Source organism: Nesoenas mayeri, assembly GCF_963082525.1.
Source record: "Nesoenas mayeri genome assembly, chromosome: 5".
NCBI lineage: Eukaryota > Metazoa > Chordata > Aves > Columbiformes > Columbidae > Nesoenas > Nesoenas mayeri.
This window is the reverse complement of record NC_137548.1, coordinates 12,243,704-12,387,882: the sequence shown is the minus strand read 5'-3', so window position 1 is coordinate 12,387,882 and position 144,179 is coordinate 12,243,704. Positions and strand designations below refer to the sequence as shown.

The 144,179-nt window shown below is 38.3% G+C and overlaps 2 protein-coding genes across 3 annotated transcripts in view; both read left to right on the top strand.

Annotated features, from left to right (window-relative positions):
* DIO3 (iodothyronine deiodinase 3) overlaps positions 1–430 on the top strand; it is a gene marked incomplete at both ends in the record, with an annotated part of 825 nt that extends 395 nt beyond the window's left edge. Inside the window, one exon of the mRNA XM_080345088.1 lies at positions 1–430. This exon is cut by the window's left edge and continues 395 nt beyond it. Coding sequence (XP_080201214.1) covers positions 1–430 — 430 coding nt within the window.
* Positions 431–56,771: 56,341 nt separating this feature from the next.
* Positions 56,772–140,431, top strand: PPP2R5C (protein phosphatase 2 regulatory subunit B'gamma). 2 transcript variants are annotated; one of them, XM_080345783.1, is made up of 16 exons: positions 56,772–56,896; positions 58,519–58,584; positions 73,784–73,943; positions 106,824–107,023; positions 115,570–115,680; positions 116,291–116,383; positions 116,476–116,606; positions 118,952–119,011; positions 121,591–121,699; positions 123,841–123,894; positions 126,573–126,743; positions 127,307–127,434; positions 128,964–129,065; positions 131,878–131,950; positions 134,253–134,369; positions 137,507–140,431. In XM_080345783.1, the coding sequence occupies exons 1-16, from the start codon at positions 56,870–56,872 to the stop codon at positions 137,636–137,638; spliced, it is 1,734 nt and encodes a 577-aa protein (XP_080201909.1). In that variant the 5' UTR covers positions 56,772–56,869; the 3' UTR covers positions 137,639–140,431. The 2 variants fall into 2 exon arrangements, with proteins under 2 accessions (XP_080201909.1, XP_080201910.1); XM_080345784.1 differs by lacking the exons at positions 56,772–56,896; positions 58,519–58,584 and adding an exon at positions 87,253–87,376 and having other exon boundaries at positions 73,810–73,943.
* Positions 140,432–144,179: the final 3,748 nt, after the last annotated feature.

The window sequence follows — 144,179 nt, the reverse complement described above, 5'->3', positions numbered from 1 at the left end:
CTTCGGCAGCTGCACCTGACCCCCGTTCATGGCCCGCCTGAGGTCCTTCCAGCGCTTGGCCGCGCACTTCGTGGACATTGCTGACTTCCTGCTGGTGTACATCGAAGAAGCACACCCCTCCGACGGCTGGGTCAGCTCGGACGCAGCCTACAACATCCCCAAGCACCAGTGCCTCCAGGACAGGCTGCGGGCAGCTCAGCTGATGAGGGAAGGGGCGCCCGATTGTCCCCTGGCCGTGGACACCATGGACAATGCTTCCAGCGCCGCCTACGGTGCCTACTTCGAGAGGCTCTACGTCATCCAGGAGGAGAAGGTGATGTACCAGGGAGGCAGAGGACCAGAGGGCTACAAGATCTCGGAGCTGAGGAGCTGGCTAGACCAATACAAAACCCGGCTCCAGAGCCCCAGCACGGTGGTCATCCAAGTGTAAAAAGGACCTGGCAAAACTGAAGGGGTGGAGAGGCGAGGGGAGGGCGGGAGGAGAGGTGGGGAGGGAGAAGGCACTGCGACGCGGATGGCAGGAGCTGTCTTCCCCGGGGACACTCGAAGGAGGCTGCTGTGGGAGCTTTGGAGGAAGATGTGCCATAGTCCTTTCTCTATTCAAATCATGTTGATTTGCCAGCCACGCTCTGTCAATACTGTATTTCCATGTGCGTTTTGTAAATACTCTCCCCCCTGCTCCCTTTTTTTTTTTTTTTTTGAGAAGCGTTTACTATTTTTTAAGGAGGCTCTCTTCCTACGGGATCTGTTCCCATCTGCGTGTGTGCGCGGGTGTGCGTCTGAAAAGTTGTGTACAAGTGCTCCGTGCTGCCTAGCAAGTGCTAACTGGGATTTCTAGTATTTCTTTGTGATGACCGATTTTGAAATGGGTTTCTTTAATGCCAGGAAATCGCGTCTGATGTTGTGAAGTACTAGAACTGCCAATAGCCAGAGGTGAACGGAATGTCCTATTTATGTGGGGGGGTTTTGTAAGACGTTCGTTCACCTTTTTTTTTTATGAATTTTTTTAAATAATAAAGGTTGAGTAAATACACGTCTAACCTTGATTGTCTCTCTCTGTCTTCAGACCGCTACATTCACTTTCCCTTTTGCCTACCTCGCAATATCCTCCCCGCAGCTGAGGAGGGGAAGGCGAAGCGGCAGGCGGGAGAGGATGGGCTGCTGGGGGTTCGGGGGCGGCGACGGGCTTTCGCTCGGCGGCGGCAGGAGCGCGCCCCGCCCGCGACCCGAAGGGCAAGGGTGGGTACTGTACGTCCCCAGGGGAAAATCCAGACCTCCGGGTCTCCCGAGGCAGAGAGCACGGCGGTGGCCCTAGAGGCCGGCCCGGAGGGCTGTTCGCTCCCTCTCTGATCCCGAGGAGCCGCCCCCGGGGTCGAGCCCTGGGAGGGCGAAGGTGCAGGGCTCGCCGGCGCCGAGCAGGCAAGTGAATCCCGGCCAAAAAAAGAGGCAGGGGAAAGCCGTCCTGGCCGGGAGAGCTGCCCCGCCGAGGACGCCCCGTCGCGCAGGCGGTGACGGAGCCCGGCCGGGGACAGCGCGACCCGCACCTGCGGCGAGGCGGGGCCGGCCCCGCCGAGAGACGGCGGCTGCGGGGCTCGGGCAGGAGGGGAGCGCCCAGCCCGATGGTGCGAGGCTCACACCAACCACACCACCTCGCCCTGAGGGTCGGCAGCTGCCTTTCAAAGGGTGAGGGGTGCCAGAGCTCGCTCCCGCAGAGCCCGACAGGTGAAGCCCAGCGTGGGGAGCATCCCGCAGCCTCCGCATGAGCTATGCAAAGCCGCCCAGAAACAGCGAGTCCTAAGCACCTCCCGTTGTGCCTCTGAACGCCTCCTTGTCTTTGATCGCAGCAGGACAAGGCGTCCGGGCTGTTCGGTCCCTCACGAAGTTTTGGAAAGAGGTGCACCGCCCGAGGGGAAGGCAAGCTGGGGACGCCAAGTCGCGCCCGCAGTACTATAAGCTAAACCTGCGGAAAGCTGTTTGGAAGGGCGTTACAGCCCCTGTCTTGTCTGTGACAGTGTTCGTCTGACGCTGCAACGTTCCTGCCCCTCAGCATTCACGGTTTATATCAGCCCGTGTAACCGCTCCCACCGCTGCCTCCCACGGAAAGCAGCACCGTGCGGTATCTCACAGTTAAACCAGTGGCTCCGACTCTACTCCCAGGTCCCCGGCGCCCCGTTCTCGGCGGGAGTGCGGCGTCCCTGGAAATCGGGCCGCTTTAGCTGAGGTGTCAAAAGATCCGGCTCAGGTGCCCGCCTGGGGCTTCCCGATCCGTCTGGCCGCGCAGCCTGCTCCGCCGGCCCCTAAAACCCCTCAGCAGTTCGCCTTTCCACCGTCCCCCGTGAGCGGGCGCCCCGCCGGCTTCCCGCCGCACCGGGCTCGGGGCTGCACCGGCTCCGTCCGGCTCGGGCACCTCCGGTGATGCTGGGGCGGTGGGGCTAGAGCCTGAGGTGAGCCTGCTTCTCCCGACTGAGTGTTGGTCGCTAAACTCATCGCCCTCGACGAAGCCCCGGAGAACCTCCGCGGCAGCCCCGGCAGGGCAGGCTGCGGCGGGACATCAACCCGCTCCTCCCGCCGCGGGCACCGCCCGCCCAGGCGCGGCTGCGGGCGCCGCAGGCTGATGAGAGACAAAGGTGCCAGTGCCTGAGCCACTTCCATCCACCGTCCGTGCCTTTCGCCCGGCAAATAGGAGCAGCGGCATCGGCTCCCTCCCCGCGACCCCACGCGGGACGCACCACGCTCCTCCGCGGTCCCAAACTGCCCAGCAGCAGCAAACCTGGCTGCCGTGTGCCTAGGGGCGGCGACGCCCCGCTCCCTTTGAACGTTGTTCCCGGCAAGGAAGGAACTCAAGCCACGCTGGCACATCCAGAAGGAGGGGAGAGGAGATGGGGCAAGCGCCCACACCGGGATCCAGGGACCAGGAGAAGGTGCTGCACTTCTGTCAGACCCGGCTCTCGGCGCCGCCGTGTCCCCGCTCCCCGCAGTGCCTCTCCCAGCCCCACGCGTGTCGCGCCGTGAAAACCAAAGGTAGCGGAGCTCTTGCAACCCCCCTCAGAAGGCCGCCGTGAAGGACCGTCTCACGCCGCCCCAGAGGCAGGGCGGTGGGTGCCCCCGGTACCCCCCGCTGCCCGTAGCCGCCGGTGCCAGCCCGGGCCCCACCGAGCGCAGGCGGTGGAGAAGCCCCAGGCAGAGCCGGGTCACTGGGTAGCGCTCAGCTCGGCTCCCAGAGCCGTGCGAAGGCCGGAGCTGATGCCCGGGGCACCAGCACCCACCAGGCCCCCGGTGGGGGTCAGGGGCCGTACGGTTCCGCGCCCACCCTCGAAGCCGGCACTGGGTCAGCCGAGGTCGCTCGGGCTGCAAGGGCCGGCTCCATCTACGCCATAACTTTTATTTTTATTATTTTTTTCACTCCACAGCTTAGTTTTTTTTACTTTACAATAAAGCCCTTCTTTGCTTTTTCACCTCGTTATCTCTTTTTCCTATCCCCTCTTGGCATGCTTTGCTTGTAATCCTAAATTACGGGCAACCCCCGGGCACTTCCCCACCCCCTCCCGGCCCCCAGGACATTTTCCGGTCAAAGGGACAGAAATTATTACTGTCCTTACTTGGCTTCTAATAGTTACAGAAACAGCCTCATCTTTACTTTCTGCTACTAGCAGATTTTAGTCAAAGGCTATCGGAGGTCAGGATTTTTTTTTTTACTAAATAAGACAGCTTTCTAAAGCTACATTTCTCCTTTAAACCGAACAAAGAGCTCTTATTTATCATTTTCCCTTTAATCAGCAGCAGAAGAAAAATTTGCCGTGAAAACCAGGAATCCCTGAAAGACATCACACTTTTCCTTTGCACAAATCAAAGTTATCTGCTCCTATTATATCCTTCACTTAAAATGAACCATAAGCCTCCATCCCACTGAGCTTTCTCGGGGACACTTGTTTAGCACAGACGAGAACAATAGCTTCACATCTAAAGAGCCCAGGGTGTCAGAAGCCTCTCTGGCTGATACAGAATACTGAGAAACGTCCTATCTTTAAAACTCATTTTACTGCCTTTCCACCTCCCTAGTGCACGACAAACAAAAGTCAGAGAGCAGCAAAGGGATATAGCAGAGAGAGATCTGAGTGGTGATTATGTGTTCTGTCAATAATTAATTGGATTATGTCCTCAGCATAATTACATACAGTCCTCTAGCCAGGAGGGGAAAAGAAAGAAGGAAGTTGTGGTGTGGTCAGAGGGGGATCTCAGGACATGGTTCTAGTCATTAAAAATGTGATGTAACATTGCAATCTGGTGTATTCTGAGGCACAAATGGGGAAACACAAACAAAACCCATCTACTAAAATATTATTTGCTTTACAGTACGGAGACAGCAAAAGCACTTGCTTTCATTAGTTGTGTTCATTCCTACTTTCTGCTGGGGATTTAAAGGTGTTTTATGATGAAAAGACAACAAGTCTCACTCATTTGACCTATAAGCTATATGTTGTAGGTTTTGTATTGTTCACCACATACTAAGTGACTAAATTTGATATTTCTGATGTTTGAAATAAAAATTAAAATCAGTCCAGAAATTAAAATCATTCCAGAAGAGCATCATGTATCCAATACAAATCTAGAAATGGCACATTCTAAGAATCTTGCAAGCAAATTCTTATTCTGACACTAATTTTTCTGTACTTCTTCCAGTCATAAGGGAGATCATCATATCATTATTAATTTATTATTTACTAAGAGCTGTTAGAGTGCTCTTTTGGGACACAAATTCAAGAAAACAAAGGGCTTGATTCAGTTCTCACACAAGTTTTGCACTGGTGTAACTTCAATGACACGGATGTAGTCACTTCAGAACCACCTGGGTGTAATTATGATCAAAATCTGGGCTATTGCACTTCCTTTGCTTTCCTAATGGTTCAAAACCTCTCTTTTTCTACAGCTTGCTGCGGAAGACAGGCAGCTGTTTGAATACAGAGCTCAAAAATCATTTTCAAGTTCCTCCTCACTGCCAGTGCCAGTGTCCTAAATCCTGCCAAAATTTAGCCATGTCAGCATATTTCCTCACCGTTCTGCACCCTCCCTACAGCACAAGAATTGTAAACCCCACCGGTACGTGCTCTCTTCCACTTGTTAAGGCACATCCTCTCAGTGTCTTGAGCTTTAGATCAGGTAGCTTTTCATTTTAAATGCTTTTAAGCATCCAGCTGCCAAAAGGAATTTGACATCTGCTTCCTTCTTCGCAAATTTCTCTTTTCAGACAAATTCTTGATGATGCCTCTTGGAAAGGGGATCATTTATGACCTCAGCTTAATTGACTACTCCAAGTATTTCTCATCTTCTCGGTCTTCCACCTGCTTCTTCAGAGATTTTGGAAGTGGTTTACAGTGGTAAATGCACTAACAATCAATGGCCAAAAACATCTTAAGTAGAACAGTAAGCAGTATTCAGTACTTCTTGTGTGAAAACACATTACAGAACAAGGTTAAAATCCTTCAGCTAATATGTTTTGTATAAGAATTCTTCTGAGGGTATCATGTTTACGCTCACAGAAGTAAGAATCCCTCAGTCTGGTCCATGGAGTTTCTGCATCCATCAAACACAGAAGATCGGGCCTATCTGATATTTCCTTTCTCTTTTCCAAGTTAATAGCTCCTTCTTGACTTTGCTCATGGAAGCATTTGTTTCCATTTCCTTTCAAGTAATAAACATCCTCCATCTCAAAAGGACCTTTAGGACACGGCCAGATGAGGTAAGGCAGTTTAACATCCCACACATCAATGCCCCAGTGCCCAGAGTTACCCTGACACAGAGGTGATCCCTGCATGTCTGATCCAGATGACATCCAAGAGCTTCATTCCTTACTGGAGACATTCAAGGATGAATTGGCACAGGGGCCCTGGCAGAAGGGGATCCCATTATCCATTATACAGTAATGGGCACTATAATGAACAATAAACAGATTTAAATTTTACTGAAACTTCTAGCAATTTCAGTAAGCACCATGGTAAAACTTTCTCTTCTGTCCATCTTCTCCCTCTCACCTTCTCAGGCTTATAAAGGGACTTGTGATTGAGTGGTCTGCATTTGTCTGGACTTTCACATCTATTCCAAAGCACTCCAGGCATGATTTGTAGGGTCATACTTCTGTTTCCTTCTTGAGTCTTGCTTTTCTTGCCTGAAGAGTCAGTCAGGATGTACATCTCTTGCAGTAGCCAAAACTCAGTATACTTATTCAATCACTCCAGGTTATCAGGCACAATTCCTCAAATTATGTGCCACACTGTGGAATTTAAATGAGGTCTCCCAGCACAGAACCTCACTTCAAGCACCAAAAACTTGAAAAAATTTGTGTTGAAACATCTTTCAGAGTTTTTTCAGAGCTCATAGAACTTCAGAAGCATAATTATGCCAAAGACATAGTTAGTAGCAAAGATCTGATAGTGGAAATAATTTCTAAGAATAAAAATCATTACATAATCTAAGGATAAACTTTAACACATTTGTTTATGAAACACTACATTTTATTAAGTTATACATGAAATTGAAAGGTTTATGTCATGATTTTTTAAAAGGGAAGAGACTCCCCTTTATGGACCATCCTGAAGAAATTCTGGAAGTTGCACAATTCAGTACAAGAAAACAAAAATTTTAGTTATTTGATCACTTACCATTTGTGATGAAGAACAACAAGGACAGAATAGGGCGCAAGGCTGCTGTCAACCGGATTTGCAGCACATGGACATAGAGAACATACTGTGCTACTAACACACAGACACATGCATACAATTGCAAACAGAGATCAAAATTAGTCCAAAGTGGTTTTGGAACACTGGAAAGGGAGAGGCAGGGAATTGCGCATTTTATAAAATGAAATATTTATTTCAAAAAGTGATAATTATACAAAAATTTAAGCAAATTACAAAGTTAAGTTAATTTCTATTTCTTCTAAGTGGAACACATCCATTGCACATTTGTCAGTGAATAACTAACAGTTCTGGGCAAATAGAAAGTATTAGACGGAACTCGGTTGTCTTTTTTCTTCTATTTAGTTTTTTTTTTTTCCTTTTATTTCCTTCCCTAGAATGTTTATCTCTGGAATAATTATGCTGAGCTCTAGTTTTTTTTGTTTATGCAGATCTATAGTTTTTTTAGTTAACATTTACCTGACTGACATATCTTTGATACTAATTAATCTATCATGACATCAAGCTAAGTCAATGGTTCTATTTACCTAATTAGAACAAAGGTGTGGTAAGCAAAAGCTAGAAAAGAATTTACAATACATGGAACCATTCCCCAGAACTGACCTGCAAGACGTCTCCTGTTCCCATGAGATGTCTTCACTTGGTTCACTCAGCTGAAATAATTCCATAAATTATCTACTGGGAGGAACAGGATGGAAGAAAAAAATGTGTCACTGATCTTGCTTTTCATCTTTTTTACTGACTGGACTTGAAAGTCCTCAGTCACATTGTCATAAAACACAAAGAGACGTTTGGAGAAACTCAGTAGAGACTTTTACCAGTAGAACTGAAACATATGGGTATGTACTACAGAAATACATCTGTGTTTCCTACAGTTGGGTAGGAAGCTATCCAGGGGATGTATATTTGCACTTCTACAGATGCTGCTGGAAGCTGGGAAGATCTTCTTTGTCTTTTACCACATCTTCTGTGTTACTATGAACTCACTTTGGAAACTTTTTGTTACTAAATCTAATCCTTAGAAAAAGGACTTGTCAAAAAGAAAAATCAGATTTTATTTATCTTTCTGGTTATTGAACATGCCCACTGATGCACAACTCACTTCCGGATCTGTCAGGCTTCTCTTGCTCAATGCAGTAAGACGTGCTCCATGGGCCAGAGGATGGGGGAGAAGCTGTGGAGCACAGAGGGCTCTGAGCAAGACGGCAGCACTGCGTTGAGGATGCATGAGATAAGGTCCAGACTGGGGGTGATGAAAAGAGGGAGACGGTTGTCTATTGCCCATGCACAGCACCGACAGATATGCCCAGCTAAATATTGTCTGTGAAACCTGGTACTATTTTTAATGCCAGGTGAGCAATCAGAGCATCATTGCAATTCCCATGTCATTCATTTTTAGACAATGGATGTGTCATCATTGTAAAATGTAATTTGGGTTTTTTTTTGGAAAAGAAACCAACACTTAAGCCATACTTTTGAGCAAGTCAAAAGACACCCAAGGGTATGAGTGCCTTGTACGCTGCTCTCTTTAATAAGGCCAAGGAAAAGCATCACTGGATGGGATCATAATCAACTGCTGCTTTAATGCAGACAATCGAAGAAGGTTCCTCACTGATGGTTGTAAATTCATCATTAAGGATACCACTCAGAGTCATTTGGCATGACATTTTTTATGCACAGAACAGAAAAGTGCAGTATTAGCTCCTGAGTGATTGGATGAGTTGTACATCCATTAATGGGCATATCAGAAAATGTTTCCAGCTTCGACTTATCACAAACTGAGAAGATGCAGATTGTCTTGCTGTTGTTTACTCAAATTTTTGGTGCATTTTTTTTCATTCTGTCCAAGATGGTATTACTTTGAGAACCTACCATCATCACACACTGTAGATTTTACTGCAGGCTCTGAGATCACAACAATCTGGCTGTGTTCACATATTATGAAATCTACAAGATGACAGGCAATATGAGAGCAAATTAGTAGCACTAATCCTATAACTGATACACATTTCTCACTTTGCTGCTGTGGGAAATGAGGGAATTGGTAGATCATCAGACCAGGAAAGCTAGACAAATTTTTGATCGAATGTTTCATCCACTCGAGTTGTCGGTTCAACCTAGCTAAAATCCATGTGCCATCCACCTGAAAACTGCAAAATTATCCCAATAAGAATTCATTAAAACATAAAAACATTGAAAGTAAAAACTAAAAAAAACTATACTCATTTTCATAATAGACAACCCTTTTCCTTTAAGATGTTTCATTTCCAAATATAACTAGACTGAACTTTGCAGAAAAAAAAATACATAAAAAGAAATGAAAAGTTTCCTTTTCCATTTTGGCCAACTCAAAAATCTACATTTTCCTGTCATACAAGTGGAATAAAATATACATTATTCAAATTCCATGCTCTATAGTATTTCTTCCTGTTCATGAATTGTTCATGAACTGGTTATGACCTGTTAATCTATTCTTTATCCATACACTTAATTAAATTACATGAACAATTTTCAGCCAAGAACATATTAAAAAAATTGTTCGCCTAGGGTATTTATTTAACCATGATATATGACCATCACTTATACAAATGTTGTCATACTCGCACCCCTGCTGGATGTATGGTTTTTCTTTTCAGAGAGGAAGTACCAAATATCAAGTCATGGCATTTCTCAGATGTGACTTCTCAGATGAATAATCATTAAATGTTTAAAAGATACACGAAGTTTCTATTTAGACAGCAGCATTATCCATCTTTAAGCCGTCAATACATTTTCAGTGCTCTGAACCAACATATTTTAGTTAACCATATGTACAAACTATAGATACAGTTTACAGGAGACACTGTAAGAGTGCTCTTAAAAAAGAAGTGCCTAGATTTCAGTATTTAGGCCTCCAGTATAAACACTATCTTTTTCCCCTATAAGTGATAGTGAGAATTCAATCATGGATAGTTAGGACACTCACTTAAAGGAGGAGTTTCTGGTGCAAGCCCAGCCCATGTTCATGGATCTGAACCTGGAATGTCCATGTCCCTGCCAACGTCACAGCCCATGAAACACATAAACCATTTCCTGGGAACTTTAGGGGAACTGATGCTGATCAGCACTCATGGGGGACGGTGGAAGAAAGTTGGCTCAATTCCTAGCAAAGACTCTTATTTAGAATATAAAACAGGTATGCTACAGTATCAAGTAAATATCAGGTGCATGCCCTAACTGTGTGGCTACTATTTAATTCCAGATAATTGTCATTCTTATTTATTTTATTCTGACCAGAAAGTCTACTCCGACCTGACAAACCTTCCCAACAAAAATTTACTTTTACCCAATACACTCATAAAATAGCTGAACTTACCAGAAATTTACTCTCCCCATCCTCCAAGGAAAAAAAAAAAAAAGTTTCATTCAAAAGTTTCATGCCAGCTCAAGGATGGACTTTCAGAGTCGCATGTAAACACTTTAACTGTCTAACTGGCCAACATGTTTACATATCCTCCCCTGCTGTGCATATGACCAAGCATTGTGTAGGCAGGCACGCTGGTCAATAAAATTTCAAAAAGCAGTGAAACATTCCCATCAGTGCAGCAACAGTTCTCAGTATAAATAATTGTCTTGTCATCTCTCCCCAGGCTCATTCTCTTCCCTTTCTTTCTCTCTCGCCTGCATTTCCTTAGAGATGTTCTTTCTCCGTCAACATAGCCCCATGTTACTTCTCTGCAGCTCTGCTGCCCTCCATTCTGAAATCTGGCATTACAGTGAAACTTCCAAGAATTCCATTCTCTGAAGCATTATGAGTCACACTGTAGTCTTCAGCAATATTTTTAAAACACCAATGTTTTTTTAATCACTCTTGAGACCCACAGAAGAAAGTAAGGATATTATCTTGCTAACTTACAGTCGTGGTTGTTTTTTCTATTGCCACCCACACTCTCTCATCTTTCTCCAGATACTCTGCTCCAGTCTCTCAATAGTGCAGGCATATGGTATCAAAGCATGCCAGAGTCTGACTTCAAGTTTTAGTCATTTTTCTTCCTGTAAAAAGGATGGAGGGACATTAAGCCCATGACCACTTAAGAGCTTCCTTTATGTAAGAGTTTTATTAGGGTTTAAACCATAACAAATGAAGTGCATATTGTACCATAAGACTAACAGAGAAACATCGGATCTGAGGCATAATTCATCTTATCTGAATACCAGCAATGCGATGTGTCTGGCATGTCGGAGGCAGCAGAGAATTTGCTGGTGCAACAGTGAACATAGGAAGGGGAGAATTCCTGCCTGCTCCTTGCAGTGATTTCCAAAATAGCCTTGTAACAGAGGAGCTAGCTGTCTTTAGGAGCTGTAGTTCTAAATACTGTCTGTGATAATAAAAATATAAATCTTTATTCTACTGTTTGAAGACCTTTCAATTTTAACAAGAAAAAAAAAGAAAAGAAACATTACTACGATATGGTAAAGTTAACAGTTCAGTTTCATTTTCTTGTGCGTGAGGGATGAGGCAGCTTGTATTACAAAAGAGTTATTTGCAGTTTAGGATAGAAGTTCCACAAATTGCTGTTATCTGCCCTGCAGATGCTCATGTGACACACAGAATAAATATACCTCAAGGTAAGCACGTAACAGTGGACAATGGGTTCTTCAATAAAGAAGATCCCTAAAGATGGCAGTTATCTGAGCTTCTGTAGAGATCAGCTTCTTGCATGAAGCATTCGAGGATGACTGGCTGCCCCATGACAGTCTTTAGAAAAAGCTGCCAGGAAATAAGAAGACGAAGAGACCTAGATTTCAAATTACCAGCTGATCATATGAAGAAAGTACACTCTTAGGTCTCAGAAGTTACTGAAAAGCGGTCAGTGAGCTTGCCTCTGCAGGAGATGTTTGAGAGAACTGTGAAAATAAACACATCATTGAGAAATGGAGGTAGGATGAGTGAGATTTGCTTAAGAAAAGGCGAGAACAGTGCTAAGTGAAATAGAAAAGAATCCATATTAAATAGTAGCATTAATGCAGCGAGCCAGGAAGCTACGAGTGATCAAGACTCCCCAAGAATCAAAGTTAGGCGAGGGTTTTTATACACACACATGCATATATTTGTTTGTCTGCATAAAATAAAGCACAATCATATTGAAACTGCCCATTTTACATCCAGCTCATATAGGGCTTTTCTGTCTCACTGCCTCATACCCAGAAGTGTCGAAAAGCAATAAACTTGCCTTTTATTTTAGTAGAATTGTGCTCCTACTCCATGTATCTTTAAGAAAACCTAGCCAATTTTTTAAATTTGATTGTGCCAATCCTAAGCTTTTGGAGGATACTGTAACTACCAGGCAAAAATGTTTAAAAATTGTTTTACTCACTATATTTTTTCAAGATTAAAAATAAAAATATCATTTTATAGGAAATAAGGCCAAAATATTAGCACAGTAGCCTAATGTTAAGTTTTCCAATCCATATTTAGTCTCCCTAGTGTCAGTAAAGTTGTTATACCTCAGTGACAGATATCCACAAATCTAAGGGAATGGCTGTGAGATCCAACCTAGCTGAACATCCAACTATTTATAAACTCACTATCATTATAGATTCAGGACTCTATTTAAATACAGACAACTAGTTTTGAACACTTGTCATAAGACTGTAGCAGTGATGGGCAAAGACCTTTGGTAACTGCTGATGTCATTGAGCAGTTGTAGAGATTACAGTTTTTCACCAAAGCTGTTGTTCTCAAACGAGAAGCTCTTTAAGCCCTTTCTGTTTCATCATTTTGCACTACTTCTAAGAAGAAGAATATCACCATCTTTTCTGAACCCTCATCGCTGAGATTTCTTGCCCTGGACAGAGCTGGACGTAGTGGACTTTACAAACAACCTCTGGTCTGGGCAGCACACGTCAGGCTTAGCAAAGCGAGCGTCATCAGTCAAAGATCAATAGGTGAAATTTCCAGATCGCTCTGAATCATTCTCCTGTGTGGCCTTCGTCCTACCTCTCACTGGCTTTTCAGGAATAATTAGAAACAGGCAGCTGTTGCACCATTTCTGTAAGTTTAAAGCAAGCCGAAAATCAGAAGTGAGTTGCTACCCTTTCAACAGCAGAAAATGTCAACAGCACAGGCAATTTTTGTCTGAATTTACACACGCTTTTTTCAGTGCTTCGTGGAGAGAAGAGCCAATTGACACAACAGGGAAATCTAGCACATACAAAGTATGAAGCTCTGAAAATTATGACTGTCGTGAAATTTAGAAACATGATACTGATGTGAATGTGCATGTCACTAAAACAGACTCTTCTATTACAGATCTCAGATTTGTATATGCCAGACATAGCTGAATGAAAGCCAAAGCCTAGATTAATTCACTTTCTATAAAATTGGCCTACATACGTATCTGAAAATCAAATCACAGAAAACAGTATCAGAGAGCTTATAAAGAAAACAATAATTAGTGAGCTATACAGATGGACAAGATCAGGAACTGACTCACCTTGAAGGATTTTTTTGTTTTATTTTTTTCTTGCACAAATTATACTTCCAGAATTTGGTTTTATTTACAAGCATTTCTAATGAACTTCCTAGTGCTAATGATTTAGTCACAAAGTGTTATTTTGTTCACTCTTACCTTCTTTTTCTATAAAATGACCCCTCAATACCATTTTTGAAAAAAAGCAAACTACTACTTGGGGTAATCAAAGGGTAAGCATCCAAATAATTTAGAAGACAAGGACTGAGTATTTTAACAAGCTTATCCCAGCACAGCAATATGATGGGAGTTACAGCTGTGACAGATTTTAACTGAGGAAGAACTGATGCAGATTTGCAGCTGCAAGTCATGTCTCAAAAATGTGTTAGTCTTGTCTAAAGGAACATGCGGATAAGATGACCTGGTAACTGCGGTGTTGCAATTCTATACTTGGGTGCACATGACTTGGATTTCCATAAAGCTCTGGGAAAATTCACAGGCCTTTGAAAGAGTGGAGCTACCACAGCACAAGAGGAACGGTCCTCTTGAGCATCGTCAGCTTTTTCCAAATTCAGAAAGAAATAAGGAACTAATGGGTGGTTATAAGAAGGGAGGAAGGTTATTCGCAAGGCGTTGCAAGGCTTCTGCTGGAATCTGTGTTGTTCAGCGTACTCATGAGTAATCTCAAATATGGAGTATATAGAAATTTTACACATTCTGCTGATAGCAGGAAATTGCTCGGGATAGTAAAAAATAAAGTAGTTTGAGGCAAAGAATAGAAGCACCTCACGGTATCAATAACCAGCTGGTAAAGTGATAGATGAAATTAAACGCTGTTTCTAAGTTGGGAAAAAAGAAGCGCACAGATTTTTGTACATAATGTCTGCCTGATGTAACTCTGGACAACAAGGTCTACAGTTATTTTAAGGAGTTAAGGAAACTACTTATTTTAATTAATTCATATCAGTGATTCAGAATATTCCTGACAATGCCTTTTAATGTCTTTGAAATTTGGTGAAATTTAGACTACTACAGTATTTTTTATAATTCCATTTTGGAATTGAGCTTCTCTTCTTTACAGTGCTTAATAAATACAGATTAATTATCCTAACAGACAGTGAGGTCAATAAACTATATAACTCTCTTCTCACATGGGAAGAAAACAGAGGTATTCCAGTTAAGTGATTTACACAAAGTGATAAAAATGTGTAGAGCAACTCTCCACTAGAAAGCTGTCATTTCCATGGAATCCCTTCCTAAAAGAAATCAAATTTAATTTAAGGTTTTCTTGACAAAGTGGAAAACACTTCTAAAATGTAGATATATTTCAATCAGACACTTCTGGAAAAGAAAGGTTCCAATTTTCACATTACAATATTTTATACTTTAAAAATTACAAGTGTTTTAATTCAGTATCTTTATTTTAGCCAAACACTGCAACTCAAATGATCCAAAGTAGTACTAATTTTAATCTTTTTCTCTTGAAGATGCTCAACAATTTCTTTTTGTTCCCACTTGGCATGATGTTCTTTTACAAAGTTTCAAGTGTTCTGAGAAAGAGAAACAAAACAGTTCAGTTCACAACACCACAAGAACCACGTCTGAGGAATTCTTAACATCTTTGGTGTAGGAAGAACATCTGTCTAGTAGTATCTCTTCATAGATTGAATTTTCTGTGTACAGAGCAGGTCCCTGTTGATTAACATTCCCTGAGGCATCCTATGAGAGATTTGTACACATGTAGGGGATACCAAAAAAAAAATGGAAGTGTCCTGCCCCAGACACAACTAGGCTGAAACTACAGATTATAGGAAGAATATTGCAAAAAAATACACAATCACAATAGAGTAATTCATATCAATTTTAAAGTCTGTGAACCATGATCTGAAATGATGGGCTTCGTGGTCTCAGACAATCTGTAATTCTACATACAGCCCAACTAAGGCTCTATGTGTATGAACAGATTGCATTAGGTAACTGCCTGTGCCTTTTGAGATTTGCTGGTCTTTACTCCTGCAGGCGCTCTGCTAAGTATGAAATCAAAATGTGCTAAAATAAACCCATGCACCAATATATGCTGGGAGAGGACCAGCTGGAAAGCAGCTTTGCAGAAAAGAACTTGGGGTCCTGGTGGACACCAAGTTGAACATGAGCCAGCAATGTGCCTTTGCTGTGAAGGTCAAAGTTATACCGGGCTATGTTAGGACAAGTGTTGTGAGCAGGTTGAGTGATGTAGTTCTTCACCTCTACTCAGCACTGGTGAGGCCACACCTGGAGCTCTATGTCCAGTATTTGGGTCCCCAGTGCAAGAAAGATATAGAGCTACAGGTGAGAGACTAGCGAAGAGCCACTAAAATGATTAAAGGACTAGAGCACCTCCCATGAGGAAAGGCTGAGAGAGCTGGGATGGTATGGCTTGCAGAAGAGAAGGCTTGGGGGATGCATATAAATACATGGAAGGAAGATGTACAGAGGGAGCCAGGCTCATTTCAGCGGTGCCCGGTGACGGGACAAGAGGCAATGAGGACAAACTGAAACATGGGAGGTTCCATCTGAACATCAGGAAACACTTTAAATGTGAGGGTCACTGAGCACTGGCAAAGTTTGCCCAGGGAGGTTGTGGAGTCACCATCCATGGAGACATTTGGAAGTTATCTGGACGTGGTCCTGGGCAACTGGCTCCAGATGGCCCTGTGTGAAAATGAAAGAACAAAGGAATAACGACCAAAAAAAATAGTCTTTAACATGACAACTAAGGAAAAGATGCCTGAGGAAGCAGAGCAGCAGAATCTTGCTGGTACAGCTATTTATAAGAAGTACTTAATAAAACAGCTAGGAAAAAAATTGAAGCAGAAGGAGGACATATGCATCCCCAGATCATAAAGGAATTAGCTAGTTAATTTATGAACCACTGACAATTAAATTGGTATGTCAAAAGAAGTAGGTACTGAGAAATGGAAAAATTCAAAAGGGAGAAATACAGATTAACACTTTCCTACGGAAGTCCAAGGAATTCTAGAACTTGCTTTCCAGTATCTCTTGCTTCTCCTTCCATAAAAATAATTGAATAAATGCTATTAGAAAAAAAAATGTATGAACCCAGAGAGGGATCAAGAGCATACTAGAACTATAAGCAACAGAAAACATGAACCGGATCAAAAGATTATAGGATAATTCAGGTTGGAAGGTATCTCTGGAGGTCACCTACTCTAGCCTCCAACTCAAAGAAGGGTCAGCTATGAGATCCGACCAACTTACTCATACGCAGTTTGGTCTTGAAAACCTCCTGCACAGAACCTCTGAGCAACCTGTTCCAATGCTTGACTGCCCTCACTGTGAAGTTTTCCCTTCTATTCAGTCCAAACTTGTCTTGTTTCAACTTCTGTCCATTATCTCTTGTCCTCCTATCACGTAGCACTGTGAATAGCCTGGCTCCATCTTCTTGGTGACCTCCTTCTATAAGGTGCCTCAAAAGCCATATCTTCTCCAGGTTGAACAAGCCTCAGCTTCTCCTCTTAAGGCAAATCCTCCAAGCCCCTAACAATCTTGATGGATCTCCACTAAACTCACCCCAGTTTTAACTTTAAATGACAAATCCTGCGTAAGATATATAGCACACTCAGTTCAGAGGTAACCATACTGTCACGGTGAATAGTCTTTGCAGGTACCGCCTTTGTAGAATAGCTTGGAATCCTTCATCTTAGAGAACTGATACATACACAATTTGAAAAGATCACCCTATTCAGGAATGAACATAAAGTTTCAGTCAACTTTTAGTGAGACCAAACTTTTAGTGAGACCAAAGTCCCACTTAGACAATTACATTTAAAAATCTCCTTGAATTTCATAACTGGGGTAGACGAGCACATGTTAAAGCACTTTCCTGAATCTGGGCAAAACATAATATATGTAGAATATAATCTGTAACTGGACTTAATATCTGATTACAGTGCCTCTCAAAACCTTACCCACAAATGATTCACATTTTCCCAAACACTGACAAAACTTTATGAACTGCAAAGTAATTAAAAGACTGCAACAAAAGGTAATGGAAGAACATATATCAAGTCTGGAAAGAGCTGGTAGCAGGACACAACAGAGTTTACTCAATATTACTTAAGATTTCCATTAGCTATCCATGGTGACATATAAACAGCACTTATATTTGTAAATTATATTGTACCACTATGAAAGCTAGTCAAAACAGTGAAACAGAATGCAAAGAAGTTCAAAAATATCAGACTATGGAATACAACACTGCTTGCCTTGCTAATACAAAATACCCATTAAAACAATAAGGTGTGCAGAATCTGGCTCCTGGCTATAGGAAATAAAGGAACAAATCCAAAGCCCACTGAAGTCAATAGGAGACATTCTTCTGACCTCAACGGGCTTTGGATATCCCCCAGAATGAGATTCATTCTGGAAAAATGCAAGCTGAAGGAAATAATCATTCAAAAAGTATATGGGAGAGAATGTTTGAAAAACCTGGAAATCAAAGAATACCTAGGAGACTTTGTGTAATATATGATATGTGACAAGAGCTTATGAACACTGTTACAAGATTATACCTTTTCTAAAAGCTTAATAGTCTAGAAATGAAGACAAAATATAAGAGAGAAGAAAACAGCCCATTCCATCCAGTTAGGGAGCAGAAGTCACAGGGATATCACACCAGAGTGAAAGCAGGTTGCTCTGCAATTTACAGTGTGCCAAGCATCAAATAAAACTACAACACCAAAGGTAACTGTCTCGTTTGAGAAATCACTAATTTCTCAGCTCTTCTCCCACATACAAGTCTGCTAGTATCTACAGAGGTGAAATGCACAAATAGCTTGCATACAGGAATTTAGGGTCAGACTTCAATATGAGGCAAGGGGCACATTTGAGATTTGGTTCCCTTCTCACTTCAGTGATGAAGGTCAACAGAGCCTTTTAAGATTCCATATTTCCCACTATACACAAATATCTTGTGCTAAATCAAGGATGTTCTTCTTCCTCTTTGGTGGAAGGACACTCACTTTCATTCTCCTATATATCTTGCTGCTCTCAGATGTAGAAAATTTCTAAGAACATACATACACTTCAGTAAAATGAAGGTCTGACCTTATTCTCAAGATCAAATGGACTTGGCATGCACCCTATAAACTCTCAAGCTACTTATTCTCAGCAATTATTTTCCTACAATCTCATTGCTGGGAACTGGACAAGGATATCTGTAAGTGTATCCCATGTAGCAGAAAAAAATGATACAAAGCAATGATGAAGGTAGTTTCTCCTCATCTAGTCTCCTAGAGACTACATGCAACTGTCCTGTCTCCATTTAGTCAGTGAAAGAAGCTAAGAATGGTTTGCATAAAGAATAAACCGATTGCATTGAAAAGCTATGACAGGTTGACCAACTCACCCACTGCAGCGCAGAATGACTTGCTCCTTGAGGAGAGGAAAACTTCATTTCTCACCAAAAAAAACCCAAACCCCAATCCCAACACCAACCACGTGTGATTCAACAAATAAGATTGATGAGGATTTGCGATTTCCTGCTTCACTGGTCCAGACCATCTCTGCATATTTTTTGTTTGTAAGACATAGATAAGAAAAGGGTGAAGGCAACCAGACATCCCTGAATAAATGTAGTGGAATAAATAATTGTAAGATGATAACAATAAAGATGATAAAGCTCCAGTTCCTTCTAGAATGGTTTTAGATTCATACACTGTAGATTACATGCTATTTAGTACCATCATTTCTGGTCAAAAATCTGTCTATTCTTAGATTTTCAACCACTAATTTTTTTATTTTATTTTTTTTATAAAAGAACATTTTATTTCTAAATATTCATGTTTACACTTCATATATTTTTTGGACCACTTCACATGTAAAGCTCATTGGCTTTTGCTAGAAAATCATGGCTCAACATGACTGTAATTCTTTCAGTGGGCTCAGTCCTGTGAAATCCTGAGCACTAACTTCTAGTGACCAATTCTTAGCTTTTCTCTGGATCTGATCTTTTGTCATCATAAAAATTTAAATGAATGAAGTCACAAATAAAGGATTAATTCACACGGGTAGGAAGAAAAAGGAGTATGTGGATTTTAAAACACAAAACCTATAAAGAAAATTCCTCAACAATAAAAAAGGGAAAAGAGAAATCATGGATAACATGATACACAAGAGAAAATTTCTGAGTAGATCACTCTGAAAAATCTTTTTCTAAAGCTTCAGCAGGTTTTTTAGAAAGTAGTGCCCTATGCTCTTACCCTAAATCCTCCTTGATTTTATAACATTGATATTGGAAGAATAAAATCTCTTGCCTGAAAGCTCTAGTTTCAATTAACAAGGATGTTAAGCATTTTTTTCAGACACATGAAAAGAGTGACAGGATTATAGACCACCAAATTGTTGGTATTTTAAGAATCTGACAGGCTCAGCACCATGTGCCATTCTAGCCTCTCTGTGTATCCTTTGTGGTTAAAACTCTTAAGCACTTTAAATTCTTTTGGTCAGTATTTTTTTCCTTTTAGGGCAGACAACTGGAAACACATTCCAAGTAACCATTTATGGTGTACAGAAAATTATAAGATACTAAATTCACCTCTTTGAAGGTGTTTCCAGGCTTTGGATAGGAAAACAAATATTTTATTTATTAAAAAAAAAAAAAGTTGTTGTTTTAAATCTAGAATATAATGAAAGACAGTAACAGCACAAAGGCACAACAAAATAATGCATGTCAAATCCTAGAGTCTTTACTTGGACTAATCTCCCATCAAGCTTTGGTGGCAGCTTTGCCTGACAAAATATGGCTCAGCCAGACCCAAAATAAGCAAAATTTTATCAAGCCACACCAGTGGAATCAGCTGTGAAACAATAAATGAAACATTTCTTTTTAGTGTCTGAAAAATAATGACAACATCTCACAAGTCCATTAAAACAAGAGTCCTCAGACTCATTTATCCAGATACAACAGAGTACCGAAAAGATGTTTGAAGCAGCAGATGACTTTCTGTTATATTTGATACAGGCTGGAAGAAATATGAGAACAAATTTTTCAAATCGTTAAGCTTTGGTAAAGAAAAAAAAAATAAAAAATTGACTGTAGCTTTGCATAACTTCATTTACAAATGGCTCAGTCTTGTCACGTTTCTTCTTTTCCAAGGAGTAAGACAAAGCTGTGGGCTGGTCCTGCACAGGAGGCACACCTGGTGCTGGGGCTCACGGTCAGCCAGCATATCTGTGCTGCAGCCGGGAAACCTGCCAGCAAGGGGGTTCCCTGGAGCCCAACACCTCGGTGAGAACGGGGAGACATGGGGCCCAGCAGACCGTCCCACTCGACAGAGCAGTGCCCTGGGAGGAAGGGGACAAGAGGAGCTGCCAACCACTTGCGGCTGCTATATCAGGTCATGGAGCAGGAGAAAGATTCTGGCACTGCGCTAGGAAAGTATGCAAGACATACTCTTATTTGTGGGGGTGCATCGATGCAGAAGCCAAATCTCTGAGTCTCACACTCGGTGCACAAAAACCTAACAGCTCAGATGGATGGGTAAAATCTGTATTGGTGTAGAAACTGTATGGGATGAAAGCTTTGCAGTTCTGCAGAGGAATCTGTTTCTGCTCCATACCATCTGTGCGCCAATTGTGTGGACTGTTTGCTGAGCTTTGTTTGTTTGTTTTGGGTTTTTTTTTTTAGATGTTAGTAAAAAGCATGCACTTTGGGTCAGTTTAACTCTTGAGCTATTCTTTTTTGCCCTCACCACTGCTAATTATAGGTTTGAATGTCTTACAAGAGTTAAAAATAAGATTCATACCTAATTACTATTTTCTACAATTTATTTGATTCCAAAGACAACAATTTAATTGCAAAATTTGTTCACATTACTGAGGGAATGGAGAAAACCTGGAAATACAGAAAGGTAAGATTCAAGGTCTGATTTTCAATGTTAGATCTTTGCAGCTGACAGTATATTTATATGTGTATGTAACACACACACAGTCTGTCTGAAACCTAATGGCCATGTGACAGCAAATACCTGGCAGATCCAGACCTTGAAGCCAATGCTCCCATTAGGTTTGTGCTAATACCACTAATACCATGTGTTTGTTTACATGTACTCTTACAATACACAGAAATTAGAATGAATAGTTCTTAGCAACAAGTAAATGCAACAAGATAAAATAAGTCCATACATACATTAAATATTTATATAAATATGCACATTCTACGCACATCTGATAAACTTATTTCAGTCTATGTGCATGTAATAAACACATTTCAGATGACAATTTAAAATCCTGATATCCACAGGCCCTCCAAACATGTTGGGGTGCTCAGAGAGTGAAATCTGAGACTATTAAAAACAAATGGGAGCCTTGCTTAATCAGGGCTGTGCAGACTGCTGAAGCCCAGAGGGGCACCCAAGAGAATCCTTTGATGAAAATTAAGATTATAATGGCATCAAGGTGAAAAAAGGCATTGCTCCTATCTGCTTCTCCAGATTCACAGGAAACACAACACCTTATGCTCTCAATCAACAGAAAGCAGCAGTGGAAGAGACGGACTAAGAATTGCATAAACATTGGTAAATGTCTTACAGGAATGTTTTTTAAAATCTTCATGTTCTTTTTGGCTTCTGGGGTTTTGGCAGGAACTCTGGTCTCTAGGCCCACTTCTTTGTACACACTTTAATGATGGCCTTGATTAAGAGACAGTAATTCCCTGGAGGTTTAGCTATCTTATTTATTGACACAAACATGGGTACAATGCCAAAATCAAATGGTTATGTCCCAAGCCAATGAAAAATCACAGATGCAAAAACCATGATGGATTCTTCATTTTTCAGGCTTCATGTATTTCTACTGTTTTCCACTGTACATAAGCTTTATAATTTAACCAATACCCAACCTGGCCTTGCAAGAGATTACCTTCCACCAAACAATATGCAGTAGCAAAAACGTCAGCCTACAACTGCCCATGAGGGAATTACATTGAGGTCCAGCTATATTTGTCCCAGCAACTCTGCCTGCCAAGTGAGCCAGTTTCCCTCAAATAAGGATTTAAAGGAAGAACATAGATGTTGGCTCTGGGATAAGTGAATACAGGACTCCTAAGGAAAATTCGAGATAATAAATTTTGTTATAGGGTAATTGAGGAGTCAGCCTCAAAGGAAAACATGACAATGAGTTTATAAAAATGAACTTCTTGTCTTCCAACCTTCTCCTACTCAGGATTCCAAATTTCCAGTGAGGTCAATAAGATTTGCAAGCACATAATATATCTCAGGACAGGACTTTATATTCAAAGCTTACCTTATCTCAATAAAGTGCAACTATTTCTGGGATGACACTTGGAACTGCATAATAGTCATAGGGCACAAAATGAGGGTAGCTGGCAAAGCAGAATGTGGGCAAGGCAGCGCACTTAGCACTTATAAAAAGCACTCACGAATCATCGTTGATCACAAATGCTGTATCTCTTTAAGATTACTTAAAGACACAAAAAATATATTCGGCTCTGCTTTTCATAACTGAAAGGCAATAGGAAAAAAACATCCTTGCCATCCCCTATACTGAACTAAGGACACTGAACTTCAGACTAATTGACCATTTTCTTCTTCCTTTCCCTGGCAGGCTCAAGCTCAAGGAGAAGAACCTTCTATGGCTTTGCATTCCCAAGAAATCTCAGTCTCCTAAAGCCTTCTCCCTTGCAGGAGAAAGGGGAGATGTTCCACAGCCTGCAGCTTACCATATATTCTTTTACTGGAATAAGAAATGTTTCTAGATCAACAACTTAAGAAGCCAATGGAGCATCTGTGTGCCAACATTTAAGTCTCTTTTCATCTGTGAGAATGCGACGCTTTCTAAAAGCCTTGTCTTCTCATAGGAAGATGGCCAAAATCTCACAGACGTATGAGTTTGTGGCAGAAATCTACAAGTTTTGATCACTAATTACTTTATTTCTGCTTCTGAATATATCTCAGTGTACACAGGTACATTATTCTGTATGTTTTCATTTCTGTTTTATTATTTGCTTTGGTTTGACTTCCATCTGATTTTCAGTTTATTATGAAATTGTGAATATGTTGTTTTTAATCTTTTTCAATTTTGTGGTTGTTCTCATTCTGGTATTTAGTGACTTTCCCCTTCACCTGTTCCTCTGTATTTACTTAAGGCAACAAGGCATTCTTGTGGTGCTCTCTGGTGATGGGGGAAATTGCCAGCAAATATTTTGATGCACCTGCAATAAAAGTCCTCATACCACCCATTCAGGTTAGTAAAAGGTAACTGTAGGTGGTATTTCTACATACAGTGACACATTTTATCCAGAGAGGTAACTGTAAAGTCTTAATTCGTCTCAATTACTAATATATATTATTTGCATAGATAATTTACATCACGTAACATGATAATGTAACAAGTACTTATGCATATTATACATATGGCACATACATAACATTTTCCAATATTCCAAGCAGCACAATGATTTCTTAAACAACCTGGTACTTGAAAACACTAGTACGTGAATAGAACAAAATGTAGTTGTCAACCAGCTAAAAATATGCAGATATGAGGAATGTATTTGTGTTTTATTGGATTTTTTACTTAATTTTTAAAAGACTGTTTAGACCATGATATATAATATATCTCATGTAGTAAAATTTTCATCAAATCTATCTATACAAAATCTGATCATTCTTTTGCTCCACTCGAAACCAAACAGTGTGATAATCTTGAAGAACCAATAGTGAAATTAACTAGATAGAGAAAGTCCTCACAATCCAGTTTCATTATTATGTCAAACTGCAAAACCCAAACCCCAAATACACCTTATGTTGTAGTTGTACTAAGTGTGATGCAAACCACACTGATAGCTCTTGGAAAACATATGAGTTTCACAACTTACACAGACAGCCATCAAATAGAGAATCTAGTACAGCAGAGAAAAAAGCTGAAGAACAATATAAATGGTGTAAAGGTTCCTGATGGTGCAACAAATACTTGAATATTGTGTTCGATTCATCTTCAAAAGATGCATAGCTGAAAGAGAAAGGTGTCAAAGACAGGTAGTGACAATGTGGTTAAAGGAACAATATGACCCTATTATAAGAAAATACTGAAATGAATAAGTGATAATATGAGACAAGCATCAGATAATGACATTTTGTCAGTAAGTGCCAAGAACAGTTATGTCCACAGTGTTGTTTGACAGGAATTCTCAGCAAAGAAACACATAAAGGAAGGCTCATGTTTCTGATCGCTACTGTAAATATAACAAAGAGGGAAAATGTAGGGACACAGTCACAACCTCCAGCAGCCTGCCAAAATAAACAAGAAGGCGTTTGATTTTCCGCCAATAAAGATGAAGTGAAAAATGAAAGTGGGAAAGCTCTCAGTAGAGCTTTTTGTGGTAGAGAAAGACAGACAGATGTGCATGATACTTTATTTATTGCTTTGGAACAATACAAATGATTGGAGAAAATTGAAGTATTTAAAAAAAAAAATAGAAAATATTAGTCCTTCAGACATGTGCTGGAGATGTTTGAACAAGATATAGAGAACTTTGGAAAAATAGAAATTAAATTGCAAAAGTGCACTTTTCATTATCAATGCTGTTTCCTGTGGAAGCTGAACTCAACTATGGGATTAACATTCCAAATGCCTTACCAGACTACTCAGCCTCTTCGAGAAGAGGCTACCAGAGACCACTGACGGATGGCAAAAAAGTCAGCAAGACAGAGGTATGAAATATTTCTGGAATTAACCCCTCGTACCTGCTGGGCCAACAGCAGGATATAAAACAGCAAAGTAATAAATTCTGTGAATACTTTTAAACACCTTTCATGAATTGTTAATTCATGTTTGCTACGGATGTTTGACAAAAGTAATTCCACTTTCCACTCCGGTCATCCCACAGCTTCCCCCCATCAGTTCAGAAGTTGGCCCTCACGCTGCCTCTGCACCTGCATAAATGATCGACCAGTCTTTCCTCCAGCTCTGGGAGTAGATATGGGCAGTCACATCACTGCATGCAAATTATACTGGTTCTGAAATCAGAAGTTAAGGCAACCAACAGTAGTTTGATACCGGAAAGACAGCTTTTCTAAAATAACCCACCACTCAAAGGCACAAGTCAACAGTCCCTAGTACAAGACTGTCCTACATTGTACAGCAGGAGAGACCCATGGACCTTTCAGTTCAGCCTGCTGCTGTCTGTCTGTTTGTCCATCTCCTTCTCTGTTTCTTGCCAGCTTTCTTCTCCCTGAGTAGGTATTTAATGATTTCTTTGATATCCTTTACTAATGGAAAGATGGGAAGACGATTGTTAGTTGTTAAGTGTTAAAGCTAGCAGCAATCATTTTCCATTGTTTTAGAAAAAAATGTGGTCTATCAGTAATTGTCTTATTAAATTCTTGATACACTTTTTGACACCATGATGGATCATTGACCGCAAATACTCACAGATTTTTTGTCTTTCAGGTAAAGATGAAGCTTAAGACATTACTTCAAGTCAAAATTGAAAGGTAGAAAATTAAAAGATGCAGAGCAAATGAAGAATTGTCTTACATTCTCCACGGTGTTCAGTACCATATCAATTAACACATGCTTACCAAGATACTTTCCGTGTCTTTTCACTAAGTAGATATATCATTATGTCCTACAAGATAACCTAAAAAAGTAGGGGCCACTAAATAATAAGCAAAGCCAAGCTGAAGGAGTTGTGGAAAGAAAACAAATAAGTAATATTCAGCATTAGAATATCTAGAGAAAGAATCAGAAACAGTGACCATCGGAAGTCCTATAACTATTCAGGAAGAAGCATTTAAAAGTAATATTTTAAAAGTATTTTACAGTGACAGGTACTTGTCTTCCACATACTGATCACAGTGACAAACAAGTGTAACACAAGAAACAAAGCCAATTTTAAGAAAGAAAAAATCAGTTTGCTACTCAAGCCATGGATCTGGTAACAGATGGAAATTGAACCTCTTAGACTGTTCTTACCATAATGACTACTTGGAAAAGTTACTAACTCCAATTATAGCCACAATTAGCGCTTTTTAAGGATATGCATGCATAAAGCACTTAGATAGATCTAACACACACACACACAAAAATACCCTGTTTTCTGTTACATTGGCTTATCACTCTCTGCAACTGGAAAAGGATTCATCTTTTTCACCACTTCCCCAGATTTCTCCGGCGTCCTGGCTTTCAGAGAATGGATTTGTCTTCATGATTTTTAGTGACACCTGCAGTTCCCTAAGAAAAATGCAGCGAGAAGTGTTTTTCCCGTGGTGCAACACCAGCACAGTGCCCTCTGTCTCACTTCTCCACCACTTATGGGGCACTGGGTGCAACCACACGGCACAAAAGGAGATTTTCCAGGGGCTGTTGCACCAGCCCGCTGGAGTCATTGGCAGTTCTCACACCTGGAACTTGGACCAACTCCGAACACTGTCTTACAATCAGAGAACTGAAACACAACTTTCTTCCCCTTCTCTTTGGCAGCCCCATAATACATCCCTGTTGCAGCCCAAGGTCCACCTCTTCATTGACACAGCCCATGCCTCCTATGCTACAGCTTTTTTCCAGTCTGCAATACTAGAGACAGAGTGCTGGCACCATTAGCTACTCACTTACCAACACACTGTGCACATCCTAATGTCACTTCCTATAGCTCCTTCTCATAGAATTTCATGCTGTGACATTAACAGACATATATTTTAGTGACTGCTGGAGAAGAGTTATTGACCCATGAAGCAGAGACTGAATGCCTCTTGAAAAAAAGAAGAAACTTCTGACATCAACAGGTTGCAATGGTGTTGCTGCCTATTATACTCATTATCAGACTCTATTATACTCATCAGCAGACTCTGAAAACAAAACTGTATCAATGAATTTTGGATTATTTTTATACCAAAAGTCTACACAATAGAAAATATATACAGAAAAGTATTTAGAAAGCCTTGAGTGAATAAAGAAAAGCCAAAACTTTTCCTTCCAGGAAGTACTGAGGTGAAAATTGGTGTATTTTTCTAATGTGAAGACATTTATCTGTTTGGAATCCCTTATTTCAGCTCTGTCTGCTCACGATCATGGGCCAATTCTTAAAATTAATCATTATGATTTTCATTTCACAGTTTTAAACTGAGTATCAAAATATGTCCTGAAGGCTTTATTGCCTCTTAGGATTTCACATTCCCAATCAGTCATTGAACAATTACCTTTGATTATATACACTTTCCCTCTTGGAGCAATATTTACTTTTAATAGACAGTTGTCCAATAAGTACTCTAGAATGGGTAAATTGCTTATCATTACAACTCATAGACTTGTTTAGTAATGAAGAGATACTCACATTCTGTAAATCAGTAAAAGAAAAATATAAGGAACCCAAACATGCAATTATTGTCTTTTTTGTTTAAAAGACACACATATCAAAATTTATTCAGCAAAGCAGTTATTAATTCTTCTGAGGATTATGCTTCTAGGAAAGCTTTGTACAGAAGCTTCTTCTGTAATTCATACTGACACCTTACTAAATCCTAGCTAAATATTCTGGATCAGACCCATAATTGCAGTGTTCCATAAACAAGGATTGTCTGGAAAAAAATGCCCTTCCAATGTTTAGATCTCCAGAAAATATCAAAACTAGTTATTTTTAAGTTTGCACAAAGCCTGAGATGATGGTGAAATTAAAATGCAATTAGTGCCTGTGCAGTGAAGTTGTGAAGGCTTAGATGGGGAATTTATGTGCATGTCTTAGCACTGCCTAGACCAGAAACTTTGTACAAAAATTCCATGATGTTTAAAATACAAGAATATCATGTGCCCTGAAGAACAAAGTGTTTTATAAGGGTTAACAGTAATGCTGTCTTATAGAATATTACCATTAGGCACTACCATCTATCCTTTTCAGTAGTTAATTAACTCTGATAAAAGACAGCTTATTCATTCTGAAATACTGCTTGACTTCCTCTCTTGCGAACTTGGATTGCTAGACATGTCCAAAACAGACTGCCTATCTCACCAGTTATTTCAATAATCTCCTTCAGTAGCCAGATGTTCCACCCAAAAAACTGAGTACAGAATGTAGAAAACAGGGGGATCCTGTATCTCTTGCATGTTCCCTGGCTGGGAAAAAATATAAACCAGAGACCTAAAATGAATAAAGCATTGCCAAGGCTTACAATCTCCAAAGACTGCGGAGGCACAGACCACCTAATATTATAGAATCACAGAATGTCCTGAGTTGGAAGGGACCCACAAGGATCATCGAGTCCAACTCCTGTCCCTGCATATGACAATCCCACAGTTCACACCATGTGTCTGAGGTCATTGTCCAGTCTCTTCTTGCACACTGTCGGGCTTGGGGCTGTGACACCTCCCTGGGAAGCCTGTTCCAGTGCTCCTGCACCCTCTGGGTGAAGAACCTTTTCCGAATGTCCAACCTAAACCTCCCCTGGCACATCTTCCTGCCATTCCCTGGGGTACTAGTATTAATTAGCAAAACACTGTCCTCTTTGCAATCGAAGACCCTGGGCAAACAGAACTGGTCTAAGAATTCTGAAGACTGGAGTGGAATTTAATTCTAGAAATGAAAAAGAAGGAATTATAAGACAGTAAATTCTCAACAAGTATTGCATGTCCTGAAGGGGCCAGCGCTCTGTAGCTATACAAATTGCCACCGTTGAACAGGTAATTCAATAAAATGGGAACTCATGACTGCCATGTCAAGAACAGTCTGGAGTGATGTGATGTGTGAGAGAACACCTGGCCTCCACTAAAAAAAAAGGAAGTATCAAGACACAAGAACATAGAGAAGAAACCTGTCAAGCAGTTTGAATCCGTATCTAGAAAACAAAGCCAAATAGTTCAGCACGCAGCACTACAATGATGCTGAGAAACAAGCAAGCCCACTTAGGCTGATGAGAAAGGAGGTTGATCCATGTAATCCAGTTCAAGAAGCAGATAATCCTTGGAGTGAAACACATACATACCACTGGGTAGTGACATTGATAGTTGAGACTCCCTGGAATGCGCTCTTCTTTCAATGACCAGACAAAAATATTTTCTCTTACCATTCCTTCCAGCAAAATGGTTTCGAACCCTGAGTGGCAAATAAATAACACACCTGTTTCCAGGGATAGACAAAGAGATTTGAAGCATCAAGGGGGATAGTTCAGGAAGCAGAACCATGTAGGCAGGACGATGCATACAGTGCTGGTGGCAGCCAGCACAGCCATAACAATCTAAAAGATGCAAGAAGCAGAGCCACCAGGTCAGAAACATTCAGGAAGCAATGGGGACTGAGCCAATGTGGGTACAGTGTTACTGTGTGCTGTGGATGTTGCCAAAGCTGATACAGCTGCATAATAGATTGATGCTGCAGGAGACAAGCACTGTGTGAACATCCAGCAGTTTTCCATAGAGTAAATCACTAGGGCCTATGACATCTCTCGTGCTGCTACGAACACCTCACCCATGTACTTACCCAAAAGGCACAAGAAATTGTCTCTGGTGTAATGCTTAGGAGAAGATGAAATTACAAAAGCCTTCTTAAAACATTTGAGAAGAAAACCTCAGAGTTTAGCTGCCTTTTGCACAGTGTTTGCATCTTGAACAATGAGTAAACAGAAAACTCCTGAGAAACATAGCCCTAATTGAAAAAAAAAAAAACAAAACCAAGGTATCCTGCAGGTAGGCTTGACATAACCTTCACGTGTTCTGCACAACTGAAATGAGGCTTTGGCCTAAATCCTCAATACAGGAAAAGCAAAGGGCAATATATTGATTGCAAAAGATATGTAAAGCCTTCCCTTTCAACAAGAGACCTTCCTTATATGCCATATGCTGAGTAGCAAGGAAAGAAGCAACATCACACCTCTACCCATATTGCAAAGACACAGTTTTAGACCTTGAATGCCTGGGCCATAGCAAACTCATCATAACAGCTAACATGGACCCGTCTCAAGAACTTCTGTTTCAGGGACAGATATTGGTTAATACCAGAGAGCATAACTAGGAATTGGATTTTTTTCCCCAGCAACAACAACTTTTGAGGTAGAGTACAACCTCTAAAAAGGTTGAACAGGCAATAAATGGAAACAGCAGTGATAAATATGAAAGGCATTTTTGGGAAGTCTGTTTCTCCAAATAAATGAAGATTCAGGGCAGGTACCAGACTTAGAGAACAGAAAATTTGGGACTGTTCCTCATCAAAGAGATTATTGGATAATAGGGAAATATCAGGAAAAAGCCTAAATTATGGTAGTGGATTCCTCTTTCCAGAAGATAAACTGCATGTCTGTTCTACCCATAAGCCACAACCAACATACCAAGCCTAAAATATTAAACTGTCCAAAGGAATAGTGACACATATTTATTTCTGGTTGCACATAATATTGTCCTTAGAACCATGCAATGTCAAAGCATGTTAGGAATTCAATACCTAAATAACGCTGAAACTCTAAATAGTGTTAGAGTTCTATCTCTATACTTGATCACACAAAAACCTACCCCAGGTAACTTTTTATCTTCCAGTGTCGCCAGCTGCACAGTGGTGTCCTAAGTCCTGTTCCTTGTAAACACGGTCAAAGCAGAAACTCTCCTTAATTTCAATAATGCAGGATATAATCCTACATGTAACACTAGACAAGAGACTTGTCATAGTTTCAGGCAGATCTTTAGTCAAAGACCATTTGCTTAAGGACAGTATTTTTGAAAAAAATCATGTGTGAACATAATAAAGGGTTAAGCAGAAAGATTTTAAATCAAAACACTTATCAGTTCTTCCCTATTCATATCATACCTCCTCAAAAAAACAGTGAATTACTTAAACAGTTGCAGCTGGTACAGAATGTATTTGGAATAACCCTGAATTTCTACAGCTTCATCATCAGCATGCTTTGTCTTAAACAGTCACAGGATGGCTCAAATTCCATTCATGTTTCCTCAAATAAGTGCTTTCTACCTTGTCTGAAAAAGTAGGAAATTAAAACTTTAAGATTCAACAAAGGATTGGAAAATACATAAACTACATTTGATCTGACCAAAAAAGTAGAACGATCAATTAGCAGGGTGTCTACATGAACTTAAAAGTTTGAACACTAATTGGCTTAATTACTTCGATAAAGACTAACAGTATATGGACAGAATAGGAGGAAGTATTATTGATGATAATAATTAGTCAGGACAGTCAAATCTAAAACTTACTGCTAGCCTTTGTAGAAGAATCATACTGTACTAAGCAACAGGAAATAAAATTCATTAACTACAAAGACAGTATCTCTGACTCTGGAATTTCCTGAACTGCAAACTGCTGGAACTGAGGAGAATATTCTGACAAAGCAACAATACATGATTGCCCTGTTCTAATGTTGGGTTTTTTTCCAACAGCATTTAACTTTAGCCAGCAGTAGAGACAGGAAACTGGCCTAGAGCAACCTTTGGTCTACCCTAATATAATCATTCTAATGTTTTTTAAAGTGGATAATGGATGCATAAAATCAATAAAGGCAGCATAATACATAGGGTAAAAGCATATTAAAAGGATGATCTCTTAACTATTATCATAATGAGAGGTGGTCTTGGAGTCATTATCGATGATTCTTTGAAAATAGCTGTTCAATATGCAACAGAATTCAAAAAGGCAAACCATACAAACTACTAGAGACAGAAATAATTCTGAGACTATAAATCTACTGTGTTGCAAACATCTACAAAGTATGCAGTTCTGACATCACATCTCAGAAAAAAAAGACCTTATAAAACGATAATTTTAGTTTCTAAAAAACTATATCTTCTATGATACTAGAGTTTCAAAAATAAATAGAAGTACAGAACAGCTTCACAAAAGAGAAACAGAACACACCAAGATGCTTCACTTCAAGAAAAACCTCAGAAGACTGAAAGCAAAAGATGACTGATGTCGATGTTGAAACTACTAATGCCATTAATGTAATTAAGACTGTTAACAGAGAAGAATAATCCATTATTTGTTACTCTACAAATAGTAAGGCTCACCAAAATTCTCACATAGCAGGTGAGAGGCAATATTAACCTAAATGGACCTTTGGTCTCATTTCGTGTGACTGATCTTATATTCTAAATGACATGAAGTAAATGAGGTCTAGAAATTAAATGTAAATATTCACATGTAAATAATATAAACATAGTGGGTGTTCACAATTATTATAATTATTCATATCCATTTTATGGAAAGAGCTACTAAAAGCTGAAGCAGACGAGCAATTGAAGTTCAGGAAAAGACCAGCCACAGTGGTTTGCTGTAAAATTCATACACCTTCTTTTGAAAGAACAAATATATCAGCAAGTTTCACAGATTTTTCACTATTCCCGAATAATTTTCATTTCACAGAGCCACATATTATTCCAGGCAATACATTTATGAGGTCTTGTTTATTGTCCTGTATTTTTAATATTTCTCAAACTTATTTCCCAGGATTATTTCTTTAAAAATGTACTACTTGTCATGTCCCACTGCCCAAACATACCCAAGTTTGGTTTGGTTTTTTTTTTAATTCCAAAAGGACTTAGGCACACTGAGTAAACAGATTTAATAAGCTGAACTCAACTGTGACTTCTCCAGTTACATTTTTTGGCAGAAAATACCTTTCTGAGTCTCTATTTCAGTAAGATTCACTTAATACAACCAAAGCTGAGTAGGCTTTGATCCACAATTACAAAGTTAAAATATATAGAGAAAGAATAATGCTGGGAAAATGCTCTCTTGGCAAATAAAAGCTGGAACAAATTAATCCCACCAATTTCCCACCTTTAATGAGTCCAAATCTTGCCATCATTAATAATACCGAAATAGTTATTAACATTTATATAAATATAATTAGAGAAGGTCTTTGGACCTGCCAGTAGGATCGGAAGCTATTGGAACACTTATCACATGAGCAAGATCAAAACCAAAGCAGCTATACTCTGGTTTTTTCTTTTGCATTAAGTACCTTTCACAGCCCAAGCATCTGACTACCGTCTTGACTTAAAGTACTTGGCTGCAACCCAAAGACAGGTTCAAATAAGGTTCCTTGATTCCACACACATGCATATACACACGTTCTTTCAATCCAGCCTCCTTGCATGCAGGAGTCAACAGGAGTTACAGACAGGCAGTGCCTCAAAACACAATGTGGCCCTTTATCCTTATTTGCCCCCTTGCACTTGCTTAGCTCTCTTTTTCCAGTCTTACTGCTAATGTTCCTCTGCAATAAAAAATATTGTCCAAAACCCACCTACACCTACTATCATCTTTCCTTAAACTACTATACAGTTGTACTGGGTTTGCATGGCAAGGTTTGGGTAGGAGGGAGGCTACGGGTGTGGCTTCTGTGAGAAGCTGCTAGAAGCTTCCCCCATGTCTGATAGAGCTGCTGGCCAAAGCTGAGCCCCTCAGCAATGGTGGTAGCAACTCTGTGATAACATAATAAGAAGGGGGAAAAAAAAAAAGTGGCAACAACAGCAGCAGAGAGAGGAGTGAGAATATGAGAAAGCTACAACTCTGCAGACACCAAGGTCAGTGAAGGAAGGGGGAAGAAGATGCTCCAGGCACCCAAGCAGAGATTCTCCTGCAGCCTGTGGTCCAGACCATGGTGAAGTTGTCATCAAGCAGCCCGTGGAGGTCCGTGGTGGAGCAGAGATCCACCTGCAGCCCATGGAGGACCCCATGCTGGAGCAGGTGCATGCCTGAAGGAGGCTGTGACCCCATGGGGAGCCCACACTGGAGCAGGTTCCTGGCAGGACCTGTGGCCCATGAAGAGAAGAGCCCAGGCTGGAGCAGTTTTGCGGGCATTACTTGTGACCCTGTTGGGGACCCACGCTGGAGCAGCCTGTTCCTGAAGGGCTGCACCCTGCGGAAGGGACCCACACCAGAGCAGTTTGTGAAGAACAGCAGTACATGGGATGGACCCACCTTGGAGAAGTTCAGGAGGGACTGTCTCCCATGGGAAGGACCCCACACTGGAGCAGGGGAACAGAGAGAGGAGTCCTCCAGAGGAGGAGGAGGAGGGGTAGCAACCACAACCTGTGATGAACTGATAACAACACTCATTGCCTGTCCCTCTGCATCGCTGGGGGCAGGAGGGAGAGAAATCAGGAGCAAAGTTAAACCCAGGAAGAAGGGAGGGGTGAGGGGAAGGCACTATAAGATTTGGTTTAATTTTCTCATTACCCCACTCTGATTTCATTGGTAACAAATTAAAATAGTTTTCCCCAAGTTGAGTCTGTTTTGCCCATGATGGCAATCAGTGACTGTCCTTCTGTCGACCCTCAAGCCTTTTGCTCTATTTTCTCTCTCCCATCCTGCTGAGGAGGGGAGGGATAGAGCACCTAGTGTCAACCAGGGTCAACCCAGCACAACAGACTAAACCCCCAAGTTACTAAATGTAGTTTCTACATTCTATATCATCAATTTTAGAAACTAAAATAATTCTGAAAAATAAGACACTAAAATTTGGAAGATTTGAAAATTCTTCCTTAAACACAGTCATCATTTTTCCCTGAGATATTATTCTATTGTAGTCTGTAAGGAGATACCTCTTTTAAAACATAACAGGACTGATGTCACATGGCTTATGACATTAAAATGGGGAGTAGAGTTTGCCCTTCTCATTCAGCTCCCTTGATCTTCTTCTGACTGGAAAACTGCTGAAGCTGAAAACTTCCTGCCTGTATCTTCGGGTTCCCATACAACACAAATGGCAGCGTTAGATGAAAAGGGAAACAAACATGACACACACCTAGATTTAATTCTTACAGTCACTTAGGATATATATCTATATGCAGGAGCCCACAAATACCATTGTAGGATACAATAGTTTACGTACAGCAGTTCTAGAAATTTAGTGGTGGTGAGGACTAAAAAAATTGAGTTTTCTAGACTTGATTTATGGATCACTGAATGAACTACTAAAATTTAATGCAAACCAGCCATTACAGCCTGAAAGTTTCATCCCTAAATGCATGTTTAGATTACAAGTTAAAAGTGACCTGATCTTTTTGGAAGGCTGTCAGCAATGTGATTGTTTGTGAGCCTATGAAGGCGTTAAGGAACCACATTTTAGCATCTAAATGAAAATACTAGTTCAAACATTTTGGATTTTATTCTTAGAGATCACACTGCATTTAACTATGTAAATATTTACCCCATTAATTCCTTTCTGTTATGTATGTAGTAATTAATGAATTTCCCACAAAGCTGTAGAGGAGTCAGGGCTGAAGATTATCCATTTGGAATCTGAACTGTGGAAGCAACAGTATAGAAAGATTTTTTTTATTATTGGCTTGTTAACCAGAAAAATACTTATTTCAATGAGTCAAGTAAAAGAAAGAAAAAGTCTTCCTCCATTGGATGTTTAAAAGTTTTTAGTTTTTTGCCTTTACATGAGTATAATTATTTTGTGGTTTTTTACAAGTAAATAAAATACAAGTGTTAAGGGAAAACATCAACATCCACGGAACAAAAATGGATGTTGGACCTAATAGTTTAAAAAGCACCTGATTCTTCATTTGCGGACTCATTGTATGCACAGAAAATTCACAAAGGTAACAAAATAAGGAATGAAAGAGTAAAGAAAGCACAGTAAGGACCAGATCTTGGACTCCTTACTCAGGTGTTTTTCTTCTGATGATACAACTGAATGGAGCAGACAATTAAACACCTCCTTTAATGAGTCAGCTACTCTAATACACTTTTAAGGTCACATTTTGGGGTCTAGTCTGCTCTCACTACATTGCTTGAACATCAAAAAAAGACTGGATACCTATCTCTAGATAGAATTCCCTGATCACAAAAATCACTCCCATCTGGCTGGAATCCAGTATAACCAATTCCTACAGTCTACAGTAGTAACTGGGACAACAGCTGCAGCTGGTGGACTGACTCGTGTGGATCCTAATCGGGGTGAGGAGTTTGAGCGGTCCGCATTTTGTAACGCTGCAAGGGCTGCTGTAAAAGTGAATTTAGGATCTAAAAGTTCTAAGTATCTACCTGCTGCTCCTTTGCCAAGAAAACCAGTCCATTATCACTGTGTTGTGAATCATCATTTCAATGGCTTTATCAAACAACTCTTACACAGCCACTGATTATAAATAAATTTGATTATTTCCATAGTAAAGCCTAGATGCCCAAAATCCTCCCCTTGGTCCTTAGCCAGGCACCCTCTGCTATAAAACATTGCTGATTCACAATTCCAGTGTTTTGCTGTTTGGTTTGGTTTTTTTAACTCTTAGATGCATTAGTAAATAAAAATAAATCACGTTGTTCTTCTAAGTAACAGGAACACTGTTCTACAAATCTCAGTAACTTTTTAGAATTATTTGATAAATCTGTTAATGCTAATGAGACTTCTGCTTGTGCAAGGATGGCCACATCAGGGACTAGCCAGGAATATGGAAAACCCAGAGTACTGTGACTAATATTGTTAATGCCTCTTTACACAAGATTACAGAGTCACATTCTCAAATCCTGAAGGGAATTTGGCTGAGTAGTTCACCCTCTTTGATACTTTTAAAGAACAGAATGTAAGGTGCTAAATACATTTATCTGGCAAGAAAACAGTCTGAGACACTGCATGGCATGTTTCTCAAAGTATCTACTTATTTCTTTTGAGTGGCAAATTAGTTAGAAAAGTGATATTATAAACAACAGACATTTAATGAAAGAATGGCCAGACTTAGGATCCTGTGGGGTTTTTTTAAAATCTGGTTTAAAAGTATTAGTAGCAATGAGTTTGTTTTAGAACCTAATTAAACAAACAGACACATCATATAATAAGATTATTATTCAGTTAAATATTTTTGAAAGTACAACATTTGACTGTTTCTAATTCCCGTATACATGAGTTCGGATTCTCAAACTGTAAAGAATGCAGAATTTAATTATTGTTTTTTCAAAGATATGTCAAGGAAGAATAAGTATTCTGTCCTGAAGACAACAAGGACTGACATAATTACTCAGAACTTGAAGAGTTAATATTATTTTAGACTATTGTAGCACTATAAAACCATTTTTTTTAGGCAAAATGGTTATTTTTCTTAAAGCACCTAGTCCTGTGACAGTCTGTTACCAGTAACTTTTGTAGCTCTGTTTCGCAGGAGAGAGTTGCTCAAAGACAGTACAAGGCATGCCCTGGAAAAGCTGTGTGACTCCTTGGTCTGGTACTACTTTTCTTACACAATATTTTGACCAGTACATATATAACTCTTTCTTCATAAAGGATTTTTTTTTTTTTTATTTCACAGCTGCTTAATAACTTATTAAAATATAACACCAGAATCTCTGCCAAACCAATCTACTGATCACTCTAGTACCGTGTCCTTCCAGTGGTAGCCGGCAACTTCTATTTCAGAGAAAGGCAGTAAAGAAATAGGCACCTAGAAATCGTGTCATTTACAACTTGAAGAAAGAACTCCCCCATCACCTCTAGAGGATCTCAATTTAAAACACACAGCATGGCATTTAATAGCAAATGTCTTCCAGAGCCAGATTGTTAATGATTTTCCTTTTTCACAATGGTGAGTACTTATTCTCTTACTCAGTCCCAATTGGGGGAACAGAACTCCTAATTTTTATTTGAGTGTTCATGTTCTGCCTTTTTGTTCTATTTGGTAACGAACTAGTAGCTTAGCCACTTCATACTACTGACAATATGCAATATTATAAAAAAAAAAAAAGAGAGAGAAGTAGATACATAGTTTGTTTTTCAATATCACCAGTCGACTTCTCTTTTCCTCATATAAGATTTGAAATGTCCTCATCTGAACATACCAGCCTACACTCTGTATTGACTCCAAGGAGGAGCTATCCCTTTCACAAACCAAATTCTGATTTATACCATTTCTAGGGACACTTCTTTAAAATACTGCAAAGTATTTTTTCCTCACAAATTACATCATGCACATTGAGAACAGTTAATTTTTCAAAAATTATAGCAAGTGAATTGATATGAAAAATATACCATTATATAAAATACAGTATTTAGTCTTCAGTTTTTCTTAGTAAACACATTTTTTTCTGACTTTGTATTATGGGAAATCACAAGGATCTTTTATTCTAGAAAGATTAACCAGTTGACAGAGATTCTAACTTGGCAGAGGATGCTGCTCTCTGTAAGTCTGCATTAAAAAGATCACTTTAGAGCTACACTTCATTGTACTTTACTTTCTAAATTTCTTAAGGCTCTCGTGTATCCTATTCAACTCAAATAAATTCTCAGCACATACTTGTATGATCTGTCTGTTCAGTTTATATTAAAAACTAGTTCTTAATACTTTCCAGTATTTAGCTTGGGCAGTAATACACATAAGAACAAGTTGATACTGACAGTTTTGCATCAAATCTAACATGACAGTAAGTGAAATCAGTGAAGACAGATTTTCAGATTTGTTGTCATTGCTGTGCCACATACCGTTGGTCTGCTTTTTCTAACTTGAGATCTCAGGAGCCTTTTCTAAGGCCGATTGCTTCCAGATGTATGGGATAGTGTCAGCAGACAGAAAGAGAAGGCAAACTGCCCATTGGCATAACTGAAATTGTAGTGGAAGAGCAGCCTCCACAAATCAATCGCTCCAATGTATTTGTTTCTTCTATCCTCTGTTACATATTGAATTTTTCTTTCTTATGTTTTTTAATCAACCACCAGAACAGAGACATTTTGCCTGTGCAACTTCTTAGCCAATGCAATAGGACTCTGCTGCCTTATTCAGGGCAAGACAAAATGTTTATTGCTAGAGAACAGAACTTCTCTAACACTTACACTGAGGAACACTTGCCCTAATGAACTAAATCCAGTGAAGCCATTTGTAAAGTGACACCATATGAAAGATCTAATATTCTAATCATTGCATACAGCATGCCGTTCTACTGTAATAGGGCTGGTTCATGCGGTTATTAATGGAAACAGAGGATGACTCTGCTAGATTGCAGGTTCACATTCTCCAGATCATTAGTATGCAACATTATAGCTCTTCAGTGACCTGTAAGAAATACATTTGGTGATTTTATTTCCTGTATTTCTTTACAGATTCCTATTAGAAGAGAACGCACTGTCATTATTGTACTCTTTTTGTGCATATCAGCAGGCAGCCCAAATATTAAATGAGTACATAAAGTGACCCGTGTTGTAGCTTAGTAGAGAAGGACATCGTCCAAGGAGCTTTGGCTGTTCTTCCTGTGTTATTGGTCTTGCTAATTCAGTTCTGCAGAGGCAGCAGTCAACCCCTATTTGGAAATATGATAATAGATAAGAAAGCCTCTGTTTACTGCAGAGCTCTTCTACTGTCTATTCTATACTTCAGTGAAACACTGAGAAAAATACTGCACTGGCATAATAAACAATAAACTGTTACGCTACAATGCTTCATAGCCAGATATAATGTATTCAGGTATTTCAGGACAGTTATTAAATTCCTATAGTTGTATGTAAGGCAACATTCTTACAATTATGAACATGTGAAACCACAAATTATAATTAATATTTGTTTTATTGTACTGCTTACTGCATAAACAGAGTATTTTTCCAAAGAAAATTTTTAAAGCTTCCTTTTTCAAGGCAAAATATGTAGGAAGAAAATATAACATATTCCAAAAAACACTGATGGAGTCATCAAGTGGGTATGTGTTTTTCAGTAATATAATATCAAATTAATTTGGTTTTAGTCAACAGGAACACTAAAACACATAACAACCCTCATAGAACAGGAAACTCCATCTTCTTATGCCGTTCAGTTATTAGTTCTAGATATACAGAATCTAGAAACACAGAATTCAAGAGAATCAGGCAAGTGGAAGAAGAAACAGAAGACAGATTCACTTGGTGATGCTGACCTATTGAAGAGAATGTGGAGTCATGATCAATGTTTTTTCACTCTTTCTATGTCACAGGCTTATTTTAATATAGCACAAGGGACAGAGCATTCTTTTGATCACCTGCATTGTAGGGCCTGTCTTCACGCAAACAGATTGCAGCCTGTCACTAACATACAGTTCCTTTTCACAGATCCTCACGAGCGTTTCTCCCAGGAAATCTGGTTATTTTTTTTCCCTGACATTATTTTTCATTTCCTTATTTATCTGCAGAACACACATGGCAGAGGCAGAAATTCTGAGACTTTTCTGTATTCCCCATTAACAATGCTCAACTTTCAGAGGAGAACTAGAGGAAAAAGGACAATTCAATCTTAATTGGCCATTCGAACATTGGTTACAAACACTGAAAACAAAATTACCAGTTGGTGTTTTCCGTAGTTAGCCAATCTGAGATGTAAACTTCTAGCTATACTTTTGGGGGACTGGCCACATACGGTTAATTCATTAAACACGGTGCTATGACCTGCCATTATATAATATTTTGTCACTATCATTGTGAACTGGAATTAAACAGATGAATTAGAAGCAAAAGGCTCCATAACTCACCACAAGCCCCTGAATAACATCTTCCAAGTGTGATAACATCTGAACTCTTCATAAGACATTTTTAAAATAACACTGTTCATTGTGGTCACATCTGAGCCTTAGTGGGGCACTACGTATTCTACTATACTAACACTTTTTATTGGTACTTTAAAAATAGTCGTCTCATTCAAGATCATTGTTTCTTGACTAATTATTGTTCTGTGGCTACAATGATGTTGTCGTAAATTTTATGTTTTCACATTGCAGTTTACCCCTGCAGTTTATACCATGATAGCAAACACTGCTCCAGGAGATTGTGGAACAATAACAAGATGACAATGACCTCTCTCTGCACATGAACTGTCCAGATTAAGTATCTCCTTCAGTTCAAGTGCAGACCTCGGAGTAAAAAAAAGTAATGCAAACATTTTGCTATAAAATAAATGCTAGGAAAAAAAAAAAAAAAAAGAAAACACACTGCATTTTAATGTTTTTACTTTTGCTTTTCGTTTTTAAGGACAAATCACATGAAAATTAAGAAAATATTTACCTTGAATTCTTCGCATGGATAACATAAAGACAACTTGGCACTATAGGAATAAATACTCTTGTGAATTAAAATAAGTTCATAAAGTACAAGTAGCTTTCATGAATGGATTATAATCCATATCAATGTCAGAATAACCTCCTTAGTATCCACTGGTTATGTTTTATGGTGCATTAAGTGGTAACATTTAAAAGGTACAATCCCATCTCCTAAACTGTGTTTGCTAACTGTCTGGGTATGGAGAAGGGAAATGAAAGCATCGCTGAGCTACCTACAGGGTCTTCTAACTGGACCTGATGCACAAGTGAGCTGGCTGGCTGGAAAATTGTCTTTGAAGGTAAAATCAGAACAGTAAAAACATCGACATGTTCATTCCTATCTGTTCTGCTTGTCACTTGCAGAAATCGCTCCATGCAAAAAGCCAGAGATGTGTCTTTAACCAGGTCTTCTGTTTCCTGCTTCCACTTTGCCTTGGATTTATATGGGACATGCATAAACAGGAAGCACCATAACCTCTTTATTCCCAAAATACATTAAGAAATATTTAGGAAAAAAAAAATCTCCAAAATATGTCAGCATATTTTAAAACAAACCAAAACCCAGGAGAAAAAAAAAAAGGGGGGGGACTTTCATGGATTTTTCAGAGTCTTACAATAAGAGATTTTAATGCCAAAGTTCAGGAATAGACTAAAAATCAACTAGTCATCCTACCATGTCCCCCCTTCATGCTACACCTATGAAAAAGCTGCCATAGCAGAATATGACTACAGAAGTTTGATGGACTATAAGACTACAAGAAATCATATATATACTCTGTTTTACAGTCACATTAAAACATACATGGTGCAGCTGATGCTGCCGGTTGAAGCACAGATTGTCACCACATTGTATGCAGCATTTGGTTAACTATTCCTTATTATGTTATGTAAAACAGAAATCTGACTTTATAAATACTCACATGGGCAACACACCATCTTTTAAACACACATAAACCAAATCCCACTGATGTAGATTGAGACTTGCGCTAACACGTACTGCCACTAGAGGTTAGTGTTGTCATGCTACTATGCACTCACAGCAAGTACATGAAACCACTATATAGTTCAAGCTACCTACTTTCTAAAGCCAGGGGAAATTTTAGAAAGTTTATATTTCAGTTAAAGATTTCTCTTTTTTTTGCCTGACAAACCCTGAAGCCTTTTTTTGATCAAAAACGTAAGTTTCATCATACACCTTGATTAAATACCTCCGGGATTCTGTGATATAGTCTTTGTTTTGATTATTTTTCAAAGTCTCTTCCATTATTGTAGAATGTTCCTACATCGTTGCACCATTAAAATAATTTTACTTGCTTGGTGAAAAGTGAGGTTATTGGTGAGAGTTACAAGTATCACACTTGAAAACTGACTGACATCCTAGAGAGGACTAGGAACCAGACCAGGCCAAGCTCAGGTGTACTCACAGCAACAACAGGGAATGAGAAACTTACTCCTGTAATACATTGCTCACACCTTCACTTGTACAAAGCAGAGATGAATCAACTGCAGACTTCAATTAAAGCATGCAGACAGAACTTAGGAAAAAAATAAAGTTGCACAGGTTTGAGGAGTATTCTGTATCAAATAAACAGCGACAGCAAATTGCTGTCATCAGGAATAAGAAAGGAAAGAATAAACTGTCCCAGCCATCCCCTATAGCTCTACCTAATGCAGTACAGCTATAAGTTTCTCCACATTCAGAAGAATTCTAATTTCTGGAAAAAAACCACAATCTAAATTTAGTCTGGTGATGATGTGGATATTCTCCTCCAATAGAAGCCAGAACATATTTTACACACTTAGTTTCAGTGACTGAAAGATACAGTGGAACACAGTCAACTCATTTAGACGTGTGCTTGATATACAGAACACCATACTGTTCAGAACTAGACAGCACTTATCTTTAATGTCTATCATGTGTTCACAATACAATTTATATTGCTAATACAATACTGAAACTAATGTGTGTATTTACTCTTTTATTTTGTATTGCTTTAATTTAAAAAGTTAATATGTTTGACAATTGTTAGTATTTATAGAAGAGCTCCATCCAGAGAAGAAAGCTAACAGTGAAAGTGGCTTAGAAAATGAGACCTATGAGAAAGGTCAAGTATCTGAAAGAGTACAAGACTTGATAATTCTCTGGATACATGAAAGGTAGTGCTAAAAATATTACTATATACTGCTCAATGTACCCACTAGAAGAAGGACTGGAAGAAGTACAGGAAATATAAGTTAAATTTTACCTTGAGAAGAATTAGAACATATATGATGATAATTCAGGAATGGACAGGAAGCCAAGCAACAAACACACTAAGAAGGCTTCTTTATAAATATACATATTTTTAATATCTATATATGTATAAACCTTCTTTACCAAAGGTTTTAAAGCAAATTTAAATGTGCTTGTCATAAATTACTTAGGAAATTCAAAACAAAACAAAACAAAAACAAACCTAGAAGAGCAATAGGTTATCCTGGATTGTTTCTTCATGTATATTCATTCTACCTTTCCTATATATTTATAACTCTTTTATGATCCTAAACTGCTGCGAGACAAAAATCTCTACTCATTTACAATCTTACTAAAATCAATATGAACTGGGAAAATGGTATTGCATCAGACTGGTCCAGTCATGGTATCAGTTACGGTAATACCACATTTTTAGGAAAAGGGATCTGAACTAGGCACATACAAAAGCTGTTAATAATTAAGAAAAAACCTGTCACCTTCCTTGGAATTTTTTTTTTACTTATAAACACACACTTGGCACACTTCGTTTATGCTCTTGTACAAAAATCACCATGTAAATACTCATTTTATCCCTTCTTACTTATCCAATAACATTAGGCCACACTAAATCTTGGGGAAGTCTCCTAATGATTTTTGAAAGTTTGTTCTCAGTAGCAAAAGCAGCCACTAGAAAAAGGAACTAGTAGAAGTGAATCTGAGTAATTTTGAATGCTGTGAACTCCAATAATATTTTACAGAGATTTTTCCTTGTGAACTGCATCTCTATGACTTACATTTGTAGATACAAAGTCATCTTAGTGTGGTTGTTTTTGTAAACGTATTTTACTCCCTTTTTGGTCGATTTTTGTACCAATTAATACTCTGGCATTACAGTTTACTGATTGCTGATGATATTTAAGCAAAAAAATTCTGCATGCAATCTCCACGCTCTTAAGAAATCCATAAAATCAGATATTCTATACTATGAAGTGCTTCATTCAGATAATATTTTTCCTCTGACTGCTGAAACTTGTTTGATGTTATAGTTCTCATTTTCTTACAAAGGGATACATGCAATTAAATTGCTGTTGTAATGTCAGAACATGTGCCCTGAATTGCTCAATTAAGTCACTGTTATTATTATTACATAATATTATTATATCTACACTAACGACATACTTGGCTGAAGACATAAGTGTCCAGGAACCTTCAGTTTTGTTTTTAAATGTACATTATTAAGCTACTGTGAATAGATAACTGTTGGCAGGTGACCTTTACAGAAGTGGCCAACAGCTTTCATAAAAAGAAGTCCAAATAAGTTGTCAGAGATTTTAAACTCTGATTGACAAATATTTTTAACCAGCACTAAGTTTTTTGGGGTTTTTTTTGGCTTTTGTTTAGGTAAGGAGACCTAAAACAGAATTTTGGCTTCTGGAACATGATCACTCACACATTAACCAGGGATAAGAGTTGAATTTTTCTTAAAATTTAATTAGCAAGTTGCAGAGCTATTAAGAAAAATAAGAACCCAAATTCTTTTCTCCTGTATTTCACCTTTCTATCTTCTTGGCTTTTGTGATACACTATGAAACGTGTACTCCAATTGTCAGTGACTACGGAGGATCTGGATTTTTGATCTCAGGGCTGCAACTGGCTTTCCTAATTCAGACGCTCTGCATAACCTAAAGAACAAGAACATTTAATATTCCACCTTATTTCCCCCCCTTATCTTTAATACAAAGGCCATGTCTGAGGTTGAGTTGGACTTCAGGATTCACTTACATCACTAAGTCAGTCAGGGTTGTGAAAAATACCCTTCTGAATGAGTGAGTTGTGTTGGTAAGAGCTACAGTAGATGTAGCAATCCTGATACCGGCAAAAGTGAGACACGGTTTGTCTCACTGGAAGAATTAAATTAAGCATGACTGCAAAAAAAATCCCCTCCTAAGCCAGTTTAAGATCCATCTGTACCTTTTTATCTAGGCAAACTCTGCAGAGTTTCTTACAGAAGGATGAATACTACAACAAAAAAGGCCTTGATCCTGGACTTGAAGGTCAAAAAAAATGAGCAAACAGACCAGCAGGGAGACCACTCTGCAGCAAATCCTTAGAGATCCTGTAATTCATGCTGTCAGTTACCTACCAGGCATTGGTTGCCATAGCTATAGCTCCTCAGTCCCTGTGTACTGCAGTAATGCAATCTTGAAGCCACAAAGGCATGAGAACTGTGGAGATTCTGTATCACAGGTAAACAGCCAAGCCTCTGGGTATTTCAGCCACTGATACTATCAGATTTTTTTTTTTTTAAATCACATATTAAAAATAACTTCTATTTTGTAAGTATCTTGGATCAAGGACTACACCTGCATGTCATTTTCTCTCAGGCACATAATTGTACACAAACTGGCCATTCTAAGGGAAAATAAATAAATAAACACACACACAAAACCAAAACAAACAACCATCCAACAAAAAAAACACCAAACTTTAAAAGAGTAAGACTTTCAGAGTCATTAGGAACTTCACAGCTAATACTTGTTTTGGCTGCAGGCTTTCTGACAGAATCTCAGATCATCTTGCTCAGCAATTTAAAAACAAAACAAGTCTCCAAAATGATAAGGCTATAAGTTATGGGTTTCAATAGCTTAAGTTCTAATGAAATAGAACCGTTAATTAAAAATATTAAAGCACTAAACAAACCACAATTCTCTAGATATTTTTGTCCTTTTTTCTGGCATTGGCATTTCCACTGACTTCGATGGAGCTGCCCCAATTTATATCAGCATTCAGCTCCCTAACTCCAAAACATTTCCTTACTCATTTCATAGCATTACATGATTTTTATTATCAAGTACTAAATTAGTGTAGTTGTGTTAGTTGTAATAAACTATGATACAAGTTTCTGGTTTTTGCGCAGACTTCCGCTTCTGCAGCAGTATTTTAAAGCAGTAATAAAACATACTAACATAGTATAGATTCTTATGTAAAAACTAAGCAACCACATATTCATGAATCAATTTCAATGTCACATCATATGTTTTAATTCTTTTTATCCCCTTAAACAGTAAATACCAAGCAACTTGCCATGGCTACTAAGGAGATGTTAGAGCTCAGAAGCTAAATAGTGCTGAGATAGCTCATGCTGGGAGAAGTAATAGCAACATAAAAGCTAGAGTACAATCAGGGAATACATTATTAATTATGTTTTCTTCTCAGATCAGCAGATGGACACTGAACGGCTCAAGTGACTGGTAATGGGATACACAGCTTTTCATCTCAAAGTAACTGCTGCAGATCTGCCTCATGTTGATTGTAACTGAAAATTACTATTTGACAGGTATTCAATAGCTAATATGAAATAACCAGTCTCAGTCTAGCTTTTCTGGTACAATCTGGTTAACATAGCTGGCATGCTGGTTTTCAGTTCAGGGTTAAGATGGCCAGAAGACTATTATCCTTTAACATCTAATGGTTCAGCCCTTCAAAACACGTTTAAAACTCAGCTCCAAGTGGGACAATGGTCTTTGCACATATTATCTTGTTTCATGGTCAGGTTCCATCAGTGTCTATCAGATATTGTTTTCAAAAAAATCAGCCAAAGATGAACGGAAAAACCTAGTGTAATGAAACAGACTATCGCTTTCACAAAGCTCGACACAAAGGACATGATGTGTTATTTTTTATGCTCAAGGCACAAGAATTTCCAGTAGTAATACAAATATATAGTATGGATGCAAAATACCTGTATTATCAAAAAAGCATTAATAAATTGATAAAAATCAAGTGGTTGTAACTTTCTTTTGCAGGAAGCCTAGAGAAGGCTGACAGCTACTGTTCTCAGTAGAACTTATCACGTTTGGTGGTTTCCATGAGCTTTTAATTTATTATAGTGTGTTTTCATGTTTACTGAACAGAACCACACTTACTTTTCATAGAACCCAACTGAAATTAGTAGAGTTTCAAACCAGACCCAAAAGCTGCCTATATCACCTGTTATCTGACAGCAAAATTGGTCAATGTAAAAGCACTTTTCCTTTGAAAAGAAAATCCCATCAGAGTATATTTGGAGTAAGCCTAGAAACAGCCATCTGAGAAATAATTAATCAGTTGTTTTCAAACATAAGGTCAGCATCATATGAAAGTATTTTTAATGAGAACATTTTTGAAAATGTATCAAGTATGAAACAGAATAATATGTATAAAAGAGCTGCAGACATTTAGCTGAGTCAGAATTGTTACAAATACAATTATATTACCTCTTTGACATTCATGGACATTATCTCCAAATCTAACTTCCCTCAGCTCAGTAGAGAACATGAAGACGGATGCTAATGACAGCTCTCAGACAGGATTCAATCCTTTAGGTTAAAGATGGCTGAATGAGTAATTTAAATCTGTATCACTGTATACCTATACAAAGCTATTACAATCATACTTCAACAGAATGATTGAAACTTCCTTTATATTTAATATTATTTGTTATCACTGTTATTAGAATCACAGTCAAGATTGCCTCCGCCTTTATTCTAGGCACTGTAGAGACAAATTGCAGTAGAGATAGACAAGAGAGACAAAAGATGTGAAAAAGAAACAGAAACACAGATATTAAGTTGCCAAAATCACACTGTAAATCCATTGTCAAATTAAGAACAGAATCCAGATCTTCCAAACCCCAGTCCTTTGCTGAGCTCACAAAGTATTCCCCCAGGCTTTTTCTAAGATATTTTTCTTAGCCATCAGTGTTTACCAGTAGCAATTAATGTTAGACTGTAAAAAGACCTTTCAAACACAAAGCAACTGAACTTACTACCTCTCAAAAATCCACTTCCTCTATAACATTTAAAGAATAATCAAAAAGTTGGCTAAAAGGCTCTTGAATATTAAGTGCTGTACCATATATATTAAAGGTTCACTCAAGCCTACAACAGCCTGTTGGGCTAGCTGGATATAGTATATCAGCCTCTGCAGCCAAGAGCATGCACAGGAACGCAATGGCCAACATTATCAATTATAAACTTTATCTCTTCAGATTAAATGATGCAGGACCTACATACACCTGAGCAGCCTGGAAAGGCACAGTCAAAGCTTGAATGCACTCATCTGAAGGACTCCTGAGCCCTTGCATCTCATAAATCACAGGATCATTTTGGTTGGAAGAGACTCTTAAGGTCATGAATTCCAACCATAACCTAACTCTAGCACTAAACCAGGTCCCTAAGAGCCTCATCTACACCTCTTTTAAACCCCTCCAGGGAAGTGACTCCACCACTTCCCCGGGCAGCCTGTTCCAATGCCCAATAACCCTTTCTGCAAATAAATGTTTCCTAAATAATGTATACATAGTAAATTTTCTCCTTAATTGTACAACTTTTGATCATTTTCCTCTCATTCTGGCTTCAAGCTCACAACTTATGCATATAGCTAATTTATCATTTAATTGAATAATACTATTTATGAAGCATACCATTAGAGAAGCACATAGCAAAATCAGACATTTCTGTGAAATTGACATTTCCTTACCAGCATTTCATATACAGTGCAAAAATACTTCAGTCTTGAGTTAAAACCTCTGGTTGGTTCCATAATACAAGTAGATTTAAAAAAAAAATCTTCAAAGATTAGCTATTAGTTCATCTAGTTTCTAACATTTTAGACACATATTAAAATGCCTTAATATATTTAGCAGAACGAAAATTCTACTATAACTTAGTAAAGTAAATTGCAAAAATCCAATTAACTCGGGGTGAGGAGTAAGATTTCTATGTAAATACATGTAAATAAACATTCATTTATATATATTACATATCTTGTTTATTTACATACTTGATTTACCTTATTACCATTATCCTCTTTACATATATGAAAGAAGCTTTAAATTTAAAGTGCCATGGGAATTATGGACAGGCAGCTACCAATCTGCTGCTTTTATATGCTAATAACAGGGAATTTCTATTTCAATTTGTATTGAAAAGCAGTTAATTTTAGTTCAAATGCCTGCTAAATCTTTCTCTGAAACAAAGATGAAGTAGTAATCTGGGCATAAATTCTATAAATTAAAAAGCACAAGATAGTTTTATGGGCAGCCCTTTGCCTATCTTGTCAGCCCCTGTGAAAGGAAGGGAAAAACAACTCTCGCAATTGATTCTTCAATCAATGTATATATGGAACATTTCTCTAAACAGCCAAGAAACATATGAACAGAGAGTCTTCTAATAAAGTTGGAAAGAAACATGTAAAATAGCAACAAAAGCAGAGACAACCACATGCTGGAGACTTGAGCTGTTCTGTGGAAATTAAAAACTGTACGAACAGCTGTGATTAATCAGCTCTGCTCACACCAATAAATGCCACTTTCATGGACATGAAAAAACTGTGGACAGCAAAAAAGAGCGTAATGTTAAAAATACCCTGAACTTCCTTGCAAAGGGAATGCATCAGGTATAACGTGTGATGTTTCTGTGGAAAGCATGCAAGCAAAAAATCCGTGTCAGAGGCCTTTTTTTGACTTCTTAGCAGTTGTCTCCCTATCTCAGTACTTTTATTCACCTGCCTGGTGTTCAAAAGAAATCCTAACGTGCCCAGGAAATTTTGATAGGAATGTAAATATAACTCATGCAGAATTTTTAAAATAAATCCTGAACATAAGATGCAGACAAAGTTAACTTTGAGACAGAGTCTGTACAGGCATAACAGACAGTCAGTACACACCATGATATACAGATGAAAATCTGTAGTTAAGTTTGCCTAACACTTCATATTATAAGGTTCTAGTTCGAAATGCTTATAAACTTTGCCAGTGCTTAATTGCTAAGTCTAAATTCGTTGAAGGTATCTGGTTTTTTTCAAAATCTTCAGTAAAAATGGAACTGACATTCTCTAAAATACAACTAAGCGAAAAAAATCCAGTTTGCTGAAGCTGACAATTTCTTATAACTCTTATGTTGAAAAACTGAATCTAGAATGATGGAACTTCTGGTGAATTACAGCTGAATTACAGACTAAGGCTCCCAATGTACTATGTAAGAAGAATTTGAGTGCACCTATATTATCAGTTTGAATCATCAGCTGTTTTGCTCCAAAGTCCTATTCATTAGCATTCCCTCTGTGCACATGCTTGATTATTCCTGGAACGCCCTTTGAAGCAAAATAACAAGGCTTCTTCCCAGACAAAACCTAGAAGCCATTCAGCAGCTAGATAGCTCTAGGAAATGGTTTGAGTACAAAGTCTGCCTTCACTTGGTCCAATCCTCCAACCTCATCCTAGCAAGCCTGGCATGCTGCTGTAATGCACCTCTCTGGCAACATGCTACAGTGGTATACAACATGCATTTCTCCCTTTATTTCAGACAAATTAAAAAGGGTATTCATTAATAAAGAACCTTTCAAAATTGTTCAGATGTCTCACATGCAAAGACAGGCTTCAAGGTGCTGAGAGGTCAGTGTGGCAGAGGACACAAGGCTACCACAGTCCTTGAAGAATAGGGAACCTTGACTGCCAGGCCACCCTGGCTCCCAAAAGAGATGTGGTAGGGCAGCTATGCTTAAAACCAAACTTTATTCATCTCAAGGTACATAGTAAGAACAGGCATAATCACAGGATGTGAGCACAGCAGAAGGGTGATATTTGTGCTGTGTGTGTAAAAAAGGCTGTGGAAACACTACAGGATCCCTTCAAATACTGCACAGTGTAGATGCAGGCAGCCTGCCCTAAAGAGGGCAAGGCAAAAACTGTGTTGATGGCAGGACCTACTCACATTCTGACCAGGAAACAGAGATACCTCCCAGCACAGGTCACAAATCCAGCATCTGCATCATCTGAGAAGCTCGACACTTCTGAGCATACTCAGAAGCAGACCCTCATGCATCTACAGACTTATGGTACTTGCAGGGTTAAGTCCTGAGTATGCCTTCTGAGAATGTCTTTCAACTCTTCCCACACTGAGATAAAAATATACAGCTATATTAGCTATGACAAATCCTAAGAAAAGAAGAAAAAAGTATGAAGTGTTGAAAGATAAAATCTTGTATGGCATCAACAGGAGGTACAATTAATTGGATCTCTTCATTCTATAAATACCAACTTAAATATTATAAAAGTGAAAATGTAGGAGTCTTAGCTGCAGTCACCTTTATGTTACTAGTCTCACTCATCTGATACAAAATTAATCTTCCCTTTGATATCATGTAGGAAGAGGGAATGGTAGTCCATGAATAGGAACATTGCACTTAATGCAGCAAAAACCTGGAATCAACAATGACTGCTAAAAATTGCACCAAAACATGCCGTAATGATACTCAATTTGAATACATGAAAAGAGATGAATGATCAAAAATAAACTAATCCAATATATTTAAAACGTATTATTATATCATATTTTAAAGTATCTCTCAAGTAATTATAAATATAAAAATAAAACTACAAAAATAGTGGAAACATGAAAGCAGACATCCTCATTTCATCTATGTTACCAGCAGAATTGCACTTCTTTCTTCGAGTTTATTTCCCTGGAAGGATTCATCTAAATGACGTGCAGCAAAGTCTTGCTTTTATGATCTTTTTATTTGCTTCACTGAGGCACAAGAACATCAAGTGATTTATACAAAGTGTTTTAATGTTACTATTTTTGTCATTCCCATCTCTGTGGAATTTGGGCACCAGCAGGCACTTTTCATAGGAATTGGCGTTCTGGATAAGACAAATAGTTCATCTGGCTTAACAGCCTGTCTATTTTTTGGCCATCATTTGAATTCCAACATGTAGGTCATTTTAATACTTAATAGCCCCTGTGCAAACTGTTGCCACAAACAAAATGTTTTAACTCTAATTAGATACTATTAGATATTTTTATTATTATTATTTGCCTAGAATATTATTGAATCTCAGTAATAATGCATGTCATTGTTTAACCCCAGGAGGCAGCTAAGCAGCACACAGCCACTCACTCACACAACCCCAGTGGGATGGGACAAGGTAAAAGTGTGAAATTTCATAGATTGAGGCAAAGACAGTTTAATAAAAATAATATTTAAAAAAAAAAAAAAGGAGAGAGATAGAAAAATAAAAACAAGTGATGCAAAAAAACCCCAAACAACTGCTCACCACCAGCCAAACAATGCCTGGCCAGTCCTCAAGCAGTAGCAGCCCCAGCCAACCTCCTCACCCCTCCATCCAGTTTTATTGCTGAGCACGTCACAGGGGCTAGAATAGCCCTTTGGTCAGCTGGTGTCCGCTGTTCCAGCTGTGTCCCTTCCCAACTTCTTGTGCATCCTCAGCCCACTCACTAGTGGGGTGGTGTGAGCAGCAGAAGAGGCCCTGAGGTTATGTAAGCACTGCTCAGCAATAACGAAAACATCCTTGTATTATTAACACTGTTTTCATCACAAATCCAAAACACAGCTAGCTTCATACAAGTTACTATGAAGAAATGTAACTCTATCCCAGCCAAAACCAGTACTGTCCCTCAGTAAGATTCTATGTGAGGTCTCCATGCTAATTATTTATGTTTTTCCTGTTCATTTTAAAATTAAATTGGCCCAAACAGAAATATAGAATCAATGTGTTAATGAACACAGACAACAGCTACTGAAAACATCTAATACCATGCCAGTAACCAGCCATACATGACAACATTTCCAACAGGTCCAGAAGTTCCCTTTAAGCTCTGGCCTGGGCACCCAAATTATTTTGTAACTTTTACAACACAGCAGATCATGACAGCGGGGCATCCAACACTCATGGATGTTAAAAGAATTGAAGAGAATTAAAGCCTTAGAATTTAGATTGAGAACAGCACAAGAATTATCTAAAGTAAACCAGAGTAGGCAGAATAAATCAGTGCTAATGGAGAAGGTTTCTGAAAGATATTTAAGCTTTTTTGTGAAGTTGAATACAGTGGCTTTGCATCTTTTGATGCTAGGTTGCCCAGAAGTAGTCTATTGCAGGTGTTGATGAAGTAGTTTATTCCCTCAGTTAGTTCCTTCAGACATAACCTGGCAGTTTCACTACTCCTGACAGGAAAGTTACCTTAACTAGTAGTTTGGCCCGCGCAAGCATGGAAAAAATGTTTTGATTTCAACCCATCTATTTTAGCCTCTTTACTGCCAGTGGTGCCTCAGTTTTCAATTCTCTCTTTACATTTGACACAGAGTGCCAGAAAACAGAAGAGATCCGTTTCAGTCAATAAAGAAGTGTTTTGAGAAACAGCCTGCCAATGTTTGACAATCATGTATAATGATGACAGTTCACTGGCTTCTCAAACCTTGTCCACAAGTGCAGTTGCATAGTTTCATTTGAGCTAAATGAACGGTTTGCTGGCAAAAGGTCTCATTGTCTCCTGCCTTCCCTGCTCAGGCAGTTTTCTGCCATTTTAGCAAGTTGAACTGGCATGTCACCCAATTAAACTAGAGAAAGTGCACGGACAGCAGTAAAATCACACAACTGGGGATAGAAGATGTTATGCCTATCACAGTGACAGTGATCTGTTCAATAATCTCAAGCTAGAGCATGACTGACCAACTGCTGTTGGAAAAAAAAACCCAAACAAACAAACCAAAAATATCCAATACAGTTAGAAAGGACTGTGTAAATATTTTCCTTTCATTGGTACACTGGACACTTGGACCAGTTCCAAACTATTATTAAATATTATCCAGGTGTTTTACACAAGACTTCAAGCTACTTGCTGATTTAACTTTTGCCAGTTTAGACAATTAAATCAATACAGTAAAAAATGTAAATTGCTAGCTATGCTACATGCATTCACTTTTGCTATTTTAATTACAGAGATAGCCTAATCAGTCTGAATCTGGTCTGGTTTTTGAAAACATCTAGTTTGCATGAAACACGTTCAGAAGTTAATGCAAATATTAATATAGTCATATTCATACTCATATTACATCACCTTATTTACATAGTTAATAATACTCTGTGGCAGAATAATTAGGCTCACAGTGACGTAACACTGTAGTAAAAATAAGATTTCATCTTAGAATCACATGAAAATGTAACTCTTATTCTCATATTTTACGAAGACACTGGAGCACACAGATGGAACTATTTTTCTCATAAACCACCTCCACCCACTGCTTATTTCATATAATACAGCAGGCCTTGAAAAACACAATTGCTTTCTGTTACTGGTGAAAGAGACTCTTTTCCCTGCAAGTGCAGTGAGGGGGAGTCAAGTTTTCACAAGAGTTTCTACATCTGTGGTCACAAAGAAAACCTCCTAAATGTTAACTGAGTCAGTGCCATCTTTTGAACCTGCGTTAGTCTGATGTACTGATTCAAGATTTCCCAACTAACAGCAAAATAAGGACAGACAATTTTCACTGCTGCTATTCAGATATACTTGGGTAACAATGATACTGACAGTCTTTCCATTATCTGGAAAAACTGTGAGAACCAGCAAGCACAAAGGAGGCCAAGAGCCAATGAGAAACTCATTAAGCTGCTTAAACTGATCTAAATCTAGGCTGTTGAGGTCACATCCCGCCCCCGCCACATATTTCCACCCCCGTCCTTTGGCCAGGGCTGGCGTCTACAGAGGCAGGTGGTCGTGTGCCAGTTCAGGGCAACAAAACCCCAAACAACACATCACTTGGGGGCGAGACTTTTCAATCTGGTCAATTCCATGAACGGTTTTAAGGAGCTGCACAGTACCAGCATCAGTGTGGAGGAGGGAGAGAGGAACACAACATTTGGAAATTAAGAGTAGTTTAAGCTTTTATGAAACTGAAACCTAACAAAGAACTGGAAGCTCTTGAGTTTACCCTCAGCTGTACAAACAGTTTCATGCACTGATCAAACTCCAAACTACAGATGAGGTAGATTTCTTTCCCTTACTGTCTCTTTGTACATGCGAAACATACGTCTTTCTGTTGGTCAGAAGTCTCATTTATTAGTAGTAACTTATTCATTGCTGGCTTTTAACAGAAGCAAAATAGTGATAGCTGCACCTCATTTCTAAATCCTCAAACCAGAGAAGATTAGGTAAACAGGCAGACATAATTTGTTTTCTAGCTTTTAAGAAGCAGGAAAGGAAGGAGACCGAAGCAAGAGGAAGCAGCTCTCTATGGTCAGTAGATTTCTTTGCAGTGCCTGGAAAAGTTTGTTCTTTCACCACAGCAAAAGCCAAGTGTTTAAATCTAATAGATGCAAGCTGATGTTATATATCATCACGTCAGACACAAGTGGTTATTAGAAATTCCAGTTCCTGAAAACGAGAACACAGCTGCTTGCTAATGCTGGCTTTGATACTCACAGGTTGCATAAGGAAGATCAATTTCATTTTTATGCTGATATTTACTAGGGTGTAATATTTCTATCCTTTTGTAGCATAGCACAACTAAAATTTAATACGCATGTCCAACAAAAAAATTAAGTGCTTTATGTCTTTATATTGAGTACTAATATTCTCTGTGCTTTTTCCTAAACTAACAGTAATTTGGGGCTTAATCTGGCCATGTGATAAACACAGTTTGTAAATTTTCTAGATGAAGTATACTCAACTTTCTTCTTTTTGCTAGGAAAATTTTTCTGATTTTTGCATTCTGGCTTTGAGAGATTAGAGTGATTTATTTGAAAAAAAATTACCTCTGGCACAGGTGCACATCACAAAAACGCATCAGCATCTGGGCTTTTAAAAACAAACAAGGGATATATAAAATCACGCTGCAACTATTTAAAGCTCACCTCTTTCTTATCCATACACTGCAAGCATATATTGAAGTCCTCAAAGTGATGATGACCACACTGGATTTCTATAAGGGCCAGCATGCTTCAGATTTGCCCTATAGCGTTTGGTTGGTTAGTTGTTTTTTTTTCTTCCTTAAACATTTGCCGCTCTCCAGTGAGAGGCTCCCGGACCTTCCAGGGCGGCCTCACCTTTCCCTGCGCACACGGGGTGCGGGGCAGCCACTCAGCCGCTCCCCTCAGGCCGGCAACGGAGCCCATCCCCTCACTCAAAAGCGGGCTCCGGTGGGCGGCTGGAGAGGGGGGCGGGGGCGGAACCAAGGACCGCTCACCTCCCGCGAGGCGCCACAGCCTAAGGGAAGCCCCGGGCACTGAGGACACCTCTACCCGCCCCTCAGAGAGGCGCAGGGATTAGGGCGCGGGGGCGGAACAGCTCAGCCTGCAGGGCCCGCCCCGGGGCGTGGCTGAAACCCCGGGACCCGCCCCGCAGCCCGGGCAGCGCCGGAACAGCCCCAGGCGCTGCGCGGCCGCCGCTCGGGAGCCTGACAGGAGGGGCGGGAAGGCGCCGCCAGCCCCGCCTGCGAGGTGACGTACTGGGAGCCGCGGCTCACGTGACGCGGGCAGCCAATGGGGAGGCAGCGGCCCGCTCGCGGCGGGTGGAGGAGGAAGGGGGTGGGGGGAGAGCCGAGGCCGCCGCCGCCGCGGAGGACGGGGGAGCGGCAGCGCGGGGCGGGCGCAGCGCGGAGCGGGGCCGCTGGGGGTTGCGCCTCGCCGGCCGCGGCGTGTGGAGCGGCCATGCCGAATAAAAACAAGAAGGAGAAAGTGAGTCGGTGGGGTCGTGGGGGGGGTGGTCGGGCCCCGCGGGGAGGCTGTGGGGCGCAGGCCCCGCGGGGAGGAGGGGCCGGGGCAGAGCGCGGGGGGGGGGCGGCAGCGGCGAGCGGAGCCCGGCGCCTAGCGGGGAGCCAGGGAGAGCCGGGCGAGGGGCGGCCCTCTGCCTTCCCCTGGGAGCCGGGTACTGGGGAGGGGGCAGCCCCCGGTGGGGCCTAGTCCGGGGGGTGCCGTGGCGGCTGGAGGGCCGCGTTCCGGTGTCGTCTCGGAGGGCTACGGGGGTCCGGCCCGCCGGAGCCGGGACGAGGAGCCCACGGCGGGCGGGTGCAGAGTTGGGGGCAGCCGGAGGGAGGGAGTCGGAGCAGGGAGGCCGTGGTTTGGCGTGCGGAGGAGTGCGGGAGGGAGGGGATGGGGAACGTGTCCTCAGCCGTGCCTGGCGGAAGGTGAGCGCGGAGCAGGGGGGGTCTCTTATTTGGGGACCGGCCCGGGTGGTTTGGGCTGGGGGGGCGAAAAGGGTGATTTTCACCGAGGGGGTTTGTCCTCACAGCTGCTTGCCCGGTCCTCGTCCCGGGAAGTTTCGCTGTTGCGTGGCCCTGGCTGCAGTTGAAGTTGCGCTTAGGGGGATCACCATAATCACTCAAGGAGCACTAATTGCTACTTGAAGTCTTTTCACCTCCTTTCCCTGACAATGGGAGAGGATTGGGTTTTGGCACCGCTTTGCATCAGTTTCCCCCGGTGCTCCCAGGAGTGATTTGTCTGGCAGCCGCGGAAGGGGCTTCCACAAGGAATGTTTAGAGAAAACTTCTAAATCCCACAGAAAGTTAACTGGATTGCACTTTATTTTATGTGGTAGGCAGTTAGCCATATGAGTGGAAGTCAGAAACTGAAGTATACGGCCTGCCTCATCCAGCTGCTATCTCTCTAGACCTTTTCTGTTTCGTTGACTTCTGCTTGTCTTTTAGTTTTTCAACATCCTTTTAAAATTAGATGTAGGGAGTTGTGGTTTGTGGGCGTTTGTTTAACTTTTTCCCCAATACCTTTGCCGGCTTTCATATTAAAAAATGTTCAAACTTTACTTTTCTGAAAATAACAAAACTCAAAAATATGCTATGGGTGAAGGATACAAGTTCAATACAATGCTGGGAGGGAAAAATATGTGTTGTGGGCCTACTAGTATTAGACTTTTTGGCCTCTAAAACAGACAAAATACTAAAGTGTAAAATGTGTACTGCACTGGTGCTGGTTTCAAAGCTATGCTAAATATAGAGATTCCTGACGCTAAAAGCCAAAGACAGCAAGGGTAAGTTCTTAGACAGGGTTCAAATCACTTTCATTCTTTGTCCCTGCATGCTTACCTGTATGAAAGCTTATCTTTATATATTTATGGATGAATTTTGAGGCATAAGTGAAATTCCAAAACATTTCTGCAGAGGAAAAATGTTTAAAGCAGATTCATAGAGACTGATAGTTCAGTATTAACATCTTACAATAAAACAGTATCATTTTTGCCCCATTAGTTTTAATATTCTTATTAAGTGCCTAAAAAAATAAAATTTCTTGACTTGAAAATATATGTAGAGCTTTTCAACTAAGACTGCAAACTTTTTCTTTCTAAGGAACCTGCAAAATCAACCAAGAGTGGAAAAAGTGGCAAAGACGGACAAGATAACCAAGAACATGAGGTAAATGTTACTAAAATACGTAGTCTTTTTGTTTTTCAGGCAAGTTTGTCATGACTCTTGAAGAGTGTTTTAAGTTTTTCTAGATTGTTATAATTTTGACATGACAGGTGGCTGTGAGGAACATGATTGTGGAACTATTGCCCTGGTATTTGGCAAAAAATGTTTTTAAAACTTAAAATGCTCTTGAGGAAGTTAATTTTATTTAGAGTAAATAAATGCTTTCTTGCTACAGTCTTAAATATTTGTCTCTTTTTCTTTCTGGTTTTGAGATGTACATCTATCTTATTTTCTAGTCTTATTGCGAGGTTTTGGGCTTGTCTTCTCGTTGATGATTAGTTTTTATCATTCTCTGTAATTCCCAGAGCTATCCTCTCTCAAGCTGTCGATATTAGCATGTCAGTTAAGTGTCAGTAGCCTGTTGTACTGTCAGGAGACCTCGGGCTTAATCAAAGGCTGCCAGTTGTTTTGTTGTGTGATTTCTTTTTATAGGTATACAATAGAGTGTTCCATTTCTGACTGATTATTCTGTTGTTGATGCTGATTTCCTCCCCCCCCCCACTTCTGCATTGCTGTGTTTTGCTTAGCAGTAAGGTGCAGTGACTTGTAAGAGGTCAATTAAATCACTGTTCACTCCCTTTCCCACATTCATCCAGAAACTTGGAATTAATAGATATGCTTCATTTGGAAATCCACTGTTGAGGTGGATTCTGAAATTTTCTTTAAAATACCAGTCTGAATGTAAAATGCTACACTGAAAAGCTTATGTTTTTAAGCTTGTGAACTATGTGTCTTGATACTGAAAGATAATGTTTTAGAACAAAATACTGATTGGGCTTTACCATTTTTCCGTCCCTGAAATGACTGTTGGGACTAGGTGGGTGGGTATATTTAGTATACTCTTTCTGATGCACTTCATGAGGCCTCATTTGTTGTGCAGAAAGATGCATACTACTGTCATAAATTAATAAGATCTTAAGACTTGCAAACTGAAGTATTTTGGTAAATTAGAATGAAAGTGATTGAGTTCTGGTGGCGGGAACCTAGCTACTAGGAGAGATCTTAGCTACTAGGAAAGCTCTTAGAATGAAATAAGAAACATATCAGTGTAGATGTTGTAATGGTGTAAATAGATGTACTTTATTGTGATATGTTCTGTCTTTCCAGGATATTGCTGTGACTTTAAAAAGAGTATTACTTCTTGGCTGTAATTTTAGTTCTTGTGCAATTGTAAGGCTCATCATTATCAGCATTTTGGCTGTACATTTATTGACTGCTTATTTTCTCCTGAATAGCAAGTTACTGAGACTAGAATTGATTTTCTTATTCATTCTTCATACTTCAGGATAGAGTGTAAAGCTCCCATAATTAATTAGTGGAGAACTTTAAATATTAACTGAAAATGTATGTACTATTTTCTTTTTCATTTCTTTCTGTGTTTGTAGATCTAGATTTTTTTAACTTAAAATATAAGAGATGAAGTCTCAATAGGAGGCTCTGTCATAGTGTTCGCACATTTTTGTTTTTCTGTTGTTCTCACAGGTAGAATTTGCAATGAAAAGTACAGTTTACTTATCTATGATACTTAATCCTATATGAGTAGGGGCAGAATGGGAAAGGAATTGGGAATATGAATGACACATGATAGGATTGCCATTCCCAGTGGGCATTATTTAGTCTCCATACATTCTTGTGCACCTCAGTGCTTGACTCATTAACTTAATTAATAGAATAATTGCATGCAAATAGTAGTGAAGAGTTTCCATTCTAATGTGATTGGCTGTAATAATGATGTGTGTTAGCTGGTGCTTATATGAGCAGAAAGGAGGCTATTTTTTAACATAGTGAGGATTAGTAAATATAAAATATTCTGGAACACACTGTTAATGCAATTTTAGAGTTGTTTGTTTTTTCTCTTTAAAGAAGGTGGTCGTCAAGTTCCTTGTATGTGTGCTTTAACATGGTTTTTAATAAATCTTCTAGACTATGAGTAGATTTTTGAAATATGCTGGTTAATTTCATTGTTTTTTTTTCCTCAAAATGCATTTAGTGCATATGCATTCAATGCAAATGACAGATTGTAAAGACTAGGAACTGTCTGCTGCTCAAAGAACAGGGACAACACAAGCAGCAGCATCCCACAAATATTTTATTTATAGACACTTTTATAGCACTTAACTGAATTCATGATGCCTTGGACTTCTATAGATAAAAAAGTACAACAGATCTTAATATTTACAAAAATATTACAAAACACTAAAGTGTTTTTCCTGTCTTGCAGTCCTGAGAAATGAGATTTCAGTTGAGAGAAAGTGTACAGCAGGTTTGAAAAGGGATGGAAGTGATTCCTGGTATGCCTGGTCAGGATGCCCATGCTAAAAGGGGATGGAAGTAACTTAACCTGATGCTTGTCTCAGTTTAAATTTTCAGCCGTAGGCCCTAAGCATGTACCATTTACTGAAGTACTAAGCAGTAGCTGCAGCACACAGGTGACCTACTGAAGTCCTCTTCATTTAAATCTCAAAGAACCCCATTGTAGTTGTTTGAAAGCAAGGTCCATCTTCCCTGTTTTCCTGTCTCCAGCATTCCCACCAAGCAGATGTTTAGGGGAAAGAATACAAGATGATGATTCTTGTATTGTATTACCTGTGCCTCAATTACTTGTATTACCAAAAGAGTCATGCTGTGTAGGGAGGGAGGTCCATGCAGCTTCATACTTTCTGTGTGGTCAGTAGCTGATACTCAATAAGAGAGATTCAGAAACAGAGTAGGTGTATGGTCTTTCATCCTGGTATGTTTTTCTTTAAGCCAGTGTATGCCTTAGAATGTTGCTTATCTGAGGTGATATGGGGTTTTTTTTTCATATTATTCATGATTTGAGTTTTTATATTGGCATCTGTAGATTTTTTTTTTTTTTCCCAAATCCTGTTCAATCTCTGGGAGGACTTCTGTTACTTTTGTTGTCCTTCTCTGTTTCTCTGTTGCTCCTTCTCTGTGTTCTACTCTCCTTTTTGTGGGGAAAGTTCTGGAAATGCACAGTATGTTGTTCTGTACCCTAATGCAATTATTCCAGTTTCCAGTTGCACATCTTGTTCACTTTTTGAACACATAGGAAAAGAGCTAATATGATTAAGCTCCCATCTAGCTTTAGTTTGTAACCTGCTAGTAAGCATTAATGAATTAGACTAAATAGCTGCCAGAACAATTGAATCTAGTCCTTTAAGTATAACTCCTTACTTCAGCAATTAGTACAGGATATTGGTGTCTTCAGGTTGCGAACAAAGCCTTAATCTGTTGTGCACTGTTTTTCTTCTGTGCTGGAGTAGTGTCTCTGCTCTGGTAAAATACTTGGGGTTGTTTGTCCAAGACCTATACTAGGAACACAAGCAAATAACAAACAAACAAAAAACCAAACAACAACAACAAAAGCTTGGGTGTGGGGCTTGGCTATGCCAACACTTTTGGCTATATTCTATGTGAATGTGGTCTTTGCAAAAGTTATTTGTCTCATGGATAAGCTTTTTGTAGGGATTGTGTTTTGTCACAGGGGTGTGGAGCTCTCCTTTTGAGTTTAGGCAGTACTAATGGTCAGTCTAATTCCTTTGGAAAGAGGTGGCTTGGTAATAGTTAATGATTGTTGAGAAAGATTACCTTCTTCTGTCTCTAGCAAAAATCTAACACTTCTAAAAAGGCAAGTGTTTCTCACAGTACTTTAAAAGTAATTTTCAAATGCAACTGCGAGGAAGGAAAGCTAAAATTTTAACCTTATAGACTTTTATTTCTGTCTGTTTTGCCTGTGGGAATGTACGTGTTAAAACTTGCACTTTTCACCAGTCACTGCAGTGGTCCAGGAGGACTTGGGCAATTCACTGTTGTGGTTCACCTGGGGGATGGAAGGGTCAGAAGTATCTGGTAACCTTTCATCTAAGGCAGTAGTAGGTGACTGGGAGCAGTAGCAGCTTCTAGGTCTAGTTGGACTGATTTAAGAAGGCATGAAAATTCTACATTTAAAACTGTATTTATTTTGAATCTAGGTGCTCTGTAATCTGAAGAAGGGAAAGACAACTTTTGTTTAAGAAAGTATTGGCTTGGTAACTTTCAACAGACAAGATCACAAATCATACTCTTTTCTTCTAGTTCTCTGCTGTGCAGACAGAAGAGCAAACGGAAGAGTAATGTGGTTTGAGGAGTGTGTTTCTGTGTATTATCTCATTGTTTCCATGTGCTGCCCTGGTTGGTTCTTTCTACTTTAAAGGTGTTTTATTGAATACAGGCAAATCAAAATGTAATAAAATACAAACTGCAGGTTTTCTTGCCGTGCAAGAAATTGCATGATTTATTGACATTGTATGTCGCTATAATCACTGTTGAAAACAATTTTTAAAATTTTAAAAGCCTTGTTAAAGTACTGCTCCATGCTTCTGTCCTGCCACTTTCTTTCCACCATCACTTTTGAGTAGGTTTGTTAAACACTGGTAGGAGCTTCCAGTGCAGCAGTTTTGTCAGGCCTTGTTTCAGGGGCTTTTCTTCCCTATTTGTGAAGCCTTTTTTATTTGAGAGTTATTGTCTTAAACTATTCAACATTGTGGTAATATTTTTCATGAATGGTAATGAAATTACAGCAGTATCTCTTTAATGGGCTGTCTTTAAAATACTTCAGTAAAAATAAGGATTTTCAGTTCTCTGAAAAAACTGTGAGAGGTGACTATCCACTTTGTGTCATCACTTTTCCTATACTAGCTGGCAAACAGTGGGGAAAGACTATTGGTATTCTCATTGCTTTTACTGATTCCTGATTACGTGTCTGCATATAATTGCCACTGTCCTTAAAAATAATAAATTAAAAAAGGGATGGGGAGTAGGAGTGGTGATGGTTGTATGTGCATTTCTTAGCAGAGATCATACGTAGAAGTATACCAATGTTAGAAGGAAAATGAGGAATAGGCAAAAGCATTTTTTGTGTTAACAGGTTCCTGTCATCAGTAGCAACAAGTTAATTAGCAAGCTGACTCCCTGTTTTCTATATATGATTATTTTTCTCACGTTTCCTGTTTGTGATTTTCATTGCAATGTTACATAAGGTGCTGTACCAGTTATTAGTAACCCTGAGAAACAAATGTACCTGATCCAACCTTGGAGATGGCATATGGGGACTGTTAGACAGTGTCTAGCTTCTTTTGACTAGGTGTTTCTACTTCAGAGTTTTGAAAGTTATGCTAGAAAGTCTTCGCACGCTTAAATACTTTTTAGGCAAATCATTACAGACTACAGCAGAAGAGCCTGAGGTTTGTGGAGAGGGGAGAATGCCTTTCCAGAAGCTCTGGGGTTGTTCTCCCCACCTTGTTTACATGTGCTAAGACTAGGACTGCTGAATAATTCCTGGAAGTATCTTCTTGCTCCAGAACTTATTTTCAGTCAGATGAGATTATCCTGTTTTAATTGTATAGTATACTAATTTCTACTTGTGTGTGATTCAGTGTGTATATATAGATATACACACACACAATATATATTGTCACTTGTAAAAAGCAGCTGTCACTTAAACTCTTTTCCATTATTGTTAGATGGACAGTCTCTGTCACTCAGTGGCACAGCATTTTTGGATGCACTGAGTTCAGCATCTTTGAGGTACAAGATTCTTCTGTATTTGTTGTTCTTCATGGAAGCAGATGTCTTTTAGAAAGTATTTATTTATAACATAAAATAATGTTTTAAGGGTTTGGGTAGTACTCCTTACTATATTGTGAGTTTGATGCCTGTTTATGCAACTGTCTAGACCAGGAATGGCTGGTAGCCTATGATAGAGCATCTCTAAGCCCCCAGGTTTTCCGTGGGCCAAATCAATAAGCGATGCTTGTCTGGTGTACGCAGCGCATAACAAACCTAGCTGTACTGTAGCTGTTCCTTCAGTAGTGTGTCCCAGCTAGACTGATAGGCAGAGTAGCCAGTGTTGCCATGAGTTGGTTCCATGCAGTAGGTAAAATTTATTTGGAAATTGGTCATCTTTCATTTGAGACAAGAGAGATGCTAATATTATGAAATGAATCTTAAATTTTGAACTAGTCTTCTCAGGTCTGAATCACAGAATGGATGTAAATGGACTGTGCTACACCTTCTGTTTTCTGAAGCTTTCTAGGGCTATTGGTTTGGGATTTTACTTCTAACTCTAGCAAACCGGGACTTTAAACCGAAATTGCATATAGAATCAGGGTGGATTTTTCTCTCCATGTAAAGGAAGTCTGTGGGCCTTGGGGTTGTTTGCTTGTCTTCAAAATGCTGTGCCAACTTATTTTAAAAAAATTATTTGAAAACTCATTTTTGTTCATGGCTTGTACTTCTGATTTTCTTTCCTAGAGAGAATTTTTTAATGGGTTGATATAACCATTGAAAAATTATTAAGTGTAGCAAGTGAATATGCCCTTAGTACTAAATGAGGTGCTATTTGCTGACTAGAAAGTTGCACTGTGTGTTGCTCTTAAAGCAGCTATGCAATTTTTTCATTATTTTTAACTTCTGTAATTTCCTATTTCCAGTTTTTATTGACATCTTGCCCTTTTTTTGTTTTGAGAACTGGAATATCCTCTGCATCCAAAGTGAATATACCTTAATATCAGTTAGTGAAAAAGGCTACCTTAACAGTGCTTGTTATGTTTTAAAAATGTAACTTAAAAATTACTAATTGGCTTGATTAAAGAAATGTATCAATCACTGCTGTACACAAGTATATTGTTACCTAAAAGGAGGTGCTTTTGAAAACAGGCTCCTATGACCTTCTCATTCTTACACAAGGGTGACAGCCACTTGTGTAACATGTAATGCATGAGGTCTTTGGTCTGCAGTTTGTTTTAGTAGTTACTGTCCTCTGCTTCCTAATCATGCTTCTAAACTCTCTGAATCTTTCCTGGGTGGAAACACAGCAATGAAGGCAGAGGCTGTTCTACTCAAAGGAACGAAGTGGTCTTCAAAACTGGCTATCAGCTGTTTGTAAGCTGGACGCATTGTTTTCACCCTTTGTTTCAATTAGTTTCTCTTAAGTTTTTTTTCAGAAGAATTAAGGCCTACTGCTTTGTAAACTTTGAGAGGAATTGGGTGTTCACTAATACATATGTGTAATGCAAAAATATTAATATAGTTATCCCATAGAGAATACAAACAGTGAGAAAAACAGATAGCCCTTGAATCCACACGTGTTCACAGACTTTACAAACATTGTTAGTTTGGGGTTTTGTTGTTGTTGTTTGGATTTTTGTGTGTGTGTGTGGTTTTGTTGTGGTGGAGTTTTTTGTTTTGTTTTCCTCAGTTTCATTTGAAGCCAGAAAGAACTTGTAATTTTAGAAGTGGGATGGTAGGTTTTGGTTTTTTGGTTGTTTTCCCCCCACTCTGCCCCTTGACAGGCTGAAGGGGGTGCAATTAAAAAAAAAAAAAATCTAGGAAAAAAAATCCTACCCCATTCCTGAAAATACTTCTTAAAAGACAACTGCCAAATATTAGCATTTGCTACACCTTTATAGTGACTATGATTTAATACCCTTCCTCATCACTACTCAGTTCCGCAGTCTGAGGAACTGAAAAGTAAACTTTTCTAGTGACAGGTACAATAAAAACATTGTGAGAGCCAAAGATGAAATGACTTGGTGTAAGCTTCCTAATAAGAAGTAAAGGTTATTATTACACTATTAAAATGCACAGGAACCTCATCATGGACTGTAACTCTCTTATGGAGCATCTTGCACAAATAACCAAATTGAGGGCAGAGGGCAAAGTGAAAAATATTTTGATCAGAGTATGTGAAGTGAGAAACCGTTACAAATGGATCAAGGGAGCACAAGAATACAAACATCATTGGTAAAGCCACATATACAGTAGCTCAGAAGTAGCTTTATATAATTAAAATTTCCAGCCAAGTGTACAAGTAGGGACTTAAAGCAAATGAGATGAATTTGTCTTTTCCTTCAAGTCTGGGAACCTTATGTATGTATACCATATATATGTATATGTGTGTATGTATATATGTATATAAGAAGCACAAAGATAGCTTTTGTTGTGTGTGTTTTTTTTAAGTAAAGGGGTGGTTCAGGCTGATCAGAGAGAAATTACAAATTAAAACCAAGAACTGAAGTAATTTAAGCCAGGCTATAATTTACTGAGATTCATCATCTCCGTATTTATATAAATATTTTGAAGTAATACTTAGGATAGTATCTGTTTTTTAATCATATTTAATTAGTTAACTAATAGTTGCAGGTAACAAATTTTACTTTTCTGGGGTAATTTGTTTCTTTGAAGTTTCATTATAGAAGATGCATTAAGAAACAAATGCTGCTTTGCTGCCCATGTTTGTGAAGTGCCAAGTGCTCACTGATGGTGCTTCAGCAAAAGCAAACCAAGCATGAATCCCCTCACAGCCTGAGGCCAGGCACCCTGTCACCTTTGCCAGTACTCTGCAACTTCAGGCTGCAGGTCTCATCTTTGACTGAAAGGCATCAAATCACAGAATGGTTGGGGTTGGAAGGGACCTCTGGAGATCATGTTGTCCAACCCACCTGCTAAAGCAGGTTCACCAGAGCAGATTGCATGGGAATGTGTCCAGGTGTCAACCTGTGTCCAGGTTGAATGTCTCCAGAGAAGGAAACTCCACAACCTCTCTGGGCAGCCTGTTCCAGTGCTCTGGCACCCTCAAAGTGAAGAAGTTTCTCCTCATATTCAGATGGAACCTCCTGTGCTTCAGTCTGTGCTCATTGACCCTCATCTTATCGTTGGGCACCACTGAAAGGAGTCTGGTCTCATCCTCTTTACATCCACCCTTGAGATATTTATAAACATTAAAATCCCCTCTCAGCCTTCTTTTCTCCAGGCTGAATCGACCCAGCTCTAAAGTTTACAAGGAGCAAATGGAAACTGAGCTTCGTGCTACTGATATTTAACTATGAATGTAAAATTACAGTGCGAGAAGGTCAAGGTTGCAATACACTGAGCTGAGACATCTTTGGCAATTGTCAGGATTGGTATGATGTGTTGCAAGTCAAGTGTGTTGCACAAAGCTGTGATGATAAAATTTTTCAGAGGATAAAATTTGAGCAGCAAACATGAAATACAAGCAATGCTTTGTGTCGTGAAAAATAAATGTCAGCAAGAGAGGCAGAAGAGCTTCAGCAAGTTGCAGATCAGTCTTCTAAAATGGTCTGTGAGTGTAAAACTTGCCATGGGCACCCTTTTACTGTGAAGAGGGCCAGGTGTCCTTCACTGCTCGTAGGGATCTTCTCAGTCATTGATGCAATTCAAACTCCATGTTGTCTCTAACAAAACACTAATGGAACTCCCTAGTTAGACATTAAGAATAGCCAGCAGTAGCATTGCTATATGTAAATGCAAAATCACAGTTGCTAAACAAGTACTGCAATGTAAATCACTAAATGCTGATTACAGTGTGCTAAAATATATAAACTTTGTCATCACAGCCCTGTTGAAAAGTTAATCTTTTTCCTTATCGTTATAACAACATGGAACCTCAAAGCTCTAGGATGCAGCTCTTGCTATCTTAAGAAATAAAAACATAGTAAGTTACATTGGATAATATGGTGATAGTCTCAGTGTATCTCAACCACTGAGAGAATCTTTAATGATAATTAACACACAGGCTAGAAAGGCAGCCACAAAGATCATTCTAGTAGGTGAATCCATGTATTATTCTGGCAAATTATTTTGTTGAGGAAAAACTGTAGAAATCTGAATTGTGGTCTGTGTGAAATGAACCAAGAGCCTTCAGCACCATAAGCTGCATTTCCAGAGGTTCCTCCATAGGTTGTGTGTCCAAACAATCTTGTTGCGCTGAATCTAGTGAACAATAATGGCATAGTAGCAATAATCTTCAGTAAAGTGAGGCCTGTTTGCCATCTAGAATAGTACCCAGTAAGCATGTTGTTTTCCTGCCTTTTTTTTAACTGGGCTATTTATGGATCAGTGCCCCTTTTTATGTGTCAGGTGATTAAGAATCAATATCAAGCTTTGGATAGTTTGCACCAAGTCTCTGTGGATTGAAAATACTTCTGTTAAAGAATGTAGGTAGTTGCTCTGTAGCAAACTCCGTACTGGTGATTGGACACTACTTGCATGAACCAGGATTACTGCAGACTCTCTGGATAGCTCTGTCAAGCCATTTCTTTAATACTATAATAATAAGGGTTTATTCTGATGTTGTCCTGTTGGAAGACATGTTGACCCGGTGGTCTGAGCAACACAGCATTGAAATCAGTGGACAGATGTTGCTCTGCTGGCAGTGTACTGTCTCAGACAACTCACTGTGGTCCCAATTACTAATGTAACACCACCAGCCCACCTGCAGGTGTGTTGCGGACAGAGTTACCAAGGGCTGTATGCTAGCTATGGTCTGTCCCTGTTCCCACCCCAAAACATCTCTGTGCCAGAGTTCAAAATTCCTGGAGTGGTCAGGGATTTTCACACTACTTTGAAGTTACTGCAGAGGGGAAAAAAAACTGCATAGAATACTCTTAACTGCTCTCTACCCATTTTGATTCCTTGATATTTGATTTCAGTTCTCATCTGAAGAGATTAAATCAAGTTCAGCCTCTCGGCCTAATTACATTGATATGTATTGGGCCTCAACATCATAGCCAAATTATTTTGGTTATATACTGGGCCCTCATACGGTTTTGAAAATCAATTTGTGCAAGTCCCTTTTGTGTTTTCTCATGTTCTTTGTTTAGTTTCAGCAAATTGTATTTCAGTTTCATTTAAAGTATATTTTAGATATAATCCAGAATGCTTTCATAGTCCCTTTTGAGGCTTCCATGGCAAGAAATGAGCTCTTCTGGGTGCTATAGATCAGACCTCTGTTCATCTTAATGAAACGTAAGTCCATGGAGGCTACTTAGTATACTAAAAGGAAAAAAAGGAAGATACTAATTCTGCATTAATATAAGCATTCTTCCTCTGTTCTCAAACTAATGATTTGCACAGAAAGTGTTCTGTGTACCTGCATTTCACAGGGAGTCTTAATCATATGTTGACTGGTAGAAGTTTCACCTATCCAGATTTTGTAGTCCAGAGTTTTTATCTCATTCTTGCTGGTATGTGGCTTGTTGCTGCCATCCTGGGGTGGTACACACACTGCTATAAACTTGAATTCAGTGGTGATGCTCATTAGAGGGAGGAAATTCATGGATTAGTGTTGGACTGATCTGTGTCAAGAAACACCATATAGGATACTGTACCTAGCACCGTGTTTTCTTCAGGCAGAGAGAGAAAACCTCTCTTGCCTTGTGCTTGGGAGGCAATCTGATGTTTGTCGCAAGTATGCCATCCAGTTTTTTAAATTGTGAATGACAGATGCATGCAGGTTATTTTATTGTCATCTTCAAATCCTTAACCTGTTCAGACCAGTTTATCTGAGAAAGCAATATGAAAGCTTGCTGCATTGTTATAAAGTTGACTCTAGTCTTCACTTGGAAGCCCTGTTGATTTAGCAAAGCAGAAGGGTTTGTGTGCTTTGGTCTACTTCAGTTGTTAGTAGTGAGTGTTCTTAGAAAGGTAAGGTCAGGCAGAGTCCTTCTATTTGCCCATGTTTGGTCAAGGTAGCTTGAATACCAGCTTTTGGGTGACTGTCAGGAAGTAAGGAGTGGCGTCTTCTGAAAGATTTGTTGACATACATGAGATGCAGAGTGGACCCTCCTTCCAGATCTCAGTACTCTCTCTCCTATGTCTTAGATGGCTGGCCAAAAGTACAAGTTGCTGTGTAGGCTCTTTGATCAATTTAATTTAAAAAGAAAAATTGGCTGTAACTGCAGATGTGCTTGGTTTACTCACATCTTTCCCTGGTCACAAACTTAGTGTCATACTCTGATCTATACTTGGCTGTGTACAAGTCAGGGGATGAAGGATCCAGCTTTTCTCAAAACAGTGATGTTGAGACAAGAACGTAACGCATCCTGCTTGATACAGGAGGACTCAAGGGAAGAAGGGATGCAAGGACCATTTATCTTGAGCTGTCATGATTGGCAAGAAACTTCCATTTCTCCTCCCTGCCGTTCACTCTCTTGAATTCAATTTAAACTTATTCAAGGGAACTGAAGACCATAAACTCTTTTTTTAATTGTTAAAAGTCAGAATCATGGTGATCCTGATTGTCTTAATGTTTGTAAATCTATGTAAAGTTTTTAAAAACTAAACTGATCGTAAAACCTGAGGATGTGTTTTAATTATGATCTGAAGAAACACATCCTCAATTTGACTTTCTTTTCTAGAGTAATTGGTACGTATTTTTAGTGATTTATCTGCACTTTTGGAATTGCATGTGTCTTTGAGAATATAAAGATTTAGGTAGGAGGGAGCTGTTTGTCAGAACAAGGGGAAGAATAGGTGTTTCCCATTCTAGTCACAGGAAGAGAATTGATAAAAGTATATCTGCAGTTGACTGTTCTGCTGACAAATGAGCTGTTCACTGATGTAGCACAGTGTTCATCAGTTGTGGTTTCTGAAGTAGTTTGGTTTGTTATTGGAAGGAAGAAGCTGAGCTTGGCTCTTCCATCTGAACTAATGAGCACTGGACCATCATGAAAAGTATGTTGACTTGAAATCTTTAGCAAATTAATACTTGTTAGTCTGAATTTGTGTTCTTTTCAGAGGGTCAGATGATTCAGGTTCTCCAGGTGCTCTTCCATCCCAGAATTGGATCTGCAAGCTCTGGAGCCCGGTTCTCTGGTGGTAGAACCACAGTGCCCTGTGCAAAGGTCATTTGGTACAGCTGTGTAATGTAATCAAATAATAATGAACTGGAAACCGTTTTGGCAGCTTTCTGGTATGTGCTGGCTGACTGACTGGAGCGTGACGGAAAAGCAGGGGTGATGATGGTTGGTGGTAGAAAGGAGGAGGAAATCTGCTGGATACATTGGCCAGTGATTCAGGGCTAGAATTACACTGGAGTCATCACCGCTAGATGGGAAGTTGCCATAGCAACAAAAAATGCTTGCTTTCAACATTTCTAATTAAAATGTTATCCATCCTCTTAAATAACCACTTTCAGCTAATTTTAGAATTTTTCTGCCATTTAGAATACTTGGTTCCCTGAGGTGTGTGCTGCTGTAGGATACCGCAGTGTGCGCATGTGTGCAGGCACATGTGAGCTGTTGTTAATTCAAAACGGAGAATTTGTTTGGGAATAGAGGAAACAGGAAAGCGGCTTTTCCTGTTCCAAGTAATGAACAAAAACCAGGTGGCAGTGGAAGATAGCTTGTTCAGAAAACCAGCATCAGGCTCAAGCACAATATTGAAAGTACAGAATCCTGTCCAGTAATAGTGCTATAATGTACCTTAATTAGCTTTTATTGTTTAATACAGGGTAAGTCATTACTTCCTAATTTTAGTGTTGTTTTTCTTTCTGCTTAGTCTATTTATATTTTTATTTTGAATTATTTTTTTAAAAAAATTGAATTAATGTATGGCATTTAACATATAGATCACTTGTATTTCAATAAAAAGCTTTTTAAGCATTTAGTGTTTGGATTAAAAAGTGAAATAGTCTGAAAAATGCAATTTAACAGTTATTAATTGTACATAAATGCTTTTAACTTGCTGATGTATTCCATTTTTACTGAAACAAGTTCTACAGTATTTTTGGCAACTTAAGACTTGTGGTCTACAATATATTGTCTCCTCTTATTTTTTTTTTCTATAAGGCTGTATACGTTTTTGCTGCACGAAAACTAAATGTTGTTTTCAGGCATGTCTTCGTGTGTATAATATAACAATTGTTGATGTATTCTTGAAACATATACGTTTCTCTTCCAGTTAAGCTACTATAACAAAATTTGATAAAATTATCATCTTGGAGACTCTGAAGGTAGATAAATTTGTGTGGTAACATTTCCATGTGTGCTGAATGTGTACACTCCCAGACCACATGGAAATTGCTGTGAATAAGCTGTTCTGGAAATGGTTTTACCCCTATCCCTATGAAAATGCCATTGATATTGTTTCATGCAGGAATGAAACTCTGCTTTCTTATCTGCTAAAACTCTAAATCCATTCAAGCTGCCAGAGTAGAAGCATTACAACTTGATTTCCTTTGTGAATCCCATTCTCATGTAATTTTTTCCCAATTTCTTATCATGTGAGCACTTTCTCAAAAGGAGAATATATTCTTTCCTGTAAGAGAAAAGTGCCAAGGTGTATTCAGATGTATGTGCTTCAGTGTAAAATAGTGAGCAAATTTGAAAGGCTTCCACAGCAAGTTACGGTCCTACAAAATGAATTACAATACTTGCAGTAAAATTTTCTGCTCAGCTGATTCTGTTTTTAGTGTAGGTCATTCACAGATGTTTTATCATTCTTATAAAGAACTTAATGAAATTATTTGTATTTTAAAAGTTAACTATTGCCTACTTTAAACCTGCTTTTACTACTTCAAAAAAGGAATGAGAGCAGCATCACAAGTTCTGACAGGCTTTTGTTAATGATGCATTTTATTCAGCTTGAGAGAGTGTACTGTCAGGTATAGTCTGGGAAATAACAGCAAACTGGAAACCTATAGGTGAGAACCATTTATTCTGGTTTTATGTTATAAAGTTCATGCAGAGCTACAGCGACAATCTGATAAGGATTATTACAGTAAAAGCAACTTGCTCTGAGTAGGCAGTAAAGTGCTACAAATCTTCATGAATGTTTTAGAAGCTGCTGAAGCTACTACAGTAATAAGACTCACTCCTTTAACTTTCTGTCAAAGCATGAAGGCCCCAGCCAAGCTTAGGACTCTAGCAGTGAGGCACAGTACAAATGGGCAGTGAAAGGTTCACCTGCTGTACATAGACAAGGCCCTGTGATCTCTTTGAAGCTGAAGTTAGGCAGCCAAAATACCTTGGAGACTGGACTTTGCAGGGAAAAGGTGAGAGTAGCTCAAGAGCTACATAATTTGAAAGTTTATTTTCAACTGATTGATAACTTCAAATAAATGGGCTACTGCATATAACAAGGTGATCTGTTCCCATCTCTGTGGGGTCTGTGGTACAGAAATTAACACTGAAAAGATGGAACAAAAGAACAGACAGCTATACATCCAGCTTATGTTGAATACAGCAATTAGATTAAAATATTATTTTGCTTCATTTATTTCTGTAATGAAAATAGATCTTTTAGTAGACTTTCTCTTAAGTTCAGCTGCACTTAACTGCTTTGATTTCTTTTTAAACAGGTGTCAAACAAAAAATCAAACAGCATTCCTCCCCCAGCACAACTATCTAAAATCAAAGTACCAGCACCACAGACAGTACTGAAGAAGGAAAAGCGGCAGAGTTCTTCAAGGTTTAATGTTAGCATTAACCGGGAGCTTCAGAAACTGCCAGCTTTAAAAGGTACGTCTGTCTTTAGAATGGCTCTTGTGGGCAATCTTGGGCATGAGACGGAGATACATCTCAACTATCATGCTTCTTGTATCTGGAAAACGTGCATTTAGATATCAAATATACACATGTGCAGATGTGCACGTACCTGCATGTGCAAACACACTTGTTGTTGGGTCTGGTTTTTGTGGTTTTTTTGCAGTTGTTTGTTTTGTTTGGTTGGTTGTGTTTTGTTTGGGTTTTGGTTTTTTTCTGCCAGTCCTTATATGAGGACTTCTAGTGTGCTGCCTTCTTGGAAATCAGTATAGAAAATATCTAGGTTTCTTCAACCCAGAAATGTCTGTGTGGAAGTATATTCACTTGCCTAACATAAAAGCAGAATATTTGGGCCCTCTATGCAAAATATCAGGCATCTGTCTCAGTGCAGCATTCTCAAACTGTGCTTTGTTTGTACAAAAATAATGTCATGGCATATTTATTGGTCTGGTTTTCCTGAGCGTGGGTCAAGCAGAGTGACGTCTTTTTAGTGAATATGAATCTTTCATTTTCCAATTATAAGGCTTTGTGGTCTTTTGGAATTATATTTACTGCCATCTGTGATGAAAAAAATGATGACAATTGATGCATCTTCTCTTACTAACATGGCTTTTATCATCTTTATTTTAGGCACTGTCTGTGGTGTAGGTACATGTTTGCATGACCATGAGCCAGCACTGTGCCCTTGTGGCCAGGAAGGCCAATGGCATCCTGGGGTGTATTACAAGGGGGGTGGTTAGTAGATCGAGAGAGGTTCTCCTTCCCCTCTACTCTGCCCTTGTAAGACCCCATCTAGAATATTGTGTCCAGTTCTGGGCCCCTCAGTTCCAGAAGGTCAGGGAACTGCTGGAGAGAGTCCAGCGCAGGGCAACAAAGATGATTAAGGGAGTGGAGTACCTCCCTTATGAAGAAAGGCTGAGGGAGCTGGGTCTCTTTAGTTTGGAGGAGACTGAGGGGTGACCTTATTAATGTTTATAAATATACAAAGGGTGAGTGCCATGAGGATGGAGCCAGGCTCTTCTCGGTGGCAAACAATGATAGGACAAGGGGCAATGGGATCAAGCTGGAACACAAGAGGTTCCACTTAAATTTGAGAAGAAACTTCTTCTCAGTGAGGGTGACAGAGCACTGGAACAGGCTGCCCAGGGGGGTTGTGGAGTCTCCTTTGCTGAAGACATTCAAAACTTGCCCGGACATGTTCCTGTGCGACCTCACCTAGGCGTTCCTGCTCCAGCAGGGGGATTGGACTAGATGATCTTTTGAGGTCCCTTCCAATCCCAAACGTACTGTGATACTGTGATAGTGTGCGTATGGTAGTTTGTAGTAGTGTTAGGATAGAATTTTCCAGGTGTGTTCACATGTACTGATGAGTTGATTTGCTCTGAAGGTTTATTAAAAAAAAAAAAAAAAGCTGTTTTGAGATGTGACATACACTGCTTTCTGACGTTCAAAGTTGGCACTGAAAGCTTAATAGATTACTGAAATGCTGAGTAGGACTGTTGTAGGCAATATGAAAATGTCAAGGGAAATGACTTTTTTTCCTCCAGTCATTGTTTTCTTGATATAATGCATTAGTGTTTCTTCGAAATAAGAAACCCGGCTTCTCAGCCCATGTGAATTATAATACTTTGCATGCAGATCAAATTAGACTGCAAGATTCTTCTCTTCACACAGATACTGTTTTTTTCAAAAAGAGTATGAAATATTGTCCATCTTGTCAGTTTAGCATAGCAATCTATACTCAAGATGCTGCTTAAAATTTTTAAAGACTTAACTGCTGTTTAATTAGTGAATTTCAATCTAGTTTATTAAATTTGTAAATAAGAATATTTAGCACCACAGATTATGAATAGTATATCGTCATGAATAAGCTGTCGCATCCAGGGTGTGACATAAGCAAATAACACTGAATTAGTGATTTTTATAAAAAGTCATGTGTATGGCTTCATTGACTGGCATAACCTTTTGTTCAAAGACTCAGCTGCAAAGAAACATGTTTCTTGGCCTAGAACCTCCATTGTGTCCCATTTTAAATAGTGCATTTCTGGTAGTGCCTGGGACTGTCAGCTCAGGGAGGCTAGAACTGAGCGTTCGCATAGAAGCAGAGCAAATAGTGAGCTGGGAATGAGACAACTGAGAGCAGATGTGGGGAAGTAATCTATCTTAGCAGTGGGTGAGGTGAAGTTTTAGATCTGTTTCCACCTTTGCTCTGTTGCAGTTTAAACTAGTAGGCCGATGAAGGGCAGAAGAGAGCCTGTTTGTTCTTGAGAGGGGAAAAAAAATAATGTGAAAAACTATATAAGATATGTTCTGAGAGTGTTGTAGCATTTTTGATGCAACTTACCTGGATGAGGAGAAATGGTAGAAGTATTGTTGTGCATATGCATTATATTTGCTTTTCAGTTTGCTTTCAAGTTTTTCAGCTTATCTCTGAGGCTGTTTGTGTGTCCCCAGGCTGCTGAGGGTCAAATTGTATTGAAACACTGGTGACGTTGTGGATCTAATGATGGGTAGTAATTACTATCTGTACTAATAAAACTATGTCCAGTCTCACAGATCATAGCAGGTGTTTCTATAATTGCTGTGCTCACTACATGTGCTCACTTATGACTTAATTCCCACCTGTTAGGGTTGCTGAGAATGCTGTTCACCAGTCACCCTGTTCTCCTGGTGTGTACGTAGGTATGGGACTTGACATGCATTCAGTGTATCAAGTGAAGCTGGGAAACCTTCTTGTTGTGCCTGGACAGGAGTTAAGGCAGGCTGACAGGCTGTAATTTAAAGAACTGAGATGATTAAGGCAGGTTTGACTTTTATGAAGTGCTGGGAAGAACATAGCGTTCCTTCAGGTTAGCAGTGTTTAACCAGCTTGCAACATTCAGACTCCAGTTACTCATAACAGGTGGCTGTATTTCTATGGCTACAGCACCTTGGAAACCTTTCTTCTATCTGTAGTAGACAAAGAGGTGTGTATTCTCTTCATAAATATTGGGTTGACTATGCTGTGATGTACTTTACATGAGATTGTATTTTAAACACAGCATATAGATTGAGGTTATCTTCACATACTTGAAGGTCTGTATGAGATCTATGAACGCTTGTAACTGTTAAACTCTAAATGGCCTGCGGCATTGCTGTGATTATCACCTTTCTTCTGTGCCAGAGGGCTGGAGTTGAGGTCAGCAGATCACTTGAAATGGTGATAGGAACTGCCAAAGTGGGTTTTCATCAAGATTTGTTATTTAGGAACTACTTTGCCTTTTAATCTGAAATAGTCTCAATTTTTGGTCTTTGGGTGTGCTGCAAACTGTCTTGGACGTTGCACAAAAGTGCTGATGCTGGGTGACTGGAAATACCAGCCCATTTGCCCTGGTGACTGGTGTTATTGTGATATGATTTATATTCACTGGAGCAGCTTATGATTAACATTGCGCGCCCTTAGTTTATTCAGGAAAAGGAGGAGCAGGATAGATCAGTGCAGAAAGAAAAGGAAATAAATTATGAGTTAAGAGGCTCTGAGAATAGAGATGAACATGGAAAAGAGAAGTCTCTGATGCAATTGGTTTGTGGAGCATTGAGATCCATATGTTAACAAAGCTGTGAGCCAGGGAAGCTCCCTGCAGCACATTGCAATGCAACCTGATTTAGTTTGGGTAGGACAGGTAGGTTGTCTGCCCACAGGTACCCCAGAAGTACCTCTGAAGAAGCACCTTCAGAACTGTGTCAGACATCTTGACAAGGTCTTGCCTGTTTTCACCAAACAAGAAAAAATTCGGTGTCAATGAGCTTGTGTTACGTTAATTTCTGCTTACTGGTTCGCTTTGTTAGTGAACATTTGTAGTGCAGGTACTTCAGTTACAGAAAGCCAATCTTTGGTTTTAGTTGTTTATTGGGAAAAATCACTTATTGGCCATAAAGGTGTGCTTTGGTTTGTTATAATTTGCAAACTTGCAGATCAATGCCTTGGTTATATCAAATATAAATGACAAAGGGTGTTTCAGCCTTCAGAAACTTGCCAGTTTCTTCACTTTTGCTTTCTTAAGAAAACAGCTTGTAAGTTAGGATATATTGAAGTTGTTTACAAATTTAAGAATGTGTTCTGTATGAGATAAAGAGCATTAAGTGTTTAGTATGAATATTTAATAAATACACTAAAAAGTACTATATCTGAGCCTGTATGTACCTGACCCCTGACACACTGAAGTAGTCTGTGTTCTTTGCAACTGTCCACATCAACTGTATGCAAGAAGTTTGAATTCATTGTTGCATTATGGATAAGTTTTTGTGGTTAATTAACAAAGAATTCCACAATGTCCGTCATTTAGTTTGTCATGTACCAGCATTTATTTCTGGTGACGTTGATGGGTCATCATCTTTAGTTCTTGATTGTAGGTTATCTCTATGAACTTCTGACACCCAAATACATTATTTACTGGAAAAAGCACTAGAGGTTGAGTATGTGATGTGTATGTGCTACTCCTCTAGCTGTGCTCGTTCAGTTTTGAGAAAACACTTTTGAGAGTGTCTTGGTATGTTATGAGTTGCATGCTTATTGTTTGTGTGCTTGATGGCTGCAATAATACATTTTCACTTCAGCTCTCAGGGAGTTAGTATACCAAGACCATCATACAGATCAAGTCTCTAAAATTTGAAACAAAGAAAATGACTTAGATTTAATGCTGAGGGAAAGGAAGGATACATTTTTAAGGAAGTAATTGCATTTACTTCAGATTTAGATGCTTTATTTTTTTTTCTTCTCTTAAATGCCTATTAAGAAAACTTTACCACACAAATATTTGTAAGTTCTGTAAGCTGAATTTACTACCAAAACCATTAGGAGATCAAATAGCCAGCAGTGTGGCATTTCATAACATTTAGGTTGCCAGTTAATCAGTTAATGTGTTTCACTTCTATTTAAGACTATGAACACAGACACTGCTTCCCCCCCCGCCCCGTACAATCGCACTAATTATGTATTTCGAAGATGTTCCCTTGCCTGTTACGTACATTTCATTCATATGCTACAAAGGATTTTTAACAGTACAAACAGTTGAGCATACTTGTATTTGTACACATTATTTTGCAAGGATGTGCTGATTTTAGTGAACTGTAAATGTGCAGTGTTGAAGTAACTGTTGTACCAAGCAGTGAGATTTTTTTTTGAGGATGTGGTCTGAATCCCTGCAATCTATAAGGCAATGTTGCAATGATAATTCTTAAATGCAATACTAAGATGTGCTAGCTGAGATAACAGCTTTTATACACTGCCAAATACAATGGTGCCACAAATCTAACTTTAACCTGCAAGTAATATTCATTGAAAGATAATGCTCTTTGTCAGTCCTAGAATAACAAATTTGGGAGGGGGTTTTGGGGGGAGGGGGGGAGAAGTCAGTGCTCCATAATATTCTGAAGTGTTGTGAAATTTCCCTATGAACATGTGTTAGTCATGCCTATGTAAATTTGGGCATGATTAAAAAATATGCTGCCTCCTTTTTTGTATTGTTTCTGTCTGTGTTTTAAAGCTGGGTAGAAATACTTTTGTAGCTCTATAGGGGTTTCCTATGATGCCCATGTCATGGTTTCATTCATGGATTTGGGGTTGTTTTTTTGTTTCATTTTTAGGTAAAAGTGAATGTTTTATGTAATCTTAAAGATGATGACTGCAGTTTACCTTTTATTTTCAAATACAGTTCCTAATTTATTTACAGAATTATTGTTTACCTCTTAAGTTGGATTTTTAATCTTGAAAATGTGGATGTAATATAAAGTTATATATCAAGATAGGAAGAAATGAGCTCTGACAGATGTGAACATCTAGTTAGTGCTGAGAAGTATAGAACATGGTGTTTTCTGTGTTTTTTTTCTTAATGGAGAATAACTGCAGGTGATATGATTCAACTGATTCTGGTATTTTGTTGTTGAAGATCTTGCTGTGCGTGTTGATCAGCCATGGTTTTGACCTTCTGGTGGAAATGTCTGTTTCTGACTTAGTACTCTTAATGTTGAAATCATCGTATCAGTTGTATCTATTGAGAATTAAGAAAAAACAAAACAAACAAAAAAACCCCCCACACATGATGGGTCATAAAGGTACCATTTTTCTGAGCACATTTCATGTAGAGTGCGTGGTTTCTTTAGGCTTCAGAGCTGTGCCAAATTCTGAGTCTTGTCTGTTCAAGAGAAGAACGTCAGGGTGTTGTCTCAACTTGTCTGCCTGTGATACAGGACTCTGATAGGGAGGCAAGCATTATTAAAGCTTTCCTAATGTTTTTTAAGTAATAAATGGCTGTCTAGGAGATAGCTCTGTGTTCATCATCTGTACAGTATTAAAGTCTGATGAATCAAGATTGCAGAAGAGGTGATTCCAGTTTAAGATTCTGATACTTAAAAAAAAAAAAACACAATGGGACCAAATTTTCTTTGATAAAACTCCCATAATAATGAGGAAGGAGGTAAAACTTGAGAATTTCTCAAGAGGTCAGAAATGGCAGGTTGTGTGTTTCAACTATAGAGCACAGACAAGTAAGCAAAACTGATACCAAGCTAAATTAAAAGTCAAGTACAGTTCTCTGTGCCGTGGAGAAATACAACCATATATGTTGGTAATTCCCACAAACTCATATCATGGTAAGATCAAACTCAAGCAGGGCATGTTACCTGTTCATTTAAAACTAGCATCTATTTTTGCGATACAAAAGACTGACTGGATATATGCAACTAATTGAATTTATGGGAATCATAGCGATAATGGACTACTTTGGGCTTTTGAGGACCACTTTTCTTATGAGCTGAAACTGGAGATCTCAGTGTTTAATGTCACTTTGATCTCAGAAACTTACTCCTGCCAGTTGTAAATTAGGTGGAGAACAAAGGTGCAGTAGTTCAGCCTTTCCAGTTTAGTCACTCTTGTTGTGTGCATGTATGGCAAGTAAGGAATTCTGTCCAACTGTTTAGCTAAAAGTATTTTATGCAAAGTAAGATAGTAGATTAAATGAGATAATACTACTATAAAAGATAATTTGTTGTAAGACGTAATGCATTTAAAAGGCAAAACACTGAGGCAAAACAAATTAATTTTTATGGAAAACATTCATTGATACAGTTTTGTGAAACAGATTATGCTCTTCTCACTTATACATGAAATACATTGGACTAACTCAGTATGCTAAGTGTCATCCTTCTCGTCCTGTCTGTGTTCATTCTTTAATAATATTTTTGGCAGCCCAATATTGTATTGGATTTATTGAAACAAAAAGTCCATAAAGGAAAACACTGCAGAAGCTCACTCTTTCATCAGTCTGGTTAGGTGTCAGTGAGTGCGTGTGTTGTATCCTGTGAAAAAACTGTGGAGACTTTCTTTGCTATGTTAATTTAGTAAGTTTGGTTTTGAACTTTGAGCTTTAAAACATTATCATAGTGTTGCATAAACAGACTTTCCTGTATTTAATTTTCTTTTAAATGTTTAGAAGAATTATTAAAATATGTGTGTGGTAAGCATATACATTTCTTAAAGCAAAATCTGGCAATTGTTCATAAAGGAAAATATGACCTATCACATGAGTAAATATTTTCCTATTTAATGTTTATTGAATCAGAGAGTGGTTTGGGTTGGAAGGGACCTTAAGGATCATCCAGTTCCACCCCCTACCGCAGACAGGGACAGCTTCCACTAGACCAGGTTGCTCAAAGTCCCATCCAGCCTGGCCTTGAACACTTCCAGGGATGCGGCAGCCACAGCTTCTCTGGGCAGCCTGTTGCAGTGCCTCACCACCCTCATGCGGAAGAAATCATTAAATATTAAAATACTTAGCAATTATCCAGTCTGAATTACTTTGCAACATTTTAAAGATTAAGAAACACAGTTATTGAGTGAATAACTATCAAAAATGTTATAGAGAAAAATACTTTGCTTGAGTGTGTGAATTTTTTTCTTTAGCTAGCTTTACATGAAATCATAGGCTTGGATTAATGAGCCATTTTTCATTTTAACTGCCCTATCAAACACCTACTCATTAGTCAGCAGCTGAAAGTGTTAGAAGAATGCTCTACATCTGTCACTGGCAGCATTTCCTACCAAACTTGTTTCCACTGAAGCTTGGATAGAATCCATAAAAATAGGATTTAAAATGTGGTATTGTCTTATTTTCAAGATTCTAACCTGTCTCTGAGTTGAGAGTTTAGATCTCTTAAAATGTCTTTTATTACACCCTTATTTAGAAAAAGAACATATTGTTCCATTGCACAGGTCTTCATTAAAATAAGACGTAAACAGTTTTGCTGCCACACTAAACTTCTCCCTTTATAAGACCTCTACTAATTATTAACCATTACAATATTTATACATGTAGTAAGTCAGTGATTGCACACAATGACATTTTTACTCTTACTCTTCTTGAAAATTACATGTGTGACTTAAAATCATAGAATCTATTCAGTTGGGAGAGACTCTCAGGATCATAGAGTCTAACTATAACCTAACTCTAGCACTAAACCAGGTCCCTGAGAACCTCGTCTAAGTGCCTTTTAAACACCTCCAGGGATGGTGACTCCACCACTTCCCTGGGCAGCCTGTTCCAGTGCCTGACAGCCCTTTCCAGGAAGAATATTTCCTAATACCCAATCTGAACCTCCCCTGGTGCAACTCAAGGCCATTTTCTCTTGTCCTATCACTTATTGCTTGGGAGAAGAGACCAACACCCTCCATGCTCCAGCCTCCTTTCAGGTAGTTGCAGACAGCCATAAGGTCTCCCCTCAGCCTCCTGTTCTCCAGGCTGAACAGCCCCAGTTCCCTCAGCTGCTCCTCATCAGACTTGTGCTCCAGTCGCCTCTGCACTCTCTTTTGTCATAAGGCCACAGACAAGAGCGAGTCTGGTGGCACGCATGTTGGCTTGTGTACTGGGCTTGGTTAAAATAACATGCCGATATGTGAAATGACCTTCTGCAATCTGCCTTGGGAAATACGTTTTTGTACCAGATCCTGTTCTTAAAATCTATTTCTTTTAAGGCAAATAATGATCTGTGTATGTGTGCGTTGTCCAGCTTTCTGGACTCAACAAATATCTACTGATTTTTTTCCCTCTACCCTTCAGTTACAAACCTTTTAAAGTTTACAATATTGGCTGAAGGAAAACTTGGCACTGTGGAGTCTGTGTGCGCTACAGTGACCATGCAAATACTAGGAAATCCATATAGAGACAAATCCAGTCACAGGCAGATGTTTGCCAATTCTTCTTTTAATTAATTTTTCCTGTACTAGAAGGAGTAAATATTACCCATTTTTCAATACAGAAGGTAGAATACTATCTTTTGCCTTCAGTCTTAGGAATTCCTTAAGGAAGCCAAATGATAGTCCATACCTGTTTCATTTATTCAGCTAAGGATTTTTTTCTTACCTGTTTGTTTCTTTTGATAGCTAGGTATTACCATGGTGTTTACTGCCTCTGTTTCCTTGGAGAATTTCCTCTTGGCTGTCCTTTGGAATTGAGTCAGAACCTTGTAGGAGAAGCCCGGCATCCTTTTTTTTTTTTTTTTGCTGTGGTTTCTCCTCCAGAATGTGTAGTAGCCAGTGCTGTTTCTCCTCTAAAACAAACTTACTGTCCTTGAGTAACTAACTCATTGTTCAGGGTTGTGAAGAGTTTCTTACCTTCTATAGCCTGACATGATTTTTGTGAGAATGGAAGTTCTGCTTAGGTTATTCACTTAGGAGAGGAAAAAAAAGTAAATTACGTTGGTTTTATCAGTAAAAGGGAGTCGTGTTTACTGCCATCCCTTTTTTGGGTGGCTGTCTGGTGAACCAGATAACAGAATCAACAAGGCTCAAACTAACCCTTTTCCTTCTCATTTTAACTCTGCTCGGTTTCCTAATCTGGTTCAACCACGCAGCTGCACAAGCCCTTGTACAGCAATTTCAGATGGTCGTGCACGTGTGCCTCAGAGGAGGTGGGATTGCAGCCATAGCTCATATAGACTTAGCTCAGCTTAGGCTGCCATGGAACGCAGCCGAAGTTAACAGAAAACCAACCTGACAATAAATTAAGTGACTTTTTGTTGGATTAGTGGACTGAACCAACTCGGCTATGGGTCTGATGAGCACTGAAGCAGATGTGGGGAAAATAAAGCAGAGAGAAATGCAGGAAGGAAACGGAAGCAGTCTGAGCTAGGCTGCCTCAGCTCGCTCAGGAATAGCTACTTCAGCAATTGTGGAATTACTCTTTTAGTTACCTTAGAGTTCAGACTAAATAGCCCCTTGCTCCCCCAATCCAAAAATGAAAACTTCGCATAGAGTCTGAGAGAGAAACAACTTTATCCAAGGTGTCTTCATGTAAACAGTTTGTTCAGTTTTAATTATTTTATATGCTGTTGGTTCTGTCATTGTTGGTTATAATAGTAGCTGGACATAAAGGCAACTTTTGGGCAGGTGAATTTGTTGTTGAGGCTGGGGTGCAGTTGGTTGTGTTTTTAAATAACAACCCAAATGGAGTGTTTGCTTTGAAAGAACTACTACATAGCCTCCCAGTATAAAGAGAAGTCATCAGTTATAGTGCTGCATCCTAAATGTAACACATTTAATTATATCATGAGAACTTTATAGGATTTTCCTTCATTCCTGTCATCAGGAAGTTAGAAGTGATGAGCAGGGTTCAGAGGAAGCCTTAATAGCTACAGTTTGGTATACTGTCAATATGGGTTTTTTCATTCATTTAATTCTAAAAATGGGTAGCTGAAGTTAATATGGCTTTTGATTCTCTTCAAATAGAAGTGTCTTCATAAATTTGTTCAAGTAACCTCTTCTTCCTCCCATTGATATTCATTAGCTCCATTCCACTTGCACTAATATTCTTTCCCTTCTCATTAGTAAATCAATTCCTAACTCAATTTTCTTTGCAATTTATTTCCCAAATGAAGTTACTCAAAATAATTCAACTTACGTACATATTTTCCTTTAGTAATAAATCAAATATTTTAAGGCTGAAACAGAGGGAGGGTATTACAAACCTAGAGCAGAATGTACCTCTCAACCTGGACAACTGGTGAGAAGATACCTGATTTGATTAATGAGGAAAAGGTCTTACAAAGATGGAAGTTCTTCAACTCCCCTAGCATCCTGTCAGAAGCACACCAGAAATATACTGAATTATGGCTGTTTGAACTGGTTTCATGGTAGTGTATGAAGTACTGGCCTGAGATGTAACACAGCCCTGCAAAGAGGAAGAAATGAGAGCAGGATATGTGTATCTTGCAAGAGAAAACTTGAATGTGACTGAGTGTTCTGCCAGTACTACTGCTCGTGCTGCGAATGTCACATTTACTCTCTTAAGTGAAGAATGTAGGGGGGTTAACTCTTAAACCATTATCTAAAATTCGCTAACGAACCTCCAACTATTCACACCATACTTATTTATAAAATAGGAAATGACACTGTAACTAAAAGAATATTCCCTTTTTGCCCTGTTGTGTTCCAGTACAGTAGTTGTGTGCCATTGGACCAGCGGTCTTCAAATCCATTTTAATCTTTGCAGGGAGTTTCAATGAGACAGAAGCAGCAGTTGATCATTAAAGACAGAAGAAGAGAGGAGAAGAGGTAGAGCAGCCGCCTCTTAATTATATGTGGTTCCAGATAAACTGGAATTTAAACCTAATTTTTGCTACCTCATACTGTGGTTTATTTACTGTAGAACAGTCTAATTGTACTTTAGGTGGGGGGCAAAGAAACAGAATTTGCACCTGAAAATACTGCACAAAATTATCCAAGTTGTTCTTCAGTTTTTTTCCTCCTTCATCAAGATCTTGTAGAAAACTTTGTTTGAGGTCAGTCTTGTTTATGTTTGTAAATCGAGCTTTGTTAAAGGCATATCTCTGGTAGCTTTTTGTTTTATAAGACTAATTCCACATCTAAGGTAAACCCAAGGGATATACTGATACAAAACATGACATGTTTGATGATTAGCTACCCTGGTTTTGCCTAGACTGCAGGACAAATTATTTGAATCTCTGTAGTCTTATGGAGAAGTTTTTAAAAGGCATCAGAAGTTTGTGTAGTCCATTTTGATCTCAAAAGTAGGATCAACTACATTTCTATCCCTTGTTATGTTTGGCCTACTTAAAAAGAAACAAATTACACTAAACAGAGCAGCTTTATTTATTTTTTAATGGAGTAGTATTTTCTACATTGATCATCTCTGGCTTTCTCGTCAGGTTTATATCCTCCTTCAACTGTGACGTGCAGGAGGTGCTACTTCAAATTGGGTCTTGTCAGCAATCAGTAAATTCATGTGTCTTATGGATAATATTCCTCTTTTTTATATCCCAGTTAGTCTTTTCCCTTCATTAAATTCAATAATATTTAGTACAGCTCTAACTCACCTTTCACAACGAACTATTGTAGTGTGATATAATTTTTTAACCAGGTATGCATATGTCCTATAATTTGTTTTTGTTCCAAATTTTCATGAGCAAATGAACTAATTGAAAGGTCTTTTCCTTTTTTTTCTCTCCATGCACTCCTTTCTTGAGCAGCTGTAATTTACAGCAGTGTCATAGATGAGGTAATCTCAATATTTAAAGGTGGCACACTGGTACAAACAGGATTTGGGAAGAAGGAGAGATGTGGAGATGGTACATCACCTCCAGAGGTGCAGTACCTTAGAGACGACACGGTCCTTCACATAGCTCATTGTGAAAGTAAATGTGCAGATCTCGTATGATGAAGAAAAGGTTGCTTACCACTAACAATTCTCAGTGTAAATCACTTTCTAATATGACTCTTGCAAGCTGAAGTTGGAGATGCTTCTCTTAGTGCTGTGTTTTTCCGTGGTCAAGTGGAACTGCAGTTTGCTAATTCTTGTCAGCCTTACTGAAGATGAAGCTTTTGGCTTATTCAGGATGTGGTCTTTCTAGCAGGTGTGTACTGAATATTATCTGCGGTGGAAATATTAATAACAGAGCCGCAGTAAGATCTTCCTGGTTTTTAAAGGAAAAAGGCAGAGGAGCCGTCACCCCTTGGGCTGCGCTCTGCCAGGCGCGGCTGCTGCTGGGGGCGGGAGGCGCGGGGCCGGTCCGGGCCGCTCCCGGGGCCGGCGCAGCAGCGCTGGGCGCGGTGACAGCCCCGCACCGGCCTCCGCTCATTTGCGGCCTCCTCGGTGTCATTTTAAGTTGCTGCCGTTAGCCAATGGGGCTCCTCCCGCCCGCTGACATCACTAACTAGCCAGTTCCCTCCAGCTGCAGAGCGCTTCAGTTTCTGTCTTTTTTTAAACTAAAATGGAGGCTGGTTTCTTGCCTTAAGGAATACACCGCCTTGCCTGCCGGAGCCTCGATGTTGACATGTAACAGAGCTGGCAGCAGGATGGTGGTTGACGCAGCCAATTCCAATGGGCCATTCCAGCCCGTGGCCCTTTTGCATATTCGAGGTGAGTTATTGTGCGTGTGCGAGTGAATCGCGACCCTCTGCCGAGCTAATAAATGGCTATTGTGGTGCTGGCTGAGGGGAGCAGGAAGGCCCTTTGTAGCCCCATCCCTGGCGGGTTGTGTTCCAGCTGCAGGAAAAACGAGGGAGATCAAAACCCGTTTGCTGTTAAATGCGTTGGGGGAACCTTTGAGAATTTGTAGAGGCATTGCATACATAGTTAAAAGCAGGTTTTACTGCTTTCTGCTGTAGCTCTCCCATCCCCCTTTCAAGCTGTGGTGATGTCAAAGGATGTGAAGTCACTACCCCAGAAAGGTACAGAGTGGGGGGAGGGAAGAGCCAAGTTATGCCTATACAATTTCTATAGAATAAGGGCAAACATTGGCTGTGCTTCAAAGCCTTTTTTGTGTGAATCGTTCAGATAGAGCTCCTTTAAAATCCTCTGCAGCTTGTAAAAGAATTGGGAGTGTTGTTGGGGAAGAAGAGGGGGGGAAGAGACGTGACATTTATTATGAAAATATCCTTTATGTATTCAGAAAGCATTTCCTAGAAGAGATGCGGTTTGGATTTAACAAGCAAGCTCTTATGTGCCTATCGTTTTGGGCAGTTTTGAATGTTAAATTTCTTCACATAATGTATTGGCTTGGGTTTATAAAATTAATGCATTGCTAATCTACGTTTTATGTAATTCAATGGGAAAATACGTGTTGGTATGACACTTCTGCATAATACTTACTGTGTGTGACTGTGGAGCTTTTCCTGTATGTTTGCAGTTTGTAAATTTTGCATTGCTATGGGGTTTTTTGGTGTATTTTTATGCTGGCTGTTAACCAACCAAGGTGGCTTTTTTTAATGTCTTCCTTAAGGTGGTTTTGGTTTAAACTTTTTATGAAAGCAGAACGTGCATTAGCTGGGATCAGCACATCTTGAACAATGGCATTTATATGCAAGAAACACAGCTGATACCCTTCTCAATTACCTTTGCTTCTCAGCTTTCACTGGTGTAGGCTCAGTGCTAGTACTGAAAAGAATATTTTTTTGTTAGTATTCCGTACACTGAAAAAATTTTGCTTTGAAAGTTTAAAAAACCCCAAGTGTTCAGAAGCCTGTTCCTTTTAAGCAGTAATGCTGGTTTTCATGTCTTAAGAAATCATGATTTCTCTTTCCCTTTTAAAAGAGCTGTCTCCTTCTCTGTCTCAAGTGTGACTGGATATATTCTAGAAGACTCTGATTTCAGTCTGTGGGTGGGGGGGAATGTGATAAAATCCCTAGAGTTAGAATAGGGACTGTGCTTGTTGTCAAGGGAATATAAATGCCACTGCTTGACCAGTAGACAGGCCTTTGCTTTTCACTCTGCACAAATCACCTTAAATCTCTGGTAAATGATGCCTTCTGGAAGGGGAGAAGCACCATCTTTTAAAGGTGCGAGTCAGGAAAATGACTTGATGTTGGAATCAGAATGATGAAATGTTATTGTGATGAACCACAATAATTATTTTTTCTCAATACAATGACAAGGTTCTTCTAAAATTTATCATCCCTGTGTTTGTTCCAATTAAATACATAATTGTGGAAACAGCAGATTTTAAAAACTGTTCTGAAATTTACATTCCGAAGACCGAAATTTTTGGTGCACTGGAGAAGAGAGGTTAAGGGGTTTTGTGGTTTGTTTGGTATTTGTTTTTTGGTGGTGTGTGGTTTTGTTTGGTTGGGTTTTAATGGTTGATAAGAGTGGACTTTCTTGGAAGCAATTAAGGAATAACTCAGGTTGTTTTGCATCTCTCAAGTGGTAGGGAATTAGATAGGTCTCTCATATTAGAGACAAGAGAAGTTTCTTGATGCTGGGAGAGGAGAAGCGGATCCTCTTTATATACATACATAGCGAAGTTGCTGTGTTTTCTGGTGTGTACCTCATCTCACTAGCTGCTCTGTTGTTGCCAGTACTGATCTGTCTCCAAAATGAAGCTTGTCAGAACAGTGCATACAAAATTAATTGCCATAAACACGCTGGTAACTCTGAAGCCTAATGAAAAATGTTTACTGTTTGTCCCAATCCATGCTACTTTTGGTTATCCTTTTAGATCGTCTGTTGCAGCATAGGATTAAATTTTGAAGTGGAAGTAACTCCTCTGCATCTGTAAGAGTTAAAACTTCAGTGTCAAATGGGAGTGAGGGGAGCATAATCCCCTCAGTTGTTTCTAGTAGTTCTAGTTTGTTGTAACAGAGAAGATACTGCTTTATCACTAATTTAATATAATCTTTAAAATTATGAGATTATAGTGCATTTTATTTTACCCTTATATTGTAGCTACCATATTTGGCCTCAAATCTTATTTTTTAAAACGTTTGTGAAGCCTTGTGGACTACGCTGTCAGGACTTCTTTGAAAATAAAAACTGCAATCTTGCTTTTGAAGTGAATTCTAAAGCTCTTTCTGTACCTAGACCGTGTGGAATATGTAATGTTTGCAGGATAAAAAGGAAATCTTCTGATCTGGCATGGAATTGGAGCTTGCTCCACTTCCTTCTGCCCCTCCTGAATGGCAGACAGCTTTATTGTCTGGGCTGCTTACAGCTTTGCCAAAACAACACAGTTGGAAAAATAAATGCAGGTGGTTTTTAAAAATACTGTTACAAGTCTTGTGAACAGGAAGTTGTTGCTGTCACTGGTATCTGCACCATCACCAATGAGGAGGAGCAGGAGGTATTTGTAGGATAGGAGGTGTCGGGGCTCCAAACAACCCATAGTCTGCAGTTCATTTGACTGCTCAAGGTCGTCTTGGATATGGTGCAGCCGTGGAATCGTGAGTCAGACTGCTGTGGAGAGAGCTGGGAGAAGGTTTGTGGGGGTTCCCCTTGCACTGGGGAGTTGTCTGTAAGCTCAAACCCTTGGCTTTGGTTGTCGCTTCAGCTTGGTTGCAGCTACTGGTTATCTAGCCACGTACTTCACTGATGTAGATCCTGACGTGTTGACTACCTGACTTGGTGTGCCTCTTCACCTTGGGCTTGTTCAGCAGCCACTGGCCTGTTGGCTGACCCTGATCACTATCAGTACACCTGCTCTCCTTTCTTCATTCAGGCACAGTGAGACTGCCCTTTGTCACAACCATAGGCTGTTGGCAGTTGCTGAAGACCAATGTGTAGAAATCAGTTCTGCAAAAGATTACTTTGAACCTGTTTCTGGAAAATACCGAAGCACCAAAAGGGCTTTAACCACACTTGGAAAATGAATGGCATGGAGCCATAACTGTATGTTAGTTGCTTGTGCTGAAATTGGTGGCTCAGTGAGATAATTAGTGAGCCCTTGATTATTCCATCTGCAACAGGCTTTCCAGGAGATCTGTGTTCTGCTACTGCTGCAGATCTGCTTGATCTACTGCTTGATCTTTCCGGAGTACAAAGATGGTGTGTAATGATCAGCTGAGCTGCTTGTCACTCGTTATCATGGTGAACTGAAAACTTACCTTGTACTGAAGCAATCCAAAGCTTGCAATAAAAGTAGAGCTTCAATTTGAACAGCCACTATGGCCATGGAGTAACTACTGTGGTTTGTGATTCTGTAGCTGACTGTGAAGCAAATGATGGAGCCAAAGCAACTGGTCAAGGGTCATCTGCATGGAGATCTCCTTTAGGATCTTTGTGCATAGACAAGTCACTAGCTATGAACATGTTGTTAGGACAGCACAGAGAATTATTAGGTATTCCATATTTAAGGGTTTTTTGGGTTTTTTTTGTCTGCCTTTTTTTTTTTTCCAACAAGGAGGGAAGCAGAGCTGGATGGTGTTTCCATGTTTTCAATATGTGCCTTTGTCCTTATGGAGCCCTTCTGGCAGCTAAATCCCTGGGGTGATGGAAGTGCACTTCAGGCTGTGACAGGAGGATCCACATAAATGAGATGAGGCTTGGGGGAAGGAATTGGGACCTTTTGATTTCTATCTCAGCACTTCAAGCAAAGAAAGCGGCTGTAAAAGCAGCGTGGATTAGGACAAACAGTAAACATTTGTCAGTAGGCTTCAGAGTTACCAGTTAGTATTTTATGTTGTGAGCTGTTTTGCTGAAAACTGTAGCTGGAGTGCAGAGTGCAGTTGCAGGTAGAAAATAATCATAATTTGTTCTGTAGGCACATTATAAATGTTTATTCATTGAGGGGGCACACATTTTTCATTAGGAATACAGTTCAATGCTGTTAACAAAAAAATTTAATACTGTTATCAGGAATGTAGAAGTAGCTCAAATGCCAGTGTTTTTATGAGCTAAAGACAGATATTTGAACAAAATATACGTAAAACTGTGCTCTGATGTACAATGGCAGGATTAGCAGAATATAGAAGTTACTCTAGTGACTTAGTTGCTGACTGACTGGGGTTGGTAATGTCTGATCATGCTTTTAAAAAGTTATTTTCAAGATGTTTTGCAAGACATACTGAAAGTTGTGTGGGAAGGAGGGTGAGAACACCCTGATGCTGTCAGCTCAGACTGACTGGTGCTTCCTGTAGGCCGTAACCTCTTTCAAACCTGTGTCCATCCTTCTCTTCCTTCAAGAGCAGCAATTTTTTTTTTACAGATTCAAATTTGTCATTATTTAAGTTACTGAAGATTTTATGAAAGATGCTTTGATTTTTTTCAAAGATGATGTGATGTTAACTTTGTCCATTCTTTCTATGTGCTCCTCATATGTATTAATCTGGAGTGAGTTATCATGAAAGGTAGTTGATATTCCGTCTTCCTTCTTCTTTGCAGGAATTGTTTCTGAGCTTAAAAAAAAAAAAAATCCATTTTGTAAATAAATGGGAAGCAGAGGCTAGAGCTCACGTTTCTCAGTTTGGTCTGTATTACTCCTGTATGCGGAACAGTAGCTGTTGTTGTCATGATGTACAAAGGGAGGCTAAAAGAGCTGGGTTGGTTTGGTCTGAGGAAGGGAAGGCTGAAGAGAGATGTTGTCTTCAACTGATGGGAGGATGCAGAGGACAGAGCCAGGCCCTTCTCAGAGGGCTGCAGTGAGTGAGTGAAAAATAACTGATACATGTTCCAACGCAGCAGATTGTAATTGCATACAAGGAGAAAAAAGTTTCAGTGTGAAAGTGGATAAACACTGGAGCGAGATTACAAAATGGGCTGTCAAACACCTGTGCTTGGAGATACTTAAAACTTGACTGGACCACGCCATGAGCAGCCATGTTTATCCAGCTCACCCTGCTTTGGTGGGGGGGTTAGACTAGCAAAAACAAGACGGTCCCTTCTGTTGAAAATTATTTTATGATTCTGTCATTCTTTGTTGCACATGGGACCAATAGGTGACTGGCCTTAATGTCACTTAATAAAATTACAATATCAAGTTTGATGCACTTTTTGAATTCAAAGGGCAGTATTCTTATTGTACATTATGGTGTTGTGCTTTTTTTTTTTTTTCCTTTTCCACTTTGTTACTAAGGCAGACTTTTTAATATGTTTGCTGCCAGCCTGCCTGTTAGTAGTGCTTTTACCTCTATGTTAACTCTCAATTTTTGGTGTTGCAGTCTTTTGAAATCTTACCATGTTTTTTTTGCGAACCATTGAAGATGGGTGACTGGAACCACATGCAGTATTAAAAACATAATAAATAGGAACTCTAAAAGGATGTTTCGTTCATTTCTTAGTATTCCGTTAGCAGTTCGGCCGTAGTTAAATTGTGGCAGATGTGTTTTTTACAGAACACACAACTCTAAAAGTATCTTCTGAATAAGCTAGAACTCATTAATGTGCATTCAGCTATTTCATCCATATTTCTTTACATTTGTCACCTTTGGAAATATCTATTTGTTTGAATTCATTTGCTCAATATGATGAGATTTTTCTGTAGGTCTTTTTAAACAAGCTTTAAACTGACAATGAATACTGTATTAACAAACCGTGTGACCTCGCTATTCATCTTCTGAGGTGTTTATGAAAATGTTGAACAGTGTCATTTCTACCACAGATCCTTACAACATGTTTCTGGTAATCTTCCTGCATTATAAAAACAAAAACATTATGTTAAAAGTCTAAAAATCCAGGATTGATTATAATTTACCAGAATTCTGATACTTTCCAAGAACTTGATAAATTTCAAGCATGGTATCCTTTACATGTGCTCAATTTGCCTTTTTTGGGGGTTTTATTATGGTCTGAAACTGGTCTATCCTGACTATGAAAGCATACTTAAAAATCTCAAAGTCACCTTTCATACAGCTGTTTTTTGCTGTTAGTGTATACTGCAGTGGAAAATGAATCTGGTTATTCCCTCTGTATTTTCTGTATGATGATAATCTTCACTTTCACACGCATCTTGTGGGTGTTCTTAAGGATGATGAACTTAACTCGCCTGAGCATGTATGTTTATTTAAATATTAATTTCCTTTAATCCTTTAACACATTTAAATTTAGTGAATGTTTAAGGTACAGTGACTCTTTGTTGTGAGAAGTAAGTAAAATCTTCCTGGGAAGGTACGTACAGTAGACACCTTAATCATTTTCTTCAGAGATGCTTCCATCACAGTGATGAATTGTTATAATTCTCTTTCAGTGCTTTAAATTTAAAAATTACAGCTACTTGTAGAATTTCACTTTAGTTTTTACTTTTATGGAAATATTCCTGTGCAAAAGACCTTCAAAACTTTTTTTTGCACCCCTGCCAATCTTCTGAATGGGATTTCCTGTGTCCAGCACACATCTTTTTTCTTGCTTGTGGGTCATAGTTGCTGGTTTGGGATGAAATGGATAAACCTCAGCTCAGATTTAAAGGAGATGAAAATGCTTGTTCTTCCCTGCTTTCCCATATGAGCCAATTATAGTTTAATAATTGAAGAGGTGGGAATCAGCTGTGTGTTTGGGCTGATCCTGTGCCTTCCTACCAAGCCACCCAGAGTCCATGGATACTCAACCTGACTCCTGGAGCTCGCAGTCATCCACCTTGCTCATAGCAAGTTCTCAGCCAGTGCTGCTCTTTAAAATTGCTTAGCCAGTTGTACACAGAATCCTTTGAAACCCATCCACTGATCCTTTCTAGAGGTGTTGCCTCAAAAAGAAGAAACAAGATCATCTTCCTCAAGAACAAGCAGCAGTTCTACTCTTAATGAAGCTAGGCCTCTCGTATCTATAGGATTGTGTAATGTTTACTTAGAGTTTAATCAATTAGTATTAGATACTCACCTGACTTGTTTAAAGACTGATATTGATACAAATGACTGTGTTATTGTATTGTCTCTTGTACGATTTTGGTAGATTTGTGTGTTTTGAAGGGCATCCAGACATAGCCACAGTACACAGCCAGGCGTAGACTGATAATGGCTTTTTAATGGTATAGGCTGAAGCAACTTGGGGGGAATGTTTTTAATACTTGACCATGAGCAGATTTAAAGAAGATTGCTTAGTTACTACTCCTGCCACATTTAACGCGGTGACATGCTGATTAACTCTTCACTTACTGTGCATAACTTTGTATCTGAGGGTGTGTTTTACCTTGTTACTGCTTTTACTCTGTGTGCTCTGTCATTCCTCTTTTCGGGTTATTTTTACCTTTGTGTGGATCGTTTGCCTGTATGAAGAGTGTATGTGTAAGTTCTGCTTCTGGAAGCAATGAGGATGTTAAGTGATCACACTGCACTTAGAAATCTCTACGGGTATGACTGTAAAATGGGTCTGGATGGGACTTTTTGTTGAGCTGAAAATTCCGTGAGATTACAGGAAGGTAGACAACTGGAATTTTTTAGTTTTACTCACTCATGGTGTGATTTGCATACCCTTTCAAGGAACCTAAATTATATTGCCATAGATGTGTATTTTACTCAATTATTATTTATACATCAAAACATTCTATTTTGTGATTGTTGCTATGAAGTACATTTTAAGATTAAAATTCAGTGTTATCTGGTTTTGAGGAAAATTTTTATTCCCCTTTCTGTTCAAAGTTTTTAATAATTGATTTCAGCTTCAGCTAATTCTTTCCATGTGCTATCAAATATTGTTAGCTGTTGAAGCCACATTGTAAAGCATGCAGATTTGAGTACCGGCAATATTTATTAGATACAGGACTATTTACATCACATACAGACAGGATGCTCCTCTGGTGGTGACTTTTATATTCTGATCTTCATGCCCAAGATAAACACCCCATACCAGTAAAAGCACGGTCCTGACAGCACAACAGAGCCTGTGCTCGGCTTCTGCCCACATCCTCGCGTCTCCAGCAATGAAACTGAGTTACATGGTGCTCTGAGTGCCTGATGTTTTGAAGCCACATCTGTACCTTTTAGTCCATTCCACTTCCCTTAATGCATGTACAGATAATGCAACACTGTTTCTGCTATAATTTGCCAATTAAGTTTTCTTTTTCAAATGCAGTTAAAATTGGGGATGGGATCTGACTCTGGGTTGTTATCAGTAACAGAAGGGACAGTTCTATGTCAGTTTTCTTAATTGTTCACGTAACTGATAATGATCTGAATGTTTTGAAGTAAATATTTTCTTTTTAAATTACACAAGGAAGAATGATACATGAAAAGTAAAATATGTAAAAACAAAGTAAAAAAAAATTCATTTGGGACTTTTCTGGTGGCTTGTAGCAGTCTACTAATTTGAAATACTTTTAAAGCAGTTTCATGGAAGGTTTTTAATTTGTGTTTTTGGATTAAAGGTACAAACTGTGCATCTTCACACAGCCTCTAGAACCAAATTCTTATATTGCTTTTGCATTTAATGTTTTCCTGAAACATTGCTATTGTGCTAGATCATTTCTTCTACCTGTATCACGTCACGAGAGGTGCCTAAATTTCACAGGCATATGGGACTAAGGAAGTGTTGCTTATGCCAAAAATGAGGAAGGCTGTGCACTAAATTGGAAAGTAGCATTTTTCAGGGAAAACAAAACAAACAATCCCCAAACAACACCCCTCTCACTCAAACAAAATCTCACAGGGGGTGGGACTTACTGTCTATTTAAATTTAGTAAGAAATTGCAAGAAACCCACAAAAAACATCGTGGTAGTATTTGGTGATACTTTTGCATCTCTTGTAATGACTGCTGGAAGTTTGGATGCTATGTGGCAATTTGGGATGATTTTAGTTGTGCACCAGCCATTCAGGACTTCAGTATGCATCTCAGCTAAGAGTTCCCCGCACTGTTAAAGCTCTTCTTGTGAACAGACTTTTCAATAGACTTGCCCTATTCCCCATTCTATTTCGAATTTTGAAAAGAACAGGGAATTTACAGAGCTGATTTAGTGTCGTCATCAAAGAAAGATAATGGGAGTGTTTGTTAATTTAAAAATAAATGTTAGCTTCACACAAGCTGGAAAGTGCATACAGTTATGCTTGTAACTTACCCAGAGTTCTTGCAGTGGGGCTGTGCATTTGGTTTAGGTCACATTAAGGTGTGAAACACTTAAGTCTGACCATAGGAGACAATGTGGAGTGCTTCTCTTTGTGCTTTCTAATGTGTATTGTTACCTCTTTCTAAGCCTATGCATGACCCAGCATTCTTCAATGAATTCTTGTGATACCAGTGCATAATTATTCTAAATGTTATAATTAAATTTTATTATTTTGTCACTCAGAAGCATCCAGCAGAAAGCAAGTGGTGACCTGCAGGCTTTAGTGTATGTACAGAGAGTGAGGAGAGGCAGCAGCAGGGGGTTACACTCTGGGGAAGTAACCAAGTTAATTCACGTTTTGGCATTTGGTTGTTGTTTGAATTATATTTATCATAGGTGTGTGACAGGTAACGTCGATTGGCAAGTTAGTAACTTGTGAGTGGTATCTGACTGGAATGAGGTTGGTGTGTGGTGTTTGGGTGTATTTCAGAAACAGCACTTCTGCTCGCGGCAGATGGTTGGGCTTGATTAGCTGATCCTTATTTCAGCCAAGTGTCCAAAGTGGCAGAGTTTAGACAGTGGTTCATGGGTTTCTTCAATTTACGTTATATAAATCTCCTTCTGAATTACACCAAGCACTTGAATTATTTTCTGTAATGTAACTGAACTGCTTCATTTTTTTTTCAGATAGATTATCATACGGATTTAAAAACAATTTTAAAGTTTTCAAATGCAGTTGTTGCATAAGTTTGGGTTTGTGCCATGAGAATGAATTCAAGTACACTGTAACGGTTTGGAAACTGAGGATTTTTCTCTTTGGTTTCTAGTAAGAGCTTGGTGTTTAAAAATGGGTTTTGCTGTCATATTAACTGTGTGTGTGCCAAAAAGCTTTACTGAGAGTTCTTGATCTGTTTCATTTCTCTAGTCTCTTGTTAAGACTTTTTTTCTTACACTGTCTATTTGATTATCTTCTCTGTCAATTTTCTCCGTAATTTTCAGGTGTTTTTTTTATTTCATTAGCTCAAGCCCGTTTCAGCTTGTTTCACTTGTCATTTCCTGTATGAGCATTCCTGTGTTCCTCTTTATGGTACATTGCTTTTAAAGTATTTATACAGTTATCACTTCTAGTCTTCACTTTCTATTTTTAAACCTTTTATATAATAAGCTATACACCCTTACTTATCTTAAATGTTATTACAAATGTATTCTTAAGGGGCTTTATAAAATTTCTTCTAAGAAAATAGTTGACTTCTGATAAAACTCTTTGTAAAGCAGCAGCTTATGTGCAGGGTGATACCAGTCCACTCTTGAAAAAAAATAGATAATTAGGTGCACAGATTATTCACTGTTGATCTACTTTTATCATCATTAGACTTACGATGTGTATGTGGAAAAGATGTTACTGGAAGTAATTTTAGTGCCTTGGGTTGTTTAGTATGTGAAAATTAAGCCAAATATTATAAAAGGAGAGAAGGCTTTTTTCTGCTTCCTTACCAGTCAGTCCTTAAAAGCTCCCATTTTAAATCTTTAATAGTTAAATGTCATTATTTGGTTTCTCTGTTCTCAAAACTGCAGTGTAATGTAGTTAGGAGATGGGTGCCACCAGCAATAGCCTTTAGCCCTGGACTCCCCAAGGGCTGCAGCTTTCACAGGGAATTGATGCTGTGAAGCACCTGGTTTGAGCTTCACTCCAGGACTGACAAAATGTGCTTCTCGCTCCTTTCATACTTGCTTAAGCTGTGGGGGTTTGGGGTGGTTGCTTTCCAGCCCCCCGCTCCCCCTCCTTCCCCTCCTACCCCTCCCCCATTTGATAATGGCTCATTTTGATTCTAACAGCTCTTATTTTTTTTTTTACAATAAATTGAAGAATATGTTGCTTTAAAAGTATCATAATCCAATGAAAAGCTGCTCATTTGAATGAAAATTTAGCTGAAAGATTTCTTTATGCAGAACCCCAAAATTTTAAATATTGTGGACCTTTCTACCTAAAGAATTCCATTATCTTGCTCCTGCCTCCATCCTCCTCGCTTCTGTATTAAGACTAGTTTCATATACAAATTGGCATAGGTGGAATAGTTTTTTAATCCTAAATGGAGTTATGACTGGATCCAGACTGCAGATATACATAGAAGCATGTTACTTTATTGAAAACATATAGCTTGAATGTCCACTACTAACCTGGTCTCATTTGCTGGAAATAAAGCTTCTTTAAATAAAACCACTGGAGTATCTGAATGTCCAAAAATTTGAACTACTTCAGAAGGAAATGCAACTTGTTTTTGAATTTTTGGTAGAAAATACGTCTTGTGTATGATTTAAGCGTTGTTTAAACCTTATATTGTCTACACATAAGGAAGTAGTTCTCATACTTTGGGTGCCGGACTTTCAGCAGCAGTTGGGAGCAGTGCAGTTTCTCCAAGTGCAGGGAAGTGAAAACTGGCTTTTATTTCCAGTTATGAATTTTGGTTATCTGAAGAACAGCCAAAAGGTATTTCTGGCAGCAGCTCAGTTCCTTGAAAGCAAAGGAGTGAACACAGCCAGTAATTGCAGCTGGGTCTCTCTCTCCAGAATGCCTGGACTTCTGCTGAGCTCTCGTGGTGCTGATAGAGCAGCTGATGGAGACAAAGGTCATATGTGGGGATTTTCAGTCGCTGTACAAGTTCTGCTTGAGATGGGGAACTTCCCTTGTGCATCCACCTACTGTTCTCAGCTCTCCTTCTAACTGGCATTGAACAAAACAACTTTACTATGATAATAGCTGGTTGGAATAGTAGATGTTTTCTTGTAATCCTTATGGAAGCTCCAGGTACCTGTGAAATGTTTTGTTGCTGATCAGGAGTTGTTTGAGAATTGTGAGCTTTGTTGTTGTAGATCCGATGGATAGTCCATCTAATCTTCACTGCTCTGTTTCTGATGACAAATGTGTTAAATGTTTAAAAAAAAAAGTTGTTGAACTACTCTATGGGAATGTTTACAAGTTTCATACATGGTAATTAGTGAAGGACCTTAAGCTTACAGCTTAATTCTTTTGGAATAAGCCTGCATTCATTTATGACACATTACATCTCTTATGTGTGCATCCCTTTATCTTTAGTAGGGAAATAAAGAGCGAAAGTTTGCTCCTCTTCTATGCCACTTAACATGTTTATATATCGTGCTTTCTTGAGTGTAACACAAGCACTTTTTTTTCTGTGAGTGTTCCTTTGGCTTTGGTCACTGTGGTAATTTTTCTTCTTTTAAGGATTTCTCTTGGCAAAGAAACACTTCTACAGAATCAGTAATGTTCCAAATAAAACTATATAAACAGTAGTACGTTTAATGTATTTTCTCGTCCAATGCATGCACATAACAATATTTGCCCGCCTTGAGTTATCTGCAGCCAAACTCCCACTCCCAGGATAGCTAGTTATAGCATAAAACGTATTGCATGTTGTCTATAATTATAGTACTTGTACTCCTTGAGTTTATTTTTAAGTATTGGTATAAGTAATGTCTTTAATTAAGCTTTTCCATGCATTAATTGAAAGATTCCTTCCCTGTGCCACCCCCTTATTTCCAATATCATGTATTAGGATAGAATACTGCTAACTGGGAGAGTATCATCTCTAAGTAGTGTTAATTTTCATTATTATTTCAACACAATCACTGAAAAGTGTAGTGAGTTTGTGTCGTGCTTTAACCCCAACCAGCAACTAAGCACCATGCAGCCATTTACTCACTTCCCCTGGTGGGATGGGGGAGAGAATCAGAAGAGTAGAAGTGGAAAGAACTTGCGGGTTGAGATAAAGACAGTTTAACTGGTAAAGCAAAAGCAAAGCACAACACGGAATTAATTCACCGCTTCCCATCAGCAGGTGAGCATTCAGCCATCTCTAGGGCAGCAGGCTTCCATCACGGGTAACCATTACTTGGAAAGACAGATGCCATCACTACAAATGTCTCCCCTTGTCCTTTTCTTCCCCCAAAATACGTACTGAGCATGATACCATATGGCGTGGAAATCCCCTTGGTCAGCTGGGGTCAGCTGTCCTGGCTGTGTCCCCTCCCAGCTGCTTGTGCACCCCCAGCCTACTCACTGGTGGGGTGATGGGAGAAGCAGAAAAGGCTTTGACTTTCTGTATGAAACATCCCTGTACTGTCGACACTAGTTCCAGCACAAATCCAAAACATAGCCACTTACTAACTACTATAAAGAAAATTAACTATCCCAGCCAAAATCAGCAGTTTGTCAAATAATAGATGCAATAACAATTAAGTTCTGTAACCCAGGAAAGTATTCCTTGCTTTGGATTAGGATAGTAATTTAACAGTTTCAAAATAAGGTAAATATTTTAAATGGAATTTTACCAAGTATTAGACAAGATTTTGTAATTTTCTAGTTTTCTGTGACTGTCTTGCATTATTCTCGAAGTACCTTGATGCCTAGTTCTGGACAAAGTGCTAATTCTGATAAATCCATGTTTTGACAGATTATGTCCATTTTTTTTTCCTGTGCTTTGTAGTCCCTCTGACTTTGTCTGGCAATTGCAATTTCTTGTACTCAAAATATTGAACTCTATTCTTTGAAAAAATTTTGCCACGATACTGTCAACTGAGGTGTCTGAGAAAGCATTGCAAGGTATTGCAGCTACAAAGTATATAATCTTAAAGCTTTGCTAAAGCTTTAATGCTGCTTGTTTTTCCAATGGGCATCTAATTTGAGATACACTAATACTTGGGTTTTGACCAGCAGAAGGGACCTCGTTATCAATATACTTGATGATATGTTCTGGGTAGTGCCCTAGTTGACAGTTCAATATTGTTTTTCCATGCCATTATAAGCTCTAGCCCTCTGGTAGGTTTAGAGACGTTTCATGAGATGTATCATCTACTTGCAAGCAGGAGTGACCTTACATGCTTGAAGTTTTGCTCTATACTCTTGTCTTAAGGAGTCAGTTACTTTTAGCATGTGATTTTTAGTTAGACTTTGTGACCTTGTTTTTGCACGTGCTCCTCATCTATATGATGATCTGTGTGTTCTTTGACTTAAAGCTCTGCGTGTGTTCGTGTATGAAAATATCTAGCTACGCATGTAAAATGAGAGGAACTTTTAAAACTGGTGTGTGTGTACATAGTCTGATTGGTGGCTATGGATATTTAATAGTTTTAAAGAAAAGATACCTGTTTTAATGACATGAGGACCTGTCAGCCGAGTAAAACTGGTACCTGCACTGAGCCTTTGTATATGAGAAGGAGCTTGCTCATACATCTGAGGTGATTTTTATCTTTTCTGTGTATTTTCTGCAAATCATCAACCATATCTCTTGTTTTCTGCTTTCAAAATTATGTAACGCAGTGAGTTTTACTGACCACAGATTGTGTTTTGTCGTAGAAGTCGTATCAACTGTTCTTCCTGTCGGGACAATACCTGAAAACTTTAAACTTCTTGCTTTATTTCAGTTCCAGTTTGGACTAGAAAACAGCTGTTTTGTGTGACATCTCTGGTTCACGTATTTACCTTGCCTTGCCTTTTGTCTTCCATTCAGCAACTATTAAATTACACCATTGTCATAGAAAAATGGGCTTCTGTGAAAAGGCAGGAGATGGATCAATCATCAGTACCCAGTTATGACACAATTACAATGCAAACCCAAAAACCTAATTTTCATATTTGAAGGAACATAAAAAATACTATCCAGAGAACAGCAAGTAAGTTCTCTTCAGTCCTACAGTGCAAAAATATGCATGCATCATGCAATATTGAACATGTGTTCAGGCTCTTAAAAACTGAACTTCAGTGTTTTCTGGTTTACTTTTTCAATTTTTAAGTTTCTTTAACCGGGCAAAATTTTTTTTCAATATGAAGACAGAAAAAAAATTTTGATTTGATGGAATATGTCTGTGTTTAAGTTCTTTAGCTATGCTGCACCTTAAACCCCTGTGGTTTCTCAGGGTGCCACAGTCTGTCTGTCGGTGGCTCCTGGGTGCAGAACGGTGCCACGTCCTGACTGAGAAGCAAGTGAGGACACAGCGGGGAGTCACCAGCCTGAACAGTTTGTTCGCAGTGGGCACAGCTGGTATCAATTATACAGTGCAAGGAAGCTTATTTTATACTCGTCAGCAAGTTTAGGCCACAGTCTAAGATGATTTTGACGGTTTTAAACTGAATAGTTACTTCTGTATCAGTACCCTTAAAATAGAAGGGGTAGAGTTTGCATCTGTGTCAGTTGTGTGAGTTGGTCTAACAGTTATCCTGGGACTAGAAGGAACAGAACTCAGAAAAACCTGAGCAAGGCAGAAAGCTGATCCCTCAGGTCCAGAGGCTTACCTTGTTATCATAGTATGTACCTTCTTTTGATACTTTTTGGAGTGTATTTTTCTGTCTCACAAAAAGGACAATAGGATGATTAGTGCAGATTTCAGCATAAAATAGAGTATTACGATATTTGTATGAATCTTGGTCAGGAATTGCTGGACATCCAATTCTAATGTAAAAGTGAAATATTTTGTGATTGAAAAAGTATATTCCTGTTCCAGTAGAAGACCAGAAACAGTACTTATTTAAAGTATGATTACTGATGGGGTTAAGTGTTTGAATTGAATAGGCTTAAGATCATACTAGTGCTACTGTTTAGAAACAAATTATGTGAAAATGATGTCAATAATGGCTAGAAAATAGAGGTGTGGATTTAGGGGGGGGAGGGTGTTTGGTTTGTTTAAAAAAAAAAAAAAAATTACTCGAGATGTGAGCTTTGGAATAATTGTGGGGAGTAGCTTCTGAGTAACTGTGGCCTTCCCATGATCATTGGGGAATGGAGCACCAAAGTTGCTCAATTATGGAAAATATTCCCTAATGACACATTTTGAATATGTCAGTTAACATCTGCAGTTGGAAGCTGAGGGTTACCCCTTCAGTTTGAAGCGGGAGATGATGTAGAAGTTGCTGTGCTGTGCACTGAAAGAACATAGCCAGATAGTTTCTGGCACGTGGCTGAGGATTAATGATTTCTTGGGGTGTCTCAGATTGCTCTGCAAACATCCATACATTTTCTGCACAAAAATTATGGTCTACTCGGGTCAGCTTCTTAGACACCTCCTGTCTTCTGTCATACTGAAGTCATCCTTTCAAACCTTAAAAGTAGGGATTACCTTGATTTGACAGCAAGTGCTCCAGACAAGTACCACAAGAGCTTTGAGGTCCAGACAATTGAAAGCTATTGGTGAACACTCCTAAAGTGGGGAGTGGGGGTGAGAAACCCAAATAAACAAAACACAGTTCCATAGAAATAGGTGAAGTTCTCAATCTGTATGAAGTTCTCTCTCCTCTAGAATAACAAGGATGACTGAGGTACTTAAAATAGTTAAGCAGCTTCAACATAAATGGTGAGAGAGGCGATTTGCCCTCTGAGGGTGTTTCTTGACCCTCTTAGTTGTCAGTCTTTAACTTCTAAGATTGTAATTGCTGTTTTAATGTTTCCTCTCCTTTCAGGTTAGTGTACTGTAAATCGCTGTAATTGTATGTCCGTTACTTGTATGGTTACAGCCTCTATTTAAGCTTTGGATTTTGTGGAGTGTACATTCGCAGCACAGTATCCATAAGTGAAACTGGCTTGTTAACATTCAGGTTGAACCACTTCCCATTTTTCTGTTTTACAGTTAATTGGGAAAAGGTAACCACTCCAACCACTTTGTGCATCCAAGAAGTTTTATGTTCAAGCCATATATTTGGCTTTTAATATGCAAACTACTTGATTAAATACTCTTTTTCCACGATAAATTATTAATTGCTATAGTTTTTAATCCAAATAGACAAAAGCATGTTTATTGGGATACAAAATTTGTGTGACTTAAAGTACCTCCGACTTGTTCACAGCACTGGACAGGAATTTTGGTTTATTTGCCAGAAAGTTGTTGCTCTGTTTAGGGACACCTGTCATTTAGCACCTTCTTTCTAGTTCTTGAAACCCACTGTCTCAGGTGTCTCAGTGACACTGAAGTCTGTAACTGGTTATGGTTTCTTTCATGTATGCTTCATTTTTATTCTGTATGTTCTTCAAGGATGTTACTTTACAGGGTGTTGTGTTTTTGTATTGTTTTTCCTAGAGTTAATCTTCAGAGCAATTCAGTGTATGTAACCTAAAAAAAAATGCTGATAGTTTTAAACCAAATATGTCTTCCAGGTTTATTATAACAAAATAACTCTTGAAAGCAGCTTCTCTTGGGGAGAGAGGAACTACTCCAGCTTTTGTTATCTTAAGGAGAAGTTTGTTCAGGCACTTAAAGGAGAGCAACTTACTGTGTTAACTAATCAACTGGCCTGTAGACATCACAGACATTCAGTGTGTTAGATCATACGTGCATGGGCTCGGTTGTGTGTGCTTGTATTCAGTAGTACCACTTGAAATCCTTTGTTTGATGGTATCTCCTGCTGCTTGGGTTTAAGAAAATTTTAGCACTTCATGATACTCTAAGAAGAGTAATAAACTGGGAGAAGTGGGAGCAAACTGCAGAAATAATTACAAAGGCAATCTAGTCTTACTCTTTTCTAACGTGCTATTAATGTTTTAGCAGTTCATACCTAACAATAAAGGAGTCATTATGCAGAAGCATAAAAAGTGTTGTAGTGTTAATTTACACAAGCTTTCTGTGGTGTATTCACGTTTCTTGTCTGAAGACTAGTACTACAGTTAATTGGACATGAATTTTTGCTGCTGTCAAAATATGGTACCGATTTCTTGACCTCTGGCCAATTACATTAGAATTTCCGAAGTATTTGAAAGTTAAGGTCCTGATCCTGAAAGTTTTGCCGTGTATAACGATGTCTGATTTCACATGCATTAGTCATCTTAGCTACTCATGGAATTGCTTAAGCAGAAAACAAAGCACATGCAGAATTTTGTGGCATTGAGGCTAAAGCTCTGTAGAATTTAAAGGCGTAACTTTTGTTCTATAACTGTTGAAATGTTAGCCATAGGAGCTATTTTAATTTGTCAACATAAGTTTGTAAACAGCAGTCTGGTGTTAGTTCTTTCTTAACAGCAATCTAAACTTAAACTTCTCCATCTATATTTGGACATGGTGATTTAGGCTTAGTTTAGTTTGAAATTATAATTGGTGGATCTATGTTGATGTGAGTATACGTCTAGTTTTTTGAAGGTTCATTATTTCAGAAAATACAGATGGTAAAAGTAGTGCTGGTTTGCTTATTAATTCAGTGTATTAAGTTTGAACTGTGCAGTCTAATTTCACTTCACATGAAAGTGCTGAATAATTAATTACAGATGATCAGCAGGGAGGATTAAGGTATAAAGCACAGAAAGTGAAAATTGTGAAGTAAAAATTTTAACTTTTTTTAATAACCTAGATATTTTAATAACCTAGAGTCTGGCTCTCAGGATATCTGAAGCCTGTGAGATATTTTTAATAGGTATCACAGAAGAGAGAAATCAAAATAGTTTCTTATCAGTTTGCCAGACTCCTGCAAGTGCTTAAATAGATGGATAATCAAGTCTAACACTTGTATGTGCAAAAGAAACATTGAACACAGTGTTACAAATTGACCCAATAGTTGAAGATCCTAAGTGTGTCACTCCAGTTTCTTTAGATATTTCTTATGTTACTGAAGTTAAGCAAATCTGGAATGGTTGTACTGTGCGTAGACATGGTGACTGCAGCCTGTCATGTTGTAGGAGGCACTTAATGTGAAAAAGGACTTCGTGAAGTGGCAGCTCCTGGGTTTAGAAGTGGCTCTGGCTTAAATCAAATGCTGAAACTGAAGATCCACTCATTTATTTCTCATATAATAAAAAAAGTGTTTCTGCAAATATGGCATAATATTTTTTTTTTAGACAAACTGAGCTGCTTGGGAAATTCCTTCAGATATTTAAGTATGTATTTTTTCTATGCAGTACCTATTTCTGGCAAAGGCAAGTATGCGTCACTACTGCAATTTTGTTGAATCATATACAGTGTGTTTTACTGGGATTCATACTCTGGACCGTTATATTCCTGAAAGTTATTTGAAGATTCAGGAAGTTCGCTTGTAGTCTGAAACATTGCTGTGCCTGTGTCTTGGGAAATAAAAATGGGGAGAAAAGTCTGCTACAATATAATTTATAACCAGTTTGGTTTTTTTTTCTACTTTTCAGATGTTCCTCCTGCTGATCAAGAAAAGCTTTTTATCCAGAAGTTACGACAATGTTGTGTACTTTTTGACTTTGTTTCTGATCCACTAAGTGACCTAAAGTGGAAGGAAGTAAAACGAGCAGCTTTAAGTGAAATGGTAGAATATATCACACACAATCGCAACGTGATTACAGAACCTATTTACCCTGAAGTAGTACATATGGTAAGTGATGTAACAATGAGAATAATTTTTGACTTTTATTTTTAATTCACACCTACTCCTTCAGCTGTATCAATTTATTTTAAGAAATCATACCGAGATTTTTGAAAAAGTTCAACTATGTTTACACATCTGCAAAACAGTAATATAACAATGCTTTTAAATCCCATTGCTGCTGTTGGTTCTGTTTTTCTTCAGATAAAAACTAACACATACATGAAGGAGAACTAAATTATGGTTTAAATTGGTAAAAATGAAGTCTTGTATTAAAAAGATTGCTTTTTTCCACACTTTTTTAATAGATGTTTATAAAAATGGAGAGGAATGTTAAATACATCCAGCTGTTTTAAAAAAGGTAGATTTCAAAAATGAAAATTGAAAAAAAAAATATTAGAATTAAGATCACCTGTGCGAGCTTGATGCTTAATTTATGTAATCCCACTCAGTGCCAGTGGTTGATTTTTATTCTGTATTCAGAGATGAGGATGAGAGTCGGACCTTATTTAGTACACTGGATGGCAGATGAGGATTCTGCTGGAACAAGGAATGCGAACTGTTCAGACCTACGTTGTTTCTCCCTGCTCACTATCCAAATCTTAGCCAGCTAGCCCCACTTGTTTTTTCTGTTGTGCTTGAGTCTGCTCCAGAGGAGGCCATGAAACTGTAAGAGGGTCTTTCAGCTCTTGTTGCAGTGACCAAACACGAGTTGGCTGGAGTAGCAGTGAGGTTGAGGTCTCAGGCCTTTTAGCTGTTGTCTGCAATACGCTGAGAACAAAAAGCATCTTCTGAAACAGCTGACTGCTGAGCCTAGAAGAAACTCTTGACGGTGTGTGGTGTGGTGTTTTTTTCCCAAAACTTTATAGCTTGGGGTGAATTCTCAGGGGGATAAGAAAAGTGTTTCTTTAACATAAATATGAACTCAGTCAAATTTTGAGGTCCTCGCACAGATCAGACTTTGAAGCTTCTTCCAAGATTCTAAGGATTTATAGTATAAAAGATGTTGTTTATTCTGGAGATTGCTTGTTATCTAAATCAGCCATAAGTGTTTACTGATACAGAAGTTATTTTCATGAGAACTTATGAGTATCTGAGGATTGCTTACAACTCTAGATGTCAAACACGTACATGAAGCATTGAGGATGGTTAATGAGGAGATGTGGGTATTATGGCTTTTCCCATGTCTTGGTAGTTTATTTGTATCATTGGTTTTTGCGAATTGATTGCTTCTTTTGGAATACTTGACAGTGATGAAAGGGGAGTTATGAAAGAGAGTTAAGCTTGCTGAGTCTTCATTTAGGTAAAATGGAGTTCATAGTGAGTTCTTGAGTATCTATGTCAGACATTAGTGTTTGCATAAGAAGACTTAACTGCCCATAATTTAAAATTTTTGCCTTATGTGTCTGCATTATCTTATTCCAGTAAACATTTGTGGCCAGAATACATTTGGCTGAGGAGAATATACACTGTCTTCACATTCAGATGCAACTAATGGTAATAAAGGCTGCACTTCGATCAGTTCATAAATCTTGGTGCAGAATTTGGCTGCTATCTTAATCGCCAGCGTTTTCTGGGAGCACACAGCATCTGTTTGGCAATTCTTTCAGTGACTTCAAAATGCTTTTCATGTGCAAGATTCTAAAGGGTGTGGGGTTTCCTTGCTGGTTCTTACGTGGTGCTGTGATAGACACTGTCAGTGAAGGCACCCGAACTATTATTTTGAGGTTAAATTCAGATAGCAAGTTTTTTAGGCCACTTCTATGGAACAATTTCTTTTTGGTCATCTATTCTGAAAGTAATATATTCCTCCTGCATTAGCACTGTCAGCCTCTTTCTTTGAGCCTTGTACGTATAGATTGAAATGTACTTTTGCTAAATTCTAGCAGTAGATTTCAGTTAATTTTGTGTATTTTAGGGAAAAATAAATCTCATCTCTCTGTGTACTTCAAGAATCTTCCAGGACACATAAGTTATGCTAAGTTGTGTGCTGTTACTTCCCTTGAATTATATTAAGAAGGAATAGTATTTTCAGTAAAATTATTCAAGTGGCCAAGAAATAGTCAATATTTTCCTTTTCAATAGCTTATAATCTTATTTCTTTCTGATACGAGAAGCATCTACCTTATCTGGTGGTCCTTTATTCTTTACAATTATAGTGTTCATGTCATGTCCATCTACCCCACCCTCATCCTTTTTTTGCTTCAAGTGCCCTGGCCTAATTTATAGTAAGATCTTGTCTTAAAGCTATATATTAATCTAGTGGCTTAGTTCAACTATTTAATGTTAATCATAAGTTTCCTTTTCAAAAGATATGAGAGAAATTAATTTCTAAAATGGATTCAGTGTTACTCTCCAGTGTTAGTGCGAGAGTTTCTTCTCTTTCTTCCTCAAAGAGCCAGCTGACAGATTCTTAATGGTTTTTTTTTTGCATTTGTACACAAAGATGTGATGGGAAAGGAAATGTTTTTATTAAATAATTGTATAACAATTTCAGTTTCTCAGTTATGATATCATAAGGTTGAATTTATTAGCCTCAGAGCAGGAACTTACCTCTTTTCAAAATCATAAGCCATGCAGTTAAATGTCTGAGTAAATCTTGTAAATATAAATGATAAGTTTAGGTTTTTTGATCAAAAGCATCTGTTACAGATTCTTATTAGAAAAGAATGCATGTTTGGGTTTTTTAGCTTGGCTTTTCAAGAAAACTGGACTGTATGAGAATGTTCTGCTGTGCACTAGTTTGTCAGAAGTACCGACATCAGGGTATTGGTTTTGTAGAACTTTGAGATTTGCTAGCTATGTAGGATACAGATCCAAATTAATGTTGCTTTCCAAATTAATGCAGCTTTCCACCTCAGGAAAAGATGGGCAGTATCTGGATTGTATCTCTTTTAAGGACTATAAAGGTGGACATCAATATGAATATTCTCTTCCCCGCTGGCCAGCCAGAGGCTGTTGAAGAGAGCCTGAGGAGGCTGGGCAGTCCTGCATGTGGAGGTTCAGGACTGTTTTCTAAGAAAGAAGTAGATCAAAAGCTTGTATAAATATGGCTTACTTAGTTCTGTAGCTCCCAGAATAATTTCCTTAGTGGTGGTGATGATGAAGTTCTTGTGGATGGCAAATTACCATTTTTGTGAAGCACACAGGCTAATACTACTTTATAAAATTGACAATACGTAGTTTTATTTAGCAACTGATGCAGTTTTCCCTGCAACTTTTCGTGCATTATGAGAATTGAATTACATACTCAATTATACACCTAAGAGATTGATTTTGGTGGTGGCGGTACTGGTTTTGGGGTTTTGAGGATGTGTGGGGTTTGTGTTGTTTTGTTGGGGTTTTTTTCTCTGATCTTTGGTCTAGAATACGAGATGTTACTGTCAACAGAAGTGTACTACTTGTGGTTCTATTTAGCTATTAGGATGTGAATATAGAAGGCACAGACTTTCAGATTCTATGGCTTGACGTTCAGAGCTGTTCATGTGAAGCTTCACTCAGGCTTCTCAGCACAAGGGAGGAGAAAATGCGTAAAGATATCTCTGACACTTACTTGCTTGAAAATATTCTCCAGGGTTATACAAAATGGGCCACCAGAAAAGCAGGGTGCGTAACTACCATTACAGCAAGCATGTCTGTGATGCAGTAAAAATGCAGCTTGTTTGCTTTTCCTTTTTTGTTCTGCTGTCTTCCTAAGTTATGACCTTTGCATTCAAGTATTGTCAGTGGTAACAGCACAGAGAGAATTTTAACACAGTAGCCCAGTTTTCCTAAAGATTCGCATTTCATAAATTTGGTGGGGCTTGTGGGGTTTTGTTGGAGGGAGGTGGAGCTGCAGTGGGGTTGTGTTTGAAGTTACGCTATGTTTTTTTAGTACTTCTGTGGGAAATCTGCCTTAGAGAAAATTAGGTTTTGCAACTTGTCTGTGTGGTCAAAAGACTGAGAATTTAGGAAGAAGATCAGCCTTTGGCAGAAAGGTAAAGGTCTCACTCATTAATTCATCGTAAATTTTCCTAAATTTCTGTGGCTTAATAGATGAGAGAGTTTCAGGTTTGTGCCTTCACGGAGAGATGCTGCACCTTGATTTGAGCAATTTGTGTTCTGTTAGTCAAGAATATAAAACACAAAGCACATCAAATCAGGCTTCATTTGTTCCATTGCTTATGGAACAAATTATTCTGGTTTGGGGTTTTAAATCTTTCTGTTTGATGTTCTCAAAAATAAAAAATGTAAAACATTGTACCTTACATGACCGGACTTTTCTTTTTTGTAGCAAGAGCCCGAGACTTTCTCATCTAGAAAAAGCCAATTATTCTTCCATTTGCTTAACAGCCTTAGCAGGTTTTAGATTTCAAGTCTAGTCTTCCTGGATTTATTTTCTTGGAAGAGCATTGATTATTGTTTTCACCATATTTTTTTAGGCGAAGGTTGGAGGTTGTTAGTTGCCTGATGTCCATGCTTTTAAAAAGGGGAACATAATGATATTTTAGTTTTAGTTTTAATTCTCTGAAATAGTAATTATTCTGATATGTCAGTCTCAGTCTGTATCAGACCTACATCTCAGTGGCTGAAATGAAGGAATATTCTGAAGAAAAATACAGCCTCAGGATGACTTTTCCTTCATGGGAAAATGATGTCATCCTTGCAGATTTAGCTAATACGGTTTGCTACTGCCTCCCACTGTCTGCTCTGCCATCTGTCACATGTGAGATGGCAGGACAGCATGTACATATGCTCCTTAGCCCTGCCAGTTAATAGGTAATTCACAGCATTATTTTAAACTGTGAGTGGAGGTGTTGATGAGAAGTCAGCATGTGAAGAAAGAAACGTGGCATTCTGCTGCCTTTCCCAGGATCCCACCAAAGACGAGTGGAACACATTCCTCTGCGAAGTAGCATCTTTAAACTCAGCTTAATCTTTCAGAGCTTTCAAAGTAATCTTCAAATGATCAGCAAGAAAGCTTAGATAATATTTGAAAAAATAAAGACACAAAAACATCCCAAACCAACCAACCAAAAAAAACCTCAATAAAACCTGAGAAAATAATAAGAATGTGTGTATGGCACATATGATTTTTATCTATGATGGAATTTGAAGAAAAGATTGAAATTGTGGCATAAAGAATATATCTTAAATGGGATATTGGAGTAAATCTTGCATTCTGAATAGCTACATTGTAAGTAAATTAAAACTTGCAGGGTTTAGGGTTTTTTCTCAAATTGAGCTGTATTACATAGTTGTTGAAAGTGTAGGAAACTTTTGGCTGATGAAGTAAATAAAATGTACTTTTGCTTCCTGGTAGCCCATGGCTTGGACAAGTGCAGTCTCTGCTGGGTTAAAAACTGTCTGGAGGGCCAGGCCCAGAAAGTGCTGGTGAATGGGGCTACATGTAGCTGTTGGCCAGTCACTAGTGGTGTCCCCCAGGGGTCAGTGTTGGGTCCAGTCCTGTTTAACATCTTTATTGATGATTTAGATGAGGGGATTGAGACCATCATCAGCAAATTTGCTGATGGTACCAAGTTGGGAGGGAGTGTTGACCTGCTGGAAGGCAGGAGGGCTCTGCAGAGAGATTTGGATAGACTGGGAAAATGGGCTTATTCCAATGGGATGAAGTTCAACAAAGTGCTGAGTCCTGCACTTTGGCTGCAATAACCCCCTGCAGCGCTCCAGGCTGGGCGCAGAGTGGCTGGAGAGCGGTCAGGCAGGAAGGGACCTGAGGGTACTAATTGACAGGAAGCTCAACATGAGCCAACAGTGTGCCCAGGTGGCCAAGAAGGCCAATGGTGTCCTGTCCTGTATCAAAAACAGTGTGGTCAGCAGGACAAGGGAAGTGATCCTTCCCCTGTACTCTGCATTGGTGAGGCCACACCTGGAGTATTGTGTTCAGTTCTGGGCCCCTCAGTTCAGGAAAGACATTGAAGTGCTGGAGCGGATCCAGAGAAGAGCAACAAGACTGGTGAAGGGACTTGAACAGAAGACCTATGGGGAGAGGCTGAGAGAGCTGGGGTTGTTTAGTCTGGAGAAGAGGAGGCTTAGAGGTAACCTCATCACTCTCTATAACTACCTGAAGGGAAGTTATAGCCAGGTGGGGATTGGTCTCTTCTCCCAGGCAGTCAGCAATAGGACAAGGGGGCATGGGCTTAAACTCTGCCAGGGGAAATTTAGGCTGGATATTAGAAGGAAATTCTTTACAGAGAGAGTGGTGATCATACAGAGAGAGAGTTGATGATCTCTGAGGTCTTTCCCAACTCAGTCGATTCTATGATTCCTCAAGTAAGACATTCAGTTCAGTGCATGTTCCAATGAAGTAACCTTATTTTTTTCCTATTTGGTTCTGGAGATGCCCTGTACTGGCATGTTTGCTGAGTCAAGTATTGGTTTTCTTGGAAAGGCTCAGTAAATGTTTCTGCTGCTCCTAGTGATGTAGCCTTTTGCAAATAATTTTTTTCCCTGGCAGATCAGCTGCTCTGCCCTGTTATCTCTTGCTTTGCCAGGCTTTGCAAGTGTATTCTCAGATTTTCCCTTAAATACTTGCAAAAAGACACTTCCAATCTTACAGCAATCAAACATCAATAACAATGTATAGGTTAACTCTTACTGGTACTTGAAGTACATATTTAGGATGTATGCTTGCTGCTGAAGCTCTGTGTAACCGCTGCAGCTGATTCAATAAATGAGTTTTGTGCAGGATGTAGCTCCATTCAGCAGAGCCACCATTCTCATTGTGAGCAGATGTTACTGAAGTTTACTTTAAAATGTTTGAGTATTTTTAGGAAGCACAAAATGGTCTGTGTATTTGAAAGCAGAATTTACTTCAGTGTTGTAAGTAGGTATAGACTTGAAGTGAATTTCTTTATGAAGCCTGATGTAATCAGTCATTGTGAAGGGTTAGGACAGAACACCACTATGTTTTTATTTTGGCAGCCTTCTCATTTCTGCAATGTGTTCAAGCTGCTGAGAGACTCAGGCATTTGTCTTAAAAGATCATTTTGAAGTAGTGGAGGTGGTTTAGGAACATATACTAATTCAAATTGATCTTTTCTTTTATTCTGTACAGAAATAAGTTTAGACTGCTTGATACTGGTTTGATAATGAGTAAGCAACAAAATAGAACAAGAAAGTCTCTATTGGGTGTGGCTAAATAGATTATGTATTTCTACTTGCTCAGCGATTTGGTTGTCTCCTACCAATGTCTGCCCTACCTAATACTCTGGATTACAAGTGGAATTGAGGAATTAGTCTCTTTTCAGTATTGACAGCCATAGCAGTCTTGGGTATACAGGTAGAGGCTTTTTCAGGTTTTCTTACTGGCATGTGCAGAAACCTTTTCTGTCCAGTTTGCCCAGTAAAGTTTTAATCATTAACCCCTCAGGGTGTGAGAACAAACATTTGAATTGCTTGTTAGTTGTTCCTTTGTTACTCACAGTGAAGCCAGCTGGTTTGGCTAGCTAGCATTTCCCATGGAGAATTTAGGATACTGCAGACCTTTTAGATCTTTGCACCACTCTAGATGAGGTGCGCTAAATTTATCCCAAAAATCATGTAAGATTTTTTTTTTTTAAGCCAACAAATGTATTTTACTTTTTGTGATTATAATTCATTATATGAATTAATATGTGATTGTTTCTGCTGATACATTTTTATTAAAGAAAACTCCAGCTCCATGCACTTAGTTATGTGGTTGTTTTGCCCAGACCGCAACCTCATGGAAAAATGTTCTGTCCATGTGACAGGGAATGGGTTTTTTGTCTTTTTTAGGGACTTTGAAACTTTCTTCATCTTGAAGGGTTTGTGAAAAGCATTACTTTGCTTCAAACACAGTATGAATGTGCATCCAAACAAGCACTTAGAAACATAATTTATCTGTGTACGTATCAGCTGCTTGAAAAGTGATTCATCTTTGTAGTCTGTTCCAGTTCCACAAGGATGCTAAACAGTTTTCAGGGTTTTGAGAATTCAAGTGGAAGATGAAAGGATTAGGATGTGCATTTCTCCCCACTCAATACCCTGTGATGTCAGGTAGATGGACATGTTTTAAGAGAAATACCACTAAGAGGTGGAAGGAGGAATTGGTTTTAAAGTTTTTCCATGTTATATACTCATGGCGTGGAAGGAAACTGATAATATTTTGCAGAGAAGAACAGTTGTGGATAATCTCTGTTTTGCATCTTTGCTTCTGACTTCTTCTGCAGGTCGCTGTAAGGCTTTATGAAGTGTATATAAAAAAATGTTTGTGTAAACACTTGATATGCATTTGTTTGGGCTTTTAGAATGTGTGTGTAAAGAGATCAGAGCAATATCCTCATTGCAAATGTCCTAGCAGTAGGTTTGTGCTTTAAAGAGTATTGCCTGGAAAAGTAATCTCCAAGTTAGAAATTGTTGAAAAAGAATGAATGTACCTCATTATTGTTTAAACTACTGGGTTATGTAGCCTGTATTTTTGCAAACATTCATTAAAATAGTTCATGTGGAGAATTCTTAGTCAAAACCATCTTTGAAGTCTTTTTAAAATTATTCACTTGTTTGAAAGTTCTTAAAGACATTCCTGATTTCAGTTTGCAGTTAATATGTTTCGAACATTACCACCATCTTCCAATCCAACGGGAGCAGAATTTGATCCAGAGGAAGATGAACCCACCTTAGAAGCTGCATGGCCTCATCTACAGGTATTTAAGGAAGACGAAAGAGTCACAGTCTAACAAAATTTTGACATTGAAGTCATTGTTTATTGACTCAAAATCATTTATTTTATGGGTTTATCTCAAGTCAATTACATTTATTTGCAATATTTAAAATATTTATTACATTTAAACTGATAATCTTTTTAAAATTTTCAGTTAGCATTATTAGAGGTTAGAGGGTTATTTCTTGCAGTACAGCTGTAACTGCTGTGATTTGAAATGACATGCAGCTTGTCACTATGAATGCTTTGATCTGACTGGCACAGCTCTGGCTTTCAGAGGTGCCATGGCAAGCAGAGGAGAACAGAGAATTTTCATAACACATAGTTCTGGGCTTGGTGAATATTAGATTACTGTACGTCATCAGAGTAAAATCTAGTGATGGAGCTCAGCAAAATTTCAGTGTGATTTAGAGAACATTAAGTTCTTGTACTTTGTCAGGAGAGCCAGAGCAAAGCTTTTACTGTGTGTTATATAAATAAATATAAATAAAAACATAATGCAGTTCTGAGTAACTAATTTGTAATTTTGGTCACGTGCTGCTACTAAAATGGATCTATGTTTAAAAGACTAATACTTTTTTCTTTTTTTTCAGCTTGTTTATGAATTTTTCTTAAGGTTTTTAGAATCTCCAGATTTCCAACCTAACATAGCTAAGAAATATATTGATCAGAAGTTTGTATTACAGGTGAGGAAAAAAAAAAAAAACTTCAAACTCTAAATTATTTTACAGTGCATAAGATTCAAGTAAAGTGTATCTCTTGTTTTCTTCCTTTGCAGCTTTTAGAGCTCTTCGACAGTGAAGATCCTCGTGAAAGAGATTTTCTTAAAACAACTCTTCACAGAATATATGGGAAATTCTTAGGCCTAAGAGCTTACATACGGAAACAAATTAATAATATATTTTATAGGTATGTCAACATGTTTGTATTCTGGTGCATGTGATCAGGTATACAACTAAAAATACTCCCAAGACAGTGCTAGCAACTTTTAAAATTCTAAGTGAGTTTATACCCAGTATTGCTACATCTAACTATAATTAATACCAACCAAGGAGATTTAAATTAGGGTAGTCTTGCATACACCATAAATTTGACAGCTGAAATTTGACTTTGTGTGTGACTCAGTGGGTGGGTTTGTTATCTTTATCTGTGAGGTTTGGTGTTGTGTTTTGTTTTGCTTTTTCTTACTGGGTAGTAGTATTTGTATTACAGTAGTACCTTAATAAAATGTAGTTGTTCTTAATGCAGGAGTTGGGCTCAAACATTCTGTGATTCTGAGGGGTAGAGATCTGAAAGTTGCTTGCAGGAACATATTTACACCCTTTTCTTTCTTCAGAACTGAGATGTACCATTTAGATCTTGTGCAATATTTTTAACACCATAGAATAAACTGTAGTATCATCCCTGATGCAAAAAATGTAAAGATGAAAAATTAATCCACAGTTTTACCAAAGGTCTTTAGAAGTGTGTTTCTACTGTCATTATGTTAAGTGTGAATTCAAGATTATGGTGCCTTTTAATTAGTGTTTTGATATACTTTTCTATAGCTATTTATGTTGTGTAACTGTTTTACAGTTCTTCCATGATGTTTCCCTTTTTCTCTACCACTGTTGTTTTAATCCTGAAATGAATTTATCATGCTGCCCCTTTAAGAAAATATCAAAAAGCTGACATAGACTTGGTGCCATCCCATGAGTGACACCCCTGAGTGCCAGCTGTGGAGGGAGCTTATCTTCCCAGTCTGTGGTAACAAGGAAGCCTTTAGGAGAGATACAGAGGGGCTACTTAAAAATAATTATTAAGCCTTCAGTGTCATGCGGACAGTTGAGCCAGTATGTCCTGAGGAGACAGTACAGGTGTATCTTCCAAACAAAGAACTTGCAGGAATAGTGGAAGCAAAGTCTTCCAACACAGGTCTGGTGCAAGGCTTATGAAAGATTAAGAAATGTTCCAGTCATTAGATGAACATTGTAATAGTTTGTAGAAAAATGTTTTAAATCTGAAATGTATATGGCAGATTATATAATTTGCACTGTAGAGACAACCTTTCCCTACCAAGGTCTAGGGGAAAAATAAATTAAACGGAAAACAGAAAGTTATATCATATTTAGGAGCTAGAAGCAGAAACATTTTGAATCCAAGTGTAAACTAGTGTTCCTGGATACAAGCACCAGGGAGGAAAGTTGTTTCAACTTCTGTCTTGAATTAGTGGGTTGTGCATGATAAGCTCTTAAAGTATGTGTAGAATTTTTCAAAAATATTTCCTTTTCTTTTACTTTTTCCTGCAAGTCACCAGTTTATTATTGTGCTTATCTAAGGAGTGTGTGATTTGTCTTTTAGTCACTGACCAGAATTCTGCCCAATAGTACATTAATATTTTTTTTCTAATATATTTAAAAATATATTAAGCCGATCCTGTTAATTCAGTCCAAAGCTTTTGTGTCATTGTATTTAGTTTTGTTTGCAGTTGTTGGCATGAATTGCATAGAAAGGGTCTTTGAGGAGAAGAAAGTGTCACATTGAATATTCTGAATTAAAAATATATCTTAATATGTCAGTCAATGACTAATTGGCAAATAGAGAAAATATTTTCAAATGAGCGGAATTATTTTCTCATAAGTGTAAATTTTTATAAGTATTTGCAAAATACCTGAAGTTGTGCATAGAACTTTCTCAGTAAATTTACACTCGGGTGATTGAGAAGAGGAGTGGAAAGATGATTGCCTAGGAAATTACAATGCTCTATCAAAAGAAAATTCAGGAAAATTTGACTTCCTCTGTTCATTACTGAGCCTCTTGTATGCACGGAAATCTGTAATGCCAAAGAGCTTTTTAGATCCATAAGTAGTAACTGTTTGAACACCTTGTACTTGCATGCCCTATAGAAGGCTGAGTCATGGCATTTAATTATGCCAGGTGCTTGTGTTGTTTCGATATTTAAAGCATTGTTTGCTGTGTTCAGTTTTCCATTATTAAAATGGCATTGAATATGATTATGGGAAAAAGCCCAAGCACATGCTGCTTTGCTAAATGTGGGAGAAAAGAGCAAGCACAAAGCTTGAAAGCAGCTTGATGCGGAAACACAAATCAAGCTGCTTTCAACACCAAGTTTATTTTCCACTATGTGTTTCTGTTCTCTTTTTACTGACTAAAACCTGGGAGGTCAAGGCTACCTGTAATGTTACATGGGGATCTTGGTGTTATATTTCTGTCTCTGTTCAGCAGTAACTGAGTAAAACTTTTCATTTATTTAGGTTTATTTATGAAACAGAACATCACAATGGCATAGCAGAATTACTGGAAATACTGGGAAGGTAAGTTATAGGCTTTGTTTAGTTAAACTAACTCGATCTCCAGAGTAGACTTTAAAGATCAGGTTGAGAATTAGAGATTGTCACATGATATGAAGCTATTTTAATCTTGTCTCAAAGCAAAGCTGTAAAAACAGAATAAATGTTGTGGAAGGTTGCAGAAACCCAGCAAAAACTTGAACCCTGTAGCAATGTTTTGGGATGTGACAATTTTTTAAAACTTTTTTTTACGTCTTGTAGCTTAGGATCTTTGCAATTAATGCTAGTTGTAAAGCAACTACAAATAACATGTAACTCATTGAAATTTATTCAAAAATTCTTCTAACATCACTAAATGCATAGCAGGTAAACAAAGCATAGGTTATGAAACTTCACAAAACTTTTGTCAATCTAATTTTATAGCAAACTTCAATGATGCATCTGAAAGCCCTTGAAACTAGAATGTTACCACTTAAAGCTGATAGCCTCATCAAAACTAGTGTGTTTTTTATCAAACAATTTCTCTAATCCATGTGCAAGCTTTTGGGTTTTATACATTATACATACACTATAAAAACCTAGTTAGGTTTATTTTATGACATTTCCATATCTTTGCACATAAAAATAGCAGGTCAGCAAGAACAGGTTGTTCAGGGTGCTGTCTGGTTGGGCTTTGGAAATCTCCAATGATGGAGACTCCACAACCTGGGCAATGTGTCGCCGTGTTTCTAGCACCTGGAGGCTTTCTCAGCCTTTCTTTGTATGTCAGATGCTCCAGCTCCTTTATGATGTTTGTGGCCCTTCACTGGACTCCCCCCAGTACATCCATGTCCTTTGTGTCCTGGGGAGCCCAGAACTGGCCCCAGCATTCCAGATGTGTCTCACCGGGGCTGAGCAGAAGGGAAGGATCATCTCCCTGCAGCCCACAATGTTGTTGAAGTTGGAAAGCTGTTTTAAAATTTTCTAGGTCTGCATTTCTGCCCAGAATAGTCATTTGATGTTCAATGATTAAAGTTACAAGCTACATTGAAGCCTGTAAAGCTTAAATACTAGAACAGGGAACTAGATCTTCAAAACTGTTACTTAAGTCACCAGCTTTTTCATTCTTGGTTTTATTAAGTTAGCTTTAAGTGTTACAAATTTAAAAGTTAAGTAATTTTTTTCCCCAGACATCCAAATATAAATTTCTAGTAGTTAAATGAGGCTTCTGAGCTGTAACTGTTCTGTACTGGTTAATTTTCCAATCCGTTAGGAGTTTCGTGCAGCATGCTGTTGACATTGAGCTGCTTATGAGTAATAGTTTTTAGTTGAGTCCCTGCATTTTGACTTGCCAGAAGTAAAGAGAAATTTAACTTCATGCTGAATTACTGGGTTTCATTCTTTGCTAAGTGCTATATAATACTGGACAAATTAACACTTCCACTAGGAACTACTAAAGTGGTTATGTTTGTTTCTGACAATCATCTACTAACAGGATCACAGAATTTCTTTATGCTCAATCAGGGCCAAACTTGTCCTACAATTCTGTTCCTCTTCATGGTTAACAAACCTTAAAACATCTTGGAGAAACTTTTTTTATAAAGCTAACATAGTGTCAAGTATGTGGAAGTTATGGCAAGAGCACCATAGAACTATTAATGTAGAAGGAGGGTTTTGATATTATGCACTAAGAGACTTTAGGAGGAATAACCTCATACTCTCAAAATACTTGTACTGTCAATACTAGTGAAAATTATTTTAAGCATGTGCAGCAAGGGTGTGTGTTACTTAGCTTTAATTCTGGGACATCATCTGATTTCTGAGATCTGAAATATATATGAAACTTTGAATTTTTTAATGTGTTGGGATTTTGGTTTTTGTTTTAAGATGTGTTTGACAGGTTGCTTTGCCTGGGTGCCTTCTGTCCTTGTTAGTGAAAAGCACTAGAATGAATAAAATAGGATTTAAAATAGTAAACGGGTAATAGGATTCTGGAGGTTTTTACTGATGTTAATGCTAGCAAAGTGAGCAAACAAAACCCACTGTTACAGTACTGTGATTTTAGGTAAAGGTGCCATTGACCCAGCATTGAGGCATGTCTGCGCTCACCAGTAACTGGGATGCTGTATGATGAAATGATGTTTAGTTATATGTGAGAGTCTTGCAGAAACAGTAATGTTTTAGCAGAAATCATGTTTTGACTTGTATGCTCACCTGGGCTGATCCAGTCTCTGGTTCATTCTTTAATTCCATGAAGAAGCTGGGAGAAATATGTATTCAAAGCTTTGATGATAGTCAATAGTTCGTAGCAAAAGTTGGAATCTAAAGTGTAGGTATAGCCTTATCTTGCTTCGAAAAATAATTTGAGACCTGTGAAAGACTTGGGTGAGGGATGGGCAGAGGCTGATCTAACTGTTCTGTTAATTTATAAACCTCAGACAACTGGATCAAAAAATAAATAGTCTCTGGTGCATGCTTAATTTGTAGTTTTTTCCGTTGCATCATGTTCTCCAGGAGATTGGAGAAAAACATGCGATGAAAACAAGAAGTTTGATATATTCTCTATAGTAGTGCACGTTTTGTATAATTACTGATTTTTATTTTTAAATTTATTTCCCTGGCAGCATAATTAATGGATTTGCCTTACCATTAAAAGAAGAGCACAAAATATTCCTATTGAAGGTTTTGTTACCATTGCACAAAGTGAAATCACTCAGTGTCTACCATCCACAGGTAGGTTTTGTTCAGCGCTTTTCATACTAGTGTTCAAGCAGGTTGCCTAGAGAGGCCGGGGGGTCTGGTCATTCTGATGTGGATTCTGTTCTACGCTCCAACATTTCTCTATTAAGAGGCCTTGCAGAAATTATTTGATGTATGTACCTGTGATGCTTCACTTCCTGAGGGGAAAAAAAATAAATATATATGCGTGTATACAAATACCTTTTTAAAAAGTACTGTAGTGTTGATAGATGATACACATGAAGTACTTAGCTAAGGTGAGAGTTGTTGATATTTATCCACGCACAGAATTTTTTGCTTATCTTGTTCCTGTCTGTGATGTTTAGACATACCTAAACTGCAGAAAAGTATCGTTTTAGTGGATGTCATCTATAAACATTTTTTTCTAAACTACCTGGAGAATTTAAGCTGAATTCAGTTTCTTAAAACTGTTGATGTTTTGAAAAGAATTGGGGCATTTACTATTTACATCATTAATTAATTCAGTAGATCTTTTTAGAAGTACACAGGAAAAAGGGCGACTTCTGAATTGTATTGTGCTTTTGAACCAGCTGTACCTCTCCTGTGCTGGGTTTTAGTTCCATTCAGAATTCCTAGAGGAGCAGGAAAATCATACAGTGTTAGAAAACAGTGTTATTTCAATATTCTGCAATTTTCTCTGTGAGAGATTGTTACGTAGCTTTGGTTTTTTTTAATTTGAAAGTTCAACATTTTCAATGTTAGTTCAAGTACTCCAAGCTTTAAGTACCATTTCTTCAAATAAAATTACTAACAACTTGTATTTTTAAGAACACCATTTGTATAATTACAGTTCTCTAGAAATTAGAGCTGCTTATAAACATTTGCTTTGGCTCTTGCCTGCTGGGGCTCCCACCAGTTCCTGTTGAAGTAGTCGGCCAGAGTGGCTCCTATTTCAAAATATGTTGTTCTTTTTTTCTAATGCTATGAACATAACCTGTTGGGGTGTGGCCAATCAGACCTTTTTTATAATCTCAACCAGCGCAGACATCTCTGATCGCCGCCTTTTGTTCTGCCTACCTGAGACGTATTGGTCTTTATCTGTTCTCCTTAGTTCACAAATTAATTCTCAAAAGCCTCCAGGTGATTTGCATTCCTCATTACTGTCAGTAAAAAGAAGACAGTGATATAGGAATGCTTCTCTTACGTGTTCTCCTGAATGAAATGGGAAGGTACTTCAAATGAGCTTAGTGTGTGACACACCAGAGCAAAACCACAAAACTTCACATGGAGACAGTGGCAGATATTCAGAAGGATTTGCCACCAAATCCAGATACACATGAAGAAAGCTAGTTTCTATATTCAATTCAAATTTACTTTAGATTAGCGGAGAACACTAGATGTAATGATCTGTATACATTCCTCAGGTTACCTAGAGACATTCTTGGTAGCAGTTGTCAGAAACAGGAATTGGACTCATCAGCTGAACTTCTATAAATGGAGAGACGTTAGAAAAATGGTTAAACAGTTTGTGAGCTGTGCAGTGATCCTCCCATTTACTTTGGGACTCTTGGCCTATCGACTGAAAGGGATGTAAGATTCACTGTTTACGCACAGATACAACTCTCATTCTCCAATCTGAAGTTGGTAAATGCTGTAATTCAGCCTTCGCTTGTTTCAGTTTCACATCGATATGCATAGTTAGCATTAATTCTCATATATAGAATATCCTATGATTTACAACCCTTCAATGCGTTATTAACTAACTTGGGTTATGAAATAGAAAATACTTAGTAAATCAGCATGGATACCAAAATGTTAGCGAGTGGAAAGTACTTCAGATGACAAGATTGTGATCTTTAAATCCTGTGTTTGAAAAGATGAAGTGTGCTGAAATGCAAAGTACTAGGTTGAAAAAGAAAAACATCAGATCATGTATTTGTCTATATTATACCCCAAAAAAAGGTGAGGACAGAATTGGGAAGGTTGTGAAAAATTGGTAAAGGGTATTTGCCTTATTGTTGTTTAAATTGTCTGCTGAATAATTCTTGTAAAATTACGGGAAAACTGTTTTGTTTATATTTGAATTCAGTACTGTTTTTCATTTATGGTCATGATTTGAAAGTGTGTTCAGTTTCACATTGTATGTTAATGAAAGTCTTTTTCTTTTACTGTAGCTGGCATACTGTGTAGTTCAATTTTTGGAAAAGGACAGTACACTTACAGAACCAGTAAGTTTATATTGTTATTATTATATATATTCTGGATATTATTATCCCTTTCATCTGTATACTGTTTAGGAAGGTTTTGGAAACAAAGTATTGATATGTAATTGTTTTTATTAGGAAGAATCAGATATTTAGCTGTTTTGATCTGTCATATTAGAGTTTTTATTAACAGTTATTTGGAATGTCCCAAGTGAATTAAATCAGTACCAAGAGCATCTCTCCTGCAAACACGCCAGAGCTTATCTGCTTATTTTGTTCAGGCTGACTGAGTGTGAGGTGGTTGATCCAGAAGCAGTTTGGTCCATTATTTGCTTGCCTGAACTGTGCTCTGTTGAGGTACTGATGTTCTGGTGGAACACAGAGCTATCTACTGATGCAAGGCTTTTGAGTCAGATCCTGTTCATGTCTACCAAGTCTGGACCATAAACAAAGCCAGACTTTGGTCTGGCTGCACATAATTGCCTAGATGAATGCTTTAAATTGTCCTTGGTAGTATCTAGTGTTTTGCATCATTACACCAGATATTCAGTGGGTAAGAAAGAGTATTTTTAATCATTGAGTTACAATCAGTAAAACGATTGCTGTTAAGAAAAATGCACATTAGTAGATTATAACCATTTCTGGTGCAAAATGGGAAACTGGGATTCATGAAACAAATGAGGTATGCAGCTAAGCAAGAACTCTCTTCTACTTGGGGCTTTTATAATGGTAGAACTTAATATTTGTGAAGATATAAAATCTCAGACGTTCTGTCATACGTGCTGTATGAGATCTTGAAATTTTAGCTTTCTTTGAGACATCAGCTAGGATGTTACATATTTCCTTGTACAAATCTGAACTAAGGAAGTCTGTTTCCCTTTTTGATCCCAAATTAGTACATGATTACAACATTCTTTAAAACCTTACCACATGCATCACCAAAGTACTAAGCTCCCCCTACAAAAATTCTAGTCATCACAAAGTAAAACTTTGTTTCCCCTTATAATTGTTACATGAGACTTTTTGACGTCTTATTAAAAAAATCTGCATAAATTTTCCAAGGCTTCGTTGAGGGCTTATAGTGTCTGCTTCATGATTCAATCATGCATACATGAAAGATGCACTGATTTTTCACTGAGTTGTCTGCAATGATGTTAAATATTGCTTATAGTTCTTAAATATGAAAAGATGGACTTCTATGAAAATGTCCTCACTTTCATAAAACAGAAGAGGAGACTGCTGCTTTTCCCAAATGAGGGGAAAAAATAGTTGTCTGATAAAAAGGCTAATGATTTGTTGCAACTTTTAAACTTTATAAGATGACAAATATAAACTTCATTTTAAAAGAGTTTTTTTTCTATAAGCCCGTACTCTTTTGTTTTGGTTTTTTTTTTCCCCTCTGCTTCACCTAGGACTAGGCAAACACTCATCGTTTTGTTCTTTGTGGCTTTTTAATCTTTAACTACAAAACAAAAAGCGTTTATAAGCTTCTATATTCAAGGTTGTATTAATTCCTCATCAAAAGTATCTAAATTTAAGATTGACTGCTATGCCAGTCATTTTTGGAGGAAGATGTCTTCCTATTTGAATGTTGTTTGGCACCAAATTGCCACAGATGAAAAACTGTTCTTATGGTATGGAGGGAGTAAAAAAAAGTTTAAAAATCTTATATTTTGGGTTGAAAACTGCAATCTTTGAGAAAAATCATCATCCTTTTGTAATAAAAACAGTTGTGTCTACTCACATTTTCCTTAAATCAGAAGTGGCTAATCGCTCGAGTTGTTATTTCTTCAATATAGCTTGGTGTATTTTTGAAGATTCTTTAAGTTATGGTATAATTGATAACTCCACTAGTCGATACCTCTAAATATATTTAACTGCTAAAGTAGTATCACTTCTCAAATTTAAATTTTTCTACTTGCATATTCTATAGATGAGAGAATTTTTTTTTCAGTTAGACTTCATAAACATTTTTGCGCAGATTTATAGACTGTTTCTCAAGGGCTGTGAGCCGATGGGCAGACAGCTTCCTCTTGTGACACATTTTATGGATCCCGTAGTTTCTTTGCCCTTTCCTCCCCAGTCCACCCCCACTTCTCTCATTGATCTTCCAAGCATTCATAGTTTGCCTGGCAAAAACTTCTTCAGCAAGCTGGGTAAATCATTTAATAATCATGAAGAAAGTTAAGACCGTGATTACAGTAATATAATCAATTAAACAACACGTGACGTTTAAGAGTAACATGTCTAGAGTAGTCAGTCACTTATCAATTTGGGTATTTATAGTAAATCTTTTCTTAAAATATAATGGTAGAACTTAATTTCTTAAGCTTTGGAGTATGCCTCCAAGCAATTAAGAGATTGAAAGCTGCTATCACTTGAGTGGCAGATAATTTTCCCAATAGTATAGTAGCAAATTTGCACTTCAGTTTGATGATCATGTGAAGTTAGATGTCAGCTTACTTTCTGTAGTCATTTGATTATTATTTTTGAACATATAACTTTGTTTTCTGAATAAGTGGGTTTAGACCTATTAGCAGTTATTTCTGTGACACTGAACCATATCTCATCACTGCTGGCACATGGGACAAGAAATCTGAGTTTTGTGTTCTCTTTAAAATATCAGACCGCTTAATTAAATATAATTTAGTGCACGGTAAAGTCAAATTATCGTGAAGATTATGTTTACTTTGTCTCTACAGGTTGTAATGGCACTGCTGAAATACTGGCCAAAGACTCACAGTCCAAAAGAAGTCATGTTTTTAAATGAACTAGAAGAAATTTTAGATGTTATTGAACCATCTGAGTTTGTAAAGGTTATGGAGCCTCTCTTCAGACAGCTCGCCAAATGTGTGTCCAGTCCACACTTTCAGGTCTGTACTTACTGAAGGTACAATAGTATGAGGATTTTTAGAAAGCAGAGCTGTTACTGGCATTACCAACTATTATTCACAGTAATGAATTTTATTGGTTAAGAAAAAAGGTTGTCTGTGTCAAATTTTAGGGATCCAAATGTTAGTTTTATTATTTACTTTCGAGAGTGCAGTATGTGCATTCAAATTGGATGATTCACTTTAGTGTTATGTCTAACATAAAAGCTTAAAAGCTCACTGGTTACCAGTACCTGAACCCATTCAGTACATTGTGTTTGCATTTCACTGCTTGTAATAGAGTTCTACAAATAATCTTTCTTTGTGAAAACATTTCTTTGCTTCATTTTCAGAGTTCATAGGTTATACTTTGAATCATATTTCTATCAGGGAAAAGGCAATTTTTCCATCTCCTTTTCCATCAGCTCCATGACTCCCATTTGCACTAGAGAAAAACCCAAATCTGAGTTGCAAACTTTCTTACCTTTCCCTTATGTTTGCCAAATATTTCAATTATTTGCTCTGTAAGAGATTGTCTGAAGTGTTCCTTTTTCATGTCTTCTTAGGTTGCGGAGCGAGCATTATACTACTGGAATAATGAATATATTATGAGTTTAATTAGTGATAATGCAGCAAAGATTTTACCCATCATGTTTCCATCCTTGTACCGGAATTCAAAGACACATTGGAACAAGTAAGAAACTCTTGTACAAATAAAACTCTGCTGCTTCACTTACGTCTAGTTTTAGGCTTAAAAGGAGTTCAGATCTTTGAGTTGCTAGTTTTAACAGTGTGTCGAGCTGTTTATTCTATAACATGAAAGTTGCTGAATGAGGAGGAGACTAGTGTTGTCAGCATTGTCAGGAAATAGTAAGAATTGAGGAAGATAGTTTTTCCTATTTTTGTTAAACAAAAACCAGTGTTTTAGTGCATCTGATCTATGACACATTTTTATTAATATAAAGCAAATTTCCCATTAATCTGTAGTCCAGATACTTCTAAAGGCTAACTTTGATTTCTGATCTCTAACCTCTGCTGATGTGCATTTCTTCTGCATTCTACTGGAATAAGTTGTAGATCAGGTCACTTTTTCCTTCCCCCCTGCCCCAGCCTTTTAGTTTGTTTTCTTTCTACATTGACTATTTTCACTTTTTTCCCCGCAATAACATAGTACTCACACACAAAACCAGTCCTGGTCAGCTCCTTTCTGCAGCTGTTCTGCTGTGAAGTGCCTCTTTGTCTGAGCTGCAGTGCAACTGCTGGGATGGTGAGAGTGTCACCGTCTGGCGCTGGCTGAGGATCAACAATCGATCCGCCACTAAACACAGGAAAAATAAATGGAAGATAAAGTGATGTTAAAGGGATTGGTTACTCTCACTGGATGTAAGCAGTAACAAATAATATACTCATTAATGAAATTCTGATTCAGTGATGCGATTGTGTGTAGGAAATGTGGATTGTTGCTGGTTGTTTTTCCCTGGCTCAGGGCCACGTGTTCATTTCATTCCAAGCAGAAGTCACGCCACCCAGTACAGCTGCTCTCTTACTTGCAACTCAGATGTATGATACAAAGTAATCATGTCACTGATTGCTATTTGGATTTAATGATCAGCAATGGTTACAGACTGGAGCTGTAAATAACTCTGTCAAAGTGCTTCATAAACAGATTATTTTTGTTTATTTTTTTTCTGATGATTTCCACTTCACTTTTCTAACACTTTTCTTTAGAGAGTCCTGGCATAACTCTGTTCAAGTGAGTGTTGTTGCTGTGTGGCAGTTTTCAAAATCAATTATGTCTTTTCTAGGCTCCTTTTAATCACTAACTTTTTTCTTGAATGTGTCAGTTACCAGTAAGGTGCTTGCCTCAAGATCTTGAATTTCATCTTACATGTTTTTCTAATAACGGTAGTTGGATTAGTGTCAGCAACTAAATTTCAAAACTAGTCCTGTATTGGTACATCTAATATTAAAAAAATAGGTTCAAACATCACAAGTGGCAAGTAATACTATAGAGAAAGAAAACTGCATTCAAAGTTATTAATTTTAGTACTTGTATTAGCCCTTTTGAGAGTAAACTGAAACTTCCACTGACTAGTTTTGTTCCCACTTTTTCTGAAATGATGTAATTTTCCAGTTATGTAGGCTATTGGCTACTGTTGACCAGAAAAAGTAGATTTCAAAGTTTAAAGTACTCTGAGTTTCAACCAGAAGTTTTACTTATAGGACAATACATGGCTTGATATACAATGCTCTGAAACTCTTCATGGAGATGAACCAAAAACTGTTCGATGACTGCACACAGCAATTTAAAGCAGAAAAACTGAAGTAAGTTTTCATGTCAGCGTGTCTGTCTCTTCTTGAATAATTTGTTCAGAGTGCTTTCGCTCTGAAAAATGACTGTGTCTTTAGTGAGAAGTTGTGCCCATTTGAACTTCTTGTTATATATATATTTACTGTAAAATCTCCTGAAGAATAGGATGCTTCATGTAGTCTTTGGCCTAATACTCCTAATACTCATCTTCCTAAAAAATTAATATTTTGTGAGAAGGACACTGCTGATTGCAGAGCCCAGTGTAAAAGATCCGTTAAACAGTTTAGTTTACATCCTGTGTTTATTTTAGCGTGGTTTATTTATCTGGTGTTATTTTCTTCCATGTTGTCACTCAGTTCTTCCCAAAACACATTTCCAGTATTTTTCAGCATTGCATTGTGTATGACCATAAGTGTGTGTTTTTCTAAAAATTACCCCAAAATAAACTTGTTTTTCTGGTGTAATAAGGGGCATTTGTACATTATTTGCCAGAAGAATCCTGCTGAGCATATGTCACTGTTTAATGCAGGGCAACAATAAACCATGGCAGATGCTTTCTGTTACCCCGACCCCTCCCCTGGGAAAGGTCGCACGAGGAAAAGGAAGAGAGACTTACAAGTTGGAAAACGTTTAAAATGCTTTACTAATGCCACTAATAAATAGAGAGAATAATACAAAATATGCAAAATCAGTCTTGAATTTCCCAGGGTAGCACAGCGGGGGCCTGTGGTGGAACTGGGTACCGTAACACAGTAAACCAGAGCTGGTTTCAGGGATGCGGGGTCTAGAACTAGGCCTAGGATCACAGGAATGACAGGCGGGGTCCTGTTCAGATGCCGGCCGTGGTCAAGGAGAGCGAAACCCTCGTGATCTCCCACTTTGACAGGGTGTATGATGTGTATGGGATGGAATACTTAGCTGGTCAATTTTAGTCACCTGTTCTGTCCACCCTACCTTGCAAATATGCCCCTCTCACTTACAACACGTACAAAATTTATCAGTAACCTTGACTGCCATAGCAATAAGTCTAAACCTGGGCCTCTTCTGCACACCATTGCTACCGTTATCAGCTCCGGAGCGAATGGTGTCTGAAAAACATGCAGCCAGATTCAGAAAAGTGCCGTTACTTAGAAGAACTGACAGGAAAATTCACTAAAAGAGAACTGGTCTTGTTTTAAACAAAATCAGGACAGTATAGTATATTCTTGCACAGGCCAATGAGCAGAGCAGGGATTTGGAAGCTAGAATTTTTCTGGTTTATGCCCCAAAAGGCAGCTAAATAAATGTTATGATCATGAAGTCACTTGTCTTTTGTTCATCTATTTCCAGTTTTGTTAAATAGACATAATTTTTTGAATATTCAGTATATTATAAAGACTGCTGAAGTGAGATTGAGAAGTCAAAAGTATTAATGGTTTGGCTCTCATTTTAAGGACTGAGGAGTGTAGTTAGGAAGTGGATACTGAAAATACCTGTGTTTGAATTTGAATTTTATTTTTAGTTTCAGAGTGAACAGGGATCCCTTCAAGTAGTGGTTCAAATTATACATGTATTTTAAATCAATATACTGGAAGTAGTAGATTAATGTAGATTGATCTGCCCAAGTTTTCAAGTTCCTTATTACAGTTTGAGTAGAAACGAGCTAGTAGTATAATAAATTTTTAAGATGTATGAGTGGGTTTAGAGATAACAGAATATGAACTTTTCTTGGTTTTAAAAATAATATGTAAGTCTCTCGTCCCTCCTAGCAAATAAGTAGAATCCCTTTTAAATAGGAAAGCAATCTTTTATTCTCTGGAGGTTTTTTGTGGGTTTTTTGGGTAGTGTTTTGAGTGTGAACTAAGGCAGAGTGACCTAATAACAAAACCAAAAGAAAACCCCTCAACTCACAAGAACTTAAAAGATGGCTAAAGAGTTCTTCCACCCCAGCCCAAACTTAACTTAATGGACAGCTGGAGGCAAGCTGTGTGTATGCTTTAATATAACTGGGGTTTTTTGGGTGGGTTTTATTTTTTTACATTTGTATCACCTGCTGTATGCATTGAAGCCTGAGACCATTTTTAGCACTTTTAAGCTAAAAGCCCTTTTAAACTGTACTGCCTTCCAAAGACAAGTATTCCTTCTAGTCTCTGCAATAAGTTGTTTATCTGTAAGAAGGAAAGGAGGAAGCCCCTAGATGTTACCATTTTGAATTACATTAGGCCTAAGGAAACAAACCTTTCCTACTTTAAATTTAAAAGGAGGCAAAAAAGGCATCCCATGTCATCTCTCTTGGCTTGTGACTCCCTCATTCAGAGTGGTTTTGTCAGATATTTCTCCATTAGTGTTCAGTTCAAAATGTCTCTGGGCCTTTTCTTTAAACTACTTTTCTTTTTAAACTACCCTTTTAAACTGTTGCCAGTAGCAATCTGCCTTTTTTATGGTCAGATACTAGTTTCTTACGTTCCAATATAGGATTCAAATATTATAAAGTTAAAACACAACACACTTTCAACATAGATCAAGACTCTTGTATTTTTTACTCCTTTAACAATGTGCAGTTATTAAAGATAAACTGGGTGTCAGCCGCTTTGTTTTCAGGAGAAAATAGAAGCTTTTTCCCTTTTAATGTTGCTTTGCAATCATGGGGTACTGATAGGATGCAAATTATCCTGTCAACAGGAAGTGGTATTTTGAGCCAGAGGCTGAAAGAGGCACAACTAAATAATGTATTCTTTTGAATTCTTCTAGTGAATTTCTTCATGTTTAAGAAAGTATACAAGTTGTAATGCAAGATTCACCGAGCTGCATTTGCTATTTTGATTTCTATCTTTTTTTTTTTTTCAGAGAGAAGCTAAAATTGAAGGAACGGGAAGAAGCCTGGGTTAAAATAGAAAATCTAGCCAAATCAAATCCCCAGGTATTTAGAAAAGATTAACATGTTCATGTTTAAATACTTTAGTTTTGTTAAATATCAGTGAGGGAAACAGGTCTGGCTGATCATGGAAATAAAGCAATTTCACTAATTGTATTATGAAAGATACACAATAAAAGTACTTTTAAAATTTGTAACCTTTCTCTTGTGCAAGTAATTATTTTTTTTAAAAGGTTTCTGAAAAGCATGATGTGAAGTACTTGTTCCTTTTCTTATAATAGGAGATACATTGTATTGCGGTTTGAAAAGTTATTGTGCAAAATTATGGAAAAATATAGAGATGCCATAATTGGTTTCTCTTGAAAAGCTGTTTTACAAACAATATATTACAAAAGAGATCTTTCTGCAAACTGTGAGTTGACTGGTCAGTTTTCCTCTGTGTTAAGTGGATTAAAGTAATATTGTACGTTCTTGTCTGCTGCATTTGTTCTCATACTTGCATTGAGCCAGTCTTCTGGTGGACCTGCACCTTAGGTCCTTACTGAAAGGAAAACGTCCCATCAGGCGTTACTTGGTGTAACTGAAATTTTGATAAAGAAGCAAAGATCCTTTAGACTATTCATTATATCTTGAAATTATGGGAGAAGGGGATGGTTTGGCTTGTGTTTGGTTTTTTTCCCCCGCTACTTAATTTGCTTGGAGAGTGCTGCCAGTTTTCCTTTGTCTCAATCAAACCAATTGGTGCTATGAGGAATAAAAAAACCCAAACATTTGAGTTACTTTGCAGCCAGAATTTTACAATATTGCAGCAAGAAACTTACTGTATTGTGTCTTTCCAACATGATGTAGCTGAGTTTAAAGTGGTGGAAGGTGGAATAATGGCAGTCTATAAACAGAACTGGGACACTTACTTTATGATCTCAGTGCTATTTTAAAACAGTGTGAACAATTTTTTTTCTAAGGAGGAGAAATTCCATAATTTTTTTTTTTGTGGCATTGCTCAGGGTACAGTTACTACACCACTCAAGTAAAAATTGTTAAATAATGTCAGTTGACAATAGATCAGTTTAAATAATCAAAAAAATAACCGTTCATATGAAAACAGCAATTGATGTTCAGTGACAAATCGTTCATCTAATCAGGCAAGCCATACAAAAGCCTTGCTTGAAGAGAACTTGATATATGTGGTCATTTACTGTCACAAATTATGAACTATTGCATGTCTAACTAAATAAGGGGATTGACTTGTAGTAATAAAACTAGCTCTACAGTGTAAATTTCCTTTTCTTTCAAGTAATTTTTCATAACTGTGTATGTTTTGTGAAACTGGTTTACACAACCTGAGCACAGTATGTTCTGCATAGTAAACTTGGAGAGAGCTAGGAATTGGAAGCAACTTAAAAGAAAAATTATTAATTTGAACACTGAGTGCTCGACTGAATTGACGTTAGGATATTAATGCTTTTAGCACTCTGTATAATGGATTTTTAAAATTTTCTTTTTCCTGGAATTTCTATTAACTTTTTCATTTGCCTGATTACTGACAGTTCTTGTTCAGAATTATTCCTGACTTTGCATGACACAAGAATACATTTTAAGATTTTAGGTCATGATAATTATTAGTTAAATCCTTGATGTGAGGTTTTTTGTTCTTTGTCTCAACTACATTAAATTACTGGTACACTCAGATACTAAAATGCTTATGAGGAAAAATGGATGAAAAAGTGTGTGTGTTTATAAATGAGTTTTGATTTCAAGACCGCATACACCTCCTCTGAGTTAGAATAGAATTTAAAATATTGAGATACCGGTATAGTAAACTTTCGATTCTATCCAAGTGTTTTCACAAGATGTTTGTTTTTTTCTTTCCAAAATACTTTTATGGCTGTTTTACTTTGGTTTAAAATTATTTTAAATATATATTGGCCATATTTACCCCTTTAATATTGTATTTTTTCTTCCAACACAAAATTGCCCCATAAAGTAAAATCACTGAGTTTGGTTTGCTACACTGTTCACAAATCACTAGACAATGTATTAATAAAGTTTCAGATAAATGATTGCTGAAGTAGACATTTGTTACTGGCAAAATCTGAATATTTTAAAATTCAGTCTCAAAAAATCAAATAATATCTTTTGTGTTCTGACTGTATTTTTCAACAGGACATCTCTGCCAGGTGAAAGTATTGGAGTTCCATTTTAAAATGTAGTAACTTGGTGCCTGGAAGCATAAGATATTGAAGCTAATCTCTACTAACTAATCATAGCATTCAAATGTTCAAATACACTCTTATTATTTAGGTACTACTACTAAGAATGATTATTTTAACACTTTGCATTTTATTAGTACCCAACATATAGTGACACGAGTTTGCTGAACAGTCCTGTTGCAATGGAAACAGATGGGCCTTTAATTGAAGATTTGCAGATGCTGAAGAAGACAGTGAAAGAAGAGGCTTGTCAGGTAAAGCCATGTGAAGATAACAAATTACTTGAAATTACAAATTACTTTTTTTTTAAAGCAACAGTTAATCCTAGACATAAACTTGAGTTATATTTTCAGCCCTGAAACCATTTATCATAGAGTAATAAACTTCATTAGAACTCCTACTTTCAAGTGATACTGTAGCAGCCAGGAATACAAGTGTTATTTCTAATGCCTATGAATCTGCTGTATGGTCTCTTTTGACATTTCTTCTACAGCAGCTTTCATTTTCTTTTCACTTAGAATAGCTTTTTGTGTCATTACGTGAACAATGACTGTTCTTTAAGAATAGTTACAAATATGGCTAAAATATGCCACGTCATTTTCTGTCTCTACATAACAGTTTTGTTTTTTCATAAGGAAAACTTATATAAAATATAGCCAGATTCTAGTGATGATATTTTTGCTTGTTATTCAAAGCCTTCTTAGTGGCTTAAAGCTGTGTTTCAAAAAAAAGTGTGAAGTGTTTATTTGTCTTGCCCACTCATGGGTCTTCTTCCTCAGTCCACCATCTGTTATGTTCCATCACCTACTGCAGGGCAAGGACTCTCAGGGTCATCCCAGTCTTTTCATCTTTAGCTAATGCTTAGTGATCTTCAGGTATTTTTAATTTAATTTCCGTTAAGTGGAACCAGACGCCTGACATTCGAACTAGAGATTTAAACTTGGAGCTGATGGGAAGTGGAGAGGTGCCAGGAGCATTGCAGTATCACTAAGATGTCTGGTAGCAATATCAGTAATATGAATATATCTAAATCCAGACCAGAGAAATGACCTGGAGCTGAAAAACTGGTTGAGATCAGAGATAAAGTCTGTTTACTTGAACCAGTGTATCAAACAAGAAATTTAATAAAAATAAGCATACAGTCCATCTAACCCTCTACATTACTGTCTTAAAATTCCAGTCATCATCCTGCAAGATTAGAGTATATTTTTTTATTTGTCCTGTGGCATTTGGGATGAAGGTTGGTATCAGAAGAAATGCTGGAATGCCTTCAAGACATGCTCAGTGACTGCTGGTTTTTAAACACTTATCTCTGGAGTGGAACCCAATGCATTATATGTAAATCTTGGTGGCTGAATTGCACACCTATCCAGGGCAATAAAGGAGGGGGGCATTCCCCTGCATGGGAATGCTGCTTAGAGCTGGGCAATGAGGAGCACTGGGCTGACTAAAGTTTCTAAACCACTGCCTTTCTTCAGGCCTTGGATAGCTTAGCCAGGCCCCTGTGATGGGGAGATGGGTGTCCATTCAGTAACTCCAGAGCCTAGAAGCAGTTCTGGCAGAGAAAGGAGCATATGAGATTCTTCATAAAAATGTACTACCTTAGAGTTTGATGGTAGTGTCCATATTTTAGTATGCTATTTTCTAGTACATAACTTTCTTCTTAAGATTTATGAGACCTTGGTTCACTTTCCATCCTGGCCAGAGGAAGTTCAAACTCATAGCTCCTAACTCTCGCTCTCTGTCTATATATACACGCACACTAGTAGTTGGGACAAGCAGTGAAGAACAAAGTCCCCAGTCCCAGCTGCTGGAAGTGCTTGGGGATTTGGGCCAGTATTACACAATAGAAAACGCACCAACAGTAGTGGCAGCCCCAACTAAAACCAAGGACTCTACCTAGGTTTTTCTTTTCTACAAAGGATTCAACTTCAAGAGCTGTAATGTTGGGGCTATATACAGCTTCATGATAGTGTTTCAGCTGGGAAGCCAGTACACTGCATTCCTTTGGATGAGTTTGATTTCCCCCTTCCCCACCCCACGCTGATTCATAGAAGGGGTGGAGATGAAAAAGTGACACTAATGGAAAAGAAACAAATTGTAAACTAAATAAAATTCTGCAACTTGGGTTGGAACTGTTTGAGCATTCTTCAGCTGTCTCTCCAAGTGCATGCTTTCCTGCTTTTCCTTGCTCAGAAAATCTGCCAGAAGTAAACTAGATGTCTGGAAGGTTATAAGCCTGTTTTTCAAAGTGAAAGATCCTGGCCTTGCAGAGCTAATAGGACAGTTTAAACCAGGGATTCTTATTATTAGAAAAAATGAGAGGAATCTATGAGAAGTATAAAGCTTGTAAGAAGATTGATAGGTCTGGGTCATCAGGCAGAAAAGGACCTGATGAAGGATTAGGGTATTGCAGAAAGAAAGCCAGATAGCATTCTTGCAACGACCTTTGGGAGGACACTGGAGAGGCAGTTATGGATCCCTTGCTAAGTATCATCAGAAATTGATGCTAAAATGAGGTATTATGGTTATCAGTGTAAAAAAGGTAAGTCTAAAGGGCAGCTTAGTTTATTTTTGAAATAAAACTTTGGAAGTGATAAACCATGCGGAGATGTTTACAGTTTCCGTGAAAGTAAGGTATATACCAGAGGTTAGCGATATCGCAGAGTGTCCATACTGAAGAGGTGATGGAATGACTGAGGAAAGTAGACCAGACTATTTGAGGATTTTTACTGAATGCTCTTTGCTACAATAAAATTTGACCACCATGGCTTACTAAGTTTTTGAACTTGCTGGTTAAGTTCATGGCTAAGTAAAAGCCAATCAATTTTTTAAAAGGGCACAAATAAGCATCATGGATCTAACAGGCAAATCAGGGTAGGTGAGACAGTCAGAGGGACTACATAAAGATACCATTGTATAGTTTCAAGGTACTCTGATAGGAATAATATCTGGTTTTGAGAGAGCATCAGTAAGATAATACAGCAGAATTTTCAGATATGTGCATAATGCAGGTAATTAGAGCCATTTATCATCAGAGCGTTTATCTTCATGTAGAAATGAAAATGTAGAAAGGAAAATGAAAAATAAGTGAGAAGAGAGATGATTTTATTTTTAAAAAATGTTATCAAGTGATAATCATGGTAGTCATGTCATGACTGCTAATAGCTTAGAGTTTGTCAGTTGTTTCTAATTTTTCTTCTGTACTTAGCAAAACAGTGGTTTTGAGGCTTGAAACTGTGTGGCTGGTGGGGTAAAGAGAAAGTATAAACGTTTTCCAATACGATTTTTATTTCTTTTCCTGAAAGTGAGCATACTGATATACAATAAATATCTTGTCATTGTTTAGCAATTAAGCTTTTTGGCCAACTTTGTTCTATTTTTATTTCAGGCACAGAAAGATCAGAAAAAAGATCGTCCTCTTGTGCGACGCAAGTCAGAACTGCCTCAGGATATCTATACCATGAAAGCCTTGGAATCACATTGCAGAGCTGATGAATTAATATCACATGATGGGCATTAAACTATTACAGTCAAATATTATTTTGGAGGAAACGTCTTTTTTTTTTTTTTTTTTTTTTTTCTGGACTCAGTTCTACAGTAGAACTTACTTTTTTGTGCCATACCAATCAGTTACACACAAAGTCAAAGCTTTCTTCAACCCAGTTCTGTAGGCAATAAATTGAGTATGCAGCTCAAGATTAGTAGTTCAAACAATGGTAAATTACCCAATTCCATATGCAGAATATTAGGTTGACTGTAATCAAGTGGACACAATTTCCTGGAGGTGTTATCATAGTACCAGCCAGCTAATAACATGCAGTTTTTATAGTTCTGTTTGAGAAAAGCGTTCTATAAACTCTTTCCATCTAAAGTGAATGATCAATAGTTGGTACTAATAATAAATGTGTGTTTTCAAAAGTAATAATACTTCAAATATAAGTATTAAACTTTTTCTAGGATTTCTCAACTTTGTAGTTGTTTCCACATTATTGATGTCTTGTAATATACCAGCAGTTTTGAAAATACACAATTATTCTTTCGTAGTATAAATCATGGCTTACAAATTGGTGACTTCCATGACAATCTTCAATCATCATTCCTTTCTAAGAGTTCTGTAAATTTTTTTTCTCCTTTACTTGGATAAAGATCTATATATATACACCATGTCCTAATACTTTATGTATATTTAAAGCCATATTTTCCAGTCTTCAGTGTATAATACAGCACCAGTATTCCAGATACGAACTGGTAGAAGAATTTTTCCTAAAATGAAAATTTGTTTACTATGACTGGGAATAGACTGAATATAAAATTTCATTTTAAGTTTTTTCAAGTTCTTTCACTCTTTTCTCCCTTATCTGAGCTTTTAATACTCAGCATTTCTCTTGGGCTCTAGGAGTTCAGTATTCTGTGGCAGATACTACGCGTGATTTCAGTTGCATCAGTTTTTATCTGAAAGATGAACATAATCTTTCAGGAAACATCATCACAAGCTTATATAATAAAGTAAAATAAGAAAAAGAACAGACTTTTGAATTCCTTTCTTCTTTTTAGGTGAGTCTAAGAGCTGAGGAGATAGTGACCATAATTTTACCGTGAAAATACTTTTTTGTTGTAGTTGTAAAGAGCACATGTGCTGCAAATACACCTCACAAGTGAACTGAAAAATGCATCTAAGTTGCTGATGAACTTCAAATGCTGCTATATATTCCACAAGATTACTTGCATGTAATGAGCTTTTTGTTGTAGATGGAAAAGCACGGCAGGAAAATCTCTTTAAAAATATAGTGCTTTGTTTTCAATATTTGATTTCTCTCAGGGTGGCCAGTATTTTAACTTACTTATCCTGCTTACAAGCTGTTTGAAACGTGTTCTGCTATTCTAAATGAGTGATTAGTTTCTTTTGTCTCTGGCAGTAACATGATATAACTTAATGTTTAATGTCTTGATGCATAAAGAGATAAAAACGTGGCTTCTTTAAAAAATAGTTTTGTTTTACTTTTTAAGGAAGTATAATGTCTCCTGCATCCATTAAAATAAATGCGCAAAGCAGACATTCATAGTAACCTTGTGCAGATGTAGTGCCTGCTGTTTGTCGGTTGCATTTAACATTCGATTCCCAATATTTGTTGCGTTGTCTACTGGAAGAAAATTGTGGGTGGTAAATATTGGCTTACAATAACAAAATTTCAAGCTCAACCCAACCTTTAAGTGGAATGTCCACGACATCTGAAAACATTTCCTGTAAAACTTGAAAAAGAATATGCTTTACCATTAGGATAAACTATAGTAAAACAGTTTAAAGATGCCTTCTCCTTTTGAGGGAAAAAGGGTGCTTTTTTTAGTTGTGTAAAGCAGCGTCTATGTATTTTGATATACCATTGTTTGAACTTCCATCTTTAGCTGGTAGATTATCAGTTACCTTTGATTTTGGGTGTTCAGTATGTTTGTGCAAGAGGTTGCTGAAAGGAATTATTATGTTAACTCAAGGAAAGAAAAAAAGCTGTATATCAATGTTTGATTGTGTGATGCTCAACGTATAAGAACATCTTTTACTGTCTAGATTTTGTTTCTGTTCTTTATTGAAGATAAACACTCACCAAAAAGCAAAATATTGTGGTATTTGTAAAGGCTGAAAGTTCACCATAAATTCAGATTTGAAGTTTTGGACCACTGAACATTTGCTTAGGCAATATTCCAAAATTTGTCACCACTAATGGTTTAGCATGTTTATTATCAATATTTATATACTTCTTATAATCCTGTACTAAACCATTCTAAAAGTAATACATCCAAAAAGAAGAAGAAGAAAAATTAGAATTTTGGTGACTGTTGTTCTTCATAAAGTTCTGTGTTTGACATCTTCTCCCGTTTCCAAAATTCCACCTGTACATCAGGAATGTCAAAAGTAATATTACAAGTGTCTTTTTAGTGTGGCTTTAGTATGGCTTCATTTTAATATTGTACATACATTGTACCTTGTTTTATGGTAATAAGTAATAAAAATGTAGACTTCATATTTTGTACAGAATCGTCCTATGTACAGAATAAAAAGTTCCTAGAAATAGCAAAAATAGGTAAGTGGCACAATTATTTTTCATTAGACAATATCTGTAACATTACGCGTTAGTGGAATGTTAAGTTCAAATGTACCTACATATTTTTTAACATTTTGTAATGCAGTTTTTTGTTCTGGCATTGTTTCTGAAGAACTTCATACACCTGTCATTTAATATGCTTTTATCTAATTTTAAAACTTTAAAAAAAAAAATATGGTGTATTATATGGACAAATAAAGAACATGTGAATTTTACTTGCTCATCATGAAAGTAAATTTAGCACAGGGAGTTTGGGGGAGTGTTCAGATGATCATTGCTTGCAGAATCAGTGGTACAAATTAATTCCATAAATTCCACAAAAGAAAATAAATATGGAAAGGCCATTACTAGAAAAGGAGGAATAATGGATATTCGGTGGAAAAAGCAGACTTAACTTTTCAAACAATTATCAGTACTGAAAGGAATTAGATAAATCTCCAAATAGGAAAGATGTACCTTTCCTACCGTAATATTTTCCTCTGTAACGCTTCTGTACCAACAGGCTTCAAGCCAAGAGGGATTATAGTGTGGTACATGGTGACATATATAGGTGATACATGGTCAGGTGGCAAAGATATAGGAAAAAAAGTCTGCAGTAGGAGTTGTCTTCCCTGTGGAATCTGTAGAAGTCTTCAGAAGAACTAAGGTAATTATATAAAGCTGACTTCCAGTGAGTGGTGGGGTTGGGGGGATTTGTAAGCCTGGGATCAGTATCTGACTAACTGACTTGAGTTAGAAATGTATTTGAGCTATAAATGAAGCCTTTGCTCACTGAAATAATAGCATGTTTTCTGCGTTGAGCTCAGAAGTAAACTCATCACATGTACTGCCAAGCTTAATCGTGAATCCAAAACTAGACATTGCAACAACTGAAAATTCAGTCCTACAGGTTACAAAGCTAGGGTCAAGTACCTCTCAATATAATGTTTTAAAATACTTGACAGTAGGGATATTGTTTTCTATATAAATACCTTATTGAGTTGCACACATGATCAGGGGGTGGGAGAGGTAGATTTAATCCTTTCTCTCTAAGGGAATTAAGCTTAAAGGCTTTGACCAACAACCATTTTGGCATCACTCGCTTGGTTTGGCTTTTTAGAAGTGGAAACAAAGGAGCTGGTGTGTAGTACAAGTATACTTGTGTTTGGAGGCTTGTTGATTTGTTTTGTGGAGACTATTTTAGTGCCTTGGGAACAGTACTTGCAGGAGATGGCTATGATTCCACATTATCCAGAGGATTGTTCTGGATCCCATTATGGGCCATCCATCTAAAAGTGGAGCATTTCTGCTCCTTGAGTTTTGTCCTTAACTGTGCATGGTGATTGCGGAGGTTCAGACTGCATATAGCTAATGAAGAAATGCCATTCTAATTACCATATTGCTGTCTCCCTGGGTTACAGTTGTATTTATATGATGAGACTAGGCTTGAGCTGCCTCTACCTTACAAAATAAAACTTCAATGTACTTTAAAAATTTGTATGAAAGATCTCTCAAGGGAGAATTCACTGTGGAGGTAAAGAAGATAGTATAATATATTATTCCTTCCTCACATAACTGAAGAGCAGCATGACTGCAGCCGGCTTTCTCTGAGCAGTGGTATTGGGACCACGTTCACAAGCAGAGGACTGTACATGCCTAATGTGAAGTTTCTGAAGCATTTACCCTGGAGTATTGGGAGCGGGCTCCCACTGCTTTGCTGCTGGGGAGAAGAGTGTCCACATAATCTGCCTTGAGCTATTTTAGGCATTTTTGTGATCCAGAAGACCACACTAGTGGGGTTCATGCTGGCACGAAGGCCTTGACATAGCAGGAAATTTTCTAGTACTCTGGCTTAAGAGTTAGAGATACACGAGGATTAGAGATGGGAAGGCAAGTGATTTCCCCTGACTGTTACTTGTTTGGCGGTTTTTGCTTTGTTTTTGCTCTGAAATGCTACCAAATTTTTTATTAAATATGGGGAAAACACAGCTGCCTTTTTTTTTTCCCCTGAAGTTGTTCCTTTTATTATGCAAAAGGTTTTCTTTCTACATATGTTATATGGCATTTGCCAGGAGCAAATCTTGTCTGACTTGACAAGCCCTAGTTCTAATTCTCTGAAATACTCATATTTACTTAAATTATAGGGGAAATGTGTCATATTGGTAGTCTTGCATTTTGGATGGCTAATTTCAATGGCTTCTCACATACCTGTGAGAAGGGCCAGGTCTTTGTGTAGCCAAGAAAAGGTCATTCATAATTAACTAGAGGTAGACCAAGGCAAACTATTTTGCACCCTGATGGAGTAAACTGAAGTGTTTTCTCTCCACAGGCTTTAACCGAGCATGAGAACCTGTGCAAAAAAGCTCCTTTGTCTTGTCTTTGCTTCAGTTTCCTTTAATTACATCATCTTCCTCCCACTCCCTTTGTCAAAATAGATAAGGCTAAAGTGACTAATGGAATACAAAGTGACCTACAATGGCTTTTAGTTGTGAGTAGCCTAGCATTTAAGTATCAGAATCCTAGACTTGTTTTTTTATGTCATGAAACCTTGCCACACATGGAGTATTTCTGGTTTTATAACCTACAATAAGATGAGACTTGTTGGGGGTTTTTGATGCTACTTTCTCTATAATTCAGTGGCAATGTATATAAATAATTACTTACTTGAGTTATTTCTTACCTCTGCCTTGCTTCCTTCACCTTCCTTACTTTAGTCTCCCGATACATACTTTTTTCCTGGCAGCAGTTTTACAGTAATGAAATGCTGTATCTTGCTTTTTAAGCTACAAAAATGTGACATTTTGGTGCAGCAGATGACTGCTGTTTTAGAAGAATGAGCATGTGAGCACTTGGAACCATAGCTTGAGCTGACCTCCTGAGAGAGGCCAAGCTATACTCAAGATGTATCTAGGTTGCTTAAGAGTATTATCAACACCGTTTTAGCAAACACACTGAAAGCCAGAATGTTCATTTAACCTGTGTTTTTTGAATGCTTGGCTTGTACTGTTAATTAGACCTGGATGTAAGTAGATCATTCTCCTCGCATTGGAAGGCAGTCAGGCAGGACCAGTACGGGTAGCCTTGGTGGAATTGAGACAGCCTAGCAAAGAGAGCTCTTTTTTTTTCATATGAAATGTAATCCTAACACATAACCTACATGTGTTAATAGAAAGATGATAGGGTGTGACCAAACTAGACTTTGGAAAACAGAAATAAGTGTGTTGTATTACACACTATCTTAGTAACTATATTCTGAAAATAGAATGTTCAGGTGAGTATCTACCGCTATTTATTTTTTTTTTTTTTTTTAAAAAGGGACTTTCTAATAAGGTTAGGGAGAGGGGGGGAATTAAATGGTTTTGGTTGGTTTTCAGTGAATCACCCCTGTCAGTTCTGGTGCTTATGATTGAAGCTGAATAGATCATTTTCCTTCCAGACAAGAATGTCTGATATTTCTATTACTTGAGAAATCAGTGGTTTTTTTGAAGTTAAACTCCTGAACATCTTAGGAGCCTACTTGAGCATAGGCATGCTTATTTCCCAGTAGAAATGGAGTATCTGTCTGGGGTTTCTGGATTCCTGGTATGCTAGCTGGAGATACAGGCTTTAATGCTGAGTTACACTGGTGAGGTGGCTTACAGATCAGTACTTTGGCAGGGCATCCTACCCCAGTGCTCTTGTGTCTTGTGCAGAACATCTGAACAGATCCTGGGCCTGGGGCTCTCTGTGCATTTGCACGATATCCACCTGAGGAAATGCATGTGAGGTTCGGTATGGTTGGTTTGCTTGGTTTTCTTTCTTGAGTGGTGACATCCCCTTCTCCTCCTCCCTATTAAAAAATAAAATAAAAAGGGGTTGGGGGTTCAGTCTGTGGATCACTCAATGGCCACAATATACTTTTTGGGAATCAGTGAAATTGCTCTGGAACCTCTCTGCCACCTCCCCTCTGCCAGGCACATTCAAATACCAGTGAGGACCAGGGCG

Excerpts from the sequence above, each read along its gene's own strand:
- PPP2R5C (XM_080345783.1), top strand. The coding sequence starts at position 56,870 with ATGCCGAATAAAAACAAGAAGGAGAAA. Across the intron at positions 58,585-73,783 it reads AAGATAACCAAGAACATGAG|GTGTCAAACAAAAAATCAAA; the intron begins GTAAATGTTACT and ends CTTTTTAAACAG. Across the intron at positions 115,681-116,290 it reads CTGCATGGCCTCATCTACAG|CTTGTTTATGAATTTTTCTT; the intron begins GTATTTAAGGAA and ends CTTTTTTTTCAG.